This window comes from Microcebus murinus, chromosome 9, assembly GCF_040939455.1.
Source record: "Microcebus murinus isolate Inina chromosome 9, M.murinus_Inina_mat1.0, whole genome shotgun sequence".
In the NCBI taxonomy this organism is placed as follows: domain Eukaryota; kingdom Metazoa; phylum Chordata; class Mammalia; order Primates; family Cheirogaleidae; genus Microcebus; species Microcebus murinus.
This window is the reverse complement of record NC_134112.1, coordinates 96,764,307-96,899,233: the sequence shown is the minus strand read 5'-3', so window position 1 is coordinate 96,899,233 and position 134,927 is coordinate 96,764,307. Positions and strand designations below refer to the sequence as shown.

At 40.3% G+C, this 134,927-nt stretch overlaps 1 protein-coding gene and 1 non-coding gene across 8 annotated transcripts; both read left to right on the top strand.

The window, feature by feature from the left end:
* Positions 1-49,172: 49,172 nt before the first annotated feature.
* LOC142873131 (U6 spliceosomal RNA) lies at positions 49,173-49,279 on the top strand. The gene has a single exon (XR_012921179.1). It is a non-coding gene; the product is annotated as a U6 spliceosomal RNA (small nuclear RNA).
* An 18,314-nt stretch (positions 49,280-67,593) lies between these two features.
* EZH2 (enhancer of zeste 2 polycomb repressive complex 2 subunit) lies at positions 67,594-134,689 on the top strand. 7 transcript variants are annotated; one of them, XM_012768163.2, is made up of 20 exons: positions 67,594-67,763; positions 93,313-93,436; positions 94,002-94,103; positions 106,097-106,213; positions 109,441-109,561; positions 110,797-110,937; positions 112,477-112,579; positions 113,145-113,308; positions 124,163-124,254; positions 125,832-126,072; positions 126,833-127,002; positions 127,408-127,502; positions 128,648-128,688; positions 129,121-129,246; positions 130,038-130,216; positions 130,977-131,072; positions 131,632-131,713; positions 132,495-132,575; positions 132,730-132,814; positions 134,361-134,689. In XM_012768163.2, the coding sequence occupies exons 2-20, from the start codon at positions 93,320-93,322 to the stop codon at positions 134,419-134,421; spliced, it is 2,214 nt and encodes a 737-aa protein (XP_012623617.1). In that variant the 5' UTR covers positions 67,594-67,763; positions 93,313-93,319; the 3' UTR covers positions 134,422-134,689. The 7 variants fall into 7 exon arrangements, with proteins under 7 accessions (XP_012623617.1, XP_012623614.1, XP_012623612.1 ...); XM_012768160.2 differs by having other exon boundaries at positions 113,145-113,323; XM_012768158.2 differs by having other exon boundaries at positions 94,002-94,130.
* Positions 134,690-134,927: the final 238 nt, after the last annotated feature.

Below are 134,927 nucleotides of genomic sequence, written 5' to 3'. Positions count from 1 at the left end.
CACCCCTGGCACCTGCTCCTGGCTCCGCAGCGGGTTTGTCTCTAGCCTGAGCGCCTTTGTCAGTGGCGCTCTCCCCATCCTCCGGGTGATGTCTAGAGCCACCTGCTGGCAGGGCAGGGCACGGCAGGGCAGGGCACTGCAGGGAAACGATTATTTAAGGGGAAGCTCTCTGGGGACAAAAGCAATCTCAGCCAGCTCTGGTGAGCAGCTGTCTGATGTGATTTCTCCCTTTACAAATCTCTGCTCATGGGATGTAAGCAGGTGTCTCTTCTAAAACGCACGAGGAGGATATAACTGTAAACAACAGCAACAACAACAACAACGTTGCCCGTGGACAAAGATCACAAAAGAAGAGTTTAGAACGATAGCAGCTGTGCTCTGGTGATAAATGCCAGGTAGCTCTCTTTCTTTTAAAAATGTGCTTGGATGAGGCATTTGGGGAGGTGGAGGTGATAGAAATGTTCTAAAACTGGATTGTGGTGATGGTTGTACAACTCTCTAAATTTGTGAAACATCGTTGAATTTTATGACATGTAAATTGTACCTCATTAAAATTGCTTAAAGGCCAAGCTCGGTGGCTCACGCCTATAATCCCAGCACTCTGGGAGGCCAGGGCAGGAGAATTGCTTTGAGCTCAGGGGTTGGAGACCAGCCTGAGCAAGAGCGAGACCCCCGTCTCCACTAAAACTAGAAAAATTAGTCGGCCATGGTAGCGTGCGCCTGTAGTCCCAGCTACTCAGGAGGCTGAGGCAGGAGGATCGCTTGAGCCCAGGAGTTTGAGGTTGCTGTGATCCATAATGATGCCACTGTACTCTAACCTGGGTGACAGAGTGAGATTTTGTCTCAAAAAAAAAAAGTTGTTTAAGATTTTTACTTTAGCTCTTATAATTATTCTAGAAATCAGTGAAATTTTAGGAATGACAAAAATAACTAAAGGGATTCAGGTGCTTAATCATTTGAGTCATTGTGTTTGTCGCTGGGCCCTCTGTGGCATGTGCTTGGAAGGTGTCAAAATGGTTAAGACAGCCTAACCTTGGAGGATTCCTTGCCTACTTCATGAACTCTGGGGTGCTGGACCACACTCAGGCCCTGAGCGGTTCAAATTTCGCCGCTTCAGTCCGGCATTTTCCTACCATGCTCTTTTAGGTGAGTAATTGCTAAGGTCTGTGTGGGCAAGCAAGGAAGAAACCCAGTCGCAGGCCAGCCCTGGGAAGAAAGGGAGGCAGCCACACACCCTTTCAGCCCTGACAGGGGGACAGAGCTGAATCGAGCTTGGGGAGTCATCTTGTGTCCGGCCACGTGAGTCACCCAGAAGGTGACCAAACACAGGGTGAACCAAGGAAGGCAGCAGTTTTGTTCCTTAGGGTTTTGATTTTAAAGGCTACATCTTAAACCACTAGCCCCGGCAGGGCGCGGTGGCTCACACCTGGAATCCTAGCTCTCTGAGAGGCCTGGGCAGGCAGATTGCTCAAGGTCAGGAGTTCCAAACCAGCCTGAGCAAGAGCGAGACCCTGTCTCTACTATAAATAGAAAGAAATTAATTGGCCAACTAATATATATAGAAAAAATTAGCCGGGCATGGTGGCGCATGCCTGTAGTCCCAGCTACTCGGGAGGCTGAGGCAGGAGGATTGCTTGAGCCCAGGAGTTTGAGGTTGCTGTGAGCTAGGCTGATGCCATGGCACTCACTCTAGCCTGGGAAAAAAAGCGAGACTCTGTCTCAAAAAAATAAAGATACAAAAATTAAACCACTAGCCCCCTGCTTTTCCCTCTCTATCCCACACTCGCCTCTGCAGCCTGCACTCCAGACACTCCGCAGCAAACCGGATCTTACTTGTGCTTTTGTCTCTCCCAGGAAGGGGCCGCCAGGGCACACACCAGTGTGTGATCCCCAAAAGCTCTCTGGGGTGTATCTTCTGGGATGGCAGACTAGAGGGGATTGGCCCTCTGAAATTTTTCTCTCCAAACCAGTAGTTCTTAAAATCTTTTTTAAATCATGAAACTCTTAGGTATTCTGAAGAAAGTTATACATCCATGTGCACAAAATTGCACATATTCACATATGTACAGACATTTTGTGTGTCATTTTAGGGTGTTGTTCATAGACCCCCCCAAGTCTGACCATGAAGCCCAGGCTGAGAAGATCTGGTGTAAATATGAGGAATACAGGTGGCTAATTGCAAAGATTGGACAAGTCCATCCTCTTCTTTCATCCTTTTCCCTGCCTTCTTCTCGGTTCCTTTGTCTCATTCAGAGCTGTCCTTGGGAAGCAGTGTTCTTGCCTCTAGAACTACCCCCAACCCAGTCATTACAATCCATAGTCCCTGGCCGGGTGTGGTGGCCCACGCCTATAATACCCGAAGGCCGAGGCAGGGCGGCTTGCTCAAGGTCAAGAGTTCAAGACCAGCCTGAGCAAGAGCTAGACCCCATCTCTACTAAAAATAGAAAGAAATTAATTGGCCAATTAAAAATATATAGAAAAAACTAGCCGGGCATGGTGGCACATGCCTGTAGTCCCATCTACTTGGGAGGCTGAGGCAGAAGGATCGCTTGAGCCCAGGAGTTTGAGGTTGCTGTGAGCTAGGCTGACGCCATGGTACTCACTCTAGCCTGGGCAACAGAGTGAGACTCTGGCTCAAAAAAAATAAAAACAACAAAAAAATCCATAGTCCACAGATTAAATATCTGACAATAAGAAACATATGAATTATATTTTTATGTAGCTAGTTAAGGGATGGAAACTTATGCAGATTTAAAATTCAGAATTAAGAGTGGATAGCACCAAGGAAAATTCTTACATGTAAAATTAAGTGGGAAGACAAAACAAAACAACATAATACTGTGGGAGAATTATGGGAATAAGAGCAAAGAAAACTGAAAATCAAAAGTCTGATGTTAGGGGTGGTGCCTGTTTTTGCTTTGTGTATATATATTCCAATACAACATGGTGTTGTAGTGTTATTTGTGTAATAATAAATCTCATTCCTTCACTGCAGCCAACTCAGCTAGTTAGAATAAAAGAAGCAGAGTGAACAAATCCCCCCATAGTGTAAATAACACCTGTAAACGCGTACATCTGATTTGAATGGAATTCCCAAACTCTAAATGAACCTGAAAAGGCACTTTGTCTAAGCAACCAGTGTCACAGGCTTCCCACGTCACTTCTGCAGAGCTGAGCTGTGGGGTTTTTTAACATTGTTTTCCAACTTGAAAAAGAAAAGAATCAGATTTAATTAAACATTTTCCCAGTGTCCCCCCCCCCCCCCCCCCCCCAGTTAGTGAGCCCTCCTGTTGGAGAAGCTTGGTCTTTGACGATGGCACTTGTGTTTCACAGGCAAGGAGCCTCCAGCGTGTGGAAACCAGAGACGTCCGCCTGGGAGCTTGCACCGGAAGCGTGGCCTTGTGCCGAGGTGGGCGAGGGGGCCCTGCGGTGTCCAGGAGCGCCAGGCTCAGCAGGGCTGGGGAAGGGCCTTGTCTCGAGTCTGGTCCCTAGGGAGATGATCATTTAGGGGGTTCTCTTCCCAGAGGGCTCCGCCTCGAGTTTGCCGTGCAGCAGTGGAGCCGCCCGAGGCTCAGGCAGGGGCCCAGGTAAAGAGGGCGGCGAGGTGCGAGCGCAGCGCCACCAACCACACCAGAACACTCGGCCTTTGTGCCTGCGAAGGAGGTGGCCGTGGCGCCAGCTCCAGCAGCCCTCCAGCGTTGCACAAGGCCGCGACGCCTCGGGCTGAAACAAGGGGCCTTTGTGTGTTTCGGTTTTGGCAGGTTGACCCGGCAGGGACTTCTTTCCTTTTTTAAATCTAATTTTTCCCTCCTCTGTACTTGAGTCTTTCTTTCTGCCCAAACCTGTCGCTTCATTGCTCAGAGACACCCACTCTTCTGGTCTGGCTCCTGCTTCCAGGCAGCAGGGTGGGGGCTGGGGGCGGGGAAGGGCTCCAGGCCTGGCTTCTGGGCTCTGGGCTCAGTGCCTGCTCTTCCGTCCCTCACTGTCGACAGGCCAGGTCGCCTCTCTGGGCCCCACTTTCCTCCTTTGTAAAACAGAAATAGGAGTCTCTGATATGCCCACGTGGGCCTAAGCGTGTGAACACGTGAGGGCCCCACAGGTGCAAGCTGTAACTCCCACAGCTGTGCCACCTTCCCGACTCTTGGCCACGATGCTTATTTTTCTCTTTCCATTATGTGTCAGAGTCAGCTTGAAAATTATCTCGTCCAAAGACTGTCAGTGAGTACTGTACTATTGGTCTCCACTTGAAGTTTTATTGCCTTGCACGCGTGTGTGCGTGTGCGTGTGTGTGTGTGTGTGTGTGTGTGTGTGCATCTGTGTAGAAGCCAAGTTCTAAGAACAGCCCTTTATTGCTCACTCGAGACACTCGCCAGATAGGTTCCGAGCATGGCCGCAGGACTAGATGGCAGGAGCATGAGCTTAAGTCCTAGTCCCAGGCCAGAGAGGTAAGGAAGTGAGGCTCCCAAGCTCCGTGCAGGAACAGAGTCAGCAGATGAGACGCCAAGACTGGCCAGGAGTGGAGGAACTGACGTACAAATAGACTTGAGAATTCAGGAGCAAGCAGAGGTCTGCCTGGTGCCTAGGGCTCTCGGGTTGGGTTCAAGTTCTTTATCTGTCCCTAAAATCCTCACGAGCAGAGTCAAGCGATATGTTTAAAAGCATTTCATTTATACCAAAACACTATAGAAAATATCACGTCTATGAAAGAAAGAATGAGTAATAATTGTCATTGTAATAGCTAAGTAGCATTAATTGAGCTATCACTGATCTCATGTTTTTTTTGAGACAGAGTCTTACTCTGTTGCCCAAGGTAGGGTGAGTGCCGTGGCATCAGCCTAGCTCACAGCAACCTCAATCTCCTGGGCTCAAGCAATCCTGCTGCCTCAGCCTCCCGAGTAGCTGGGACTACAGGCATGCGCCACCATGCCCGGCTAATTTTTTCTATATATATTAGTTGGCCAATTAATTTCTTTCTATTTATAGTAGAGACGGGATCTCGCTCTTGCTCAGGCTGGTTTCGAACTCCTGACCTCGAGCAATCCGCCCGCCTCGGCCTCCCAGAGTGCTAGGGTTACAGGCGTGAGCCTCCGCACCTGGCCTACTGATCTCATTTTAATAATGAGAAAACTGAGTCTCAAAAGAGTATGGTCGTGCAGCTGATAAGGGGCAGAATGGCATCTGATGAGGTGTGCCTTAGCTCCAGCTGCTCCAACAAATAACTATTTACTGGGTGGTTTAGACAGCAGACATTCGGGTCTCACAGTTCTGGAGGCTGGGCAGTCCAAGGTCAAGGCGCTGACTAATCTGATTGCTGGTGAGGGCTCGCTTTCTGGTTTGTAGACAGCCGCCTTCTCGTTATGTCCTCACGTGGCAGAGATCGTCTCTCTTGTGTCTCACTCATCTCATCACGAGGGCCCCTAATCACCTCCCAAAGACCCCACCTCCCAGTATCATCACACTGGGGATTAGGGTTTCATCTTAAATTTGGAGAGAATACAAACATTCAGTTCATAGCTAGGTGGCAACAGGCTTCTGGTTTTTCTTTCTTTTTTTTTTTTTCTTATTTTCGTTCTTTTTTATTTCTTTGCTTTTATTTTTTATTCTTCTTTATTGGTAGACATAAATTGATATAAAGGCTTCTGGTTTTAACGTATCAATCTTCCCTAGGCACTGAGAACTTTTATCCTTTATCTACATACGCAGCATTTGGACCAAGACCCCTGCAGTGAAGTCTTTGGAACCTGGCAGCACCTATGCTGCGGAATGTATTTCTTATTTAGTCAAGAATAGCTGTTGGATATTTGCTGCACACAAGAAGCTACAGGCATGTGACCTCCCCCTGCCTGGGTTGTCATGTTTATTACTCTAGTAGAGGAGGAAAATGGAAATGATACATTATTCCAGGGAGAGAAATACTAAAGCGGGGATTGTTGCCAGATCACCTCTCTTTGCCCCACACAGTGAAGCGACTGTGTGTGGCCGCACAGAGATCACCACTCCCTGCCATACTGGTCCCTCTGCCCTCCCCACCTTGTCCAGGCTCCCCGCAGTCAACCTCCCCCCCCACTGTGAGCACATCCTGCCGAGCCTGTGACCAGGGTGGGCCAGTGGGATGGATTTCCTATCCACAGTTGTCAGCCAGAAATTACATGTGCTCTTTTCTTAGATATATATTTTTTCACCATTCATATTCATTACCAAATATATACTATTATAATTTTTTTTGAGACTTTTTTGCTCTGTTACCCAGGCTGGAATGCAGTGGCATCATCATAGCTCACTGCAACCTCCAACTCCTGGGCTCAAGCGAATCCTCTTGCCTCAACCCCCTGGGTAGCTGGGACTACAGGTGCACGCCACCACGCCTGGCTAGTTTTTTATATTTTTTGTAGAGATGGGGTCTCGCTATGTGGCTCTCAGTCTGGTCTAGAACTCCTGGCCTCAGATGATCCTCCCACCTCGGCCTCCCAAAATGCTAGGATTAAAGGAGTGAACTGCCATACCTGGCCCTATTATTTTATGTGAATTTTTTTTCATTGGTCATTTTTCATAAACTGAATAAACTACCCTTTTAATTAGATTGTACTTATAATTTTCTTTAAAATGTAATAAAAGCTCTTAAAGCCATGATTTTTTTTCTCTCTTTCCTTGCACATTACTTAGGCTGAATATATATTTCTAACCCTCATCTGCACGTTTTGGGACAGGCACATTGGGCGTGGCATCAGAAAACCTATGTGGTGTCCTGGTTGGGTCACTTGCAGCTGTGCATCCTTGGGTGCCCTTTGGGCTAGGAGTGAGTTCCCCAACCTCTTCAATCTGAAGTTCCTCATTTGTAAGTTGTGCTACAGGGACCAACTCATAGGTTGGGGAAAGATTAAAATAGATAATATATGTATGATTATGTACCATAAAATGTTACATAAACGGGTATTTTCAATTCCTTAAATCGATTTATTATCTCACAATCAATTTTATCCCACCTTCTGTACATTGTTTTGAAGAAAACAAATTTTTTTTTGAGACAGAGTCTCGCTTTGTTGCCCAGGCTAGAGTGAGTGCCGTGGCATCAGCCTAGCTCACAGCAACCTCAAACTCCTGGGCTCAAGTGACCCTCCTGCCTCAGCCTCGCGAGTAGCTGGGACTACAGGCTCGAGTCACCATGCCCGGCTAATTTTTTATTTCTACTTTTAGTTGACTGGCTAAATTTTTTTTCTTTCTATTTTTAGTAGAGATGGGGTCTCACTTTTGCTCAGGCTGGTCTTGAACTCCTGAGCTCAAGCAATCCTCCCACCTCGGCCTCCCAGAGTGCTAGGATTACAGGTGTGAGCCACCACACGCGGCCACAATTTTTTAACATGATTTTACACCATACCTTGGTGTTACCTTGTGGTACTTTAGAGACAAACATGGTGGCAGGCAAATCATGTAATTTACTTGGCTTCTGAAGGGTAGAGGTTATTTCTCTCGCATATTCCTTGCCATATTCCTGGCTAATAGCAGCAGCCAGTGAGTGTTGGTTGTCAATCTCATCATTAAACTGACTGCTGTTTTGTCCCCATGCAAAGGACAGAGAAGGGAGAAGAACTCAAGGGTTAGGACATGGATACCTGGCATCCTTTCTGAATTCAGGTTCTTAGGCATTAAAAGATGTACACTTGAATCAAACAAGTCCCTGAGGACAATTATTTAATTGTTAAATAATGCACAAATGTATACAAATCAAGTAACTATTTAAAAATAATAGGGTCCATTTTTAGGTATGTTCCTTCTATGCCTATTTTATTAAGTGTTCGTATCATAAAAGGGTCTTGAATTTTGTCAAAAGCTTTTTCTGCATTTATTGAAAGAATCATGTGGTCTTTGTTTTTGCTTCTGTTTATGTGGTGAATTGCATTTATAGATTTATGTATGTTGAACCATCCTTGCATCCCTGGGATGAAGCCCACTTGGTCGTGATGGATTATTTTTTTGATAAGCATCTGGATTCGGTTAGCTAAGATTTTGTTGAAAATTTTTGCATCTATATTCATTAGGGATATTGGTCTGTAGTTTTCTTTTTTTTTTTTAATTTTTTTTTTTTTTTTGAGACAGAGTCTCGCTTTGTTGCCCAGGCTAGAGTGAGTGCCATGGCATCAGCCTAGCTCACAGCAACCTCAAACTCCTGGGCTCAAGTGATCCTTCTGCCTCAGCCTCCCAGGTAGCTGGGACTACAGGCATGAGCCACCATGCCAGGCTAATTTTTTTTTTATATATATATTAGTTGGCCAATTAATTTCTTTCTATTTATAGTAGAGACGGGGTCTCGCTCTTGCTCAGGCTCATTTTGAACTCCTGACCTCGAGCAATCCGCCCCGCCTCGGCCTCCTAGAGTGCTAGGATTACAGGCGTGAGCCACCACGCCCGGCCTGTAGTTTTCTTTTTTTGTTGCATCCTTTCCTGGTTTTGGTATCAGAGTAATATTCGCTTCATAAAAGGTGTCGGGGAGGTTTCCGTTCTTCTCGATGTTGTGGAATAGTTTCTGCAAGATAGGTACTAGTTCTTCTTTGTAAGTGTGGTAAAATTCGGGTGTGAAGCCATCTGGACCAGGACTTTTCTTTTTAGGGAGATTTTTAATTGCTGTTTCTATTTCAGCTCTTGAGATTGGTCTGTTCAGGAAATCTATTTCTTCCTGGTTGAGTCTAGGGAGGCTGAGTGTTTCTAGAAATTTGTCCATTTCCTCCACATTTTCCAGTTTGTGTGCATAAAGATTTTTGTAGTATTCATAAATTATATCTTGTATCTCTTTGGGATCAGTTGTGATATCTTCTTTTTTGTTCCTGATGGAGCTTATTAGAGATTTCTCTTTTCTGCTTTTCCTTAGCTTAGCCAATGGCGTGTCAATTTTGTTAATTTTTTCAAAGAACCAACTTTTTGTTTTATTAATCTCCTGAATAGCTTCCCTGTTTTCTTTTTTTTTTTTTTTGAGACAGAGTCTCACTTTGTTGCCCAGGCTAGAGTGAGTGCCGTGGCATCAGTCTAGCTCACAGCAACCTCAAGCTCCTGGGCTCAAGCAATCCTGCTGCCTCAGCCTCCCGAGTAGCTGGGACTACAGGCATGCGCCACCATGCCCGGCTAATTTTTTCTATATATATTAGTTGGCCAATTAATTTCTTTCTATTTATAGTAGAGACAGGGTCTCGCTCTTGCTCAGGCTGGTTTCGAACTCCTGACCTCGAGCAATCCGCCCGCCTCCGCCTCCCAGAGAGGTAGGATTACAGGCGTGAGCCACCGCGCCCGGCCTTCCCTGTTTTCAATTTCCTTTAGTTCTTATTTGATCTTGTTGATTTCACTTCTTCTGCTGGGTTCGGGGTTGGTCTGTTCTTTTTCCAGCTCTTTGAGTCGTTTCATTAGATTGTCTATTTGTGATCTTTTTGACTTTTGGTTATAGGCGTTTATGGAGATAAACTTTCCTCTCAGGACTGCTTTAGCTGTGTCCCAGAGGATTTGATAACTTGTCTCTCCATTGTCATTTTGTTCATAGAATTTTTTTATTTCCATCTTGATTTCTTCATTTATGAAGTAATCATTTAGTAGGAGGTTGTTTAATTTCCATGTTTTTGTGTAGAAATGTGAGTTTCTGTTAGGATTGATTTCTACTTTTATTCTGCTGTGATCTGAGAAGATACACGCTATCTTTATGACAGACCCATAGCCAACATCATACTGAATGGGGAAAAATTGAAACCATTCCCACTTAGAACTGGAACCAGACAAGGCTGCCCACTGTCTCCACTTCTATTCAACATAGTGCTGGAAGTCCTGGCTACAGCAATCAGACAGGAAAGTGGAATTAAAGGTATCCAAATAGGGGCAGAAGAGATCAAACTTTCACTGTTTGCTGATGGTATGATATTATATTTAGAAAACCCCAAAGATTCAACCAAGAAATTCCTGGAACTGAGAAATAAATTTAGTAAAGTCTCAGGATACAAAATCAATACACAGAAATCAGAGGCATTCATATACGCCAACAATAATCAAATTGAGAACCAAATCAAAGACTCAATTCCCTTCACAATAGCAACAAAGAAATTAAAGTACCTAGGAATATACTTAACCAAGGAGGTAAAAGACCTCTACAGGGAGAACTATGAAACACTGAGGAAGGAAATAGCAGAGGACGTAAACAGATGGAAATCCATACCATGCTCATGGATCGGCAGACTCAACATCATTAAAATGTCTATACTACCCAAACTGATCTACAGATTCAATGCAATACCTATTAAAATCCCATCAGCATTCTTCACAGATATAGAAAAAATAATTTTATGCTTCGTATGGAACCAAAGAAGACCTCGAATATCAAGAGCAATTCTAGGCAACAAAATCAAAATGGGAGGTATTAATATGCCAGATATCAAACTATACTACAAAGCTGTAGTAATTAAATCAATATGGTATTGGCACAAAAATAGGAATATTGACCAGTGGAACAGATGTGAGAATCCTGATATAAAACCATCCTCATATAGCCATCTAATCTTTGACAAAGCAGACAAAAACATACACTGGGAAAAAGAACCCCTTTTCAATAAATGGTGCTGGGAAAACTGGATAGCCACTTGTAGAAGGCTAAAGCAGGACCCAGACCTTTCACCTCTCACAAAAATCAACTCACGCTGGATAACAGACTTAATCCTAAGGTATGAAACTATTGGAATTCTAGAGGAAATGTTGGAAACACTCTCCTAGACATCGGCCTAGGCAAAGAGTTTATGAAGAAGTCCCCAAAGGCAATCACAGCAGCAACAAAAATAAATAAATGGGACATGATCAAACTACAAAGCTTCTGCACAGCCAAAGAAACAGTCATGAAAGTAAACAGACAGCCTACAAAATGGGAGAAAATTTTTGCATCCTCTGCATCTGATAAGGGGCTCATAACTAGAATATACTTAAAACTCACGAAAATCAGCAAGAAAAAATCAAATAACCCTATTAAAAAGTGGGCAAAGGACTTGAACAGAAACTTTTCTAAAGAAGACAGAAGAATGGCCAACAAACATATGAAAAAATGCTCAACATCTCTAATCATCAGGGAAATGCAAATCAAAACCACAATGAGATATCACTTAACTCCAGTGAGAATGGCCTTTATCAAAAAGTCTCCAAACAATAAATGCTGGCGTGGTTGCGGAGAGAGAGGAACACTCCTACACTGCTGGTGGGACTGCAAACTAGTTCAACCTCTGTGGAAAGCAACATGGAGATACCTTAAAGCGATACAAGTGAATCTACCATTTGATCCAGCAATCCCATACCTGGGCACCTACCCAAAAGATCCAATGACACTCTACAAAAAAGACACCTGCACTCGAATGTTTATAGCAGCACAATTCATAATTGCAAGGCTGTGGAAACAGCCCAAGTGCCCATCAATCCAAGAATGGATTAATAAAATGTGGTATATGTATACCATGGAATACTATTCAGCTCTAAGAAACAACGGTGAGGCCGGGCGCTGTGGCTCACGCCTGTAATCCTAGCTCTTGGGAGGCTGAGGCGGGCGGATTGCTCAAGGTCAGGAGTTCAAAACCAGCCTGAGCAAGAGCGAGACCCTGTCTCTACTTTAAATAGAAAGAAATTAATTGGCCAACTGATATATACATAAAAAAAAATTAGCCGGGCATGGTGGTGCATGCCTGTAGTCCCAGCTACTCGGGAGGCTGAGGCAGAAGGATCACTCAAGCCCAGGAGTTTGAGGTTGCTGTGAGCTAGGCTGACGCCACGGCACTCACTCTAGCCTGGACAACAAAGCGAGACTCTGTCTCAAAAAAAAAAAAAAAAAAAAAAAGAAACAACGGTGATATAGCACATCTTATATTTTCCTGGTTAGAGCTGGAACCCATACTACTAAGTGAAGTATCACAAGAATGGAAAAACAAGCACCACATATACTCACCAGCAACCTTGTATTAACTGAACAGCATCTAAGTGGACACATAGGAACTACAGTAATAGGATATTGGGCAGGGGGGAGGGGGGCGGATATACATACATAATGAGTGAGATGTGCACCATCTGGGGGATGGTCATGCTGGAGACTCAGACTTGTGGGAGGAGGGGGGGAAAGGGCATTTATTGAAACCTTAAAATCTGTACCCCCATAATATGCCGAAATAAAAAAAAAACCAACAAAACAACAACAACCACAAAAATAATAGGGTTCAATAACTAGTAGTTTGAGAACTCATTGAAGTGGTCAAGTTCACTGCCCATCCTTAGTCCTGCTGAATTTCATCAATATTCCTGGCAGTTTGGAATTTTTAAAAGATTAGCTATAGCTGCTCGAAGATAGATTGAGCATCTTCTGCTGCTCATGTGATTTCAAAGCCAACCTAGATCTTGCTTACAGTTGACAATGCGGGTGCCTGGAGATGGAAACTAGTCATTCATTCTTTTTTTTTTTTTTTTTTTTTTTTGAGACAGAGTCTCGCTTTGTTGCCCAGGCTAGAGTGAGTGCCATGGCGTCAGCCTCGCTCACAGCAACCTCAAACTCCTGGGCTCAAGCGATTCTTCTGCCTCAGCCTCCCGAGTACCTGGGACTACAGGCATGCGCCACCATGCCCGGCTAATTTTTTTTCTATATATATATATTAGTTGGCCAATTAATTTCTTTCTATTTATAGTAGAGACAGGGTCTCGCTCTTGCTCAGGCTGGTTTCAAACTCCTGACCTTGAGCAATCCGCCCGCCTTGGCCTCCCAGAGTGCTAGGATTACAGGCGTGAGCCACAGCGCCCAGCCATGGAGATGGAAACTAGTCATTCATTCTTTTTTTTTTTTTTTTTTTTTGAGACAGAGTCTCGCTTTGTTGCCCAGGCTAGAGTGAGTGCCATGGCGTCAGCCTAGCTCACAGCAACCTCAATCTCCTTGGCTTAAGCAATCCTCCTGCCTCAGCCTCCCGAGCAGCTGGGACTACAGGTATGCACCACTATGCCGGGCTAATTTTAATTTCTTTCTATTTATAGTAGAGACGGGGTCTTGGTCTTGCTCTGGCTGGTTTCCAACTCCTGACCTTGAGCAATCCGCCCGCCTCGGCCTCCCAGAGTGCTAGGATTACAGGCGTGAGCCACAGCGCCCAGCCATGGAGATGGAAACTAGTCATTCATTCTTAACCATTTTTAAAAATAAGCCCTATGTACAAGACATTGCAAGGCTAATGAGATAGTACAATTGTGTATCTACCACTAAAGAGGTTATAATCTACCTGCGGACATGAGACACATTTGCAAATCATTAGGAAACCAGGAAAGGTATGCTAAGTGGCAATATACAAAAAAGGTAAAAACAAGGGTCCTTTGTGGTTTCCAGGAGGGAAGAGAAACCCAAGGGAGAGTATAACTGTGGGACTATGAGGGGGATATACCAGCTGGACATCCTCGCAGACAAAAGAAGAACATCAAAGGGGCAGGTTTAGCAGTCAAGGATCCCTCTGAAGTAACTCAATAGTTCTTTTGAGGTCTCTGACAGCGTATCAAAGTTGGTGGCTGCCATAAAGGCCTCTTCCCAGAAAAGCCAGACTTCAAATCTGGCATGAGCTTTGATAGCATTGCTGTCTGGCACATCCAAAGCAGCTAAGCTGAAGGAGTGGAATATTCTAGTCAAAGTATGATATATTACTAATTAAAAAAAACAAAACAAAACACACAGTTGTCAGGCTTTACATAAATGCCAAAGGCTTAATTTGCTCCTTTGAGCCTGTGCCTCTCTTAGGTTTGACCAAAGACAGTTGCTCTGATTAATTTTCCCTTCCCTTGCAGGAGAATATATGAACAAACAACATTCATTTGATATTTTGCACATTTGCTAAACCTGTCAATTTGAAATATTATCTGAGCAGAGGTGAAATTTTATTACAATGAATATTAGGAACTAACTCATTGTCATTGCCTTGAGTTTGTTATTGTATGAGCTATCACTAGAAAACAAAGGGAATAAACACAGAAGCAAGATAGCTTTGTGATAAAGCACAAAGTCCCAGGAACCAGGCTGCCTAGCTTAGACCCCTGCTGTGCCACCCACTGGGCATGTGCCCTTGGGCCAGTCTTCTGTCTGCCTCAGTTTTCTCATCTATAAAGAAGGAATAACAGCACCTACTGCATAGAGTTATCATCAATAGGAAGTGTCATATGTGTATTAGATACTAAATAAACACAGCACAATTGTTCATTAATTGCTGCATTAAATATCCAAAGTAAATACTGTAGGCCAGGCGTGGTGGCGTATGCCTGTAATCCTAGCACTCTAGGAGGCTGAGGCAGCGGATTGCTCAAGGTCATGAGTTCGAAACCAGCCTGAGCAAGAGTGAGACCCCCATCTCTACTAAAAATAGAAAGAAATTAATTGGCCAACTAAAAATTTATACAAATTAAAAAAATACATAATAAAAAACACAAAGTAAATAGTGTAATATCCTTTACAAAAGAATCACCTTGGAAGAGTTATTCCAATAATGCAGCCACTGGTCAACGTATATTTAAAACAAGTGAGAATGCCTTCAGAAGCTGTGGAATATTCTTTTTTAGTATCTCTTCTAGCAGTGAATCTTCCTCTTTTGAAAGTAGATTTGCTTTATTGATTGATTGATTGATTGAGAGTCTCACTTTGTTGCCCAGGCTAGAGTGCTGTGGCGTCAGCCTAGCTCACAGCAACCTCAAACTCCTGGGCTCAAGCAATCCTCCTGCCTCAGCCTCCCTAGTAGCTGGGACTATAGGCATGCCCCACAACGCCTGGCTAATTTTTTGTATATAGTTTTTAGCTGTCCAAGTAATTTCTTTCTATTTTTTAGTAGAGACGGGGGTCTCACTCTTGCTCAGGCTGGTCTCGAACTCTTGAGCTCAAACAATCCACCCGCCTCGGCCTCCCATAGTGCTGGGATTACAGCATGATTACATGATTTGCTTTTTAAAACAGCCCAAGATCCATCAAAGTCAAGGTTGTTGAATATGATGAGAACACACTGGGAAGCACATTCTTGGCAAAAATGAGGTGACTAAGGTAACTAGGCCCATTTTCTTGTGTGGCTCACACTTTGCCTCTAAGGGAGACTTTCAAAACTGAAGGGTTCCAAATATGCTTAAGCAATGGCAGCGCTTCTTGGTAAAGTGCTTGTATTCGTTATCCATGGCTGCATAACAAATTAACCCATCACTTAGCAATGAAGACAACAAACATTTATTTTCTCATAATAGCCGTAGGTCAGGAAGTTGGACAAGCTTAGCTGGGTGCTCAGGTTCAGGGGCTGCCACAGGTTGAAATGAAGGTGTTGTCCAGGGCTGTGGTGACCTCAAGGTTCAGCTGGTGAAGGTCCGTGTCAGGCTGGTTCACACGGCTGTTGGCAGGCTCAGGGCCTCCTTAGCTGTTGGCTGCACACACAGTTCTTGCCTCTCCGGAGGGCAGGAACTACGTGGCAGCTGGCTTCCCCTAGAGCAAAGGAGAGAGAGACTCTACTTTTGTCTTATTCTGCTTCTTGGAAATGAGTCAGTGAGTTCAGACCACACTCAAGGAGAGGGGATTACACATGGGCGTGAACGATGAATGCCAGGAGGCCAGATCGTTGCATAATTCCCTGAATCCACAGGTGGGTGATAACATTTATTTCAACAAGATCTCTCCGTATGTATATGTATGTATAACACACACATATGATTGCTTTTTAAAATTTTCATTATTTTTCAAGGCTACTACATTTTTTTCTATGAAATAGATATTGTGAAATATGTATTTGAAATAAGAAATATCTATTTCTTATTGTTGTGAAAACATTATTTGACACTAAAATGTGGTCTTAATCATTGTCACTTTTGGGCTTGAGTCATAGGTTGAAATTACACATGCAAGAGCTAAGTTCTTGCCATTTCCTTCACAATGGACCTCATTTCTGATAGATTATTTTGTCATCTGAAGCAGGTACTAAAGTGCTTCTCATGTTTATAACATTAAACAAGATTCTGGTATTCTAACATTTTAGAATACTAGTCATTCTGGAATTTAGGGACTTTGTATCTCAATGCTTTTAAATTCAGGATTTAACTTGAGTATTAATAGTTCATCAAGGCTGATTGACATTAGTGCCCGTTTTTAAGGAGCTCTCAGCAGCCTGTGAAGGCTCCCCAGCTAAGAATAGTCCTTATTAACAAATGTTACCCTTTTCATCTACTAAGATTTAACAAAGGCCGGGCCCTCTTTCCAACTTTTTCAAGGGTATTTTTTTGGACCAAATTTATGATAAAGGGTGCATATTTCTCAACAATATAGCCAAGTTTGCTAATGAAGAAAACCAGTGTGTTGGACCTTGTTGATAGAATCTGAGTGTCAACTCTCTTTCTTTCCTTTCTCTTTTTTTGGAAAAAGGGTCTGCTCTGTCACCCTGGATAGAGTGCAGTAGCCCAATTATAGCTCACTGCAGCCTTGACCTCCTGGGCTTGAACGATCCTGCTGCCTTCACCTCCAGAGTAGCTGGAACTACAGGTGCATGCCACCATGCCTTTCCAATTTTTTAATTTTTTGTAGACAAGGGTCTTGGTATCTTGCCCAGGCTGGTCTTGAAACTCCTGGCCTCAAGCCATCCTTCCCTGTAGGCCTCTAGAGGCATAAGCCACCAGGCTGAGCCAATCCCTTTTTTCTTACCTGGTTATAAATTGGATATTGATCCAGGTCTATGAATCTTTATACTTTATATGCCAAACAAATGAACAAGCTTATGCAAAAAATATACATTATGGACTCACTATAGACACCTACACAATTGTTGAATTTAGAGCAACAAACTTTATATGTCTTCTTTAAAAATTTCTTTAAATATCTTCCTCTGAAATGCCACTCCACAGAGTTATGTAAACAGCATTAATAATTTGGTGTATTATCTTCCAGATTTATTTTATCCATGTACAAGTACATGCGTTTACATATACATGCAGGTACATAAGATCATGCCATATATGTATCTTTGTAAGGAGGCTTCTTCAATTTATTTTCCTCTCCTTCCTCTTAATTTATGATGAGAAATGCATTGCTGTTTAATTGAAAATTAACGATCTTGATTACAAGATTTTTAAAAGCCAAATCACTCTTTAATAAATTCAAAGCTAATTAAAGTAAAATTATTCCTTTCACATGTTTTTTTCCAGCAGCATTTTGAAGGTTAACACATAAATGCTTCTGGAAAGTTAATTTTACTAAAAAAAGCTTATAACCAAGTAGGCTATTTTGAAAGTCTTCTATTCAAATTATGGTATGCGTTGTGAATAATTTATGTATACCTTGCCAGTACAAAACACAAAGCTAGTCAAGCGTGGTTGTGGGGGGAGACAATGTTAAATCAGCTTAACAATAACCCACAACCCTCGGACCAACTGAGAAATGAGGTGAATCTGTGTGTATTTATAGTTCATTTTTGAATTCTTTTTTAGGTAAGGGGGCTTTTTGTAACTTATGTCATAACCACGAAAAAATAAAATGAGCAGACTTTCCCGATGAAACACCGTGAAAACAAAACAAAAACACTCTTTCTTAAGTAGGCGTTTGTAAGAATTATGTTAATTACCGAGCTTATTTTGCATTTCATTTTTTACCAATGCATTGTGGGTAGCGCCTAGCTGAATACGAAAGTAAACCGGGCGGGTGGTTCGCAGCCGCGCGGGCTCCCGAGAGTCTCACTTCAACCTCGGGGAGGTGGCCGCGCCTGGGCGGGGAGCCCACCAGCTGCCCGACTGGCGCTCGGACGCGGGTAGACGGACGAGGAGGTCGCCCCCGCGCCAGCCTGCGGCGGAGACGCGGGAGCTTGCGCCGTCAGTGTCGCGTCAGGGTCAGGCCGCGCGGCCCCTTCTGCCCTGGGCTGGCGCCGAGCGCCCGGAAGCCGGGCCGGGCGGGCGAGGGCGCCGCCTGCCTGTGCCTCCCTGGGGACCTCCAGGTACCACCTGTGTGCTTTGTTTCCTCATTTGGCGCCCTTTCCCCAGGAATCCCCATGGTCTACACCCAGGCCTCTGCTAGTTAGAGATTAAGAGTCAGCAGGAGTCCAGCAGGTGACCCGAGCAAGACTCCGCTCTTTTCCCCCAGTGGTAGCACACACCACGCAGGAAAACCCGCGTGCAGTTCTTCAGCAGTTCAGATCGCCCCATACATCACTCATCTTTTTCTCAGCCCGTCACGGGCCTGGGGTGTATTTCTTTTCAAGAGCTGCCTGGGAAAGTACAAACCATTGGTGGCCTTTTGAAGTTTTAAATACTTATGATGAAAGTGTAAGGACAAACTGAGACATCTCCCACACTTAAGTACTTTACACATTAAAAAAAAAAAAAAAAGTGCTGACAAAAACATGAAGTTATATTCCTTAAGGGAGAAGGTTTTGGCTGAGGACGTGGGCTGAACCTCCGTGTTTTATATGTCAGATATGGATTATGCCCTGAAATTAAAATATGGAATCAATTCAATAAATAACACTTTGAAATGTCAGCATCATCTGAATTCCTTTTAAGGATATTTTTGCTTTTTTGTTTGCCTATTGAGAATTCCTCTTGGGGAAACTTTGATAGATTTTCTGCGTTTATTCAAAATAAAGCACTTTATTCAAAACATTTCTTAGGGTTTTTCCTAGTAACTTTCTGTTCTTTCTTCCTGTAAAGACAAAACCAGGAAATTATTCAGAAAAACGCCCAAGGTGACTTCCTAATTATCTATTGTGATTAATGAGAAAAGCTTTGGACACCGGGGATATGGAGTTTGCTTTAGAATTTCAGAAAAATGAAGAAAACCTCAAATTTAAGATATTAAAACATTAACAGATTGCCCTAGAGAAAAATGGTGGTACTAAAAACTTAAGAGATTTCTAAAGATTAAGCTAGATGATAATGATTTTTTAAAAAATATATTTAATCTAGGAAACACAGTAGATTAAGAAAGATATTGGGAATGCTGTCAAATGCTGTATTTTAAAGGTGGCTAATTGTTCTAGTTATGCCCTTATTAAATTTTGAGATTTTGTCATTTGACTAAGGTGAGAATTTATGTAATTGTAATCATTGTAGTTTGTGTAACTTACGTTTTTACATTATCTCATTTATAATACTAGTATGTTTTTCTTTAGAAATGGGTAGAACATAGCAGCTTCCCTCCCCCCCTTGTTTATTTAACCTAAAGGGGATCAGGGAATGCCACTCCAAAACAAACCATTTTGGTGGCAGGATTATTTTGAGCTGAAGGCAAATGATACATGCAGAAAGAAACAGTCTCAGAGCTTCCCTTATCTGACTAAAAGCAGTAACTTCTGGGAAACCAGGCTGCGGCGAATTCCTCTTTGGGTTAGATCTACTCATAAATGCTCTCTCCAGGGGAGTTTTATGGCTCTGAAGAAGTGAAAGGCCACTCATACCTGCACTGACAAGCATTCTCACAAACTTTTATCTCCTGCTTATTCCCCTGAAAACCTGTTCATCATTCCTAAGGAAATGCACTTGTTTCTCCTGTAGCAGCCTTTCTCCCCTCTCCCTTTCCCCTACTAAATTAGGTATGCAAGCCCCAAATTCTAACCATTCCTTTGAGTTACTCATTACTGAGCACTATTGTGTGTACGTTCATTACACACATAAATTGTTTTTTCCTTTTGCGAATCTGTCTTTTGTCAGCTTAATTTGCAAGCCCCCAGACACTGAACATGAGAGAGTAGAGGAAAAGTTTTTCCCTCCCTTACTGGCCTAAAGGAAATAACATGAAATATTGGAGCAAGTACTGATCAAGAAGGTTAATGGGGTATTTGTGGGGAGGGCAGTTCAGCCCTAGATCTTTATAGAAATGGTTTTAGTCCTAGATCTGAGGTACGCAAATTAAGTCAGCTCTCTTTAATGTTGTAGTGAGGTGTACCTCCACACAAAGCACCATGCTAAGAGCTTCACTGAAATCTCATTTCACCCTCAAAACAGCTCCATCAGATAGTTAAGTAAGAGAAGGTACATAACCCCCCCTCCACATACCCTGGAGGTACAGCTGTAAAAAAATGGAGCAGTTTTCCTCTTTGAGCTTAAAAAGCTAAATGTTAATGTGCCAAAATGCTAGTTCTTATCCCATGCAACTTTCTCTCCCTCAAAGATATAACTGCAGGTAAACGAAGGCACGTAATCTAATACCTGGCACATGCCACCCATACTCGTTAAGGTTCATTTGAATTTATTAATTAATGACCCTTGAATTTGACTCTTCAAGTTTTAATTTTAAAACTGATCAATATTGCACATTATGTCCTCTTTTCCTTTCCTGTTATCCAAAGCATTTAAGTTTTTCTGGGTTTATGCTCATGATAACTTCTTTTCTTTTTTTTTTTTTTTGAGACAGTCTCGCTTTGTTGTCCAGGCTACAGTGAGTGCCGTGGCGTCAGCCTAGCTCACAGCAACCTCAAACTCCTGGGCTCAGGCAATCCTCCTGCCTCAGCCTCCCCAGTAGCTGGGACTACAGGCATGCGCCACCATGCCCGGCTAATTTTTTCTATATATTAGTTGGCCAATTAATATCTTTCTATTTATATTAGAGACGGGGTCTCGCTCTTGCTCAGGCTGGTTTCAAACTCCGGACCTTGAGCAATCCCCCCGCTTCAGCCTCCCAGAGAGCTAGGATTACAGGTGTGAGCCACTGCGCCCCGGCCAACTTATTTTCTTTTTGAGCCATCTAGTTGAACATAACCAGCTATGTTCATGTAGCTAGAGAAAGATGCACCCTCTCTATCCATGGGTTCTGCACCTGTGATCCAACCAACTGTGGCTCAAAATTATTTGGGGAAAACAATGGCTGGTTTCATCTGTCCTGAACATGTGCAGACTTTTTTTCCTTGTCATTTGTCCCTAAATAATACAGTATGAGAACTATTTACATAGTATTTACATTGTATTAGGTATTATTAGTAATCTGGAGATGATTTAACATATAAGGGAGGACTTCAGTAGGTTATATGCAAAAATTACACCATTTTTTATCAGGGACTTGAGCATCCATAGATTTTGGGACGCAGGGAGGGTCCTGGAACCAATCCCTTGTGGATACATAGGGACCACTGTCCTGCATCGGCCAGGTGGGTCATATACAGGAATGAGACAACTCAGGTGTTGACACTGGCTGGGAAGACAGCAGCCTGTCTCAGCCCTGCTATGCTTGTTCTGCTTCTGCTACCATCTTTTACAGCAATGAGTGGTGGCTGCAATTTAAATCTGATGTGGAAAATTCAGCCAGGGAATAGGTAGAGCAGGTGGTTTGGCCCTGGTAGGCCTGGCGTGTCTCGGTGGCTCAGTCTGTCTCCCAGCTGCCTTCCTGTTGCTCCCAGAGCCAACATGCCAGCTCACGCGGGCATTTTGAAAAAGGCACGTTGCTTTTTCTGATTGTAAGAGCAATATACGATTATTGATAAAAATTTTAAAATATAGAAAAATAGCAAGAGGAAAGTAAAAATCAGCCAATATGCTCATTTCCTGGAGTAGATATTTTCTTCCAATTAATTTTCTTTGCATTTTTCTTTAATTGCAATGACACTTAATACAATTTTCTTACCTTGTTACTTCTGCTTAACTTTCTATATATATGAGGTTAAAGCATTTCTCCCACACCATTAAAAGCTCTTCAGAAGCATGGTTCTCCTCTCTGTGGCCAGCCCATCAGACTCGGCCACGCTCCCACCGGGGAGCACACTGTTATTTCCAGTTCCCACTGTTTTATTTATGCCAGTGTGGACATCGGGGTTCTTGACTCTTTCAACTCCGGTTATTGCCCTGGTATTTTGGAAGTGAAATTACCAGGTCTCAGAATATTCTTCAGGTTATTGTAACATCTTGCCAAGGACTTCCCAGAAAGGCTGTGAGCAGCATGCACAGAGTGTACCTGTCCATGGCCTCCGCTTAGGTGCAGGGATTGGGAATGATGATTTTTTTCCTTCAATTTTTGGTCATTTGAAAGATGACAGTGGTTTCTTATGGCTTTAATTTGCATTTGTTTGATTTGCAATTAGCATGAACTTTTTCATATTTAGTAAACATTTCCCCTTCCCTGATTGATTCGTAGGTTTCTCTAATATCAATTTTTTTTTTTTTTTTTTGAGACAGAGTCTCGCTTTGTTGCCCAGGCTAGAGTGAGTGCCCTGGCGTCAGCCTGGCTCACAGCAACCTCAAACTCCTGGGCTGGAGCGATCCTTCTGCCTCAGCCTCCCGAGTAGCTGGGACTACAGGCATGCGCCACCATGCCCGGCTAATTTTTTTTTATATATATATATCAGTTGGCCAATTAATTTCTTTCTATTTATAGTAGAGACGGGGTCTCGCTCTTGCTCAGGCTGGTTTTGAACTCCTGACCTTGAGCAATCCGCCCGCCTCGGCCTCCCAAGAGCTAGGATTACAGGCGTGAGCCACCACGCCCGGCCTCTAATATCAATTTTTGAAAAATTAAATTGAATCTGTAGCATAGGCTGAACATATTTCCCTGTTTGGTAGTTTGCCTTTAATTGTATAATAGTTTGATGTGGAAACATTATAATTTTTAGTAGTCACATTGTTTCCTCCATGGTTTCTTCCATTGTTTTTAAGTTTAAAATGTTCTTCTCATTGATAATTCAGTTAAATATTCTCTTACATTTTCTTCTACATTTTGCTTTTATTTGTTGTTTAACTGTTTGAAAAATTAACTTTATTTCAGTGTGATGAGAAACCAGCTCCTCATCTTCCTTGTCTAGCCCCTTCTTCTTATCTTAATTAGGATATCTAATGTCTATGGCATTTTTTGGCTCTAAAACACCTCCAGGTAGTGTTAAAAATTGTTAAATTTTACTATTCTCTAGGTTATTTTCTGAGAACAAAATATACTCTTTCAAGACCTAATAGGCTACATGACTCCAGTCAGTTCTTTTCACCTCTCTGGACTCGAGAATCTTCTGTAAAATGAGACTTGGGATAGATTCTCTTTTCTACCAAGTATTCTGAGGAGCCCGAGTTTGGTAGGGTTAAACGAGAAAAGAATTCTGCGGCCAATTTTTGCTTGGGAAATTCTAATATTAAGTATAAGAAGGATTTAAAAAATTTTTACATTTAGTATTGTCATTTATTCAAAAGCGTTTATCAAATGCCTCCTACGCCAGGCATCACTGGAGCTGGAGCCCCAAGCCCAGACACAGCCCCTGTCCACTGAGCAAGCCCAGGCCGACTCCAAGGGTCCTGTGAAAGGGGGAATTAGGAGCACGTGGCAGGGGCACCCTCGGAGAAGCACTGAGACCAGCAGGTTGAGGAGTTGCCCAGGTGACGGGTGAGAGTGGCAGAGAAAAGATCAAATGCCTCAGTGGGAGAGCAGGGGAGGCTGGGAAAGCTGGGGCAAGTCCAGGCTGAAGCCAGATCAATAGAGAGCTCAGAGGCTGTTTCAGGGGTTTGGGACTTTGTTCTAAAGGAGACAAAAAGCCACTGAAGATTTTAACCAGGGGAATGATGTCTACATTTTGCAGAGATCCTTCTGGCTGCTTGTGAAGAAGAGACTGATGGAGGCAGAACTGGTGGGAGGAGGCCTGTGAGGTTTTAGGGGAAGGATGCCGGGGGGAGGGGGGGCTGGTGGTGCCAGTGGCGTTGGTGGCACCGGTGGTGCTGGGTAATGGCAATGAAAATGGGATTGTTGGCCGGGTGTGGTGGCTCAGGCCTGTAACCCTAGCACTCTGGGAGGGTGAGGTGGGAGGATTGCTCGAGGTCAGGAGTTCGAGACAAGCCTGAGCAAGAGTGAGACCCCATCTCTACTATAAATAGAAAGAAATTAGCCAAACAACTAAATATAGAAAAATATTAGCTGGGCATGGTGGCGCATGCCTGTAGTCCCAGCTACTCGGGAGGCTGAGGCAGGAGGATCACTTGAGCCCAGGAGTTTAAGGTTGCTGTGAGCTAGGCTGAGGCCACGGCACTCTAGCCCAGGCAAGAGAGTGAGACTGTGTAAATAAAAAAATAGGACTGTTGTGATACATGGAAAAGCGGACAGATGTGAGACAACTGAACAGAATTGAGAGCAGTTCTGGAGATGTCATTGCAAGAAGTAAGAGAAAGAGAGGAATCAGAAACAACTCCCAGATTTCTGGCTTGTGCTGTTGGGTGGATACTGTTTCCCGGAATATGGAAAAAGTGATATTGATATGGAGCATATTTATGAGTGGAAGGAGGATGTGTGGAGACCAGTGACCTGTTTTGGAGCTGATACTGTGACTCCCTAAAATAGTATGCAGCATTTGTCGTGTTTATTTAACTCATATGCATTTCTGTTTGAAGAACATCTCTCCGGGCCAGGGTTCCCTGGAACACACTTCGGTAAATGCTGGTCTAGCTGCTCTCAGAGATCCTGTCCAGCTCAGATATCATCTTTACCCGGAATGCTAATGATAACCAGAAAGTAAACTGCATTGACTGCTGTTTTAAATAAACTTGAGATTGAATCGTGAGAAGAGACAGAAGATGTGCCAATCCTAAATGCGGGGCTCGATGAATTTTTACCTCGTGTGCTCCCTTGTGTCACCAGGACCTGGACCAACACCGCACCCCGGTGCAGTAGCAGTAGGAGCCTGGGCCAGGGCCTCTTCTTGATGAATCAGGTGACGGACCTTCGTCCAGAGTTGGCCTCACGAGAAGTAGCCCTTGCGTGAAGATTTCGGGAAGGAAGGGAGGGGTCCTCATCCAATTGCCAAACAACCCCCAGCTGCTCCTGATGCCTGGGGCAGTGGCTCAGCCTAGGGTCACTGAACGTTTTTAGGGTTAATGGGTGCATGACCTTGAGAATCTGGTCTGCAGGCGCCAACGCCTCTGAGAAAGCAGCATCGCTGGCAGTTCAGCATCCAACCCCCAGTGAAAGAAAAAAAAATGAATGAACGAACGAATGAATTCATTTCCTGGACGGAAACGTTCCTCCCCACCTCTTGCTCTGGTAACTGTCCTATCTCTATCTGCTTGGCCTTAATATAAATGTTTCCCTCTCGGAGAAGCTATTGCTAGAGGCACCACCGCCAGCCACAGCTGGGAGGCTTCCGGAGGGGGCCTGTGCCCGCGGGGAGGCGGGATAAGGTCGCCCCTGAGAGCACAGCCACTGAGGTTGGACTTCCTGGTCAAAGGTCAGATCTCTGCTCCCGCCGCTGCTTGGCAGCTTTGCGACTTTGGGCAAGTGACTTAGCTTCTCGGTGCCTCAGTTCCTTCATCAGCTGGACGAGGGTAGCCGCAGCCCCCTGCCGTGTCGTGGCTATTAAAGTAGAGAGCGTCTGTGGAAAGTGCTCAGCGCAGGGCCGGGCACAGCGGAGGGCAGCAATGCCGAGGACGTGGAGAACGTCTGTGCCGAGGGAATGGACGGACGCTGCGTGCCTCTCTCTGGCTGCGAGTCTGAGGGGAGGGGGGCGGTCCTCCGGGGTCCCAGTGGGGAGAGAGGCGGGAAGGTGAGGGCAGGAGGGGGGTGGCAGCGGAAGGGAGACCAGGACTGCTAACGCAGCTTTCATTTTAGCACAGGGCCTGACTTGCTTTTACCGTGTACGAAAATGCTTCTTAGCATTTGCCAGAGTTAGAAATGAGTCCAGCCTTGGCAATAAGAAGCAATGGTTTTGGCCGGCGCGGTGGCTCACGCCTGTAATCTCCGCTCTCTGGGAGGCCGGGGCGGGCGGATCGTTGGAGCTCAGGAGTTCGAAACCAGCCTGAGCAAGAGCGAGACCCCGTCTCTGCTATAAATAGAAATTACTTGGCCAACTAATATATATATATATATATATATATATAGAAAAAATTAGCTGGGCAACCATGCCTGTAGTCCCGGCTACTCGGGAGGCTGAGGCAGGAGGATCGCTTGAGCCCAGGAGTTTGAGGTTGCTGTGAGCTAGGCTGACGCCACGGCACTCACTCTAGCCTGGGCAACAAAGTGAGACTCTGTCTCAAAAAAAAAGAAGCAATGGTTTTAATATAAATGTCACAAAGTCTGTCTCTTCTTGCTGTTAGCTCCTGCCTTGGGAACTTGGGCGGGGGGTCAGCTGGGCTGGACTAGATTTGACTCCTGGCGCCGGCCCTGTCTGATACCTGGTGAGGAGGGGAGGAGGTCGGGGGCCTGTCACTGTGTTGCCTGTGACTCCTGCAGGTGTTTGCAGTAAGGGAAGCAATCGTGGGCCACAACCCTAGAAAGTTCTTCCTCAGTTCCCTTTTTAAATTGAAACGTTTATGGATTTGGTCTCACGGGACACGAAAATGTTTTTAAGGCTTGGGAGGCGGAAGCAGGAAAGGATTTCGGAACGCATACATTTGGTCATGTATTTTCTGGCCCAGTTAAGACGCGGTTTTGAAGACAGCGGGAGGCCTGTGATCTGGCGGCTCTGTAGACGGCTTCCAGCCCTGTGACCCTATGATCTAATAGAATTTATAGCATTATATATTCCAGTAGTGACTTGCAAAGATTGCTTTGAAGGGATTACGGAGGGTTCTGTAAGTATATACTTTTAGAAGAACATAATACAATTTGCTTTCTAGCCCAAAGCCCTAAAAATAATTAGGTAGGAGTTCAGACAAGTGTTAAAAGGCGGTTGTTTCTGGTGAATCCAAATGGCTTTAAAAAATCAATTTCATTTCTCATCGGAGGAGGGCTGGCGTTTTTGATTTCTTATGGTTTGTTGGATAGTAAAGCACAATGACCGTGCTAGCATTAAAAAAGTAAGCAATGAGAAAAATTAGTGCAACATTCCAAGCTCAAATTAAATATAATAGGGTGAAAGAATTTCAAACTGCTAGAGTGAGTAATGTAACCGAGACCTCGAGCGTTTGCTTTCGGGGATTCTTACAGGGTCAGATTGTGCCCTAACATATGTCTTCCGTCTGACTGTGTCTGTCACCCCTCATGCCTTGGAATAGCTCCAGCCCATCTCATTTCCTTTCATGGCATCTGAGGGAGACCTTCCGGGCGAGGTGCGGGCTGAGTTCAGTTCCGTCTGCACACAGTTTCGTCTGCGTGGGGATCTAAGGACCTGCCCGCAGTGGGGGCCTGGCTGCCCAGGGCCTTCGGGGACAGACCCACGAGGATATTTGGTGGGCAAGAGGGAAGCATTCAGGAGTTTTCTTTTCCATAACTTTTTGTTATAAAAAGAGCAAAACTTCACAGATTCTGATCAGTTTCCAGGGACACACACACAAAAAAAAAAAAGAGAGAGAGAAAAGAAAAATATCTAAAAAATTTTTTTAAATTAAAAAAAAGAGCAAAACTTTAATAAAGAAAAATTAGATCCTTGGTGACCAGTTGTGAAAAAAAAGAAAAAAAAGAAAAATTAGAAAACACAGAAAGGAATAAAGAGGAAGATAACCATCACTCACACTCTCACCTCTCAGGGCCATCATAGATTCTTCTCTTTTTATTTTTAGTTGGGGGGAGATATTGAAGTGACATTCTTAGGAGCAGTCACACTGGATGGGAGTGTTATGGGGGACACTCTCAGGGAGGCAGAGAGGGAGCTGGCGGAGCTCAGTGCAAAACAGGCGACCAGGGACTCTCTCACAGGGAGGGTTTTTTTTTTTTATATATATATATATTTTTTTTTTCTTTTATATTGAGTCCTTGACACTGAATGGAGGGGGTTTTAATGGAGAAATGAAGGGGGGAGGAAAGGAGCCCGGTTACCTGGAGGCGGGAGGTACCCTGTGTGTGTGTGGGGAGGGTCCCAGGGGCCCTCGGTGGCTTTCAGCCCTAGAACAGAGGATGTCTGGCTATTACAGGAGAAGGGGAGCATGGGCTGAGGAGGGCGCAGGTGGCAGGCGCATCCACAGGAACGGGCAGGTGTGCCTGTTCCCCAGCACAGGTGAGCTCCGGCAGCAATGTGTGCCCTCCCAGCCAGGCCAGCGGTCTGAATCGGGGTGTTGGCAGGGTGTTGGTTCCTTCTGGAAGCTCAGAGGTCTCTCTCCTGGCTTCTGGGGTGGCCAGCAACCCTGGCTGTCCCTTAGTTCCGACTCTGTCCTCATGTCTCCTCTCTTAGAAGAATACTTGTCACTGGATTTAGGGCTTGTCCTAAACCAGGGTGATCTCATCTCAAGATCTGTAATGATATCCATAAAGACTCTTTTTCCAAAGAAAGGTACATCCACAGGCCCTGAGTGGACATGTCACCATTTAACCCGTTACCAGAGGTCGAGAGGAGGGGCTGGTTTTTGGAGAAAGGTGCTATGTCGGTGATTCTCCACAGTTTCTCAGGCTCTTTCTCATAAACATCTGTGAGTCAACTTTGCTTCTCTCAGCGAGGCTGTCAGAAAAACAACCTGACAAGAAAAAGCCAAGGTCAGAACCTCGAACCGTAGTTTAACCAAGACATGGCCTCCAGGAGCCACAGCCCTTGGTGTGCTCGACTCTTGTGATCTTCCCTAATAAGTGGTGGATCCTGTGGGACAGTTCCTGGCCTTGTCACTGGTCTAAGACAGCCTTTTTTTTTTTCTTTTTTTTTTTTTTAAATGAATGAATGAATAGCCAATTGAAATCTGACCTCTGGTCAGTGTTGAAATTCAAGAGATTCCAATATTTAAAGTCATTTTTTCTTAGGCTTTTTTTGTAAAGTCAAGGATGCCCTTGAGAATAGGAGTGGAAAATAATGGATCTCTCTTCCCATAAAAAAGTATTTTTTCTCATTATGCATAATTCCCAGGGATTCACTGATGTACAGTCAACCAGCCCATGCGGTGGCGGCCACAGAGCGTTTGAAAGGCACACTGCATTTTTCTTATGAGAACTGGGCGGACCCCAAATCTTCACCCTATAAAATTTCCTGTCTGCCTATCTCATGTGGCATGACAGAGGAGATGGAGGTTTTCCAGGTTACCGGGGTGGCAGAGGGCATGGAGCAGGGGGAGGGTGAGTAGAGGCCAGGGCAGGAGGTCAGAGTAACCCAGAAGGGAGGCCACGAGGACTCCACTCCTGGCTCTGCAAGGTCAGCACCAGCACCCTTTTGGGGAGTTCCCTGGGAGATGAGCTGCCTGCAGAGAGCAAAGGAAAGAGAAGTTCAAGACGACTTCGGGCTCGACAGCCTCTGAGACACACGAGACATTCGAGACATTCGCAGGAACCTCAGTGAAAAAGGAAACTGTCAGCCGGGCTCGGTGGCTCACGCCTGTAATCCTAGCACTCTGGGAGGCCAAAGCAGGCAGATGGCTCAGGGTCAGGAGTTCAAAACCAGCCTGAGCAAGAGCGAGACCCCGTTTCTACTAAAAAATAGAAAGAAATTAGTTGGCTAACTAAAAATATATAGAAAAAATTAGCCAGGCACGGTGACGCATACCTGTAGTCCCAGCTACTCGGGAGGCTGAAGCAGGAGGATTGTTTGAGTCCAGGGGATTGAGGTTGCTGTGAGCTAAGCTGACACCATGGCACTTTAGCCTGGGCAACAGAGTGAGACTCTGTCTCAAAAAAAAAAAAAAAGGAAACTGTCATAGTTTGATGACAAGTTCAGTTTGTAGCTTACTGAATCTTCATAAAGTCCATATTCAGTTTGGAATCTTTTCAATCTCATCACTGAGCTTATAGATGGATAGAAATGATTAGCGTTTGAGCATTTGGGACTTTCCGCAGCAAATACGGAGTTTACTTGCTGTTGGCTTTAGGTTACAGCTTCCGTTTTTCTCTCGTTGTCATAGGATCTATATTACATTATATATCTTTGTGTCCTACTATATTACATATGTTGTGTCAATGAAAGTGTCCTAAACCTAAATAAAGTAGCTTTTCAATGGCACTTGCAAATAGTTTCTAATGAATGAACCCCCAACCTAAATGATAAAAGATCAAAACTCTAAGAGCACGATGTGAAGAGATTGTAAAAAATTTCAGATTGTATAGGACATGTCTGAGAGGAAAAGGAAGGCCTATGCACTCATGGAGGTTTAGGGCTAGAAAGAGAATGATAATTTGTTTTTTAAAATTTGCTCTGTGTGCCTACGTACATGTCTACGTAGGGAAAGGCATAGAAAAATCGGTAGGGCAGGAATGCTGGTTTCATTTCACCTTTTCTTCTGTATACTCCACTATTATTTGCATCTTTTAGAGGGAATATATTCACAAATTACTTGTGCACTTTTAAAAATTAAAGGTGAAGGTGAAACATCAAGGCCAACACAATTGGCATAGACAGACTGACCCAGAAGGGACAGACACCACACCTTCTAGAAAACAATAAATGTCAACTCAACTCAGGAACACAGAAGATTGACTTCATTTTTGGCTTCATTTTAAAATAAACTATGTCTTCATTTCATCTGCCGTTTTGCAGAGTAAAATATGTGCTCCCTCCGGTGTTTCTTCTCAAGGGCCGAGCGTGGCCCTGGGTGGGGCCCCGTGCCAGGTGTGAGGAACGGGCGCTTTCCAGCACTCTCCATTTGTTGCTGTCCTCAGAGTGTGTGGGAACTTGTCTCAAGGGCAAAATACTAAATGCCAAATGACACAGCTATTTACCGCCTTGCTCTTCCTTAGCTTGTTTTATAATAAAATTGAGCAGACACAGAATATAAACAGGCTTTTTGTAGTTTTTTCCCTTACAAAACTTGTCTCGTCAACCCTCCCATGGTCCTGTGGTGCCTTCCTCAAGGCTCGTGGTATACAGTGGAGAAAGTCTGGGCAAGGCGAGGGGGCATGTTCGATGTCACCTGGCGTCTACGGGTGGCTCAGTCTCCTGGGGCTGCCAGAACAAAGTGCCACAGACTGAGCAGCTCAAAACAACAGAGATTTATTGTCTCACAGTTTTGGAGGCCAGAAGTCCAAAATCAAGGTGCCAGCAGAACTTTACACCCTCTGAGACTCCAGGGAGAATCCGCCTTGTTTCTTCTCTGCGCCTGGGGTTGCCGGCACCCCTGGGCTTGCAGCTGCAGCATCCCAGTCTCTGCCTCTGTCCTCACGGGGCCTGCTCCCTCTTCCTGCAGGGACACCTGCCACACTCGCTTGGATCAGGGGCGCATGGCACCCAGCACGACCTTATCGTAACCAGGTCACATTCACAGGAGCTGGTTGGTTAGGACTTCTCCTTATCTTTTTGGGGGATGCAATTCAACCCACATCAACATGCCAGAGCTGGAACTTGAGTTCTCATCTTTCCTTCCCACCAAATCAAACATATGATTCACCACTGATCCCTCCTCTGCTTAAAAAATATCAAATGTCGACGTTGGTAAGTAATGGTATTAGGTTCATCAGGAAAGTTCTGAGAAGTATTGATCTGGTGGGAGGATCTAGGAACCTGCTGGGGATCAATCAGGACAATCACTTAGGAGAGACATCCCAAGGGATTTATCAGCAGGGTGACTCCTGGTAGGAAGTGGCAGTGCCAACCTATTGGCTATTGTTAAAACAAATTTAGACTCTTCATCTGCAGATTTTGCCAGCACATAAAAGTGTAGTAGCCATAGCTAACATCATCTGAAATTCTATAGGCTTGAAATCTCATAAATTGAATGTGTGTGTATGTTTGTGTGTGTGTTGAGAGTGTGTGCAGAGCGTATGAATGTGAGATCAAGATTTAGGTGTGACAATGACATCGGTTGACTCTTTCAGGACTAAAATCGAACCAGTGTTTCTACAGATGTCCCTTGCTAAAGGAAACCTTATAACCTGAAACCTGTACATTAGAAGATTATGGATAATTCTAGCAAGGAGTTCTATAGTAGTGGTTTAAGTGAGTTTCTTTTCATTTTTTTTCTTTGGAAACGAGGTCTTGCTCTGTCACCCAGGTGGGAGTACAGTGATGTCATCATAGCTCACTGTAACCTCAAACTCCTGGGCTCAAGTGAGCCTCCTGCCTCAGCCTCCTGAGTAGCTGGGACTACAGGGGCATGCTACTATGCCTGGCTAATTTTTTATTCTTTGTAGAGACAGGATCTTGAACTCCTGGCTTCAAGTGATCCTCCTGTCTTGGCCTCCTAAAGAGCTGGGATTATAGGTGTGAGTCACTGTGCTCGCTTGAGTTTCTTCTTTTAGTAACTAGTAGAACTCAGGACTTTCCCCCACCCCCCACAGGCCTCTAATATACCCATTGGACATAAGCTTTTGACTATAAAATTTGAGCACAGCAAGAAAAAAACAGAGAAAGCTAGAGAAATGCTGAGCTATCACAGCCATTGGGAGTTTGGGAGCAGGAGGAAGAGACTTTTTAAGCAAAGGGGAGGGAGGGAGAAGAGATGGCGGAGAGAGTGACAGAGTGAAGAAGGGAGAGAGACATACACCAGCCTGGATCCGGTGCTCCCAGGGGTCTGACACCAAAAATAGAGTTCTGGTGAATTACAAAGATTATCTTTTAAACAAAGGCCTGGGAAAGATTAGAGACAGAGATAGCATAAGAGCTGTTTAGGGAAAAGTTAAGAACTAATAGAAAAGGTTCAGTAGAGTTAATATTATTTGCTCAAAAGGTGTGCCACCTTAAACATCACTTGCAGTGGTCTTAAATGTATCTGTGCATGGACAGATGTGTTTTCCACCAGCCTGTGGGGACTCGTGGTGTCTCTGATCACCTGGTGACAACATCATCAGAGAATGGGGGTGTTTATCGGGTCAGATTCACCATGTCACTCAGGAGAAGAGTGTATTTTTATTTATTTTTTTTTAATTTTTACTTTTTTTTAAAGTAGATTCAAACTTTGTTTTTAAGTTGTGAAGAAAAAGGAAATTGTGTTTTTAGAAATCAGAGTACTCTTCTCAGATTAAGGCTTGGATGTTAGATTCTGTAGTCCCAGGAAACTAATAAACTATTCTCTATCTCTTTACCCGATAAATGGGTAAGACGAAAGTAAGTTCTAGAAGTGGAATGAAAGCAAAACCCATAAAGAAATTCCTTGAGAGTTACAGCTAGACACGGTTAGAGGTCTGAGGCTGAAGCAGAATTTAACCAAATCCCAAAACTAGGGCAACTATGTTATCTCCAGTGGGGCTAGGACACGAAACATGGGACACACAATCACACTCTCAGGCCTTCCGGACAAATTCAGAAATGTTTTCTTTTGCAATGATGGTTATGGTGGCATTTCTGAGTCAGATTTGGTGAGTGGATAGGCCCTTTGTGAAGGTGGATTTTAAAAATATGGCCAATATTATTATCGTTAATACACTAATTTAATAATGAAAATTTATCGAGGACTTGCAAAATGCTATCCTGTTAAGCATGCATGCATTTTCAGTACATGTGATTTTTAGGTGCTTGCTTTTTTAATTATAATTTTCTTACATTCAAAGACAAAAATCTTTTTTTTCAGAAAGCTTATCTGATTTTACAATGGAAGATTCATTTAGCAGAAATTCATATTAAGGAAATTTTTAAAAATTCTGTTCTGTTAGGCGAGAGATGTCTACACTCAGAAGGAGATATTAATATGTATCTAAGCAGCAAAAATGCTTGCTTGAAAGCAAATAATTTTCTTGATAACCAATACATGAGCTTAAATCACCAAATAGCAAAATGTTTTAAAGTTCATTCTTTCTTAAAGAGAGAAACTATCTCTTAAGAAATCTTCATAAGAAAGAGACTCTATTTTAATTGTCTTTGTATCAACCGTAGCACCCAGCTCAGAGCATAGAATACAAGATACGGTCAAAAAATATTCTTAGATGGAATGTTTGGTTTGGGTACCCAAATATGAAGTGTACCGTCTTTTTACCTATAGTCATCAATGCTTGCTTTTTGTAAGTGACATTTTTTTCCTGCCCTCAGTGATTATTAATGCTCGGCTCAGACTGCAGGGTTTGAATGAAGAAATCTGAACAATAGCTAGACAAGACAAAGCCTGTTAAATCTTATGCAGGCTTCTCTATTAATGTGGTTTAGAATGATATGTTAGGAACATTGTATACTAGAAGAATATTGATTGCATTGCAGATAATGCAATTTACAGTTAATAAGATGGTTAGGCTGGTCCAGGGAAATATTTGTTTTCTTCAATAATGTTAGACAGAAAACATACATTTCAATAAATACTGCATGAGAACAATCCTTTTGGGTGAACTAAGCATACAGGGAAATAAACATACTACCATATGGCTACACAACAGTGGATTTTAACATTTCTAAAATCTGGAAAAATGTATATTCTCAGTAATACTTTTTTTTTCCCCCCCCACCCTACTTTTCTTTATAAATAAATTATTTTGAATTATTCTTGCTTTAAGGTCAGAAGCCTTTGTCTGGCATTCTGCATGTAACCTTTAATATCTAAAGATGATAATTGTAGGACAGAATATACAATATGATCCCATTTGTTTAAAAAAATACAGGAAAAACTCTGGAAGATGAAACCATAGATTTCACAGTGGTTATAGTAAAGAGCAGGGCAGAGTGAGATTGTAGGCTGTTTTTACTTTGAGAGTTACATGTTTCTGTGATATTTGAATTTTTGCAATAAACATATTGCTTTATAATAAAAAAAGATATATTAATATATAGGGCTGAAGCTGATAACATCAACAATAAAAATAGTATTGTAAAGAGCTTGAAAGTAATCTAGCTGCAGGATCGATCATCTATCAAAACATTGCTGTTTGTGCATACAAGGGTGTATACGGCAGCCTTGCTTGAAATGGCCAAAGATCTGCTACCATCAGAGGGAGAGAAAGAAGATGTATGAAGTTGTGTCTGTCTGCAAAGACTAGAAGAATCTTGCAAAGGATGCACAGCGAGAAGTTGGTAACCTAATGGCATCATACAGCTGGGGCTGCACTTTTTAAATTTGGTACCATGTGCCTGGACCACATGTTAAAAAAATATTTAAAAATGTTAAAAGGTTATATTTAGGTTCACAAACCATGACTACCAGTCAAGACAGGAAAAGAACCTGCTGGAATAATTTCTCCTTCCTCTCAATGGTCTTCTCACACGTGGGTGTTTGTTATATTTTCTCCCCAGCAGGGCTTCTAAAACCATCCATGGTGAAAGACCAGTTTTGTTTTGCTTTTTATTTCCCCAATGCCTTGCAGACTGATACTTTAATAAAATCAATAAAAATGAATTACTGGAAAAACGAAATTAAAAAAACAACAAAGACATACAAAATTCAAGGTCTGATTTTTTTTTTTTTTATTAAATGGAACAGACATAACATTCCTCTGTCAAATTACTTTTAAACACTGGCTCTCAACTGGGAGGGGACAGGGAGGGCTCTTGATTGTTCCCTGCCCCCTCTAGACATGTGACAATGTCTGGAGACATTTTTGGTTGTCTCGGCTGAGAAGAGGATGCTGCTAGCATCTAGTGAGTAGAGGCCAAAGATGCCATGAAGCATCTTATCATGCACAGGACAGCCCCCACAGCAAAGAATTATCAGGCTCAAAATGTCAGCGGTGCTGAGGTTGAAATTTCCTGCCTTAAAAGTTTCTGAAAGGGGCCAGGTGTGGCGGCTCACACCTGTAATCCTAGCATTTGGGAGCATTTTGGGAGGGCAAAGCAGGAGGATTGCTTGAGGTCAGGAGTTCAAGATCAGCCTGAGCAAGAGTGAGACCCCCCATTTCTACTAAAAAATAGAAAAATTAGCAGGGTGTGGTGGTACATGCCTGTAGTCCTAGCTATTCGGGAGGATGGGCAGGAGGATTGCTTTAGCCCAGGAGTTGAAGGTTGCAGTGAGCTACGGTGATGCCACTGCACTCTAGCCTGAGTGACAGAGTGAGACCCTGTCTCAAAAAAAAAAAAAAAAAAGTTTCTAAATGGCTAATCTCAGTTTTTGTATTTATATCTTGGCAAATTGGTAACATTTTTGGACTCTGGTCCACAGAGCACACTTCGAGAAGACCGTCTTAACATACTGACTTGAACCCAGACCCAGGAAGGTTGCAAAAGAAGACAGAACACATTCTCCTTCATATACAAAGCTAAAAAAAAAAAAAAAAAAAAAAAAGAAGACAGAACACAACCAGACTCTCTAATCCTTCAAATCTGTGAGGCTTCTGCAAAAACAATATACTAGAATGAGCACAGGGGAATGAAGCTAGTGATGTAATCAAATGAAACATAAGCAAATTATTCTCTGCAGGCAGCAAGACCAGGGCTTGAAGCCTGGCGTGGTTACTTCCTAGCGTGTGAGCTTGGGAAAGCTGTTTCATGTCTCCAGGCCGCCATTTCCCCTCAGTGGAACGGGGATAATGCCCTCTTCATACAGCTGCTGTGAGGATTAAGTGCGAATAATTGGTGTGGACAGAGCCTACCCTACAGAGGCACCTGTGCTCAGGTTAGCTGGTGCTGGTTGACCTCCATCAAACAAAGGTCACTGAGGAGAATTCTAGAGCATTCTTCCTTCTCAGTCTTTTTATTTCTCTGCTGGGGCTTGAGGCAACACTCACATTTTCTCCTCCTCCTCAGAGGAGTGGGGCTGACCAGAAACTTTCATACTGTCAGACACACGGAAGAGTGAAGGGCGGGTCCTCACTCTCCCGAGAGAAGATTCTAGGAAACTACTTTGTGAAGTGGAAAGTACCATGCAAATGTTAGGAATCTCTCACTGGCTCAGCCAATATTTATTGGGTCCCCACCAGACGCCCTTAGTATAAAGTGGTGGGAAGGGAAACTAAAATTAAAAACATAAAGAGGCCCCACAAAACGTGACGCTGTAGGAGTTACCACCTGGCAGCAAACCGTGAATTTTGCGAGACCTGAAGCTGTTTGAAAAAGCAGAACCAGGTTCCCATTTGTTCACTGGTAAAAATGATCAGGAAGGAAGAAAACAAACAATTTGCAAAGAAGCCTCTAATACAACTCATAAGGTGGTCCCAGTGTGACCAGCTCAGGCTTTGGCAGCAAATGTTAGAAAGGATGGCAAGCAACGAATTCCAGCTCCGCCTTAAAAAGTAACTTCCAGCCGGCTCCTGCCCTCCTCTTCTAGGAATGGGAGGGGGCGCAGGGAGGCTGTGGGCCCCGCTGAGACGCTGTCCTGGGTGGGTGAGAAACTGCGGGTGCTGGGGCAGAGCCCTGCCATCAGGGGAAAAGGCCTTGGCAGGTGGCCCCTGCAGGGGGCCAGGTGGGTATCATGCCCAGTGAGGTCTGTGCTTCCCACACTCTCTTTCTGAGAATGCTTCCCTCTCTGTCACGATGGGCGGCAGCATGTGTGAGTCATGCCCTCCGCCTTGCGGAAGCGGCTCTGCACGGGGCACTGCCGGCCCGCCGCTCTCACTTTGCATCTGAGTCAGCGGCAGGTGCTGCAGGGGACAGACAGCTGCAGTGGAGGCTGAGGACCAGGCAGCGATTGGGGACAAAAGCCTCACTGGACAGTACAGAGGCGGGAAAGTTACCGCGTCCGAGCTGGGGATGGCTGGGGAAAGGTGTGGAGAAATAGCACGTTTGTTAACAGCTGGTACCTGCCCGGGAGGAAGACTCTGTCTGTTCCAAGTCCCCTTGATTTCAGCTACGGCTCCACGACTGCACCAGCCACTGTATCTTTCCTGCTGCCAGCCGGGAGGCTGGAGAGAGATCGCTCCTTGTCACTCTCAGTATGTGAGGACCCGCAGACCCCAACAAAAGGAAGAGCATGAAGACAATTTCTCTCCTACCAACACAGCCTAGACAGGGAGATAAACTGTAGATAATCGCCACACGTGAGATAAAGTGCTAAAAAGGCGTTTAGCAAGGATTTGGGAACAGAGAGGAAGAGGCGATGCCTCTGCCCAGGAACGAAGAACCACTGCTGTATGTGTCCCTGTAGGCTGCAGACACAGACACGCAACCGTCAGAGCCAGCAGTGACTGATACTGGGCCCCGATTATGTCGCAAACGTGTTTTCATTTTGGGACTTGTTCATTTTAATTCATATTATGGGGTTTCACTACGGTGGCAGAGCGTACGGTCTTAAACCGTGCATGTTAATCCCAGTTACTCAAGTCTCCTCGTGACACGCCAGAAAAATATCTTTTTACCCCACACATGCTTTGTATTGCCATCTAACTTACGTCTTATACAATGTGCCTTTCATTTGCAAAGGCAATTCACTCACATACATGTTCCTACAGATTGTTAAAGCCTTAGACTTTGGTCCCAGGCATAACTGGAGGATGAATTAGATATATGTTTCAAACATACAGTCTCAACACATAGCCACACAACATTTGAGATTTATTCCCATTTCCAAAGGAAATGTTATATAAGTAACACTCACCTTTTTTTTTTTTTTTTTTTTTGCATGTTAGTCTCCTGTTACTTTTTCTGTTAAATCAGGTCAAGAGTATACTTTCCAGGGCTAAGCTCTTTGCAAATCAGCCCTGTGACTCAACTTTGCCATAACCAGGTATTCTGGGGGCTTTTAAAAGTATGGAGACATTATTAAGATGAGTAAAAACGGGATCTTCAAAGTCAGGCAAACTGAGAGTACAAAAAAATCATTTTAGCTTTCGATGGTTTGATAAAACTTTCTATTCACTGGCTTCATAATTCATAAGCATCAAAGTAAAGGAAATTGTGGTGACATGATTTTGCAGTCATAATTTCTGACTCACAAATGCATTCATCTGAGTCTAATGCAGTATTTCTCTTTTAATTTGATATGGGTAAAATATAGACTTTAGAAGCAGAATCAGTTTAACAACTGGAAAGACCCTTTGAGGAAATTTGTTCCAAACACATCATTTTACAGAAACATACTATTGAATTAAGTCTGTTTATGACTGGCCAGATCCTGTAACCACCCCAGGGCTCGGTTCCTGATCTGTAAAATGAGCAGCTGGCCCGTAGGAACCCTTGAATCCCCTCTTGCCTCAGACATGTGGCAGGCTTCTAGCAAAGGGTTGTTGGGCGGGTGAAGCTAATGCCCAGAGACACTGCTGGATCTGCCTGAGATCACACAGTGAGGGACAGACACAAGTCCTCTGACTGCCAGCCATTGCTCTTTGTATAGAATAGGCTTAACATAAGATCTTCAATTAAAAAAAAAAATACATAGAGATTAATGAACACAACACCTTAAGAGACAGAGAAAAAACCCCACCCAACTCTACGGTACAACCAGGCTGGTAGGGGTGGCTCATGCCTGTAATCCTAGCACTCTGGGAGGCTGAGGGGGGGAGGATTGCTTGAGGTCAGGAGTTCAAGACCAGCCTGAGCAAGACTGAGACCCCCGTCTCTACTAAAAATAGAAAAATTAGCCAGGTGTGGTGGCACACGCCTGTAATTCCACCTACAAGGGAGGCTGAGGCAGGAGAATCGCATGAGTTAAGGAGTTTGAGGTTGCTGAGAGCTAGGCTGACGCCACGGCACTCTAGCCCAGGTCACAGAGCACGACTCCGTTTCAAAAAAAAAAAGTACACACACACACACACACACACACACACACACACACACACATATACACATAATATTACAACCAAGTCAAGCAAACTTCTAAGCAGTATACTTTAATGATCTGCACTTTTAATCACAGACCAGCTTCCCTCAGATACCCAGCTTATGTCCCTGGTGTAACCAGGTGTGCGCTGAAGGAGCCAGCCAGCGTCCTGGTGTCCCCTGCTACCTCACAGACTTCTCCAACATGGGGAGACAACAGTTTATCATTTGCTGCCATTATGGACTGAATTGTATTCCCAAAACAATATGTTGAGGCCCTAACCTCTGATAACGTATCTGTGAATGTGACCTTATTTGGATATAGGATCTTAGCAGATGTGACCAAGTTAAGACAAGGTCATCAGGGTGGGCTCTAATCCAATATGACCAGTGTCCGTGTAAGGAGGGGGAAATCTGGACACGGAGAAGTCCACCTGAAGATTGAAGCAGAGGCTGGGCACAGTGGCTCACGCCTGTAATCCTAGCACTCTAGGAGGCCAAGGTGGGTGGATCGTTCAAGGTTAGGAGTTCAAGATCAGCCTGAGCAAGAGCGAGACCCCGGCTCTACTAAAAATAGAAAGAAATTACCTAGACAACTAAAAACATATAGAAAAAATTAGCCGGGCATGGTGGTGCATGCCTGTAGTCCCACTTACTCGGGAGGCTGAGGCAGGAGGATCGCTTGAGCCCAGGAGTTTGAGGTTGCTGTGAGCTAGGCTGATGCCACAGCACTCTCGCCTGGGCAACAGAATGAGACTCTGTCTCCAAAAAACAAAAAAAAAGACTGAGGCAAAGATTGGCACCCAGGGACTCATGGGGCCCAGAAGCTGGGACAGACAAGGAAGGATCCGCCCCAGAGCCTTGGGAGAGAACATGGTCCCGCCAACACCTTGATTTCTGACTTCTGGCCTCTAGAACTGTGGTAAAACGAAATTCTGTTGTTTCAAGCCGCACAGCTTGTGGTACTTGGTCGTAGCAGCTGTAGGAAACTAACACACCTGTCATGCTTTGTGGGCTGATTGGGCTCACTCGAGTCCCTCTCACTCGGGATCTCTTAGAGGGTGGCTAGGGCCCGTGGCACCTGAAAGCTCCCCTGGGCTGGATTCAAGACGGCTGGCTACTCACACGGCTGCAGGGGATGCTGTCCTTGCGGGGGACTCAGGTAGGGGGTGTGGACAGGCATGTGGCCTCCCCACGTGGCATGGGTTTCTGGAAGCATGGCAGCGCCATTCCAGAGAGGCAGGAGGTAGAGACAGCCACTCCCGGAATGCTCTGGTGGGACAACAGGCGAAATGTTCCCGAGCTCCAGTCCCTCAGTCAGACCTGTCTCGGGGGAGTGGCAAGGTCACGCTGCAGAAAAGCGGTGGGTTGGGAGGCGGGGCTGGGACCATGGCATGAACATACCACCAGGAAAACAGTTTATAAAGGTCACCTACTAAAAGGAAGGTAATTCACTGTAGAGCCAAATAGTAGCGATTTAGGGACGGTTCTCTGAGCTGTTCTGAGCCATTGCTTCCCTCTGTTAACACCCATGAGCAAGATTAGGTTGTAGGAAACATTTTTCCTCAAGATAGCTAAGGATACGTTGGGACCTAGAAGAGCTACTGTAGCCCCCAGGGGTTCCAAATTACTCGGGGGAGCTTCGTCAGAACAGCTCCCCTACCCCCAACCCCCATGGCCACGGCTCAGGAGACCGGAGGGCACACTTCCCCTCCGTGCTTGGGATCATGCACTGCAGCTGTCGCCGTGGTCCCTGCAGGTTTTCCCTGCAGCACTCTCCTTCAGCCGGCTTGCCTTTGGGAAATGCCTTCTGGGGGTCAGCATCGTGGCTGCTGAGACAGGAGACAAGTGAGGAATTTTAGAAGTTCAAAAGAAAAAAAATGCAGCCGTCTAGAGAGATGGAGCTGAGGAGCTCCTTAGCCTCCTTTTTCTCTCTCCCTGCGGTGCAGGAGGAGGAGGGGCACCTCTGGGTCGGGGGCCATGAGCCACGCCACATGTCATCTTTACATGCTTTTCCTCTTCCCGCGGGTTGGGGCGGGCTGAGTTTCTGCCTGGGCCTGAGGAGCCCTCTGGAGGCTGCAACAGTGGGACCATTGCATTCCTGCTCTCTGGTTCCCTTTCCTCTGACAGGGAAGGTGAGCTCTTTATGGCCTGGGAGGTTCTAGGTGGGGACAGCACTTGGAGGGGCCACCCTCTGCGAGGGGGATCCCTGCTCCCCATTTGGGGGAGCAGAGGCAAGAACAAGATGCCTAGAAGGAAGGGCGCACACCCACCACAAGACGGCTGCTTTGGCTCACTGTTCTCCTGAGGAGGCAGACAGTGGCTTTCATACTGCACTGGGGGGAGCCCTTGCAGGGACTTTGGTGACATCAGGGACCCCCCCCAAAGGGAGGAGTGAGGTGGGAGGAGAAGGAGACTCCAGGCCCCTCATTCTTTTATTTTTTTAAAATAGATTTTACATTAATATTTTTAGAGCAGTTTTAGGTTCATAGTGGAGTTCAGGAAAGAAGTGTAGGAGAGGTCCCGTATGCCTCCAGCGCCCCCCCAACCCATGCACAGCCTTCTCCACTGTCGACACCCCATGCCAGAGCGGGACATTTGTTACAAAAGATGAACCTGCATGGACACACCCTAATTGCTCAAAGTCCATAGTTTACATTAGGGCTCACTCTTAGGTTATGTATTTGTGGGTTTTGACAAATGTATAATGACACATCCGCACCATTATAGCATCCTGCAGAGCAGGTTTGCGGCCCTAAAAATTCTGCTGTGCTCCATGCTCTCACCTCTCCCTCCCCCGGCCCCTGGCAACCACTGATCTTCTTACTGTTTCCATAGTTTTGCCTTTTCCCTCACCCTTTTTAACCAGAGCTGATCTGTTTTACATATTGGTCTTTTGTTTAAAATTTCATTTGAAGACGAGGTAATGCTGCTTCAAAAGAAGACAAGAAAAGGGCTATAAGTTAACAGGAGCCTCCTGGCCATTCCTCTGGCTGTGTGACACTGGGCAAGTCACTTCACCTCTCTGAATCTCAATGTAGCATCCATAAAATGGGAGTGATGGTGGCTGTCTCACATAAATGCTGTTGTACGAAGCACCTGACAGGCACCTGCCAAATAGCAGAGGCTCAACAAGCATAAATTCCCTTTCTCTGCTTGGTCCACTCACATTCAGTCACCCAGTCCGGCCTATTTTGCCTGCAGAGTTCTAGAATTTCTCTCTTCTCCCTATCCCTACCACAACTCCTTTCTAGTTCAGACTTGATCTGGTTCAGAGCATTTAAAAACAATGATTATCCTACATACCTGTGCCAGACGCTCACCTTTAATACAAAGAATGTGCAGCTCTGACTTAGCGATGGGGAGGGAGGCTGGGTGGAGTCCCTGGAGGCGGCAGGCAGGTGCTGCCGGCTGTGTCCCCGTGCAATTCTCCGGGGGCCTTTCCCTCACTCCGACACACTGCCAGGACACTTGAGTGGTCCCTCTGAGTCTGGAGGGCTTTCGTGGTGGTGGCAGGCTGCCCATTTAGAGCCCCACTTCCCAAGTTTCTTATGCACCAAGCTATCTGGTACTCTTGCCAGCACCAATCTCACAAGATGCAATGTGATAGGAAACCACCAACCCACAGAAACCCCTGAGACTTCAGCTGGGCAGCTTGCTGGGGGTGGCATCGCCTTAAATATCCATCCTAGGGTATCTTCTGAGTAAGACCCTCTAAACATAAGGCCCTCGTGGCATCTCACCTGGACTACGCTGTCGATTTCCTGAGTGGTTCCCACGCTCCCATCTGGGATTGGAGAAATAGGCAGTAAGATGAGCAGAACTTGGTGACTTATTAGAAGCTAGAAATGAAAGAAAATGTAAGGACAAGTCCCACGCCCAGAAAATGGTGGCAGTGTCACGGAGTGGAAAAGGGGACCCGGGGGACCTGCACATGTAAGCACTTCCGTGTCGGCCAGCTCAGCGAGCAGGGCCCTGGGACCCACAGGCGTGGATGCCAGGCACGGAGCGAGTCCCGGGCGGGGGGAGGTTGTCTTGTGCCATCCCCAACTGATTTTCCCAGTCTGTCTCTTTGGAGCAATCTCTTCCCTTTTATTTCCAAGTTCTGGGGAGAGTAAATCATTCTTACCCCATGTCCTGTTTACAAGACAATTCTTTGTTTTTTGGAGACAGAGTCTCGCTCTGTTGCCCGGGCTAGAGTGCAGTGGCATCAGCCTAGCTCACAGCAACCTCCAACTCCTGGGCTCAAGCGATCCTCCTGCCTCAGCCTCCCGAGTAGCTGGGCCCACAGGCATGTGACACCATGCCTGGCTAATTTTTTTCTATATATTTTTAGTTAGCCAATTAATTTCTTTCTATTTTTAGTAGAGACAGGGTCTCGCTCTTGCTCAGGCTGGTTTCGAACTCCTGACCTTGAGCAATCCGCCCGCCTTGCCCTCCCAGAGAGCTAGGATTACAGGTGTGAGCCACCACACCCGGCCTATAAGACAATTCTTATATGGCTTATAATCTAGTGTGATACTTTATTGTGCAAGTACCAAGTGTTGGCTTATTGTTTGGCTGAATCGATTAGTTATTTGTGCTTTAATATTGTGTGTGAATACATATTACAAATATTTTTAACAATTTTACTTTATATGTATGCGATAAAAAAACAATATTTTTTAGAAAAGGAAAATTAGGGATCATATAATCCAATGCCCTCAAAATACAAAGTAATTTAGTGTGGATTACTCGAGCACCTTCTGTGTGCCTATATCCTATGATTCCTTCCTTTGGGGAGTTCTTATTCTAACTGGAGGGCAAAGTCACCTCACTGGCCATTGCCATGACTTCCCTAGTGCAGTGGCCAGGGCACAGGGTGTGGCTGGGAGGAGTTGAGGATAGAGCCACCATAATTGCTTTTTGTAGAGCACTGGAAAAGCTGAAAGGTATAAAACATGAGCTGTTTTTTAAAAAAGTCCTGGAGGCAGTGTGGAGAGCAAATAGCAGTAGGAGGAAATGGAGATAGAGAATTCAGTTTAGAATTCTGCCTGACCTATGAGAACAGAAAAGCAAGCATAGTTCCTACCTCTGATGTATTACTGTCCAGTTACTATCCTCACACAGAGATTGGTGAGAAATCTTCAAATCAGACTAAATTTAAATGTATGTAGAAGGCATCGATTTTAATTCATAGACTCAAATTTAAAAGAAATATCATATTCTTTTTTTTTTTTTTTTTTTAGCCAAAGCCATTTGGTAAAAATATCATATTCTTTTTTCCCCCAGACATATTTTAGGCTACTTTATTTCCAAGCCACGTAAAACACATTTTTGTTTTGATTATATAGATAATACAATTTCACTGGAAAATATAGACCATAGAGTCCCCTAAGAGCTGGGTGGCTCCGCCCACTCTGCTCCAGGCCACTGTGACATGGCTGGGCCGGGCCTGTATGTTCAGGGAGCCAGGCTTTCGGGGAAAAGTAGGAAGAGCCATTGATACCAGGAACTTCTATCTCTCAACTGTTCAAAAATTCCTGAGTCCAAAAGCTGCTGACAGCTCTACTATCTGCCCAAAATTATGTAAAGAAAAAACACAGGAAGACTAAATTTAGGATAATATTTCATTGAGTATCTTGCCATAGTTGCCTCTATTCGAAAAAGTTAATGTAGTACAATATGAATTTTGTAAAGTGGGCAATCTATCAGTAATGTACTGGTTTTGGTAATCATATCATGGTTGTGTAAGGGAAAGTCCCTTTTTAAAGGCAAAGTATACTGAATTATTTAAGGAGCATGAGATCTGCAAACATTTACTAGCAAATGTTTACTTTCGATGTTTGTTTCAGGGGAAAATATATAGGCATATATACAGAGAGAGAGGGAGGGAGGTGCACACACACACACACACACTCACACACACAGACTCACACACACACAGAATCAGAGATGGGGAGAGGAAGAATGGCACAGCCAGTGTGGTAAAATATTAATACCGAGGAATCTAGATAAAGGATATGTGGGAAATCTTTGCACTATTTTGTCAACTTTTTTCTCAGTCTATAATTTTTTTCCAAAATTGAAAGGTAAAACAAAAGTTTAGTTTAGTACATGCTGTGTAACACTTTAAGGACCCAGAAAGAGTGGTGGTGGCCGTAGTGTGTGTGTTGGGGGTGGGGGGAGGGGGACAATAAAAACTCAATAGCTGTAGCTCCAAAGAAATTGGAAATCATGCAACCTGATTCTGTACGGTTGCCTCAACTTCTCAAATGTTTGGAGAAACAATCTTTTTGCTTTCTCTAGGTGCAAAGAGGTATAATGGAATAAATGAGAACAGAAGATAAAAAGATTCTCTGTTTTCTGTGATAGCAATTGTGAAATACATATAAATATCAGCCCAGAAGGAATTAATTTGACTAACATAGACGCAAAATCAAAAGTAATAGGAATGTAATCCTTTTGGCGATCTGCATGTGTTCTGAATGCTTTTATCAAATGTTCCTGGGGACGCAGGACACATACTATTGTTAAGATACCTGGAAGGGAGAGGGCAGTCGTCTGATGGAAGAAAGATACTAGATGTCATGTGCTTGCCTTGCTTGGAGAACACTTGATGAAGAAAGATCAAGATACCAACTGCAGGGCTTGGACTGCAGAACCAGAAACCTGACCCCAGGAGCCTCTTCCGGACGTGAACACACGGATGGAGACTCAGACGTGGCCACAGCATGTGGTCCTGATTTGTATCAGGAACTGGAGGCTTATGGATAACCCTCGCCTCAAAGGAAACACAGCACCCTTGATTAGTTAAGGTCTTATTGAAGTCCAACACCATCTGCTCCCACTCGGGGCCTCACCAGGAAGACAGACTGGGGCGGTGGGGGGGGGAGGTAATTTATTAAGTGCCTTCTATGTATGAGGCACAGGGCAGAGTGATGGAAATAAAATGGAGTAAGACACAGGATCTAGGCCGTCAGGTGACTTAGAGGCCAGAGACCAAGGAGTTCCCATAAAACTGAGTTTCTCCATCTGTAAAAGGGGAAACATCCCTCCCTCATATACTAAACATGACATTAGATGAATTGATAGATATAAAGCATGAAGTAAACACTTGGCATGTATTAGGTGCTCAGTAGTTTCTGGTTCCCCCCTCTCTCTTCTGCAGGCGCCTGTCCTGCCGGAGCTGTCTTTGGTTCCTCTGAATCTTTGCCCACTCTGGGCTGTCCTGCCATGGGGGTTCCGTGGACCCAACTCTTGACATTCCACCCAGATGCCCTAAGAGTGTCTGAACTTGCCGTTACAGCCCACCCCACCCTGCACCCCACCCCGAGACCGCTGACCACAGGGCAAACGTTTATTTGGTTGGGAAAGCCATCTGGCTTTAAAATGTGAATATATTTGGTCTGCAACAGTGATTTCAATTTGTAGATTTTGCCATGGTTGTGCTATCAAGCAGTGTTCGGGTTTATTAATTTTATATGTATGAGGAGTCTTTGAAATTGTTAGTTCGTATGGATGGAAATAAATTTTCATGAAATGAACTACAAGTTCTGTTATACAGGACATCTTTAATACTGGAGTAAAATAGCTTTTAGATTACTAGAATGTCAGGTTTCTGCTATAAATTTGTGTAGAAAAAGGGAAAAAAAGAAAGCATAGATGGAACAAAAAAAGAAAAAGAAAAAGAAAGAAAATAGATTTGAAGTCACCGTACTTTTGATTATGTTCAGGGAGCAATTTTCATCCTGTTTTCTCTGGGATCCAGACTTTTGTCCACCCTGTGAAGCCCTGGAAAGGATGGGGTTATTTATTTCAACTCCACCAGTGCTCAGGAGCAGCTTAGGACAGCTGGAGTTTGGCTGGAGGCTGAGCCAGGAGGAAACCGGAAGGGGCCAAAGCGAGGGCTGCAGTTGCAGGCGGCCTGCAAGGAGCACATGTGTTAGATTGCTGGGCTAGACCGGGAGGAAATAGGATATCGAGGCCACTGGGCTGAAACCTTAGCCCAGACCCTCCCACGATAGAACTGAGGCTTGCTGAGGGGCCCGGCTGATTGGTGGACCAAGGGTGGAGGAATATGGATGTTTCAGGCTGATGATTTTTCACTGAAATCACATGAATAGCTGTCTGCCTGAGAAAAGGCTGAGTAGGGTGCACTTTTCTCCCTTGAGTTAATTCTCCCATCGGCCCCACGCTACAATGCTATGGGAGACATTTCATAACTGCTTACAGAGTGCTTCAGGTCTTCACAAAACCAAAGCTAGTAGAAAGTACAGAATCCTGAGAGACCAAGAGAAGGAGCTATGGAGAATGTTGTCAGAGAAGAAATGTGATGAGTTGAACCAAAAGCTTAGATTTTTTTTTAAAAAAAGCATACAGTTGCAAATGATACTGCTTCACTGGACTTGACAAGGAAGGAGATAAAATTGAAAAGCAAATTCTCCGAACCCAGTCAGAAGAAAGAAAAAAGTTATATTTACATTTCCCCCACAATTTTTGTTCTATTCCCTTTCTATGCTTTTTTCTCAGCCTAGGAATGAATTTTGAACCATCATTCTGCTGCCGGAAATTTGTCTCACATTATTACCAAATGTAACTACAAAGTAAGGATACTGATCTCTGCAAATCCTGCATGAGAATCAATGTCATTGTTACATAATCAAAGCACATACAGATGTGATTTAAGACATTGGAAATCTCTGATTTTACTTGTTAGTAAATGGAGTTTGGACTTAACTGATTTCAGAACTTTGCATTTTCAAAATAGTTTATACTTCTGAAATTAATCATATATTATTTAATAACTTAATAACATTAACTGCTTCCTTACCCTCCATTTGATGACTCAGGCAAGATTATCACTAGATTGTGTCATATTGTAAATTCTTAGTCAGCAGGAGTTAGATCTATGAAGTCTCCTGCCTATAACATTTTGCAATTAGATGCTTGACATTGATAATGTTTTGAAATAGGAATTCAGTTTTTAAATTTGGGTCTTTTTGTTTTCAACAGAATGAACCATGAAAATAGTGAAAATTCCATTTTTCTTGTAGTATCATTTTAGACATTGTCAAATTTCCTCAGTTGCAAGCTCAGTTACAGAGAGAAGGAAAGACACTGCCACATACAGAATCAGCAACCAACAGACCCACAACATAACCAACTTGAGAAAGCAGAATAGAAGCAGAAGCTATACACTGTGGGGCACCAGGCTGAAAGACTGAGTTGACTTTAGGTAGGCCTTCTTAATGTAGTCACCCATAGATGCGTTTCAGGGGCTCTGACACTCCCCCAGATTCTCTGGTTGGGAATTTTGGGGGTAGGGCAGCATCTATTTACTCAGATACACAAAGAAGGTCAGGTTATCCTCAACTCTTCCCCCCACACCACCAAAAAAGGTAAAATTCACAAAAACATGTTCGTGTTTTCCCGAGTCCATTAGGTTGAGAAGACAAGATATTTAACCACTGCGGTGCGGCGCCCGCCGGCCGCGACCCCTCGGCCACAGCGGCGCTCACGGTCTGCACGATAGCGTGCGCTGCGCGTTGGCGACGGGCCGTTTTGCTCTTGTGTGATGAAAGTTTTAAAGCACTGAAAGCTTGTTTTACTTTACAGGCAGCTTTACTTGTCATGTAAATCAGAATAGGTAACACATACATATATGTTTTCATTATGATATTTTTAAATGTTCACAATTTTATTTTCATACATGAAAAATTAGAAAAGTCATATCACGGCTGTCGGCTAAAGTCGCTGTGCGCGTCCATCTGTGGCTGTCGGCTACAGTCGCCGCTGGACCCGAAGTGGTTAAGGGCAGCTAAGGCGATGTGCAGGTGATGTTTGGCTACCCTAGGGTCACTTTCTCTCTTCTTTCTGCTAAAAGAACCCTGATTTTGTGTGCTCGCTTCGGCAGCACATATACTAAAACTGGAACGATACAGAGAAGATTAGCATGGCCCCTGCACAAGGATGACACACAAATTCGTGAAGCGTTCCATATTTGCAAAAAAGAACCCTGATTTTGTTCAGGGTGACAATGTGCCTGGCCTGAGGAGATGATTCATGATATTTCAAAACCAGTCGTGACCACTTCATCCTCTTTCATTGACTAGTCGGTTTTCCAGCTGCCCTTTCAGCTACGAGCGCCCCTGGATGTGTGTTGCATTTCTTGCCAGTGAGATGCAAGAGAAAGTCTGCAGGGAGACTTCAGGAGAACTCTTGCTTTCTTGATACATGATAAAGTGGTGGCTGACTCAGCCCTTCCCCTTTTTCCTCCCTTGAACTTGCATGTGACACTTGGAACAACAGCAGCCAATTTGAACCATGAGGTGACACAGATGGGGATGACAAGCCAATATGCAAAAAGAAAAGACAGAGCGTGAGTCCTTAAAGACATCACAGCTGGCAGACCAATCCTGATATGGACTCTGAATTTCTTTGTAAGTGAACAGTAAATGTCCTTACGACTTAAGCTATAGTTAGTGGAGGGTTTCTTCTACTTGCAGCCAAATGTGCCTTAATGGAAACCTTAATCAATTGATTCTGTCAGTTCAAAATGTACCACTAGCAGTTAGATGATGTCTTCAATAGATAACGCTTAACTCTTATTTTGCTGGTCTTCTATATATGCCTGCAGGAAATGCACGGAAAAAACCTATAGTGAAAGGAGTAATCATGGGCTTTTAAATAGTGTTCTTCCTGATATAAAAGATAGTTTGGCTTTACCTTATTTTTGGTTAATAATACTTAACACAATAAAAGGAAATGATTACGTAGGCAAAGTGACCACAGCTCTGCTTCCAACTGAAGTGAACATTAAGTTTCCATGCTTTTCTGCTCCAAACATTGCTATTGTGACACATTTTTGTGCTATGTCATCATTACTGACATAAAAGAGCAATCCATTAAGGTTTGTATTTTTTTGTTTGTTGTATTTTTTTGTTCACTGTAAAAAAGCACATTTTGACATTTTGAAATGTTTTTTTTTTTTTTTTTTTTGAGACAGTCTCGCTTTGTTGCCTAGGCTAGAGTGAGTGCCATGGCGTCAGCCTAGCTCACAGCAATCTCAAACTCCTGGGCTCAAGCAATCCTTCTGCCTCAGCCTCCCGAGTAGCTGGGACTACAGGCATGAGCCACCATGCCCGGCTAATTTTTTCTATATATATTAGTTGGCCAATTAGTTTCTTTCTATTTATAGTAGAGACAGGGTCTCGCTCTTGCTTAGGCTGGTTTCGAACTCCTGACCTCGAGCAATCCGCCCGCCTCGGCCTCCCAGAGAGCTAGGATTACAGGCGTGAGCCACCACGCCCGGACTTGAAATGTTTTCAATCAACTTTTATTGTATTCAAAGATAAACCACTTGGGCCGGGCGTGGTGGCTCACGCCTGTAATCCTAGCACTCTGGGAGGCCAAGGTGGGCGAATTGCTCAATGTAAGGAGTTCAAAACCAGCCTGAGCAAGAGCGAGACCCTGTCTCTACTATAAAAAGAAAGAAATTAATTGGCCAACTAAAAATATATAGAAAAAATTAGCCGGGCGTGGTGGCACATGCCCATAGCCCCAGCTACTGGGGAGGCTGAGGCAGGAGGATCGCTTGAGCCCAGGACTTTGAGGTTGCTGTGAGCTAGGCTGACGCCATGGCACTCTAGCCCAGGCAAAGAGTGAGACTCTGTCTCGAAAAAACAACAACAACAACAACAACAACAACAACAAAAAACAACCAAAGATAAACCACTTAAAAATTTTGAGGTAGCCGGGCGCGGTGGCTCACGCCTGTAATCCTAGCTCTCTGGGAGGCTGAGGCGGGCGGATTGCTCGAGGTCAGGAGTTCGAAACCAGCCTGAGCAAGAGCGAGACCCCGTCTCTATTATAAATACAAAGAAATTAATTGGCCAACTAATATATATAGAAAAAATTAGCCGGGCATGGTGGCGCATGCCTGTAGTCCCAGCTACTTGGGAGGCTGAGGCAGGAGGATTGCTTGAGCCAGGAGTTTGAGGTTGCTGTGAGCTAGGCTGATGCCACAGCACTCACTCTAGCCTGGGCAACAAAGCGAGACTCTGTCTCAAAAAAAAAAAAAAAAAAAAATTTTGAGGAAAATTTTCAAAAAAGGAAAAACCTGCTGAATTAAGTTAGCATATTCTCTAATAAATGTAGTCACATGTATTTCTATAAATATAAAAAATATAAATTTATGTTATAAATTTATATATAGATTTATACATTACTCATATGTATATTTATGTGGATTATCATTACATTTTTCAGAACAGCTTTATAGCACACGGAAGGTGGCAGGGTTGGACGTTTACCAGTTAGCTTCTGCTGTGTAACAAGCCCCTCTGAAATGCCAGGGCGTGAACAGCACAGGCGTGGTCCCTCCTGTGTCTGCAGGCCCGCTGGTCTAGCCTGGGCCTGCCTGGGTGTGGCCCCCCACGGAGGGTTGGCTCTGGGTCTGCTTCGCTCTTCCAGGACCAGCGGGAGGCTGGGATGTGTTTTTCTCATGGCAGTGGCAGAAGTGCCAGCGAGGCACGAGGACGAGCCAACGCACAGCCACCCTTCAAGCCTTTGCTTGTGTCATTGGCCAAACTGAGTCATACGGCCCAGCCCACGTCCACAGTGTGATGAAATAGACCTCACTGCGGGTGGGAGGGAGGGACTGCAAAGTCACATGGCCAAGGTTGCAGGAAGAGTGAAGGGAGAAGAAGTGAAAACAATGACGCAGTGTGAAGGAAGAGACTTGGCAACAAAAGCCAAGCTTTTCTGACTTTGTTCTGACTCAGTTCTTAGAACCTGGTAGAGCGAAGAATCAAAGAAACTATCTTAGGAAAGAGAGATGCCTGGTACTCCTACTGCGAAAGATAAAATTCTTCATACCGAACAGCTTTAGGCCATGCTTAGAAGAATTCTCTTGATAATGCTTTTAAAAAGATCATGGTCCACTGCTACTGCAACATGTCCCCTTCTAGAGTGAGCCTAGTATTTCTATGGAATAAATACAACTTGCTTTCTCATGGTGATTGCCTTTCTATATTTGGGAATTGTACAGAGATTGCCTTTCTAAGAGCCATAACATGTTAATAACCAATATTTTTAACAATAATAACTGACACAATAGCCACGTTCCTCACATGTATTATTTCATGTTAATCTTCACAGCAACTTTATGAAGTAGGAATTATTATTATTTTTTTTTTTTGAGACAGAGTCTCGCTTTGTTGCCCAGGCTAGAGTGAGTGCCGTGGCGTCAGCCTCGCTCACAGCAACCTCAAACTCCTGGGCTCAAGGGATCCTCTTGCCTCAGCCTCCCAAGTAGCTGGGACTACAGGCATGCGCCACCATGCCCGGCTAGTTTTTTCTATATATATAAGTTGGCCAATTAATTTCTTTCTATTTATAGTAGAGACGGGTCTTGCTCTTGCTCAGGCTGGTCTCGAACTCCTGACCTCGAGCAATCCGCCCGCCTCGGCCTCCCAGAGTGCTAGGATTACAGGCGTGAGCCACCGCGCCCGGCCTGAAGTAGGAATTATTTAGTATTCGTATTTTCCAGATGAGAAAACTGAGTCCTAGGTTAAGTAACCTGCTAAAGGTCACAGCTGAGACAGGATTTGGACCCAGTTAATCTCATGTACGATCCACATGTACAACAGGACACACTGCTTCTTGTATCCCCTCTGTGAAAACAGTGCTCGTGCTATTGTTGTTCCAGCTCAGTATGGCACATGAAAGCCCACAGCCAAACTGATACCATGAAATATACATGCTGTAAAATAAAAATAAATTATGCATCTATTATATATTACAGTTTTTTTCAGTATTGTAATAGAGAAGATAGCCTATCCAGATTGCTTTTGAGCCCTATTTTCTGAGGATCTGGGTTGATTGTTAGTAGATAAGTGCATTTTACACAACACATGAATTTTCTAATATTCTGAGCCCTCTCATTTACCGGGGCCAGCCATACCCTTGGCCTCATTGGCCTCTCAAACCAGTCCAGCTTGTGCTAGCCACGCCCACGGCAGACTAGCAGCCTAAAGTCTTGCTACCAGTGACCTGCCACCCTGTTTTGGCAGATCCCAGCCCCAGGGCTTCCCTTATTGCTCAGGACTACTGGCGAGTGTGTAGGCAGCTCCGCTGGGTCCCCACTGCTGCTTAAAAACATTTTTTTCCCTCTCTGATTCTCCATCATGGTCTGCATCCTTTTCTAAAACTGGTATTAACTCAGCACATGGAATAACATTTGAAGAAACCCCCCCAGAACTCAAATCCAGCAGGAGCCTTTTTCTGGGCCTGAATTTAATCCTCAGCCTTCTGTCTCACCCTTTTTTGCTCATGGATCTGAACAAAAGTAATCTCTGGGCTTTTAAATGTTTTCAACAGTCATGTGAATGATAGTCTTTTTCATTTGTGTTAAGCTATAAAAATAATTACTTTAAAAAGGGTATTCTATGAACAGATTAATAAAATGTGGTGTGTATGTGTGTATACATACACACACACACACCATGGAGTACTACTCAGCCCTAAAAAGGATGGATTAATGTCTTTTGCAACAGATGGAACTGGAGACCATTATCCTAAGTGAAGTATCTCAAGAGTGGAAAAACAAACACCACATGTACTCACTATTAAATTGGAACTAACCAATGAGTACACACGTGCACAGAGGGAAGTAAAACTCAGTGGAAATCAAGCAGTGGAGGGAGGGTGAAGGGGAGGGGCAAAAACCCACCTGGTGGGTGCAATGAACACTGTTTGGGTGATGGGCACACCTATAGCCATGACTCAAACAATACATGTAACCAGAAACATTTGTACTCCCTTCATATTTTAAAATAAAATATATATATATATATTAAATTGAAAAAGAGTATTCTTAACAAAAATGCTTTTGGTATGAACTAGAAATGACACATTCCTTTATCATACAAGAGCTTTCATGTGAACTATAAGTCAACAGTTATTCATTTAACCAGTGTGTGATTTTTGATTCTTTAACAAGAGTGGCATAATTTGGGAGGTGCTTTGGGAATGCTAATAGGAGGGTGGTTAAGCCCCCTTGAGGGTGAAATTCAAATTATTTTTATAACTGATATGGCACAAACACTGACCACTCAGAATGGACACTGGTCATAACTGGCCTCTGTGGCCATTGGTGTCACCTCCACTCCCGACCAGACCAGCCTCCCTGTGGCGCCAGCACTGGTTCCCAGCCCCATTACCCCGTCTCTGGCTCCAAACTTCTGTTAGGCGCTTTTGTAAACAAAATCCACTGTGGAAAGGGAAGGATTTGTCGCCATTTAGGAGATTCAGTTTCTGAGGCAATTTCAAAAGGTTTTCAAAGAGATCTCGAGCACTCACTAGAATAAGTTACCCCTACTTAAAGCGTGCTGCTGATTGAGAACATAGAAATTCTGGCATATTTATTCAAGGACAAGCATTGTTATTTGGTCATACTTCCTGGGAACTGGCATACTTAGTGGTGGCTTTCATGAAATGGCTATCATTTTAATGAAACGTCAAGTCAGGTGACAGTTGTCTGACTTAGTTGGAGAACCTTAAGCCTATGGAGAAAAGGAGGTTATTGTTAGATTGGAGCAGTAGGTGGAGAAGTATCACATTGTACAGGAAAAATCTGGATTTGGAAAGAGCAACCAGATATCCCAGTCTGACAACCAGCAGCGAGGGAACAGCCTGTGCTGTTTGCTTTCAGCGTCTGGGTTGCAGGATCGATGGAGTCCGTAGGAACAGAAACACGTGCCCCAAACAGAAATCGTGAGGAGCTCAGCTCTGTGTCAGTGGTGCTTCGTTTGCTCTCCACGCTCACAATGTTTTTTTTTTTTTTTCATTGTGGGTTTGCAAGTTAGAAGTTCTGTGGAAAGAGAACTGAGTGAAGAGGACATGGGAAATGTGGGATTGGCTCTGGGGCTTGCAAATAATATAGAGTAATTCCACCAAGGAGAAAGAGGCTCTCTCTGGTGATTTTTCTTTTCTTAATTATACTTTTCTGTATTATGTAAATGTTTTACAATAAATATATCTTTATAATCTAAAAAGTATTATTTAAAAATGTTACGATCTGTAACAATTAATGAAGAAGTACACAGTGTAGTTTTAGTTCTCAAAATTATAGAAGTAATACATCAATACATTCTTATTGTGAAAGTGCCAGGGCAAGCCATAATGACACAGCTGAATGGGAAGCTCCCTGCTCACTGTCCTTCCCATGCTTTCCTGCCTGGAGGGACAGTTTTGTGTGCATCCTTCTAGTCCCTTCCTATGCGTTCTTTTCTGAATATATGTGCATATATCTCTCATATTTATATAAATGTGATCACACTACACATACTGTTTTATAATTTACCTTTTTCATTTATACTACGTTGATTTTTTTTTTTTTTTTTTGAGACAGAGTCTTGCTTTGTTGCCCAGGTTAGAGTGAGTGCCGTGGCGTCAGCCTAGCTCACAGCAACCTCAAACTCCTGGGCTCAAGCAATCCTCCTGCCTCAGCCTCCTGAGTGGCTGGGACTAGAGGCATGTGCCACCATGCCCGGCTAATTTTTTCTATATATATTATTTAGCCAATTAATTTCTATTTATAGTAGAGATGGGTTTTGCTCTTGCTCAGGCTGGTTTCGAACTCTTGATCTCGAGCAATCTGGCTGCCTCGGCCTCCCAGAGTGGGTGATCTTTGAATATTAGTATATATAGGTTTACCTCATACTTTTTATTCAAAAGTTTAAAAAACAAATATAACTTTATTCATTTCATCCCTTTTCATAGCTGCATATTATTTACTAAATATATACAATATATACATACATATTTATAACACAGGTACCATAATTCATTTAACCATATCTTAAATAATGGACATGAAGTTGTTACAGTGACTATCCTTATCCTTATGTACATGTGCAAGAATTTTTGTAGGAACGATTTCTTTTTTTTTTTTTGAGACAGAGTCTCACTTTGTTGTCCAGGCTAGAATGAGTGCCATGGCGTCAGCCTAGCTCACAGCAACCTCAAACTCCTGGGCTCAAGCGATCCTTCTGCCTCAGGCTCCCGAGTAGCTGGGACTACAGGCATGTGCCACCATGCCCGGCTAATTTTTTATATATATATCAGTTGGCCAATTAATTTCTTTCTATTTATAGTAGAGACGGGGTCTTGCTCTTGCTCAGGCTGGTTTTGAACTCCTGACCTTGAGCAATCCGCCCGCCTCGGCCTCCCAAGAGCTAGGATTACAGGCGTGAGCCACAGCGCCCGGCCTTGGAACAATTTCTTGAAATGGAGTCTCGGGGTGAGAGTGTACACATACTCATAATGGCAAATAGTGCTGAACTGCCTTCCTAAAAGACACTGTCACTTTATACTCCCCATATGGGTAAGTCCTGTTTCCTCAGCTCCTAGCATTTTGTTGACATCATATCTTGAAAAATACAGCAAATTTATCAAGAATATTGGGCAGAATTCTTTCTTTTATAATAAGAAAACATATTGTAAAATTACATTGAAATGTCGCATTTCAAGATAGGAAGCAAAGACACCAAAATGGCAAAAGTGGTTCTCTTTGGGAGATGGGCTGTGGGAAAATTTCATTTCTTATGGAATCTGAAAAAAAAAAAAAGACAGTTAATTAAAAATGAGAATGTTAACATTCAAACATAAATATTATAGAAAAAATAGTGGTTATAGAAAGAAAGAGAAAGGGAGAAAGGGAAAGACACCATACATAAGTCCTTGTCTATGTAGCCGTTAGATGGAATAGAATTGGAGAGCTGGTTTGTTTATACTGCAAAGCAATGCTAGCTTGGGCTTTCTGGACACAAAAACACTTATTCAGAATAGACATTAGAGTAGATTCTTTAAAATGTTATTAAAACATATAATTAATACAATCTGAGAGTAGAAATGATTTAACACTTTGGAAAAACTTTAATAATCTCATTATTTTATGTTAGAATCCAGCCTAATTTAAAAGAACATTGGTTTATAAAATAAGGTGTGACATAATAAAATTAGGGACAAAAATGAATGTTTTTACGGAGAAGTTTCTGTCAGTGTTCATTGACTATTACACATTTTCTTTTTCAGTCGTAAGATATAAAATATTGAGCAACTAATAATTTTTAAAAATTATCCTAGGATAATTGTTGTATGAGATTATTCAAAAGTGAGTTTATGAGGTCCATTTCCTGAATAATAATCTAAGTTCAATAATTTAAAAAAAAAAATTCACAGGTGAGATAAATGTGACAACATTGCAGAGTGGATCAGCTCTATCACTTGATGTATTGCCCTTAGTTTAAAATGACTGTTTTTTAAAAACATATGGCTCCCAGCTGAAGCTTTATCACTGCTACTGTTTTTCTTCTCAAAAGATCATATACCAGTTTGATAAATTTTATCCGTGGGAAAATATTTTCTCTTCAAGTTAGGAATGAATTTCTGCAATTGGAAACATTTCTTACATTTAAAATATTGAATCAGAACATGCTCTTCTTTTAATGGTAGGAGTAAGTCTTTAGCCAATGAGTCATTAGAACACAGAATGGCGAAGCAACATGTCAAGAGACTGTCATGGAACTTGCACAAAGCTAGAGTTGCCTTACTCGTCTTTCCAGCCTGGTGTCCTGTGCCAACAGGCCGCAGATGTCAGCAGTGAGCATGTGTGCATTCTGCCCACAGGTTTGGGAGGACACAAAGTGAGACAGAACCTGGCAGCTCAAACTCACTAAGGATGTGCAGGAGTTTCAGGAGGGCACTACCCTGAACTTGGAACAGTGGACGAGATCAAGTTCAGGATCTCGTTGACAGAAAGATGATCCAGAGAGTTAGAGCTCCAAGCTCACCCACCCCACCCTGTAACTCACGAATTCCTCTGTCAGAAATCCCACTGAGGCTGGTCCTGGTTTCAGGGTAATGGTCACACACGCTGCTTCTGAGATCCTAGACAATGATGACTCCAGAGGGGTAAGGAAATCAACTGCCCCAGCAGTCATGGGAATGGGCTCTTGAATGGACCCCACTCACTCAGGTCTTGGGAGCCAGTCTAGGCTGCCCATCGCTGACCTGGCCACTTTCTTACCTTGGCATACCTAACTACTCCTCGCTCCAAACCCCACATCCCTTCCTCGCTTGCCTCTTGCCTTCTTTCTTGAGGAATCCTTTTCTGTGCCCCTGAACCCACCCCTCCCACCACCCTATATTCCTGATCTGGTAGGAGCAGGCCATGGACCAACACAAGTACTAAGTAAATGTGTTTTGAATGAGTAAAATCAAGGGTCATGTATGGCTCAGAATTCTCAACATTTATGCAAACTCTTTAAACTCTTTTATGTTTGTCTATTATACTGCATTTTTGGGTAATGAGTTCTTTAAGCTAGTTACTTACCAAGTAAAGTAATTCTTAATTGTTCTCAGCAGACATTACAAGGAATGCAAGCAGTGCTTTTTAATTGAAACATCTTGGGATTCATTTGAAAAAATTGAGTTCATTTTATCCAGATTGTATGTCTTTTCAGAAAATGTGAACTGTCTATTCACTTCACAACCTTTGTGTTTTCGGCATTTTCTGTCTTCATTTAGCAGAATCTCTTCTCTTTTCCCTCCTTAACCCCTACCCTACTCTTTCCCTCTCTTAATCCTTTTTGGCATAGTGATCAAAAACGCTTGTAAGTATTTCCTTTGGTGGAAATCTCGCAAACATTTTTAAAAAAGAGTTTGATGGTAACATTTGTTGCCTTTGGGAGCCTTAAAACCTTATCTTCAAGCAACTAATTTGCCAAGCCCTAAGGCTTGGTCTGATGGTTCAGAGATATTTTTTATGTAAAGAGGATTTATTTTATCCCTAAATAAGTTGTCTTGAACTGTCTTTATGAGCAAATATAATTTCTCTGGAAGAAGAACTTTTTGGTGAGGGAAGTCTAAACAAGTTCTTTTATTTTTGTCCCCAGGTGTGATCACCCTTTCCTTCTTTCTACTTTTTATTTTTACCTATTTTTTTGAGACAGGGTCTTGCTCTGTTGCCCAGGCTAGAGTGTAGTGGCATCATCATAGTTCACTTCAGCCTCAAATTCCTGGGCTCAAGCAGTCTTCCTGCCTTAGATTCTGAGTGAGATTATAAGCACCAAGCCCAGCTAATTTTTCTATTTTTTATAGTTCTTGCTATGTGGCTCAGGCAACCCTTATACACTTATACACATGTACACAGTGGAGCCCTTATATACTGCTAGTGAAATGTAAAGTGTAAAGTGGTGCGGTGGCACAGCCACTTTGGAAAACAGTCTGGCAGTTCTGCCAAATGTTAAGCACAAAGAGTTACCATATGAACTAGCAATTACACTCCTATGTATACACCCAGAAGAATTGAAAACACATATCAACACAAATTGATATACATGGATGTTCTTAGCAACATTATTCATAATAGCCCCAAAGTGAAAATAACTCAAATGTCCTTCAACTAGGGAATGGATAAACAAAATGTGGTGTATCCACACAACAGAATATTATTTGGCAGTAAAAAGGAACGAAGTACTGATACATGCCATGACACAGGACAAACCTCAGAAACATATTATGGCAAAGAAAATAGTCACAAAAGATCACATATTGTATGGTCCCATTTATATGTAATGTCCTGAATATTCAAATCTATAGAGACAGAAAGATTAGTGATTGTCTCAGGGGGGCGGGAGGGAAGGAAGAGCGACTACTAAATCATATAAGGTTGCTTTGGGGGATATGAAAATGTTCTTATAGTGCCAGTTGTACAGCTCTGTAAATATATTAGAAAGCACTGAGTTGTACAGTTATAAAAGGGCGAGCTTTGGGATATGTAAATTAAATCTCAGGAAAGTTATTTCTTAAAAAGAACAGGTGTGGTGGCTCACACCTGTAAACCTAGCACTTTTGGAGGCAAAGGCAGGAAGATTGCTTGAGGTGAGGATTTTGGTTGCTTCATATTCTTGCCAACTTGATATAGTCCATATTTTTTCGTTTTAGCCATTGGGTAGGTACATAGTGCTATTATATTATGGTTTTATTTGCATTTCTCTGATAACTAGTGAAATTGAGCACATTTTTATATGTTATTGGACATTTGTATATATCTGCTTTTTGTTGTGCAGTTTTTTTCTTTTTAAATTTGTTCCTATTTGTCCATTTCTTACTATTGACTTCTTTTTCTTATTTTTGAGACAGAGTCTCACTCTGTTGCCCGGGCTAGAGTGCTGTGGTGTTAGCCTAGCTCACAGCAACCTCCAACTCCTGGGCTCAAGCGATCCTTCTGCCTCAGCCTCCTGAGTAGCTGGAACTACAGGCATGTGCCACCATGCCCGGCTAATTTTGTCTATATATTTTTAGTTGGCCAATTAATTTCTTTCTATTTTCAGTAGAGACAGGGTCTCGCTCTTGCTCAGGCTGGTTTCAAACTCCTGAGCTCAAGCAATCCTCCCACCTTGGCCTCCCAGAGTGCTAGGATTACAGGGGTGAGCCATTGCACCCGGCCTTGACTTCTTTTTCAAATTGGTTTGTTCTTTAAATAATCTGGTTGACAAATCTTTTGTCAAATAAGTGTATTATGGATTTCTTCTATTCTTCAGCCTGCCTTTTTAGTATCTTAGTGGTGCCTTTTGATGGATAGAAATTCTTAACTTTCATTAGATTAATATGTCATTTATTTCCTTTATGGGGAGCACTTTTTTGGTCCTATTTAAGAACTTTTTTGTCTATTCCAAATAACGATTTTTCTTTTTCTTTCACATTTAGATCAGCAACCCATCTGGTATGAGGTAAAGATTTTTTCCACCATAAGGATAGCCAGTTGATCCCTAACCAATTCATGAAAAGACAGTCGTTTCCCTACTGTACTGCAAAGTCACCTTTGCCATAAGTTAGGTAACCATATGGGTATGGGCCCATTTCTGGACTGTTTTCCCATTGGTCTACTTGTCTATCTTTATGCCAATATAACTGTCTTAATTACTATAGCTTTAGGTTTTGATAGCTGTTAGTAGAGTGACCCAACTTCATTCTTCTTTGATCGTCTTGGCTCTTTTTGGCCTTTTGCATTTCACATATATTTTAGAATAAATTTGTCAATTTACACACAATATGTACACACACCATGCTGGGATTTTGACTGGCACTGCATTGACTTTGTGTATCTTTTAAATCATAAAAATGACATTTACTGGCTGGGTGTGGTAGCTCATGCCTGTAATCCTAGCACTCTGGGAGGACAAGGTGGGCTGATCACTCAAGGTCAGGAGTTCAAAACCAGGCTGAGTAAAAGTAAGACCCCGTCTCTACTAAAAATAGAAAGAAATTAATTGTCCAGCTAAAAATATATAGAAAAAAATTAGCTGGGCATGGTGGCGCATGCCTGTAGTCCCAGCTACTTGGGAGGCTGAGGCAGAAGGATTGCTTGAGCCCAGGAGTTTGAGGTTGCTGTGAGCTAGGCTGATGCCACGACACTCTAGCCCAGGCAACACAGTGAGACTCTCTCAACAACAACAAAAAGATATTTCCTCTACTTATTTAGGGCTTTTAAAAGTTTTCCTCAAGGCCGGGCGCGGTGGCTCACGCCTGTAATCCTAGCACTTTGGGAGGCCGAGGCGGGCGGATTGCTCAAGGTCAGGAGTTCGAAACCAGCCTGAGTGAGACCCCGTCTCTACCAAAAATAGAAAGAAATTAATTGACCAACTAAAAATATATATATACAAAAAATTAGCTGGGCATGGTGGCACATGCCTGTAGTCCCAGCTACTCGGGAGGCTGAGGCAAGAGGATCTCTTGAGCCCAGAAGATTGAGGTTGCTGTGAGCAAGGCTGACGCCATGGCACTCACTCTAGCCTGGGCAACAAAGTGAGACTCTGTCTCAAAAAAAAAAAAAAAAAAAAAGTTTTCCTCAATATCGTTTTGTAGTATTTCATGGATAGGTCTTTCACATCTTTCATCAGATTTATTACTGGGTATTTGATATTTTTCAAAAGGTAAATTTTAAAAGTTTAATTTTCTCTTTATTGTTGGTGTACAGAAATTGATTTTTGTAAACTAACTTTGTATCTAGTAACCTTATTAACTTCACTCATTAATTCTAGTACTTTGAAGATTATTTTGGATTACTTATATATATTTAATCATGTAATCAGTTTTGTTTCCAACTTGTATCCCTTGCTAAAACCATGTTCTCTTTCACTCTCTCTCTCTCTCTCTTTTTTTTAAGAGATGGGGTCTTGCTGTTATCCAGGCTAGAGGATGGTGGCTATTCACAGGTGCAATCCCACTACTGATCAGTGGAGTTTGACCTGTTCTGGTTTCTGACCTGGGCTGGTTCACCCTTTCTTAGGCAACCTGGTGGTCCCCCTACTCCTGGGAGGTCACTAGATGCCAAATTTAGTGCAGATATCTGTCTGGGATAACCCACTACAGCCCAGAACTCCTGGGCTCAAGTTGTTCTCCATGTTCTCTCTTATACAGTATTGTTCAGTCTCTTTTGATCCTTTCCTTTGTTATAGCCCAGAATAATGGTAAGAGCCATCAGTTCTCAGCTTCCGCGAATCCTCAATAGTTCTTTTTAACACAGGTGTCACATTTGGGAAATGATATTTTGCTAAGCACTCCTCAGTTCCATACTTGAATTCCTTTAAAACAGCTTGGTAATTTCTAGATTGTCTAAATGTTTAAATCTATCTTAGTCTCCTTATTTGATCAAATTTCTTTCTTAAGATTCTTAGAGTAAAATGGTAACATCTTGATCAATTTAGCTTAATTTGTGTTTGGGAAAGTGAATAGTACGACATGGCTAGAACTTAGGGTGGTGGAGGTATGAGCTAAAGCTGAAAAAACAGCTTGTTACATCCAAAGCAAGGGATCTAAGAGGGAGGAGAGGGGATAGGGTCACAATCTTCTTGTAATGTAATTTTGGGAATGACATCCCATTCCTTTTGTGGCCATATTCTATTAGAAGCGGGTCACTAGGTCCAGTCCACACTCAAGGGAGAGGATTACACAAGGCTGTGAGTACTAGGAGGTGGCAATATATGGGAACATTTTAGAGGCTGTCTACCACATTTCCCTTGGGCTTTCTAGAGGTGAGACGATTTTAACCTGATTCTGAAAAGGAATGGGCTAATTTAAATCACAACCAAATTATGTTATCATTTGCTTATTAAGGTTTCTCGACATGCCATCCATCTGCTGGCCCTGCCTAGGGTGTTTTCTAGACTGCGTATAATGCCACTCTTGTTCTTTATGACAGATCATGCCTTCTCAGGCCTTCAATTGATACCTCTGTATTGGACAACTGAACTGCTGATGTCCCACCCTTCCCTACACTCGTCCCTCCACACGCCTACGTCAAGGAACAAGTCTAGTTAAAAATCCTCAAGCACAGAGTTTTTGTTTGTTTGTTTGTTTTTGAGACAGAGTCTCACTCTGTTGCCCAGGCTAGAGTGAGTGCCGTGGCGTCAGCCTGGCTCACAGCAACCTCAATCTCCGGGGCTCAGCGATCCTATTGCCTCAGCCTCCGGAGTAGCTGGGACTACAGGCATGCGCCACCATGCCCGGCTAATTTTTTGTATATATATTTTTAGTTGGTCAATTAATTTATTTCTATTTTTTGGTAGCGACGGGGTCTCGCTCAGGCTGGTTTCGAACTCCTGACCTTGAGCAATCCGCCCGCCTCGGCCTCCCAAAGTGCTAGGATTACAGGCGTGAGCCACCACGCCCAACCTGGATCTCTCTTTTGAATCTGATATCCAATCTGTCAGCAAATTGTATTGTCTATACCTTCAAAATAAGTCCAGAATCTGACTACTTTTCACCAGCTTGCTGTTCCCACTTTGGTCCTAGTCACAGTCATTCCTGCCTGGATTATTACAACAGACTCATCACCGTCTTCTCAGATTTGGCCCTTGGTCCACCTCAGGGCCCTCTCAACATAGCAGTTAGAATGATCTAAGTGACCAAATCACCTTTCTACTTGAAATCCTTTCAAGTAAAACAAAGTACTAATCACAGCCCACAAGTCCCTAAAAGCTCTGCGGCCCCTCATCTCTTCGACATCCTCTCCTGCTTGCCCCCTCCTGTCCTAGAGCACACCAGCCACGCTCCCACCTCAGACTGAGGCACTGGCCATTCCCTCTGCCTAGAATGCCCTTCTCTCAATAGGTGCTCCCTCACCTCCTTCAAGTTTTTCTTCAAATGTCACCTTCAAAATGAAGACTTCCCTAACAGAGCTATGTGGTATTTGCACCCAATACTTCCCTCCTTCCATGCTTTTTCTCCATCTTATTTATCACTACCTCATGTGCTGTGTAATTAGTCTGTTGTTTGCTTCTCTTCACTAGAAGGTGGGGGTTTCCTGTTTTGCTCACATTGTATTCCTAGCACCTGAACAGTGTCATTCACAGAGTAAACACTCCATAAATACTTGTTGAATGCTGTATGAATACACGAATGTGTGAGAAGTAAATCCCATTCATGGTGTTGAAGGGAGGTTCTGTGAAGTGAAGGGATGGGAAGGGAAATTCTGTGATGCTAACAGCCTTACCTTTGCACCGAACCTCTTCTAGTTCCTCCAGGACAACCCTGAGGATATACTGGGTGCCAGCAGTGGTAGGGGCTGGGGGTCCAACGGTGAATAAGGTGGAGCTAAGGCCTATCTTACAGGTTTAACTTTCCATTTTTTGTTTCATCTCATAACTGTAATGGTGAATCTTTGTTTTTAACAAAGGACAGATGATGTACCACTAGCGTTGTAACTGTAATCTTAGCATCTTTATACGAATATTAAAGCTTTGTGATTCTCACCCTCCACAACTGCCTTTGTGTTTAGCCTGGCTTTCTGTGGCATCTAGGCCCCTTTAGTAACCAGCATTCTCACACACACACTCACACTTGTGTGTACATTTTTTTTCCCCCACTGAAATGATCACAAAGGTATGTACGACAGGCCTGCATATTTTCTTGCTTTCCTTGGTTGGACATCTTCAGATAGTCTTTCTTTGTAGCAAAAACAAATTTCTTCTTTCTCTTAACTTCCCTGTATTAATCAATATATGCAAAAATTACAAGACATCATATGCTCTCTATATACAATGAAGTCCTTCTGCAATGTTTTCAAATTATCCCCTTTTCCTGCCATCACTGCGACCTAAATTATCTTGCTTAAATGGATGTCACCACTGAATTAAGAGAATATTGTGATCCCTTTTTCCTGTTCCAACCTAGCCTTCATATTTATAAATATGTCTAAGTATAAATATTATATTTAATATAGTCCCATTTAACACTCTACTCTTAGTCTTTCCAATGGAAACTCTCAGCTGTAGTTATATAATATTCTATACAATCACTTGGAGTAGATGTTCATGTCCATCTCAGAGGCCCTGTCTGCCCCACCAATGAATGGTGTTCTTGTACTGTTTTCAGGAGCCAGCTAAAATTTCCTTTTCTGAGATTTTTTTGGGGAACATTTTGATTCCACATCATTCTTTGATTCTAAACACCCGTTAACAATTCATATAACATCTCACATTATGCTGCATTTGTTTATATATATTACTTTGATTTGCTAATAGTTTCTAATGTAATTTCCTTGGCTTTCCTCTAAAAGAATGCCCCCATTGTTTTAATATTAGAGGAGAGAATAAAATCAATAATTTGATAAGCAACTTAGGGATAGTCAATTTTTGAGGTTTAAATTGCTGCTTGAAAAAGCAATTGTAAATTGCTGATCTAGATGAAAACATCTTACTAACTGAAAACCAATGCATTGGTAACTGTTAGGTATGCCAGTTGGAAGTTGTTACATTATTTCATAGTCACATCTCAGTTATATACCCTATCTACTGTTGCACACTTTTTATCATTATTTATAAGATAATTTTGTTTTTATTTGGGCACAGAATTTTTTCTCCGTATCGTTCAGCTTCCCTTCATATACATTAGTTCAAAATAGTTCAAAATATATTAGTTCAAAATATATTCGAGGAATGGCATGGAGATTTAGGAAAGGTGGGAAAATGGGCTAATTCATCAGAAGAATAATTCTGGACAGTCATTAAAAATCGTAGTCATTCAAAAAACATCATTAAAAATATAAAAAACATTTCTTTAGACTTTTAACCCAATAGTTGATAGTTCACTATTTCTCACTTTCCAGTCTGAACTCTCAACATGAAATCTCAGTTTACGTGGATGAGTGGTATTTCGCCCAGTGGATGGAATCCTTTTAAAAATAAACTCGGAATATCCTTAACTTCATTGCCAGATAAAGCAACAAGGCAGACTGTGCCCCAAACAGAATATCCCTAATTCCTCTGGGTGGAGCCAGGTTGCAAGATCATTTTTTTTTTCCCACATTGGCCACAGTCTGAATGCAAGATCATTTTTTAATCACTGAAAAATGTTGCAATTATCCTAACACTTTGCAGAGGTGACAGACGAGGCAAGTGAACCGCACTCATCCTTGATAAACGATATTTAACGTTGACACGTGCTTGGAACTACAAACACTGGAAGGGTCTGACAAGGCGCTTTCAACCCGAAATCTGACAGGGCTGTAATGTCGCCCTTTCTCAGGTTTCCAGGGCGATGGGCACTGCGAGCCCCGCCAGCCAACGTCCGTCGGCCGGGGGGCAGCTTAGACACAAGTGACAGCGACTGTTCCGTCTGCGCGCGGAGTCGCGCCGGCCATCCCCAGCTAGGGGCCCGGGACGCGTCTCGCCGGCAGAACTGGCCGCGCCGGGCCCCGCGCCCCCTGCTCACCCCGGGCGCCGGCCGGCCCGAGCCTCGGCTCCGCGCGCGGGGAAAAGAGCGCAGCGGTTAAAACCGTTACTACCCCCTTGAGTTTTGAACTGGTTCAAACTTGGCTTCCAGCCCCCGCCCCGCCCCTCCCCCGCCCGGGAACTCCGCGGCGCCGGTTCCCGCCAAAAGCGGCGAGCTCGTTGTCCCGCCCTTCGGCCAGTTCCCGCCATCCCACCCTCCCCGCCTGCCGCCCGTGCCGGGCTTCAGGCCCCGTCAGAAACCTCAGTCCCCGCCTGCCTGCCCACCGCCTTCTTGAGAGGCGCTGTGTGTTCAGCCAAAGAACAAAGAGACGGCTACGGCTGCGCTTCCACACGGCAGGCAGCTTCCTCAGAGAGAGCCCCGCCGCCCACGCGCACGCGCCGCCCGCGCCCGCGCCCGCCCGCGAGCCCCGAGCGCACTATGCGTGGGGCTCGCTCGGCGCCTCCGAGCCCGGCGGGTCCTGTGATTGGATGGGCGCCCGCCTCGCGTCCCGCCAATCGGGGCGGCGCTTGATTGGATGGGGGGGGCCAAATAAAAGCGATGGCGATTGGGCTGCCGCGTTTGGCGCTCGGTCCGGTCGCGTCCGACACACAGTGGGACACAGAAGGCAGTGGAGCCCCGGCGGCAGCGGCGGCGGCGGCGCGCGGGGGCGGCGCGCGGGAGCGGCGCGGGCTGGCGCGCGGGACGGAGGTAACGCGCCGCTGTTGGCGGCCCGACCGGCGGGGCTCCGGGAGTACGACCCGGGCGGCGGCGGCGCCAGGACCTCCCCGCCGCTGCTCTCCCGGTCCCCGGTGTCGCCCAAGCGGGGCTCACCGGGGGCCGCTTTTGTAGGCGCACGGTGGGAGGTGAGGGCAGACTCCTCGGAAGGGGCCTTTGAGATCCGCACTGGCCCGCGCGACCCTGCGAGTGGAGCGGCGCGGATCCCCCAGAGATGCGGGGCGGGCGCGAGGCGGGGGGCGTGCGGGAGGTTCCTCTGCGGTGCCCGCCCCGCCGGGGCGCCGGGGCCGGGGCCGGGGGCGTTCCGGTGCGGGGTCGAGGTGGCAGCCCCGAGCTTCAGGTCTCCTTTGTGTGGCACGGCCGCGGCGGGAGCGCCCGGGTGGGACGGGACAGACACAAGTTGGTGGGACCGAGCCGCCGAGTCCGCACTCAGACAAAGGACGGACTGTGTCTCGGGAGGGCTCGGCGTGAGGGAAGGGCATGACACTCCGGCCGGCCGCGGGCGGGCGCGGGGCGTGGAGGCGCGGGCCGGGCGGGGGTGGGCAGGGCTGGGCCCCCGCCCCGCGCACGCCCGGGCCCTCGGGGCGCGCAAATTCCGGGCAGGGGCCGCGGCGGCTGCGGGACGGCGTGCGCGCCGGGGAACTCGGAGTAGCGTCGCCTCTGACATTTCCCCCCAAGCCACCTCAGAGCTCCTTCGTTTCCAGCAGTCTTCTCGTCTGGCTTTGTTAAGTTTGGGGGACGAGTGGAGCTGTTCGCCTCTTTCTTGATTTTGTTCTTCTGGAGGGCTTTCTGTTGAGTTCCCACTTCATTGTGTATCCTCCACCCGCCAAAAAAATCTGTGCCACGGGGTTACTTTTTGAAAACGGGAGGGATCCAGAGGAAGCACGATCTTTTGGAAAACTTGATGATCGCCTAGTGAGTGCCCACTTTCTAAAGAATCGCAATTTTTAAAAAAAATTACAAGCTGTTTTGGCCAACTTGTGTGATCCATCTGAGAATGGCGACAGGTGCTAACGAAATCAACTGTCATTTAGGCAGCGATTATTTCCCCAATCCCGAGCGTTGAATGAGGATGAGGTGGTAGAAATAAGTGATCAAAATAAAATGTTTATGACAAATGTGTGTTTAGATTATATTATTAGCGATTTCTTATTAATTGGTCTTGTGTTCTGTGAACAATAGCTTTGGCGAGTCAGAAAAGACTGGATACAGAAATGTTTGTTGCTTGAGAAATTGAATGTTGTCTACAGTTAAACTTCTTTTGTTTATCACACACGATCTGTAAAATTTAAATTCATTTGGAAATAAAAATCTGTCTTTGGTATTTAAAAATATTTTACTACAAAGCGTACTAGGTTTCAAGCAAGTCATTATCAGTTTAATTTTATGGCATTTTAATGTCACCTAAAATATTTGAAAAATAAACCTTTAAAAAACATAAATGCTGTCACAGTTGAATGCAATTTATACTTCTGGGGGTTTTGGAGTTTATTTTCTATTACTGTTTTCGTCAGCATTAGCAACTAATTCATTTTTAGGAATAAAATGCAGGACAAGTCTAATAATAGTTTATTCATAATTATATTTGCAAGAAATTGAAAGTATTTAATATATATTTTAATTTCTTGTTCATGGTCTCTAGAGTTAGAAATAGATAGGAGTCATAGTCATAGATATAAAGAATCCTATTCTTTTTTTTGGACATGTTTTGGGGAATGTAATGCTTGTCCTGGAAACACTTAGGAAGATTGCATCTTACATACTGATTTTTGTGGAAAGTGAGTATGTTCCAAGAAAAGAAGTTAGAAAAATGTAGGCACTCTTCTGATTTCATCGTTCTAATGAAGATCTAATATGCATCTGCTAATGATTTAATAAAAATGGAGACAAAGAAATGCAGTGTAAAAAATCTTTATTACATATATTATGCAGTGTTGGACACCACTCAAAGACATTCCAGGTGCTGCTCTAAGTGTTGAGATTACAAAATGTTTGTATTACTGATAATTATGTATTTAAGAATCCTGATAATTTTGTCCATTGTTATTTGATAAGATGGTTATGCAAATTTTGGGTAGAAATTTGGATATCTTAGGATAAAAACTTCTAACTGCCCCTCTTGGGTATGCTATGTTTGATAATTACTATCTTTGTACTGGCCAAAAGATATTTTTTAAAAAGTCTCTTAGGGGAATTGATTTACAATTTTGCTTTAAATTATTTTCTGGTAGAATTGAGACTGTGTTTAGACAGTTTAAGTAACAATGATTAAAAAAACACTTGTTGATTTAGTGAAGTCAGAAAAAGTTCTAATACTTAGATACTGGCTTTACCTTGCATGTATACATACAAGTGATTATGTTGGCCATTTAAAAATTTTAGCCAGATTTCTCCAGATCACATTGGAATTTTTCCAAGATATATTCCATCCTTTGAGGTGGCATTCTCAAGGAGTGTGAATTTATTTCAATATTAGCCTTTAAATAAACAGTAATTAAACTGCTTTTTAAAACCAACAGCAAGGACAACTCCTCCCATGATATAATGTATTTTGGAGTCAATTAGAAATGATTTACGTGTTAACCTTAAAGCCTTTATGTCAGTATAGATGATGAAAAAGTTTTTGTAAATTTTAAAGAATTCTATATAGGAAGGTGAAACCTTTAGTTTGGGGGAGAGCATAAATAGAGAGGAACAATTTGTTAAATTCGGGGGAAAGGTTCATAGTTAGACGATAGGCTTTACTTTGTAGAGTTCTTCCCTGAATTCCTAGGCCCTCTTGGGTTGCCGCAGGGATTTGTTCATATTTTATTTAGTATGTATCAAGTTATATTGTAATTACTTGTTTATGCATCCATCTCCTTCACTACACTTTAAGTGCCTTGCGGCAGAGGCTCTGTCTTTTCTTTGTATACTTAGCACCTGTGTAGGTAGTTGCTAGAGAATTGGGGTTTTAATAGTTGCATGAATCAAGGAAGTATGAAAAATGTAGGGAAATAACTTGACAAAGGAACTTGTAAAGCAAACAGTATATATTAATATTCATGCCGTGAGAAACTTTGAAAGGTGTTTTTCTCCCTTCTTGAGAGGCAGTGATTATAAAGAAAACTAAGATAGGTGTCAAGGTGAATAAGTATCAAGATTTTTCCTAGTTATAATAGTCTATGATATTGAAAATTGGATATCCTATAGGTGTGACTATAGGTATTCTTGTTTGGTACTTCAGGCAACTATAGAGAAGCTTGATGAATGATCTAGCAAATAGTATCTGCTTAATTTGATTTGATGTATTGATGATACCTTTACAAAAATGTAAGGAAGGGAAAGGGCAAGAGAAGGTAGCACATCTTTTAATTGCTAAGTGTCTTGTTACTATTAATGAGTTCTTTTTTTTTTTTTTTTTTTTTTGAGACAGAGTCTCGCTTTGTTGCCCAGGCTAGAGTGAGTGCCGTGGCATCAGCCTAGCTCACATCAACCTCAAACTCCTGGGCTCAGGCAATCCTACTGCCTCAGCCTCCTGAGTAGCTGGGACTACAGGCATGCGCCACCATGCCCGGCTAATTTTTTTCTATATATATATATTAGTTGGCCAATTAATTTCTTTCTATTTATAGTAGAGACGAGTCGTTCTTGCTCAGGCTGGTTCTGAACTCCTGACCTCGAGCAATCCGCCCAAACTCCTGACCTCAAGCAATCCTCGGGCCTCGGCCTCCCAGAGTGCTAGGATTACAGGCGTGAGCCACCGCACCCGGCCAATATTAATGAGTTCTTTATTGGAATAATTTGAAGTAGGTTTTGAAGCTAAAACTGAAGGAAGTAGAGACGACGGCATAATTATGAATCATGTTGGGATGCTCTCTCTTCACCATTCTTTTAAAATGATTTAAGTATAGATTAGCAAATCCAGTGATAACTCAAAAGTTATAGCTGATAAATTTCTAAGATGGTTGCACTGTTCCATATCTTGCCAGTGCACCGCTACTTGGTGCAAAAATATGACAAAAATGACATGACAAAGAGAATTAATATTAAAGTGCCTATTATTTGCCAGATGCCTTTTTGTCTTTATTTTACTGTAATAATACTCACATTACATGTTTTATTTCTTGTAAAAACCACCCTGCGTCTATCAACAGATGAATGAACAACATTTGGTATATATTAATACATACAGTGATATATTATTCAGACATGGAAGGAATGAAATTCTGATATGTGCTATACAACATGGATAGACCTTTACAACATGCTAAATCAAATAAGCTAGACACAACCTTTTGTGCAAAAATCATACAAAATCATGTGATCCCATTTATATGAGATGGTTAGAACAGGTAACTTCATAGAGACAGAAAGAAAATAGAGGTTCCCAGGGGCTGAAGGGAGAAGCAAATGGGGGGTTATTGTTTAATAAGTACAGAGTTTCTGTTTGGAATGATGAAAAAATTGTGGAGAGGGATGGTGGTGATGGTTGAACAATATTTTGAATATACTTAATGCCACTGCATGGTACAGTTAAAAGTGTTTAAAATGGTAAATTTTATGTTAACATATATTTTACCAGAATATAAAACTTAACACACTCTGCAAAGGTTTATAGATAAAGAAACTGTGGTCTAGAGGGGTTAGGAATTTGCCCAGGATTATCCGGCTGAGAATTTGCTGTCAGGATCCAAACTTAGTTGTTTGACTCCATATTATCAACTCTTATCTGCTGGCTTCCTGGTGATTACAGATATATCAGCTCCTAGAGAGTGAGTTTGAGTCATTCAGAGAGAGTTACATTTAAAAGTAGATAATTGTAGTTTGATGGGAAGTACCATCTGATGCCTTAGACAGACTAAAAAATGCTTTTGAGGATTCACTTCTCAGCCAGAGCTGTAATAGTATGCATTTGAAGGGGGAATGTAGTAGAGTTTTAAGGGTGTGGTCCTTGGAGGCACAGTTCCTGGGTTCCAGTCCCTGAGCCTGGGGCATTATCCTCTTGATGTCTGAGCTTCCCTATCTGTAAATTGGTGAAGATAATGATAACATCCACTTAGGTGGTTGTGAGGATTAAAGGACTTAATACGTGTGAAACCCTTAGAACTGTACCTGGCACAATGTGTTTGATAAATGATTTTTAGTTATTATACTAGTATTTTTAAGAGTTGATGTACTTTCTCATTAATGGAACCAAACATTTTTCAAGTTTAAATATGTGCTTAGGCCTGCTAAGTAAAGAAAATAGTGCTATACATGTTTTATCTATTTTCTATTTAGAAATGTCTTTCGATTAAATGTAATATGCGTTCAATTTAAACTACTGAAACAATTTAGACACTTATGAAATAGGGCTTTCTTGATCCCTATGATCTTGTCCCTTACCTGTTGAGACAGGGTCTTGCTCTGTTGCCTGGGCTAGAGTACAGTGGCATTGTCACAGCTCACAGCAACCTCCAACTCCTGGGCTCAAGCAATCCTCCTGCCTCAGCCTCCCAAGTAGCTGGGGCGACAGGCATGTGCCACCATACCCGGCTAATTTTTTTTCTATGTATTTTTAGTTGGCCAATTAATTTCTTTTTATTTTTAGTAGAGATGGGGTCTTGCTTTTACTCAGACTGGTTTTGAACTCCTGACCTTGAGCAATCCACCCGCTTTGGTCTCCCAGAGTGCTAGGATTACAGGCATGAATGAGCCACACACCTGGTTCTTGTTCATTATTTTATATAGATACTGTAACACTGCAGTCCCCAACTCCTGGGCCATGGCTGGGTACTGGTTTTGTGACCTGTAAAACTGTCTGGCATCACTGTCTGAGCTACCCACCGCCCCATGACACCCCCCTCCCCCACCCTCCATCCGTGGAAAAATTGTCTTCCATGAAACTGGGTCCCTGGTGCCAAAAAGATTGGGGACTGCTGCATAACAAGAGATGGAGAGATTAGGCAACAACTAGTTAGTGGTAGAGGAAGGATTTGAGTTTGGGCACTTTGGTTTCAGAGCCCTAATTTCTCAGCCAGGGTTCATTTTTTGTGTGGCCCACAAGCTAAGAATGTTAACATTTTTAAAAGAGTTATAAAACAACAACAAATCCCTCCAAGAGACTATGTAAGGGAGACTAAATGTGGCCTGCCAAGCCTAAAATACTTAGGATGTGGCCCTTTACAGAAAAAGCTTGCTGTTCCCTGCTCTATCAGGTTGTACCTCCTTTGTGAGTAGAACGCATAGTATTCCAGTTTATGAAATGTATCAGTAGATAGTAAACCAGTCCACTGTGCTGGACATTGTTTTTTCTCTCCTCAAAAGAAGGGAACATCCTTATGTGTCTTTGAACATTTGTGTGGCAGCTTTCTATAAGGACAGTTGCTGTTTTAAGATTATGCACATTTCTAGTTTTAATAAGTGTTGTCAAATTGCTTTCTAGAAAAGTATTGATTTTTTGGTTAAAAAAGCTTTATGGAAATTTACACACAAAATACACACATCTGAAGGGAATAATTCGAAGAGTTTTGACAAATTTATGCACCTGCACTATCACCTCAATCAAGATAAATAACATTGCCATCATCTCATCTCAAAGTTCTTTCATGCTCCTTTACAAACCATTCCTTCTCAACTACTGATCAAATTTCTCTTGTTCAAGAATATCATATAAATGGAATTATACAGTATAATAAATATTCTTTTGTGACAGGCTCTTTGATCTAGCATGTTTTTGAGATTTATCTGTGTTGCAGGTCTCAGTAATTTCATTTGAGTAGTACTCCATTGTATGAATATACTAGAGTTTTTAAAATTCATTTACCTGTTGATGGATACATGGGGCTGTTTTCAGTTTTTGGCTATTAATAAAACTGCTATGGCCATTTGTGAAAGTCTTTTCTGGACATATGTTTTCATTTCTCTTGGGTACATACCTTGGAGTTGGATTGCTGGGTCATCTGCTAAATATTTATTTCACATTATAAGAAACTGCCAAACTGTTTTCCAAAGTGGTCGTGCCATTTTACGTTGCAACTGTACAGGAGTTACAGTTTCTCCACATATTTATTGACACTTGGTATTGCCAGCCTTTTAAAATTTTGGCCATGAAATGAGTGTTAAGTATGTCACTGTGGTTTTTATTTGTATTTCCAAGATGATCAGTGATATTGAATATCTTTTCATATCTTTATTGGCCATTTATATACTTTTTTTGTTCAAGCCTTTTTTTTTGCCCGTTTTAAAAATTGGTTGTCTCCTTGAGTTGTAAGAGGTCTTATTGTATTCTGGGTACACATTCACATTCTCAGGTTGTATTGCAAATATTTTATCTTTAATTTTTAGTTGATTTTATGTATTTTTGGCATAGATCAAGTTAATGCTAATACTGTAAGCATAATTGTTCAAATTCAGTTAAATTATGTGAAAAATTTATTCCTAATTCATAAGTCATTTAATTCTAAGTGTAAAAAATTGTGTGTTTGTAGAAACATGTAAACTAAAAGGATATTATTTATATAAGTAGTGTTAGATATGTGGTGTTAGGAATGATTAAGCTAACTAGTTTTTTTTTTTTTGAGACAGAGTCTCGCTTTGTTGCCCAGGCTAGAGTGAGTGCCGTGGCGTCATCCTAGCTCACAGCAACCTCAAACTCCTGGGCTCGAGCGATCCTTCTGCCTCAGCCTCCCGAGTAGCTGGGACTACAGGCATGTGCCACCATGCCCGGCTAATTTTTTATATATATATCAGTTGGCCAATTGATTTCTTTCTATTTATAGTAGAGACGGGGTCTCGCTCTTGCTCAGGCTGGTTTTGAACTCCTGACCTTGAGCAATCTGCCTGCCTCGGCCTCCCAAGAGCTAGGATTACAGGCGTGAGCCACAGCGCCCGGCCTCTTTTGGCTATATAGTTGACCATCAAAGAATGCAGGTTCGAACTGTGAGGGTCCATTATACACACATTTTTTCATGGGATGTGAAACCCATGTAGATTGAGAGCCGACTTGAGTGTGAGTGGATTTGGGTATACAAGGGCAGTCCTGGAACAAATCCGTTGAGTATACTAAGGGATGACTATATCTAGAAGTGAGATTGCTGGATCATATGGTAGTTTTATTTTTAACTTATTGAGGAACTTCCATATTATTTTTTATAATGGCTGCACTATTTTATAATCCCATGAATAATGCACAGTGGTTCCAATTTCACTATATCTTTGCCAACACTTGTTTTGTTTTTTTGGTAGTGGCCATCCTAATAGATGTGAAGTGCTATCTCATTGTGGTTTTGATTTCTAGGAGTGATGTCTAGCATCTTTTCATGCTTATTGGCCCCAAACATTTTACTTTTGAATTTGTTGAAAATAATGCACTGTAATTGTTTAAAAAGTAAATAAGCTGGAGTATGAGATCTGGCTTAAAAAAGAAAGAAAAAGTAAATAAAATATGAAATAAAAGTTAAAAAAAAGTAAATAACCATGTATCGTTTGTAAAATGGGAAAAATAGAATCTGCCCTTATGAATATTATAAAAGATTCGATTAAGGTGAACTTTATAATTTTTTAACGGTATGCTCGATCTATCATTAGTTAGGAAAAAATTACAGTATCCTTACTCATAAAATTCTGATCTAAAGTGTGTCATGTTCAAATTATTTAATAGTGCATGCAAAATTGGCAAATTTATTATTAAATCCCCTCCCTAAAGGGTCCTATGAGTATGCTACCATGAAAATTATTTATGTGTCAGGAAAGACTGGGAAATATCCTTCTGAATAACCAGTGAGGACTTGTAGATGGCAGAAATGTTGCTTGAACAGGCAAAGAGGAAGCAAGTGTTGAGTTATTAGCCCACTTACCCCTTTAAATAATTTTACTTCTTTGGACAATATTTGCCTGCCTGAAATAGGGAGCTCAAGTTATTCCGTAGAGAAGATATTTTTGAAGGGCTACTTCCCGCCAGCAGCTTGATGTTATGCAAAGAATGGTAGGCTCTGCTATTAGACTAGTTATATTTCCTTGGCAAGTAGCTTTTTGGATCTCACCTTCATTGTAAAATGAATGAGATGAATAAATAGTGGAACAACTTGTGAGGGTGAGGTGAGATGATTGCTTGAGGCCAGGAGTTTGAGACCAGGGCCATATAGCGGGACCCCATTTCTTTAAAAAAAAAAAAAAAAAGGCATTTACTGCCTCTGGGTCCATTTTAGCTCAAATACTGGGATTGTAAGCACTTGGTTTCTGTTATCCACTTAGAACTTTCTCTGGAGAGTTTGTCCTCATCTGGCAGAAGGTGGAAGGGCAAGTGGGGAAACAACTCCCTCTGTCACACCTCTATGTAGGGGCACCTAATCTCACTAGTCTCTTAAAGTCTCCACCTCTGAATACTGTCACATTGGCAACAGCTGAATTTTGGAGGGGGCATGTTCAAACCATAGCACGAATACTGACAAATCTCATCAATTGTTAAGTAAATACTTGAAGAGTTTGAAGTTTTCTAGTACTTCAGCAGTGTATTTGTATTTATGATAAATATAAGGAAATCATGGAAAGGTTGATAGCTCATAAATGCCCCTACCTCCTTTACTTCCATAAACTACTTCTTTCTTAGCAAGATCATGAACTTTAGGGCCAAGAAGAGCCAAAGGAATTTCTGAAGGGTCTCTGCTTCAGTGAGGGGTTCTGTTGATAATCCAGAGACTAAAATGTCACTTGCAAGTGTTTGTATTTCTGTGAAATAACTGTCTGTGGTATATATCAAACTCGAAACCACCAGGTAACCGTTACTCGGTTTAGGATACCTGGAAATTCTCAGAGGTTCTGTAAATGCTTTGGGATTAGTATAATAGTTTGAACTACTTAGTCCATTTTATTATTCTGTCTTCGGAATATTGAAGGAATTTCATCTTTGGAGATTAGGATACAAGGCACAAAAATTATATGTAGACAGAATTAATTACCCGTGAAAAGTTTGTAGGAAGATGCCATTATCACACATATCTTCTCTTTTTTTTGAGACAGAGTCTCGCTTTGTTGCCCAGGCTAGAGTGCTGTGGCGTCAGCCTAGCTCACAGCAACCTCAAACTCCTGTGCTCAAACAATCCTTCTGCCTCAGCCTCCCGAGTAGCTGAGACTACAGGCATGTGCCACCATGCCTGGCTAATTTTTTCTTTTCTTTTTTTTTTCTTGAGACAGAGTCTTGCTTTGTTGCCCAAGCTAGAGTGAGTGCCGTGGCGTCAGCCTAGCTCACAGCAACCTCAAACTCCTGGGCTCAAGCAATCCTGCTGCCTCAGCCTCCCGAGTAGCTGGGACTACAGGCATGTGCCACCATGCCCGGCTAATTTTTTTCTTTTTTTTTTTTTTTTTTTTTTTTGGGGGGGCCAAACCACGTGGCTTTATTATACACTCGTGGACGAGGTTCTGGGGCCCCAAGAGCAGGGGCCCCAGAAGCCGCCCTAATTTTTTTCTATATATATTAGTTGGCCAATTAATTTCTTTCTATTTTTAGTAGAGATGGGGTCTCGCTCTTGCTCAGGCTGATTTTGAACTCCTGACCTCGAGCAATCTGCCCACCTCGGCCTCCCAGAGTGCTAGGATTACAGGCATGAGCCACCGCGCCCGGCCTTAATTTTTTCTAAATATATTAGTTGGCCAATTAATTTCTTTCTATTTATAGTAGAGACGGGCTCTTGCTCTTACTCATGCTTGTTTCGAACTCCTGACCTAAGCAATCCGCCCTCCTTGGCCTCCCAGAGTGCTAGGATTATAGGTGTGAGCCACCGTGCCTGGCCTACAAATACCTTCTCTTTAGGTCCAAGACCAGCCCATTTTTCCTCTAGAATGAGAACAGATCATTGTTTCTGTTGAGCACAGAGTTGTTGGTTTATGCTTAGGGTCAATGCTATATGAAACATTCTTATTTTTGAACACTAGAATCACTCTGAGTGACTGTATACCCTCAGTTTGAGAGGTGTGCCGAGCAGGTTGTAGAAACAGATTCATGGCACCTCTTTCTAAGGGATACACTTATTGTCTGGAATGGTGGGTAGGTAGATCCTTTGTATTTATCTAAATTGAGCTTTCTTTAAAATATTGCTCAATGTAGGTTGTTAGATTTGTGTAAGTTAAATTAGATGTTGGCTGCTTATGTGAAGTATAAGATTTAAAATAGATTTCTAGCAGACAGAACATCTGGTATTAGACTTATCTACCTTTTCATTCTGTTTGCTTTTATTCAGTGGAGTGTTAAAATAACAGGTATCTCATGTCATCTCTTTGAGTTATAATGAATTGTATATCATAGCTTTAGTTTCTGGTACTTAATTTTTTGTTACATTTTCCCTCCAGTAGTGTCTCAGTAAACTGAGAACATACCCAACAAAATGAGAGGATTTTACTTATAAAATAGATTTACTATAGTTTTCAAGGAAAACTTTAACCTTTAGATGTCTGTTTAGTGAATCTGTTTTATCTGTTCAAATTCTTTAAAACATTAAGGCAGGAGTATTGGTCTGTGGTCTTCATGTTGAACTCATGAGTTTACTCTTACTGAAAACAGTGATCTGATTTTTGTGGAAAATACATTACTCTAATCTCACTTTTGCTGCAAGAATAAAGCTGATATTTTCTATCATTCAGCTAAGATTGCTAAATTACTGTAATTTTCCTGTGCCTTTTAACATTTTAGCACTATTGAAATCAGACCTACATATATGATCTTTATTTTTTCTCCTATTACTAGTCACTGGCATATCTTTTTCCTAAAGATTTCTTCAATGCAAATGCTGTTCATTATTCTTCCTCATCTGTAGTTGCATGTACAAATAATCCACTAAAGTGCAGGCACTAAAACCTGTTGTATTTTCCACATTTGGGTGGATCTCTCACAGGATTTAGCACTTTCAGAATGTTCAATAAGTTATTATTGACTGATTTGATAATAGCTCTATTCCTGCCTTTCTCTCAGGTCCTTCAACAGATGTTTCTTCTAGCATTTTGCAAGTCATTTGGGTGGAATGCTTGGATCCCACAGTAATTAGCTTGTGTGTTTTTATCATTCTGCTTTTTAAAAAACAATACAGGCATTCAAGAACCAGAAAGATCCCTGGAACAAGATTTTTATTTTATCTTTTATGAATGTAGGTAAGGTGGGAGTATATAGGAGTTGGTTGGTAGCATGAGGTTGTTTTAAGGTGTTGCCAAGGGTCCGCAGGGTGACCATGACCATTGATGGTATGTTCTTATAGTGGTGATGGGTAGGAGAAGATGAATGAAAACAGAAGCATTTTGTTTAAAACAAATTCTTAGGTATTAGTTTCTTAATTTGGCACAGATATATGACAGACTATCATTTGAATTCTATAGATTAACAAAGTTCCTTTCATTAAATATTCCTCACAGTTTTTTGTTTGCTTTTCTTTTTAGTTGCAAGAGTGGTAATTTCTAACTTTCATTCTTATAAGTCTTTTAGAAATATATAATTGGAATATGTTGCCTGTTCTAGGTTCTCTGCTAGGCAAAGGAAAAGGCAGGGGATTAATGTTTTCTGATTGATACGGTTTCTGGATGTACTTATGGCAGCTTTTCTCCAAATGTGAGATCCTAGACCCTAGAGGATTTGTGAGGTCAAAACTGTTTTCATAATTATACTAAGATGTTATTTGCCTTTTTTTAAAAAAACTGTTTGCATTTGTACCCATGGTGCACAAACAATGATGGGTAAAGACTGTTGGCACCTTAGTACTTGTGATAAAAAAGGCCACATTTGTTTGAGAATGTTCGTGATGAAGTAGTAAAAATGATTTTTATTAAATCTTGATCCTTGAATGCATGCATTTTTAACATTTTGTCTAACAAGATAGGAATGTGCATAAAGTGCTTATGTTGCATATTGAAGTAAGTTGGATTTCAAGAAAAAGCACTTATGTGATTAAGTTGCAAGCTACACTAGCTACTATTTTAGTAGAAAACTCTACTATTACTTAAAAGAGGGGCTGACAAACCATGGTTATTCAGTCTTGGGTTTGGTAGACATTTTCTAAGATCAATGAAGTGAACCTGTCACTCCAAGGAAAACAACTGACCATATTTGTTGGCAATGAGAACATTTGAGCTTGCAAGTAAAAGTTAGAATTTTTGGAGAACTTGTATGTGTTACTGTGAGCTTGACAGCTTCCCAGTACTTAAAGATTTTCTGATGAGATTAGTGAGTTTAACAAATATGATTTTTTGAAATATGTCAATTTCTGGAAAATCTGTATAACCCAGTGGACCAGTATTTTTCAAATGAGGAAGGATGATGTTATAACATTATGCATGGATTAAAGATTCATTAAGTGAATAGACCAGTGAATGCTAATGTAGCAAAATAGGAAAAGTTGATTGATACAATTTCAGATTCCATGTCGCATCTAAACTACCACTGCTTAATAATGAAGTATGGTGGTTGTCTTGAAGAAAAGCACCTATGAGGTTCAATTGTAAGCAGAACTAGCCACTTTTTTCATAGAACAGTTTTGGTATAATTCCAAAGCATGAGATCTACAACTACCTCAAACGGCTATTCAAACATTCTTCCCTTTTCTGATAAATATCTGTTTGAGACCAAGTTTTCTTCATACCAAAACAACATATTGGCATATATAGGATGTAGAAGCAGATATGAGAATCCAGCTGTCTTCTGTTAGATATTAAAGAAATTGGCAAAAATGCAAAACAATGCCACTCACCGCTTTTTAAAAGGAAAAATTTTTTTAAAAAATAAAATGTGGGCTGGGCAAGGTGGCTCATACCTATAGTCCTAGCACTCTGGGAGGCCGAGGCGGGTGGATTGCTGGAGGTCAGGAGTTCGAAACCAGCCTGAGCAAGAGCCAGACCTCGTCTCTACTATAAATAGAAACAAATTAATTGGCCAACTAAAAATATATAGAAAAAATTAGCCGGGCATGGTGGCACATGCCTGTAGTCCCAGCTACTTGGGAGGCTGAGGCAGGAGGATTGCTTCAGCCCAGGAGTTTGAGGTTGCTGTGAGCTAGGCTGACGCCACGGCACTCTAGCCTGGGCAACAAAGTGAGACTCTGCCTCAAGAAAAATAAAATAAAATAAAATGTATTATTTATATTAACATGACAATTGGCCCTTCATATGTGCAGGTTCCACATCTGCAGATTCAACAACCTCAGATCAAAAATATTCGGGGGGAAAAAACGAATAAAATAACAATACAACAATAAAAATACAAATAATATAGTCTAACAGCTACTTACGTAGCATTTATGTTGCATGAGGTGTTACAAGTGATATAGAGATGATTTACAGCATACAGGAGATTGTGCTTAGTAGGTTCTATGCAAATATACCATTTTATATAAGGGACTTGAATATCCATGGACTTTGGTATTCATGGAATTCCTGGAAGCAATCCCGTGTCAATAACCTAGAGATGACTGTAATAGGCATGCTATTACTATTTTTAATACAATAAAAAAGTAAATTGTAAACATTTCTTTTTCATTTCTAGCATGTTAAGTATTGATAGCTATAACACATAAAAACTAAACAAGTCATGAGACCAAAACACTCAAGAATGGTGTTATGGTATTCTTCCTTTGAATTTTCTATACTGTTTTTCTATGCTAACTGCTACACAAACAATGAATGTCTTAGTCTGTATTATAATTTCCAAATTATTTGTCATAGTAGCGACTCTTGCTCAGGTCAGGCTTGTTTCGAATCCCGACCCTGAGTGATCCTCCTGCCTGGGCCTCCCAGAGTGCTAGGATTACAGGTGTGAGCCACCGTGCCCGGCCTAGGACTACATTATCTTTTGATCTGATTTTCTTTCTCCTCATATGACTATCCAGATTTTTAACTTTAGAATGTCTCTTGCCATCATTTGTCTCTATTCCCACTGCTGTCCACCCAGGTCCCTTAATTCTTGAATTACTTAAGTATTCCAGTTTTTTTGGTTTTTTTTGAGACAGTCTCGCTTTGTTGCCCAGGGTAGAGTGAGTGCTGTGGCATCAGCCTAGTGCTCACAGCAACCTCAAACTCCTGGGCTCAAGCAATCCTCCTGCCTCAGTCTCCCGAGTGGCTAGGACTACAGGCATTCACCACCATGCCTGGCTATTTTTTCTATATATATTTTTAGTTGGCCAATTAATTTCTTTCTATTTATAGTAGAGACGGGGTCTCGCTCTTGCTCAGACTGGTTTCGAACTCCTGACCTCCTCGAGCAATCTGCCTGCCTTGGCCTCCCAGAGTGCTAGGATTACAGGCGTCGGCCACGGCGCCCTGCCTTGAATGCCAATTTTAATGCCTGTTGAAAATTTTGTAAAGTTGTGAACACTGAGGCATTGTGGAGTTATTGAAATCTGCCCTCAATGGATATTTAATGTAATTATTCTTGAAATCTTTATCAGAAAAAAAATGTATTGCCTGTTTTACTACTGGGTTTGTTGTTAGTGAATTGTTGGTTGGTGGGATCTCCACATCACCTTGGCTTTGCCACGCAGCTAGGTCTCCAGCACAGCTTTCTTTGTTTGCCAGCCTTGCCTTACCTCACTTACCTGTTTTGTTTCCTATAGTACTCAACACCATCTCATTTGCTAAACATTTTGCTTTGTTTTTGATTGTGTCCTTCCAACTAGATTTTAAGTTCTCTGAGGTCACAGATTTTTGTCTGTTTTGTTAATTGGTAAATCTTCAGTTTCTATTGTAGGGCCTGGCATGTATTAATTAGATGCTCAGAAAATATTTGTTGAATGACTGTATATTCCCATTTCTCTTTATTCACCTGCAAACTCAAATGTTCTTTTCTGTGTTATGTGCTTCCAGCTGGGGACACGTTTGTCTATCTTTAAATATAACTAAACTGGCCCTGAATAGAATCTTTTTGATTGATTGATCAGTACATGTTTAATCAGTGGAACAATCACCCCTCCCCCTTGATTCAGAGTCTGTATTTCTATTAATGTAGCCTAAAAGTGCAGTGTCTCTTTAAATAGATGTATCATCATATAGGCCCCTATGGAGATCTTTTTTTTTCTTTTAAATTACATCAGTTTTAAAATAGTTAAATGATATGTGGGAATTTTTTCCTCAAATTCCTTTGAAGTTAAGATTTACAAAAATGGCAGCTATCTTAATTACTACCTGTTTTCTTCAACCTCATACTTTTTAAAATAATTCTAATCATCTGTTTGAACTTTTTGGTTTTTTCGTATTTAACATTTTATATAGTATTTTTACATTTTTAATGTATTTCTGTTTGTCTATTTTAAAAGTGAATGCCATTTTTAAAAATGAATGTCTTTACATTGGGTTGTCATAGCCTAATTCTCTTTTTTAAAAATTATTTTGGAATAATTTTAGACTTACATAACATGGTACCTTTGTCAAAACTAAGAAACCAGTATTAGTATGTCATTATTAACTTAACCTGAGACTTTATTTGGATTTTACCAGTTTTTCAACTGATTCCTTTTTTTGTTTGTTTGCTTCAGAATCCAATCCAGGATCTCACATTGCACTTGGTTTTCATGTCTCCTTAGCCTCTTGATCTGTGATTGTTTCTCAGTCTTTTTCTTTTGTTTGTTTTTCATGACCTATTGAGAGTATTAAAGAGTATTGGTCAGGTATTTTATAGGAATGTACTTCAATTTTGGTTTACCAGATGTTTTCTTGTGATTAGACTGAGGTTATAGGTTATGAGATTTGGGGGAAGGAGACCACAGTCAAATGTGCTTCCCATTACATCATGCAAGGGGGTACATCATAGCAACATGACTTGTCACTGGTGATGTTAACTATGATTACTTGGTTATGGTAGTGTCTTCCAGGTTTCTCTGAAACATTACTATTTCCCTTTCTAGACTTTCTTCTTTGAAAGTGAGTCACTTAGACTGGCTCACACTCAAGGGGAAGGGAATTGAATTCTTCCTCTTACAGTGGGGAAGGATATACATGTATTAGTTGGAATTCCCTGTGAGGAAGATTTGTCCCTCTCACTTATTTGTGTATGTAAGTATGTAGTCACTTATTTATATCGTGGAATCATGGATATTTATTAATTCAGTTATAATACTGTCATGATTTATTTTGCTGCTTGAATTATTCCAGCTTTTGCCATTGGAAATTCCATCATTTTGGTTCCTGTCTTTGACATATCCCTAACCTTTCATCTTTTGAGCATTACCTTTCTGTTACAGGTTTGTCTTGTATTTTTCGTGTCTCAGCCCTAGAATTAACCATTTCTCCAGAGCCCTGCTTCCTTGTATTGGAGGATGGTATTTAGAAACAAAGGTTATGGGTGGTGGGTATGCTTATTACTCCTGAGGTGTTACTGCTTCTAGGCCCTCTGTTGGACAGAGCTTGGAAATACATGTATGTCGGCTAACCCACATGTGGGTACATATCTATGTTTCTCTATCATATATTTTAAAATAAATATTATGAGTTCATACTGGTATCTCTGACTCTAATTCATCACCACTCTTTGCTTATTTGTAACTACTTTTTCTGATATTGAAGAACCTGGCTCACATTATATATGATTTATTTGCTTGTTCAACCCTAGTGTACACATAGAGTCCTTTCAGAATTACAAACTATGTTAGTTCATTGTGAGAAATTTACCAACTAGCACAGTGTTTACATACAGTTCTTTTATCGTTATCCTTCCTGTATCTAGTCAAAACAGATTGTCCCCTCAACTCTCTTCCCTTTTCATGAGGCTATCATAAGATTGTAATATAGTAAGACTCATTGTATAGTCCCCATTCCATCCTGAGATCCCCTGATAGCCTGTTTTGTTTTTATTTGTTTACAGTTTATCATTTAAAAAAATGATTGTCTTTACATCAAGTATTGTTGTCTAACTTTTTCATGAACGTTGTAATTCCTTATCTCACTTACTTGCAGTTTATGTAGTTGATAGCTAGTACTTATGTGGTACTTACTGTCTGCCGGGCACTGTCTATGCACCTTACACAAATTTACTTCTTGTAACAACTCTGAGGTAGAATCTCTTGAATTAACCTCTTTTTTGTGAGGAGAGTGAGGCACAGAGATGTTAATTGGCCATGTTCACACATAGCTGGTAAGTGGGAGAACTGGGATATGAACCCAAGTAGTCTGGCTTTGGAGTCCAAGCTCTTGTCTTTTGTTTAAGACTGTTTATAGGACTCAGACTAAATACTGCCTTATTAATTGAGCTTATTGTTTGAACTTAGTTTGGAATGGAGAGTGCTGCTGCTCCCTCTTTGCCTGGCATCCATAGCAGCCTTGTTAATAATCATGATAGCACTCTTTCCTGCTACGGTAGTACATGGTCTGGGCTGCGAATCCTTTAGACATAACCTTAATGTGGTTATATGAGATGAAATCTATTTATCATCTCTGATCTTGTCTTTCTGGAATCCTGATTCTAGTATCCAGTGCATAGCACTGTGCACCTCCTTCTGTTGGATTCCACTCTCATGGTCTTTTTCATGGGGTGCATGTTTTCTATATTTCTCTTCAGCCATAAGATCTGCTTTTCTCAGGTAATTTTTATCACTTACCAATAATTTAACATCCATATGTCTAAGTTCTCTTTATATTGTTTTCCTTGTCTTTACCTGCAAAATTTTATTTACCATTAATTTACTTTTCAGTGTATCAAAACAATGGACTTTAACTTAATTGAAATTGTTAAATGAGACTAACAGCTGCCTTCAAAGCATTTAAATGTAAAATAACTATTGAAACTGGAGATTTTTTTGTAATAGGCAATTTTATGGCAATCTTGCTGTGAAGGAAACATTATTAAGGGAAGGACATCAAGAATATTGTAATCATATTACTTACATTTTGTTGGGTTCGGGTTTTGATTTTATTTAGCCTGGTATTCAGTTAAGAGTCAGAGTTAATGCTATTAATTTAGTTAGGAAGGAGAAGTAGTACATGCTGTTTATTTTGTTTTCTTTTTTTTTTTTTTTTTTTTTTTTTTTGAGACAGAGTCTCACTTTGTTGTCCAGGCTAGAGTGAGTGCCGTGGCGTCAGCCTAGCTCACAGCAACCTCAAACTCCTGGGCTCAAGCGATCCTCCTGCCTCAGCCTCCCGAGTAGCTGGGACTACAGGCATGTGCCACCATGCCCGGCTTATTTTTTTATATATATATATCAGTTGGCCAATTAATTTCTTTCTATTTATAGTAGAGACGGGGTCTCGCTCTTGCTCAGGCTGGTTTTGAACTCCTGACCTTGAGCAATCCGCCCGCCTCGGCCTCCCAAGAGCTAGGATTACAGGCGTGAGCCACAGCGCCCGGCCTATTTTGTTTTCTTTAGACCAGTAGAAACAGAAACATCCATTTGGCCAGACCAGATAGATGGCTATTCCGTTGATGAAGCAGATCCTTTAGGAAGAAAGGCATCAAGAACACTGGTGGTGTCTGGGTTCCTTTTAATTTATTTATTTTTGGATTCTTCAGTCATTGAAAGCTGAGTAAGGAGGGGCAGGAATGTCTTTTGTAATGGCCTTTCACAGGTGGAGTAGGGTTGCACCTGAATGAATGCTGATTCCTTGGGCTTGTGTGGCCTGGTCACCTGAGAGGTAGAAAGGTGTGTGTGTCTTGGACATTCCCTGGGGGCCTCTGTCAACCTGAGAGGTTGGAGGAAGCCCTGCTCTTTCTGGTGATGCTTTTGATGATAATGAAATCATTTTCCATTAATTCAGACATTCTTGTGTAGTTGGTCTTCTGTATCTGTGGGATTCCACATTTGTGGGTTCAACCAACTGTGGATCAAAAGTATTTGGAAAAAAATCAAGAGTCTGTACTGGACATGTACATACTTTTTTTCCTTGTCATTATTCCCTAAACAATGTAGTATAACAACTATTTACATAGCATTTATGTTGTATTAGGTATTATTATAAGTGATCTAGAGATGATTTAAAGTATGAGAGGATATGTGTAGGTTATATGCAAATGCTATGCCATTTTATATCAGGGACTTGAGCATCCATGGATTTTGTGTCTGCAAAGGGGTCTTGGAACCTGTCCCCCATGGATACCAAGGGACGGCTGTATTTATGGTCTCAATGCTAAGTATGTATTTCAGATGCCTTCTGTATTTCATGTGGCAGAAAACCTAATCCAGACAAGTTTAAGAAGAAAAAGTTGGGGGGATTTCTTGGTTCTGTAACAGAAAAGTTCTGGAATTGGTTTGGCAAGGTATACCTGTTTTAGGGCTCAACTGATGTGACTAGGGTCTATTTTGACTTTGAGTTTTAGTTTTTTGTTGTTGCTGATTTTCTTCTTTGAGGGTTTTTTTTTTTTTTATCATTGTAAGATGGCTTCGAGCAAGTCCTTGGCAAAATTTTCTAGGTTTAAATGTAAGGGAAGGCCTGGCGTGATGGCTCATGCCTGTAATCCTAGCACTCTGGGAGGCCAGGATCGCTCAAGGTCAGGAGTTAGAAACCAGCCTGAGCAAGAGTGAGACCCCGTCTCTACTAAAAATAGAAAGAAATTAATTGGCCAACTAAAAATGCATAGAAAAAATTAGCCGGGCATGGTGGCGCATGCCTGTAGTCCCAGCTACTTGGGAGGCTGAGGCAGAAGGATCACTTGAACCCAGGAGCTTGAGGTTGCTGACACCACGGCACTCTAGCCGGGCTAACAGAGTGAGACTCTGCCTAAAAATAGAATAGAATAGAATAGAATAGAATAGAATAGAATGGAATGGAATGGAATGGAATGGAATGAATGTAAGGGAAGAAGAGTGAGCATTCTTGTCCTAGTATTGCAAGGAAACCTTCTGAGATTTTCACTGTGACTGAACTGATTCTGCTCATGTATCCAACCCTGTACCCCGGTCACTGTCTCCAGGGAGATGTGGTACTTTGGTCAGGCCAGGGTCACAAGCAGCTTGAGTCAGCTTCCTCTCATATAGTTGAGTTCTCAGAGAAGAGGTATGAAGTTCCCACAAAAGGGTGGTGAATTGATGCTGTGTAGCAAAAACAACATAGTGTCTACTATAATGGGACAAAGTAAGATTATAAGGGGGCCGAGCGCGGTGTCTCACGCCTGTAATCCTAGCTCTCTGGGAGGCCGAGGCCGCGGATCGCTTGAGGTCAGGAGTTGGAAACCAGCCTGAGCAAGAGCAAGACCCCGTCCGTCTCTACTATAAATAGAAAGAAATTAATTGGCCAACGAATACATAAGAAAAAATTAGCCAGGCATGGTGGCGCATGCCTGTAGTCCCAGCTACTCGGGAGGCTGAGGCAGGAGGATCGCTTGAGCCCAGGAGTTTGAGGTTGCTGTGAGCTAGGCTGACGCCACGGCACTCACTCTAGCCTGGGCGACAAAGCGAGACTCTGTCTAAAAAAAAAAAAAAAAAAAAATTATAAGGACATGGTGTTCATGGTATTTCTGAATTTGGTTTTATTCATAAAATAGATTCTCTTGCACAATGTAATTTCCCTTTATTTTACTTAACCTATATAAATGTAATTTTATAAGGTGTTACTATATTCTGTTAAGACTTTGGTGGTTCCCTGCCATATTCCGCTTTGGCTTTTGCATTAAAGAACAGATGTTGTTTTGGTTTCACTGTAGATAGGTGGAATCTTCTTTTAAAGACTAGAGTTGTAATGTTTTTTTAATAAGAGAAACTATTTCCATGTCCTGGATAAAATTCATGTTAGTGCGATTTCTTTCACCTATAAAACTAAACATATGTTTTGAAAGAAAAATTTAAAAACTAGATGTATTCACGAGGTCCCATACATTTAGTATTAATAGCAAGTAATTTTAATAAAGGTTCCCTTCTAAAATAAAATATATTTAAATATATTAAATATGAATATTTGCAATTGTATTTTAATACTGTACTTGGCTCCGATGTTACGGAAATATCACTGACAAGAGAGTAAGAAGACCTGATTTGAGTCTGTCATTTGTTATGAGAAGGAGGCAAGGGGAGTTAACATCTGAAGGCTCACTGTATGCCAGGTATAGATAGAGCTGGGTGCATATTTGGTGGTGTAACCAAACTTTGATCTAGATGTATGGATACGGACTTTAAGTCAATAGCAGCTTCCTTAACAAGAATCTTAGAAGCTCTGGGTTTTATGCTTAGGATCTCTGGTTGGTCTCTGAGATTCATCTCATCTTGGCGGTTTCTTGGTAAGAGCACACATTTCCTGATTTTTCTGGCTCAAGTGGGGATAGTCTACCCTTCCTTTTCTTACCTCTAAGTAAACTTTTCAAATGATGTGCTGATAAAAGTTATTTATTATCAGTGTAGGTTAATAGACCTGGGTTTTTGCTTTTGTTTGTTTTTAAGTCTATAGAGATCCCCTTTATTAGTAGTTTTGCTTGGAGTGGTTTTACTTACTTTTGGCCAACTATAGTCCAGAAATATTAGATATTTTGAGAGAGAGAGAGAATACAGTCACATAACTTTTATTATAATATATTGTTATAATTGTTCTATTTTATTAGTTATTACTGTTAATATCTTACTGTGCTTAATTTATAAATTAAACTTTATCATAGCTATGGACATGTAGGAAAAAGCACAGATTTTACAAATGAATAAAGATGGTCTTGCTATTGAAGCAATTACAGTGGGGGTAGAGGAGAGTGAAAAACATGAAAATGTTATTTTAATACGTTGTGAATGCTACAATAGTGAGTGGAGTTTGTTTAATGTAGAACATCCTTTTAATTGTTGCCTTAAACTTTATCTTTTTTTAAAAAATAGATCTGCCTATTTAGCCCCATACTTACAACAGAGAACAGTCTGAATACTCAGGTTTTTGTCATGATATACTTTATTAGAAATGTTGTTACTAATGGTAGAAACAGCATGGAAGATATTCTAGAATATTAGACAAGGAGGGTTCTAGTACTAAAACATAAAATGCTAACTAATGCAGTATCTCTTTACCAAGACATAAAATGTACATCCTAAAAAATGAATTGTAATAATGTCCACATTGCACATCCATGTAAACTAAACTCGTTACCATGGTAGGCTTTATTGCACAGGGTTGCTACCTCTAAGGACCAAGAATTTGTGGAGGCAGCAGGTGGACTGGTTGTGATTAGCCTATGAGCTAATGAGGCTACAGATAATCCATTTTTATCTGATTCCTTTTCTTTTCAGTTCCTAGGCCTTTGAAGTGCTAAGTGGTATGAAAATAATTTGCATATAATTACTTAAGCTCATCTACTAATTGATTAGAAGATTTGGAAGAAAACAATTGCCTCAAAATTAGTTTTTTAAAGATAAAGCTCCATTTCTTCCTAAGTTTTTCCTTCTTTGGTCCCACTTCACTGCCTTCCTAACACCATTTCTGCTTTACCTCAAAGGGGGGGAGTCATCTTGAGTTTAGTCTTTTGGTTTCTAATGACTGTCTTAGCTTTGCTCCACTGTAGTGACCCACACTTCAAACCTTTTTACTTGGAATAGTTCTGTCTTGATAATTTCATTTTACCTTCTTTAAGTTCTGAAATTCCTGCTCATTCATATCTCTTCATTCTTCTTGTGTCCTCAGTCCTTTTAATTTGTGACTTTCACCTACGGATTCATCCTTGTTGAAGGTGTACCAGTCCAACTTTTGTCACTCCTGTCCAGCTTTCTCGTGCTAAAACCTTGGATTCCCTTTGGGTCTTTCTTTGCCTTTTGAAATCCAGCTCACCTTTTAAGCTTGAGTTAAGTGGTCATCTTTCCTGCCATTCTTCTTCAGTCCTAATATTGTTCTCTTCTCCCCAAAATATTTTTGCATATACAATCAGCCCCCCCATCTGTGAATTCCGAATCCATGGATTCAACCAACCAAGGATCAAAAATATTCAGGAAATAAAGGATGGTTGTGTCTCTACTGAACATATACAGACATTCCCCCTTATCATTATTCCCTAAACAATACAACAATTATTTACACAGCAGTTACATTGCATTACATATCATAAGTAAATCTACAGATGATTTAAAGTATACAGGAGATGTGCAATACTACCTCATTTTATCTCAGGGCCTTGAGCATCCCTGGATTTTAGTATCTGGAATGAGAGTCTTGGAACCAGTCCTTTGCAAATACCGAGGGATGTATATCTCATACTAAAATGTATTTTTTCTTCCTTCTTAGGTAGAACATCAGCTCTATAAGGGCAAGGATTTATTCATGTTTGTATATTCATTTTATTCAACTTTGTATACACTGCCTGCTTCATAATATTTATTACATGCTTGAGAATATGAATTTTTTTTCACCCATCTTTCAGCTCTGAATAAACTACCATCTGCTTTCTCTGTCATTTGGTGGTTGAGTATTCCTGTAGGTTACCCACTGACCTCAGGACTCTTTTTCTTCCTCTAAATCTTCTCCTTAGGCAGTTTTCTCTGTGCCTGAGGGTTTTACTTAAACAGTTATTCAAGCCAGAAAGTCACCTTCTCCCTCACTTTCCATATTTAAATTATCATTTGGTGGAAGTTATCTCCTAATTTACTGTAGAATTCATTTATTTCTCTCATCCCCTGTGTGGTGGCATCTGCACAGTTCTTTACTTTCCACCCTTGCACCTCTCCTCCTTTTCCTGTACTGCTGTCAGCTTTTCAAAATGTAAATCACCCCTCTTCCCTTTTACTTAAAACACTCTGTGGCTTCCCATTGCTCTAAAGATAAAGCACAAATCCTTAGTGTAGCCTATAAAGCTTTGCATGGCCTGACAGAGAAATGTCCTTCTAATCATGTGAAGATACAGTATGATTTTAATACTTTCAGAAGAAAATGTTCTAGAAAAGGATGCTTGTTTAGACTTAAGGTGGGGACTCTGCAGTATGAATTATAGACAAAGACTGTCCCCACATTTAAACATAATTGGTTCTTAGAGCCTGCAACTAAAGATAAGGCAGAAAAATTTACTTTGCATTTCCTGCATTCCTCTTTTCTCTTGCTAGCAGAAACCCCTCTTGTGAATAAAGGTAACACAAGAGGTTTTAAAATACAGACTTTATCACAGTGTTTAAGTTGAGAAGCATGGTTAAACGTGTATGGGGAGAGAATGCTTTAATTTGTACATTATTGTATGTCAGGCTGAATGTTTTCTATTTTTAGTGCTATCTGTAAATTTTACTTCTTTTTTGGATTTATCTTTTTCAGTTATATTACTCAGTAATGTTGCTTTTGTAACAGCTAGTTTAGTGATGAAAAACTTAGAGTATGTTTTATATTTTCTTCCCTCCACAAATGTGGATCTCATTGAGTGAAATGAGCTTGTGGTATAGTATACTTAATTCCTGTAATGGGATCACACCTCTGTAAGATGGCTGTTATTTAGGAGGGAAGAATTTTTGTAAAAAAAAATCTTAAAAGTCATATAAAAACTTACACTTTTCAATGGAATGTTTTAAGGATTTAATGATACAGAGCAAATGAGCACCCTTCTGCAAATACTGACAGGGTAATATATGTTATTTCTTTGTTGATTGTTAGTTTGCTGGGGATTAAAACACAGATGATCATATTCAGGCTGGTTAGATTAGTGATTTTAATATGAAACCATTGCTTTTAGAATAATCATGGGCCAGACTGGGAAGAAATCTGAGAAGGGACCAGTTTGTTGGCGGAAGCGTGTAAAATCAGAGTACATGCGGCTGAGACAGCTCAAGAGGTTCAGACGAGCTGATGAAGTAAAGGTACAATTTTATCTTTTGTGAAAATGTACAATTGAGGATAGTTTTTTCCTCCCTACAGTTAAATAAGTTTTAATTTGAAATAGTATAGTTTCAGCCAAGGTCATGTTTATAGTAAGATAAAGGAAGACTTGGAAGATTAGATCTTTGATATGTCTTAATTAACATTGTACCCTGCACATTAATGATAATGGAAAGGTTTTAACCTAATAGTTATTCAACTTACCTGGAAATCATTCTTTTTTGTATACCTTTATATTGCATGTGTAGACTCAGGGCCCAAACATAACATCATTTTATATTTTTAAGTCATTGTGATTTTTCTTTTTATACACAAAGTAACAAAGGATGGAAATAATTTCCTGTTCCCTTCCTGTTTGCAATAAAATAATTGTGATGTTTTTGTGTTATTTGCATGTGGGAAACTACAGTGTAATATAAAATTTGTATGCATTTGAGGAAACATTCTTGGTATTTTTGAGAAATCACTAGATTTTATAACCTGTTTTAGAGATGTTACACATTTTCTAACAATGAACAATTTCTCCTCTCCTTCATTTTTTTAAAGAGTATGTTTAGTTCCAATCGTCAGAAAATATTGGAAAGAACGGAAATCTTAAACCAAGAATGGAAACAGCGAAGGATACAGCCTGTGCACATCATGACTTCTGTGAGCTCATTGCGCGGGACTAGGGAGGTTGGTTAACATAACGTGTTGTAGTAATTATCAACACATTTTGGTTTTTGCTATTGGAACATTTGGTTGGTTATTGGGAGGAGGTCATTGACCTCAGGATGTCCATCTTTATATTGCTGTTTCTTTTTAATGTGCAACTATTAATGGCTGCCATAGATCACAGTACTAGCTATTCCTAGAGTTCTGTGTGTTTAGAATATACTTTGACTGTTAGGTAGAGTCCAAGATTATAAGAGTGATTTAAAAAAACTTTTAAATCAAATACTCTTTAATGTCCTCATCAGATCACTATTTAGAACAAGGCTTTCTGACTCACCTTTGTCCCCGCCAATATGAATTAGCCATGTGGTAAGACATTTTTTTTTTTTTCATATTCATGGACTAAGAAATTTCTTTTTATTTTATATTTTGTTCAAAGGCTAAGCGTCTCTATAAGAATTTTTAAATTCAGTGTTGAGGGATCAGAATTTCATTTTCTATAGCATTTTCTGAATGAGGTAGATCTTAATTACTCCAAGAGTTTCCTATTTTCAAAGAAGGGCAATAAATCTATGGTAGAATCTATAATTAAATATCCCATTAAAACATGCTTGCAGCAAAATGAGAAGAAAATGGCAGAAGCTGAACAGTTCAGGCATTTCTGTTTAAGTGCCCATGTTGTATAGAAAGACATGGCATAGGATATTTAAATGGGAGTCGAAGCAAAAAGAGGGGAGACAGTGATTTGGAATTAAGATTACACTATGTAGTAGATTATTTGAGTTTCTAAACATGGGAAGCATCTAAACAATGGAATTTGTTCTCAAATACTTTTTTCAATGATTAGCCACTTTTATATAACATTATTGGAATAGTCAAGCAATAATTTGCAGTTGTGTGAGCCCTGGTGAGATTGTATGATGTATGGGCTTCAAAGACTTGTCAGTGATTCCTGAATAGCTACAGACATGATCCCAATGATGATTTCAGTGATATTCTGATGTCTTGATGTTGACACATGGTTTAGAGTGATTCTTAGTCATTTATGCATTTTGTTAGGTAACAACTCTATAGCTCTGATTTAGGATTATATGAGTATGTATTATATGCTGACACTTTTCTCATCATCTGCAGGTTGGAGCCTAGCTATATTAGAGGTAAATGGTTTTTATTAATATATTAAGGGTGAACAGGATTCTTTGCCCATCAGAATATTCTCAAAAGGGATAAGGATGGGGGTTTTAAGTACTTCTTTTGAAAATTTTGTTTGGTGATCTTTTGGAAATGTTGAGGTGAAGAGAAAAAATCTTTAATATTTTTCCTCCCTGGAGGAATAATCTTAGTAATTTGGAGAAATAAGGTAGAAATACATGGAATATTTACTTTTGCCACCCATTACAAATCTAAAAATGCTACCAAAAGTCCAACTTAGATTTACAATAAAAATTTAACAGGAATAATGACTTTTGGCACTGTGCTAGGTACTTTGTACACATTACCTCATTTAATCTTCATGATGGTTGTGTTACATCACTAACTTTTAGAAGCTGAACGTGTATACAGATGAGGAAACTGAGCTTTAGAAGAGTCAGTTTGCTTGCTCTAATGATCTGATGTGATCCCAGAAGAGTACAATTGGCTCATACACATTATGGAATAATAAAGTACATTATTTATGTACACCGTGAATTGCTCATAATGTAATATTTGGCATTAAAGAGTATAGTTTATTTAAGTGGATATTTACTAAGTTTCTTTTAATTTTGTCAAATGGAGATGTTATTGAATATAAAGATATTTAATTTTTTTTTTTTTTTAGTTTATGTGAGAAGAAACTATCGTTTTAATAAAATGGAATTATCTTCTGACCTTAGTACTTCCAGAGTATTCCACGTAGGTTGAGAAAAAAACATTTTCACAAAATATTGGGGGGGGAAAGGAGGAAAATAATCCCCAGCCTTAGGAATTCAATTTTTCGTGCATAGAACTCTGATCTGAGCAAGGTCATTGGTTTTTTTGAAACACTGTTGATAACTGATTCTGCTTCAAATGATTCATCTTTTATTTCCCATTCCCTCTTTAAGACTATCATCACTGACTTTTAGAAGCTGAAGTTTGTGATAAGCTTCTTGATATTATTATAATTGATCTTAAAGTTTTAGGGTTGAAAAGGACTTTAGTGATCTCATAGTCCAACCTCCTGACTTTCCAGATGAGAATATCCCTGTTTATTTTTTCTTCGGTTTGAGCATTTCCATCTATATATTAATTTCTTTTGAAAATTAAAGTCTGAAGTAGGTCAAGCAAGAGGAGAAAATAAATGTGAGCCTGTTTTGCAAAGACTTTCCTAGTAGTTGGCTTGGCAGAATTTCAGACTGCAGTGTTGATCCAAACATGTAAAGTCCATAGCATTCAACACTTGGAAGTGCCATTATAGCATTGTTTTAACTAACTGCTTATTTTTATAAGCTAATTATGAATAAGTGCTGATGATGTCTTCAGCTTAAATCCTCTGATTCATCAATCAATGACAATTTTCAGTTCTTCAGTCAAGTCTTATACTTCCTTCTATACTTGAAGACGTAAATATATTGTTTTAAAAGGATGGATTTTCTCCAGGCTATTTTGATAAAGAATGTCTGACAAAAGTTTACTTTCTGATCTAATGAAGTGACTGTTGTAGGTAGTGACTTCAGATCTAGGAACTCTGCAGTTGAACCTCAGTATAACATCTTTAGTATATCGTTTTCTTAATGCATTTTTAAGATACTTCGGCATACCTGTTTTTTGTTATTGCAATTACAGAGCCTAAGCAGTGTTGTCTATAGAATTTTAATACAGAATATGTTTCTATTTTATATTTCAAAAAATACTTCTTTTTTTTCCCTCTAATTATATGCTATAATTAAAAATACTTCTGACTTCTTGAAAGCAGCAACTATGTTTTACATTTTTTCCTTCTTTAATTAATCTTTTTAAGGAGCATCTAGCTTCAAGATGTCATTAAGCAATGCATATAGGCCAAGGAATTATACTTTATTCCCATGTCACCTATCAAAAATTGTTTCTAGGTGATTATTTTATCCTATCAAGCAGTAAAAACTATCTTCTGGAAAATAGTTTCTGGAAGACTTCTTCTGGAAGTTTTCACATTGGTTGTTATATTCAGTCTGTTCATTTTTCCAGTTTTGATGAAGGGACTGGTTTAGGAGTTACTCTTGAAGCTCTCATTAATGCATTTCTTTTTGTGTGTTTGTCTATTTCTTGCTAAAAACCTCAAGACACTTCTTCACTGATTCTTCATATCAACATTTTTCCTACTTTACATGTATTATGACTGTGAAAGAGAGGCTTGCTCAGATAATGCCTGTCATCTGGGCAAGTGATATGATTAGTAATTTAATAAAACTATCCTGCCAATATGCATTTCTTGATTCCCAGAAAATATATTCTTGTAAGAGTTCTGTGTCTTATTTGCTATGAAAAGAGTGAGAATATTTGGTGTATGTTTATTCTGGGGCTTCAGAATGTCTAACCTGGAAGCAGCATCAGAAGGACATCATGATCCTCATATTCGTAAAGAATTTAAAACCTTTTGAACTTTTCAGTTTATATAGGTTTGTTCTTCCTAGTAATATTTGAAATGATTGTAAGTTCATTGCTTACCATTAGATATTTGCAAAAGATTCTTTTGGGGAGAGGGTTCTATAAAAATAATAAACTGTGTAAGGCCTTTCATATGTTGGCAATTTGGCATTTTTGTCGGAGAAGAAAAACGTTGTCTGGTTTATGTGAAAACACTTGATTGCATTATTTATTGACTTGGTAATATGGTTTTCTCAGTTATTGTAAATAGAAACGTAGTTACTATTTACAAAGAAAAAATAATATCCTAGTATAGCCAATGTATAATTTAGTGCACTTCATCTACTCAATTAACATTCTTAACTTTTAATACAGTAACAGGCTTTCTTTATATAGTTCAGAATTATAGGACCTATAGGTTTAAATTCTTATGAGCCTTTTGAGCAAGTACAGCAGGGACCTAGGTAATTTTCTCATGTCTTTGAAATAAATGAATGGCTCTCTCAAGTGTCTATCTTACTCTCAGTCTGAATGTGGTGCCATGTAGTCTTGGCTCCTCAGGTCTGTCAGTTGCTTTCTGTGGCTCCCGCCTCCTAACCATTCGTTGGTATTTACTTAGAGACTTGAGTCAGTCCTTTCCACCTGTTAACTTTTAAATTGCTGCAGTCTTTCCTTGCTTTAGGCTGAAATAGATGTAACATTTCTTAAATGATCATAAAAAGGGTGTTTTCCTTTTTTTTTTGAAGGGAAACCAATATAAGCATTTTATGCTTTTCCAAAAGATAAGCTTAAAAAAAAAAGAAAGGCTGTATATGGTATTTGAGTTTATATGTCATTATATATTAAAATGTATATCATTTATAATTGAGTGTGTATTTTAAATTTAAAATTATATATCATAAGTTTAATAAGTAAATTTTTAAAAAATGTCAAATCTTTATATTTTAAGCAACTACTAAACTAGCAGAAGTTGCTAGAACACTGTGTATACAGTTAGTATATTAAAAATTATTGTTAAGTTGACTTATATAAAGATCATGTCTCTTTCCCACATGCAAATTCAAATTTTGACAACTATTTAAAAAAACAAAACAAACCCAAACAGAAAGAAATGCTTTTTTAGGTATTAATGTTAAAAATTGTTTTATTCTGAAGAAATAAGAAAATTTTATTAGACCTAGGACTTTTGTAATAATTTAGCTTGATAATGTGGATTGACTTAAATTCAATCCTTGGTTCTGTTTTATCTTTTTATAAATTTTATAAAAGAAATTACTTGAATAATATTTTGGGAAAGTTGGGCAGGTTTCACAACCTATCCTGGGAACTGATGAGGCATTTTATACTAGCTAATGACTATCTATTGGGTTAATAAAATTTGTTTAAAAGTTTTACTCTTTTCTCTCCAATTAAGAAGTCATTGTAAAAATTCAAATAACACAGAAATACATAAAACAGAAGGCAGAAATCCCTATAGTACAAGGCCTCTGGCTTTTATCCTTTCAGATTTCTTTATCTATATATACTGGCATGTTAATGGTATGTATTTTATTTTAAATTTACTGGCCAGATAATATATACCTGCCATTTTAGGCCATCACTTTACAACCTCTGTTCACATTTTCTTCATTCTCTTTAAAAATGTGTAATATTCGATACTATGGATATACTGTAATTTATTGTCCCATTCTTAATTGATGGACACCTAGGTTTTTATTTTTTAGTTTTGTAGTTAGTGGTGAAATGAGCATCTTTCACATATGTCTTTGCATGTTTTGAGTAATTCTGTAGGAGAAGTTCCCAGGAATAGAATTGTTAGATCAAAATCTTATGCATATTTAAAATTTTAAATGCCCTCCAAAAGTTTTGTATTACACCCCCACCAACTATTTATGGTAATGTCTATTTACCTATATTACCAACACAATATATTATCAGTCTGTTTTTTTTTTTTTTTTGAGACAGAGTCTCGCTCTGTTGCCCTGGGTAGTGTGCAGTGGCATCATGATAGCTCACAGCAACCTCAAACTCCTGGGCTCAAGCGATTCTCCTGCCTCAGCTTCCCAAGTAGCTGGGACTACAGGTGCGTGCCAAGATGCCTGGGTAATTTTTCTATGTTGAATAGAGATAGAGTCTTGCTCTTGCTCAGGGTAGTCTTTAAATCCTGAGCTCAAGCTGTCATCCCACTTCCCAAAGTGCTCCCAAAGTGCTCCACTTACAGGCGTTAGCCACTACACTTGGCTTATCAGTCTTTTTAATCTCTGTAGTTACGTAGGTAAAAATTTGTGTAATTTATTACAGTTTGCCTTCAGTTATTCAGTGAAGTTGATTATCAATTGTTTCTTTATATTTCTTTTCTGAATTGGCTATTGTGCTGTTGAATCTTTTAAATTAGGTTGGGCTTTTTACGATTTGTAAGAACTTTTTGTATCTTTTTTTATCAGTTTTTAATCATCTGTTTCGCATGTTTTTTTCCTTTGTTTTGATGTTGTTTTTGGTATATTTTGATTATAGTTTTTTTCCTTTTGACTTTTGTGTTTCTTAAAGGCTTAGAAAGTCCTTCTCCGCCTCAAGATTATAAATTATCTACCCGTCATTCTTCAGTTTTCTGTTTTCATTTTTATATTCCAGTATCACTTAAATCATCAGAATTTCCTTTGGTGTAAAGAGTGAGTGGGGCGATTTGTTTTTAATTTTTTTGTATTTAGCTTTCTAGTTGTTTTAACACTAATTGTTAAATAAGTAGTGAGTAGTTGAGCAATTATAACCTATTTGTGAAGATGAACAGAATCAGCCTACTTGATTGGTGATTTCCTCAGCAAGACTACATTTGAGAAAGGACTTGAGCATGTCCCCTCAGACACCACAGCCTTGTGACACTCTTGCCTATTTGTTTTTAACTGGTACCTCTACTACTCTAAGGTATTAAGTTCCAAATTCACTGTCATTTAAACAAGGCTTCAAAACAGTTTACTGCCACAGGTTATGGAAACCATGGACTTATATAGTACTCTTTCATTTCTTGTGGTTTTTTTCCCACCAGTGATAGAAATTGCTTTATTTTCTACTCACAGGAGTATTCTTGAATTAGATTCTTGAGTTTGCATATAGAGCCATGTTTATGGGTCTTTTTACCTGCTTTCTGTGCTTTGAATGCTTGGTGGTTTTACCAGCTTAAGTCCTATTTCTCTATTCTGTTTTTGATCTTTTTGCATTTTAGCAAAATTGGAGTTTTTAGGAAAGGTGTAGATAATGAGAGCATGATTTACCTTAACAGCCCCCTTCAAACCCAGACTGTGTTGAGTTTTAACCTAGGATTAACTAGGTTTTTGTATGTTTATGATCCCTTTAATTCAAGGACAGGTTTCTGAAGCTAGGATGCAGGGAAGATCTTCAAGGTTCTAAACTTCCTGAAATTGTATTCCAAATGTTATATGTTCTAATGTTAAATGCTATTTATGCCTCCCCCACTGGGAAGAAACGTGAGAACTGACACTTACAGGATAAAAGTGAACTCAAGCAAATATCCTTATGTTGTCAGGTACCATGTTTTCCCGAAAATAAGACCTACCCATAAAATAAGCCCTAGCAGGATTTCTAAGCATTCGTGCAATATAAGCCCTACCCCAAAAATAAGACCTAGTGATGGGCGTGGCTACGCAGCGCATCTGCACAACCCATGCATTTCGTAGATGAGCAGCCTGAGCAGCCCTTCTCATCTTCCCCATGAAAGCTCTATTGCTCGACATGAGAGATTGGGGCCAGTGGCTCTAAAGGAAATATAGTCACAAGAAATTCAGGATGGAATTCGGAATTTGGAGAGTTATGATGATGTTCCAAAAGAAGATGACTTAACTATATTTGAATAAATGTAGATTGTTGTACTGTACTTACAGAAAACCACATCCCCTGAAAATAAGCCCTAGGGTGTCTTCTTGAGGAAAAATAAATATAAGACCCTGTCTTATTTTCGGGGAAACATGGTAGAGGTTCTTATGATCTGAAATGGATCTGTAACATAAAATATATAGCAACACAAATTGAAATGATTTACAAACTGGTATGAACCATTCTTTTTCATGCCTTATCTCCAACACCCTTGATTAGTTGCTTTCATTAGATACATTTACATCAAGATCTTAACTGGATTTTTTTTTTCTACCCATTTTTATTTCTGCCCCTCTCCTGTTTGAGCCACTCATTTTTTCCACAAATATCTTCTTTAATCACCATTCTCCTCTTTTGTCTTCTAAACCTGGTTATGAACTCACTTCTATTACTGAGCTTTTTAAAACTATCCAAACAATATTTCTCTCTTTCCAGTATTTCTTCAGTACTTCCTTCACACAAAAGTAGTCTGAATTTAAATTATATACACTGTCATTTTCACCAGAAGGCTAGCAAATTTAAAACTTGGGTGTGTTATCTTTTCTTTCTCAAATTCCTGAGGAGTATAATAAGGTGTTTCAGAAATCACTGTCAGCTTTTCTCTAGGGTTGGCAGCAGCTAATGCTTTCTCCTGACCCTTCCTCTCCAGGGTGACAACCTTCCTGTACTTTCCTCATTGTTCTCACACAGAAAGGCTAAAGAATGTTAGATAATGTCAGCAGTTCACTGTGCCTCCGGCATGAGTTAAATGGACCAACCAGTAACCTAGAATATTTTTTACTTGACTGACTGGTATATTTCCCCCTACTATATGGAAGTTGGACTTAACCCTTCTCATGTTAAAGATTATTCTGAGGCAAGTTGGCTGTGGCTATTATCCTTTGGGATGTCCTGCTATAAAATGGAGAGTCATACTTACCTTACAGGACAGTTGTGAATTTTAAAGAAGTTAACTTTGCTAAAGTCTCTAGCACAGTGCTTGGCACATAGTAGGGTGTGTTAATTTCTTTCCCTTCCCTGCAGGCCATTCACCTGCTCTTCCCTCTACGATTTTCCATAACACAGTTTTTACTTGGAACCAGCCTTCTGCCAAGAGTCTCAGTTTGGTTGTGTACTCCTACAACTACTATTTTTGGCTTGACTTCCCTCTCCAGCTCCCAGTGGTCCAGCCACACAGTCGCCTATTGTACCAGCTGGTTGATGTAAGTTTATCCATCCTCAGAGGAACCTGGTTACTTACCAGTAAGCTGCATTTCTCTGAAAATGTAGCATCCTTGATAACTAGTCTAGTTTTTTTTCTTTCTTTACCATTGATGATGAATTATCTCTAACTTTCTTGTGTGACCCTTAAGTCGGATCTAGAATTAGAAAATTCAGTCTGTTGATCTAGGTCTCCTAGTGAGTTCCCAAATCCAGGACACATGTCTCTGATTAGGTAAAATCAGTGGAGACCCATGAGGTCAAAATTCTTTTCACTACTGTGAATGACATGAGACTTAATTATATAAATTGTCAAGGATGATACATTTTCAAAGAAAAAAAAGGTTGCTTGTAAGTAACTGGGATTTTTGAGTATTTTTCCCAAACTTGTTTTAGCAACAAATGCTTTTGCATTTGAATATTTCATAAATGAAAGGAATATGGTTATTAGTTAAGTTTAATAGTTAAAGAATGGGATAGGTTTCTAGGGCTACTACATATATACTGAGGTATAGGGGGAGATCATTAGTTTTCTAAACAGGTGCTCTCTCAGCTTTAAATAGAAATTGAAGCCTCCATTAGAGAAAATCAGGAAATGCAGTTGGTTCATTCCAGAAACATTTTTTGAGTGCCTACTTTTTTTTGAGACACTGTGCTGAGTATTGTTTCAAGACAGAGAGGTAAAACCACATTTTAACTCAGGTGCTTTTGCCCTCAGAGAGCTCATTTCTTGTCCCTTGGTGACTCTTGTGTGACTCAGAACTGAGATGATGGGGTATTGGAGTATGACCGAGGTATGGGATTGGAAGCAGAACTCAGGGCTGCAGCGTATGCCTTCGTATTTTCTGTGCTTCTGTAAGTTCTTCTGTTCTTGGGAAAAATCAGCTGACTTCATTCAGTATACTCAGAACATTTTCTTCATCACCATAGCAAACAAAAATGAAGCAAAGCCAATGTCCTTTCTGTCTAGTAGTTGAAAAGAATATTCAACTGTCTAAACTTACGTGAGACCTTGGATTTAGTCAGAATTGCAGTGGCAGCCCACTCCCCGTTGGCTCAGCTTCAGAATTAAAGCCACAGAATTAATCTATTCCCACCAAGTGTAAAACGAAAACCAAAACTTTTTTTTTTTAAGAAATAAAATTATTTTGTATTTAAAATTGTTGGTTGGTATGTAATATTTTATTTGTTAATATAACCCCCCCCCCTTACCCAGTTAAATAGATAGGAGGAAAGAAAACTTGGAAGTAATAGAATAAGAGGAGAAAGCTGGCAGAGGAGATGCTCTTGTAACATTGTCATATGTCTCTATTTTATGTAGCAGATACTGCATGGCTATAGTTATTATTTTACCCTTTGAGCATCTCAGGGGCAAGAACCATAGTGCAGTAATTAAGGTGTTGGGTGTTACAGTCAGACTTAGGTTTTAATCCTGGTTTTGTAATTTACAACCTTTCTAACTAGTCAAATTATTTAACTTCTCTGAACCTCAGTGCCCTCATTTATGAAGTTGTGATGCTAAAACTGTCATAAGATCATAATGAGGAATAATTAAGATAATGTATATAAGCACTTAGCACAGTGCCTGCAACATAGTACGTGCTCAATAAATGTTAACTGCTGTTATTATTGGATTAGTGGATGGATGGATGAAGAATTGTCTTAGAGGCCAAATGGTGGGAAAAGGAAAGATTGTGGGTGCAGCAGTGTTAGTAAGCCATTGATACCTTCTTATTTACTTGAGTTACAACCTTTCTGTTATTATTGTCTTTATCTTTGCCTTTTTGGAAAGCAAATTTATAGATTAATCACTGTCACAGTTCTTCGTAACTAATATATTCTTAAACCTTTACTTCCACTAAGGAAGGAATTATTATTGTGCTGCAGTGACTGTGATGATTGGGAGATTATCCCACCAGCCTGATGCAATGCTGAGGGTTAGGTGTGGTCTGTATGCCAAAGATTTCTACTCTGATTTCACCAGACCTAGTTCTGCTATTTTTAAGACATTTTAAATAAAAATTAAACATTTAATATGTATGTGTATATATATATATATAATATATATATGATTTTTTTGGTTTCATTTTACTACTTCAAATCTTTTTGCTCTATTTTCATTGATTCTAGATTATGAATATTTGCCTTGAGTATTTTTTAGAAGGCTCTGGAGGCCTGATGCTTGGGTAATAGTATGTGTTAAGTAAAGCTGGATTTCCAGACAGCATGGAAAGTGCTGTGGTTTTTTTAAACCATGTTTCACAGAATCAAAGATGCAAAATTTTTAATATTTTAACATCTGAAACCAATGTGCATCTTAGAATCACTGTGTTAATAAAGCATTATATCATAGTTTATTCAACAACCTTTTTTTCCTTAGTGATATAGAAGATAATGGTGTGCCTCGAAGTTGGTATCTTGATAGAGTGCATGGAATACAGTATTTCAAGGGACTGTGTGTACTTATATATTATAGAAATATGGCATCATGGCAATATGTGTAGTGGGTAAGAACAGGTGCTCCAGAGTCAGACTTTTGGGGTTTCAGTTCTAGCCCTGTATGTTGTGTGACTGTGAGCAAGTTACCTACCCTTTCTTTACCTTAATTTTCTCACCTGTAAAATGGGAGTTAAGAATAGTATCCAGCTTACAGTGTTTTAATGAGGACTAAATATGATAAGACATGCAATGTGTTTAAAATAGTACCTAGCACATACAAAGTACTTAATAATATTAGCTGTTATTCAGAGATTACAGTTTTGCAGAATTGATTTGAATCCATTTTGTTATGATTGAGACTCAGATCTATCCTTTATATTTGTATATCATCTGATAATATCAGCAAATGATACTTGGTTTTTTAAAAGGAAAGATAAAGATAAGAAAGGTTAACCCAACAAGTTTTCTTTTTAAGTAAGATTTAAGTGGCATATTTGGTATATATGTAACTATTCTATGTAGTTAGGATGTAAGAGAAGTTAACATGAGCTAGGAAATTTTCTAGTGAAAGCATGGAGCAGTTTATCAGATTGCTGAGTCTGACATAAACATAATTTTTGATTCTTATTGATATGGGTAAGTATGGGAAGGGTTGAAGAGTTTTGAAAATTTGCAAAACCTGAAGAATTTTTTTCCCTAAGTAAAAGAGAGAGAAGAGAGAATCTTTTTTGGTTTTTATGATCTTTATTGTCCTAGGTAAAGAAATGATTTTTTTAATCAACATTATTTAAGTAGGCAGTATCTCTTTACACATGATGGCTACAGCTTAAGCTTGTCCTTTTATTCTTGAGTCAATTTTATTTTTTCTGTTTTAGTGTTCGGTGACCAGTGACTTGGATTTTCCTACACAAGTCATCCCATTAAAGACTCTGAATGCAGTTGCTTCAGTACCCATAATGTATTCTTGGTCTCCCCTACAGCAGAATTTTATGGTATGTAAATAAGGTATCTTCTGCTTACTTCATAATAACTTATTTTAAATAAAAAAGCATAGATCATTCTCTAGTCATGGTAAATCAAGATAGTATAAATTTAAAAAGCTATCAAAATGATAGCACTTAGAGTGATTTTTAAAAACTGATTAATACAGTGTTTTTTAAAAAGCCTTTACAGTGTTGCTTTTTCCTATACTTTCCAAAGGAAAAGTGTTAAGCAAAAAGCATACCTAGGATTAAAAACACTTAAAAGGTGAAGCTTATATTTAATAGTTGTTATCCTTGAAGAAGTTAGTATCCTGTAATCTCAGTCTGACTTTGAGTTTATGTTAATTAAGGACTTACTATTTAAAATAATTTTAGGCAGCATGTTACTAAGTGATAATGTACACTGTGACATATTCTTGGGGCTTATAAAACAAAAACTTTAACATATTTCTACTGGTCTAATAACTTTTATAATGAACTGCTAGTATTTAACTCTTTATAGAAGTAAAATTAAGGAGGGTGGGACAAAAGAGAAATTCAAGTGTGCATTCTTGACTTGTGTTGTTAAAAATAAAAAATTTATGACTGGACACAGTGGCTCATACCCATAATCCCAGCACTTTGGAAGGCCAAGGCAGCAGGATCCCTTGAGCCCAGGAATTTGAGACTAGCCTAGGCAACATAGCAAGACCCTGTCTCTACAAAAAAATAAATTAGCTGGGCGTGGTGGTATGCATGTAGTCCTACCTATCAGTAGGTGGAGGTGGGAGGATCACTTGAGCCCAGGAGTTAGAGGCGATAGGGAGCTATGATTGAGGCTGCAGTGGGCTATGATCATGCCACTGTACTCCAGCCTGGGTGACAGAGTGAGACCCTATCTCTTTAAGAAGAAAAAAAGAGAGAGAAAGTAAGTTTTATTACTTGATATATAAAGTGGGAAGGCTAATAAAATGTTGAAGGAAATCCTTGGTGAAACTACTTTAGAGAATTGCTTACTAGGTTAAAAAAATAGACGTTTCTAATGTCTTTAGAAACAGAGTAACTTTTCTCTTAACACATTTTACAGTGGAGAGTCAAAAGTAAACCAACTACTCTTCTGCAGTTCCATATGTTTGTATATTGAAGAATTTATTCAAAAACATTTAGCTTGACTAGCACTTTGAGAGGCTGAGGCGGGAGGATCGCTCAAAGTCAGGAGTTCAAGACCAGCCTGAGCAAGAGTGAGACCCCATCTCTACTAAAAATAGAAAGAAATTAGCTGGACAACTAAAAATATATAGAAAAAATTAGCCGGGCATGGTGGCACGTGCCTGTAGTCCCCGCTACTTGGGAGGCTGAGGCAGGAGGATTGCTTGAGCCCAGGAGTTTGAGGTTGCTGTGAGCTAGGCTGATGCCATGGCCCTCTAGCCCAGGCAACAGAGCAAGAGTCTATCTCAAACAAACAAAACCATTTAGCTTGAGAATGATATTGTAAGACTTTGAGGTTTCATATTTTTACTGACTGAAATTCTGAATGAATTTAGTGTTTAAATTTGTCAATAAATATTATTTATGAATCATGTGGGTTTTGTTGGTCATTGACCAAAGTAAATTAGGCAGACTATCTTCTTATTATGATGAGGACATATTTTGGGGAGCAAAGATTATGTGGATACAATTGGGAAGAGAAAATAGCCAAATATCACTTAATTTTTTTGAACATAAGCCAATATTAACTCCTACTTTAAATGGGATTAGTGCAAGTGAGATGAGATGAAAACAGGATTCTACTGTTTATGTAAGCTTGAATCTGAATGATCAATACATTAAAGTCTAAATTTTCATTTTATATATATGAAGTTCTTTATGAACTCTTCAGTTGTCCAAAATTTGTTATTTAGGGATTACTTGAGATTATTTCCTTTTCTTTGAATTTCCTGCCTGCTGCTGCTGAACAGTCTTGTGTGTTTCATGGCCTTTCCCAGTGTCGTCTTCCCTGTTGAACCTAGTCACAATTCTGGTCCCAGCCTATGCCATCGTGTCCTCCAGTCAGTCTTAGTCCATTCTGTTTATCAGAATTATCTTTCTAAAATTGTTTTTAACCAATACCCTGTTCAAAGACCTCGTAAGACTTAGACCTATCCTTACTTTGAATTAGTCTCTTTAAACATGTACTTCAGAACTGTCCAGTCTTCATCTACAGTTAGTGTCATTTTTATTCTTTATTGAAAATTATTCCTTTCCTCCCATCATTGTCAGCTTTCTTTCCTTTGTATTCTTAAGTACTCCATTCTCTCTGAACTTTTCTTTGATTGGCCCCTTTCCTACAAATTTACACCCTTTTTCTTCCCTGTGTCTTCCAAACCTTGATATGAACTCATCTGTCATCTTTACCAGCACTGTCAAGTTTGATATACATACTGTTCATCTAAGTATTGAAATATTTTACATTTTTGTAGAATATTCTTGTTTTATATAAATATAAATCCTTTAGGTATAAACTTTAATGGATTATTGATACTCTATTTTACATCCCTAGAATTTTATTATATTGAATATTTTGAATTTGATTAAATAACTAGAAATCTTATGATAGGTTTTTGGTATGGATATTTATAGTTGATCTTGATAAACTATATTTCATCAGTTCTAAGACACATAACATTTGAAATAGGAATGTGTCTTAATTGATGATGCCTCATCGTAATCTGGAACATTTTTTCCTTTCTTAGAGGAACAAAAAATAATGGTAAGTTTTAGCCGGACGAAGAGCGAGACCCAATCTCTACAAAAAATAGAAAAATTGGCCAGGTGTAGTTGCGTGCACCAACTACTAGTCCCAGCTACTAGTCCCAGCTACTCGGAAGGCTGAGGCAGGAGGATCGCTTGAGCCCAGGAGTGGGAAGTTGTAGTGAGCTATGTTGACGCCACTGCACTCTAGCCCGGGCAACAGAGACCTTGTCTCAAAAAAAAAAAAAAGTAAGTTTTTAATTATTGATGATATATTAGATTAAGTATAGTGTTTTTTCTTAAATTTATTTTTTTCTTGTCAACAGTTTTTCTCAGATATGCTTATTGGTGAGAGAAGTCTTTTATTCCTTGATAGATTTTTGAGTTTGCTGACTAGTATCTTAAATCTGGAGAACTGGTAAAGACATCTACTTATGAAAAAAAAAGTTAATGTTTTAGTTATCTCACGTTGACTTTTTAAAAATATTTGGATACTTAGCTTTTTAAATACTTGTTTTACTTTTTAGGTGGAAGATGAAACTGTTTTGCATAACATTCCTTATATGGGGGATGAAGTTTTAGACCAGGATGGCACTTTCATTGAAGAACTAATAAAAAATTATGATGGGAAAGTCCATGGGGATAGAGGTGAGCCATTTGTTTGTTCTCTTGGAAAATGACTAAAGAATGGAGATGTACTTTGGATTATTAAGCAAAAGTGTGAAAATAAATTTTTAATATTAAAATTCAGTTTTTGGCCGGGCGCGGTGGCTCACGCCTGTAATCCTAGCTCTCTGGGAGGCCGAGGCGGGCGGATTGCTCAAGGTCAGGAGTTCAAAACCAGCCTGAGCAAGAGTGAGACCCCGTCTCTACTATAAATAGAAAGAAACTAATTGGCCAACTGATATATATATAAAAAAATTAGCCGGGCATGGTGGCGCATGCCTGTAGTCCCAGCTACTCGGGAGGCTGAGACAGAAGGATCACTCGAGCCCAGGAGTTTGAGGTTGCTGTGAGCTAGGCTGACGCCACGGCACTCACTCTAGCCTGAGCAACAAAGTGAGACTCTGTCTCAAAAAAAAAAAAAAAAAAAAAAAATTCAGTTTTTCACTGGACTAAAAAGGACTAGCCTGGGCTCACAAGTCCACAATTTTCATTGTTTTCCCTAAGGCTTTTTACATTGGAGGGTCATATTTGCCACCTGATAATTATCTATAGTTGTTTATAACATAAGTTACAATGGCAATACATGTAAATTAAATAGAGATTGTTTGAGTGTATGTAGACTTTAAGATTCTTTAGTATTATTAATAATAACACTAATTAAGATTGGAGCTCTGCTTTTGTGGCATATGGGCTCCAAAAGGCCCTACTGCTCGAAAATACCTTTCACACAAGCTACTGCGGTTCCTGAAGTTCAATTTTTAAGAGTCATAGCTTCAGTTTTTTTTATTTTTAGGAGGGCCTGGTAAAGTGTCTGAAAGAAGGGTAATATTTGTAGTATCATCATCATCCATTGTCTTTATTAGTGGAAAGTAGAGTCTGAAGTGACCGGTTAAAGGACAGATCCATTGTTTGAGAGGAGATTTACTCCATAATTATAGTAATTCCTGGAGGACTGGGTCAGTACTAGGCACTGGAACGTGTTGGGGAGGGATGATTCAAGAGAAAGCGGCAGGTATTGAAGGTAAAATCTGCATCCTGACTTTGCTTAAGGCTAGTTCTAAAAATGATTTTATCTTTTCCTCCCCTCATTTTAATAATAATGTTGTGCTAATTGATAGTCTGTGGCTATTTCTTCCAAGGTAGAAAAAGCATATATAAACTTTCATCAATACTACTTTTCCCTATGTATTTCTGACACTTGACTTGATGAATTTCAGAATGTGGGTTTATAAATGATGAAATTTTTGTGGAGTTGGTGAATGCTCTTGGTCAATATAATGATGATGATGATGATGATGATGGAGATGACCCTGATGAAAGAGAAGAAAAACAGAAAGATATTGAGGATCACAGAGATGGTATGTCTGATTATTAGGTTTCTGTGTAGCCAGTATAGCATTCTTACAAAAACAATAGATCAAAAGTAGAACTTAGTTCCTTCTCTTTTTCTTTCATTGTTAAGTATCACATTGATAGTATTATGATCAAAATTAGAATATTATTTGCAATATTTCATGATCCACTTAAGCGTCTTTGTTTACTTTAGCTAGTAAAAAAACACACTCTTTTTTGAGGGGGCTTCACTTAGGCAATCATCATAATCATCATTGTAATATATAACATATTGATCATTTAGTACTATGTACAAATTGTATGCTTATCACTTCATGTGCACCAGCTCACTTAATCCTCAAAACAGCTTCATGAGGTAGATATTATTATCAGATCCATTTTATATGTGAGGAGATACATTTAGAAAGGTTAAGTAACATATGTAAGATTACACTATTGGGAAGAAACAGAATCCTGAACGCTGTGATGATAATCTGGGCCTAATTGACTCCAGGGCCCATGCTTTTAACCCCAATACTAGTTTTATTACTTACCAGCAAAACAGCCAATCTTAAGAGCTGATAGGTGGTGTTCTCTACTTGGCAAAGCTTATATTAAAGCAGCATAGAAGAATTTGGGAAAAAATTGTAATTAGAAGTATACTATTTTGGCCGGGCGCTGTGGCTCACGCCTGTAATCCTAGCTCTTGGGAGGCCGAGGCGGGCGGATTGCTCAAGGTCAGGAGTTCAATACCAGCCTGAGCAAGAGCGAGACCCCGTCTCTACTATAAATAGAAAGAAATTAATTGGCCAACTGATATATATATAAAAAATTAGCCGGGCATAGTGGCGCATGCCTGTAGTCCCAGCTACTCGGGAGGCTGAGGCAGGAGGATCGCTTGAGCCCAGGAGTTTGAGGTTGCTGTGAGCTAGGCTGACGCCACGGCACTCACTCTAGCCTGGACAACAAAGTGAGACTCTGTCTCAAAAAAAAAAAAAAAAAAAAAAAAAAAGAAGTATACTATTTAAAAAAGACAACAAAAAAGTACCTTAATGATCATCTAGTTCAGCTCCATTTTATGGATGGGGAAACAGACTAAGTGATCAGGTTAAGTGATCAGCCCTGGTTCAGTTAGTAGCAGAGCTAGGATTAGAACTTAGGTTTCTGCTTCTTAGTGCCTTTTTATTTTTTCTCTCTTTTTTTTGGAGATTAGGGTCTTGCTCTGTTGTCCAGGCTGCAAAGCAGTGATGTGATCATAGCTCACTGCAGCCTGCTAAAGTGATCTTCCTGCCTCTGCCTCCCAAATTGCTAGGATTACAGGAGGATCTACCGTGCCTGGCCTTCCCCTTGCTCTTAAAACCTTTCAAATTTGAATTTGAATTTTGTGTTTGACCTATGGGCATACCAGACACGTGAAATGTCATAGATGTAAGTGAAACACAAAGTTGATGATTTCTTAGAAAATCACCTGTGTTACAGAGATATAGTTGGATAGAGAAAACGAAAAGATTGAAAACTTGTTTACTTCCGTTCTTTTTTTCTTCTTTCGTAATTTTCCTGTTTAGATAAGGAAAGCCGGCCACCTCGGAAATTTCCTTCCGATAAAATTTTTGAAGCCATTTCCTCAATGTTTCCAGATAAGGGCACAGCAGAAGAACTAAAGGAAAAGTAAGATTTGTTCTTTTGTGGCAAACTTGCCCTGTATGGTATGTACCTCACCACTTTGGTTTATTACAAATGAAATTAATACAGCTGGCGAACCACCCCACTTCATTGGTTCACAGTGTTTGCGGGATACTTGAAGCAGTATCTGTATATATGTGTTCTGTTTTGTACTCCGAAGCATTTCCTGTAGATACATATATATAAACATTATGTATGTATACACATACACATACATGTATTTATATGCACATACCTATAATTTACAGTAGCACATTTAGAGGAAAATTTCCCAGGATACTGGTAGAAATTTTAGTACAGTTGATATTTAATTAAAACAAATATAATATCCTTTTTAATGATATACCTGGATCATATTAATGAGTTTGATTCTTGATAATACCAGGCATAACTTTTTATCTAAATAAAGATTGTTCTAGGTTAGAACCATTCCTTTGTGTTTTAATCAAGATAAACATAAAAATGATACATGGAAACCATTTAGAAACTTTATTTTCAAAAAAGTGATTTTTGTTTCATGTTTACTTACATTTTTCTTGGTTAATGTCAGATATAAAGAACTCACCGAACAGCAGCTCCCAGGCGCACTTCCTCCTGAATGTACCCCCAACATAGATGGACCAAATGCTAAATCTGTTCAGAGGGAGCAAAGCTTACATTCATTTCATACGCTTTTCTGTAGGCGATGTTTTAAATATGACTGCTTCCTACATCGTAAGTGCAATTATTGTACGTTTTCATTTTTTATCTTTGTTGTGGAATTATGTCTTAAAGCAAACGTAGAATGTGCTATCATTTATTACAACTAGAATGTATCATTTAATCTTGTTAAATATTGGAAAATATGTTAAGATCCCAGTATTGATTTTACTTTGTTGCTTGAGGATTGCTGTGAAATCTTTTGCATGCATTTAATTTGGACTATTGTTCCCACTAATTCAAAATACAGGTCAGTGATTTTTCCATAAATGCTAACTAAGCAGTTTTATAATAAAACTATTATTATGAATTAGCTGATAGCCCAGACCAACACTACTGATATTGATGAATAAATTGTATTGAATAAGAAATTGACTAAAAAGATGTCTTATAAATTCTCATCTGTTTAGAGTCAAATTTTTTTTGTCCTCTGAATAAGTTGCATTTTAAAATACCTGCATTTGAATACAAGTAAAACATAAAATGTTCCTAATGAAATTTAAGTATGGTACATACAATAGTACTTTCCCACCCCAACATTTCTAGGGAATGAGATTCCTTAGTAACTTTTCCTGGTTTACAGAACTTAAATTATTTAAATGCAGTTTAAAAAGCATCAACTGCTTTTGAGGTACATTTTGAAAATATATTTAATACTTCCTAATTTTCCTAAATAGAATAGTTTATTTAATAAGTTTAGCTTTTCCCATATTATATTTTAGTGTGTTATCTATGGCATTGTAATACCTTTAGGGGCTTTTGAGTCTATGTGAAGTTGTTTTCCCCTCTACTAAATGGCCACACATTGCTGTCCCAATTTGAGTTCCCGTGCTTGCCTTTTACAGATTATCCCCTCATCATCCGCTGGTGTAGCTTAATGTTAATAAGCTTGTTCAAGCAGTTATGTTTCACCTCCTTGTAAGTTTTTGCTCTATCTACTTGTATTTGCTGCAGCTCATAATTTGCAGACTGTGTGTATTGGTCTGGAAGTATTAAGTTTTGTTTTTGTGTGTGACATGTTAGTGTTTTAGTTATCTTAAATTAGGAAAACTTGAAGTATATTTTTAGAATTATCATTATATTTCCATCTCCATGTTGCTGTTGTCTGCACTCCTAATCTAGTTTAAATTGATGATTTGGTGGTTTTAATAATCCATAGTAAGTCATCCATTTGTTGGTTCAGCTGTTGGACTGTTAATCCCTTAAAATAGTTGTGTTTAATTGTCTTTTAAATCTCCTTTACACACCATCATTTTACATCTAATTTTTATTAAGAATATTGTAAATTGTGTTCAGATATCATTATAGCAAAAGAATTGGGTGGAAGCTGTATTTTGAAATCATTGAAAGGATCCTTCTAATTTGTTGTTTATAGATACAGCATTTAATATACCTTTTTTGTTGTATAAATAAACCACAGATATAGGATACTACTTTTAAGCATTATTTATTACAATTATTTTATTGTGCTATTTAGAGATGAGTAATTTTTTTTTTGAGACAGAGTCTCACTCTGTTGCCCAGGCTAGAGTGCCATGGCGTCGGCTTAGCTCACGGCAACCTCAAACCCCTGGGCTTAAGCAATCCTTCTGCCTCAGCTTCCCGAGTAGATGGGACTACAGGGCATGCACTGCCATGCCTAGCTAATTTTTTCTATATATATTTTTAGTTGGCCAATTAATTTCTTTCTATTTTTAGTAGAGACAGGGTCTTGCTCTTGTCAGGCTGGTTTTGAACTCCTGACCTTTAGTGATCCGCCCGCCTTGGCCTCCCAAAGTGCTAGAATTACAGGCGTGAGCCACCGTGCCTGGCCTAGAGATGAGTAATTTTGATGAACCGCGGTCGAACCTGTTAATTATCTCATTTTTAAGCTGGGAGAAAAAGAGGGAAACATTTTACCTTAATAAAGGTTTTTATGGGACTAGTAAGCTGCTGCTTGCAGCATTTAGTTTTAGTAGCAGTGGGTCCAACACTGCTAGGCCCACCTTTCTTTCTTTTTACACTAGAGCCAATGTCTTCATAATTTAGCCTTCACAAAATCTACAGGTATTTCATTGCTTTGTGCTAACTTTGATAAAATGCCACACACTGTATATTTTTCTTAGGTTAAATAAGTTGTTAAATAAATCATTAACTATATACAGTCATGCATTGCTTAACAGTGGGGATATGTCCTAAGAAATCCATTGTTAGTCTCACTGCCTTTTCCTGGGAAAGAAAAAAAAAAAAAAAGAAATCCATTGTTAGGCAGTTTCGTCACTGTGCAAACATCATAGAATATACTTGCACAAACCTCAGTGGTATAGCCTACTACATACCTAAGTTGTATGGGATAGGCTATTGCTCCAAGGCTACAAACCTGTACAGCATGGTACTGTGCTGAATACCATAGGTAACTAGAACACGATAGTAAGCATCTAAACATAGAAAAGGTACAGGGAAAATATGATGTCATAATCTTATGGGACCACGGTCTCGTGTCATTGACTGTCATTGACTCAGATGTCATTATACATTGCATGACTGTATGTTAAGCATAGCATTTTGTGCTTTAGTTTTTTTTGTTGTTTTTTTTTTAAATCTCTACATTGAGAAATCTGTAGTGCTTCCTCATAGAGTTGTTATAAGAATTAAATGAATTAATGTGTGTGAAATACTTAAAATAGTTCCTGGTTCCTACTAGCTATTGTGTTTTGGGTTTTTTTGTTGTTGTTATTTTTGTTTTTTTGAGACAGAGTCTCACTCTGTCACCCTGGCTAGATTGCAGTGATGTCATCACAGGTCACTTCAACCTCAAATTCCTGGGCTCAGGCAATCCTGCCTCAGCCTCCTGAGTTGCTGGGACTATAGGTGCATGCTACAACGCCTGGCTAATTTTTCTTTTTTTGTAGAGATGGGGTCTCACTCTTGCACAGGCTGGTTTTGAACTCCTGGGTGCAAGCGATCCTCTTGCCTTGGCCTCTCATAGTGCTAGGATTACAGGCATGATATTATTATTTTTTAAATAGATCCTCATTCAGATGTTTTACATTTCAAAAAAATATTAAAATGTGTCCATGGGACTGCAAACTAGTTCAACCTCTGGAAAGCAATTTGGAGATACCTTAAAGCGATACAAGTAGATCTACCATTTGATCCAGCAATCCTATTACTGGGCATCTACCCAAAAGAACAAAAGTCACTCTATGAAAAAGACACCTGCACTCGAAATGTTTATAGCAGCACAGTACACAATCGCAAAGATGTGGAAACAACCCAAGTGCCCATCAATACATGAGTGGATTAATAAAATGTGGTATGTGTATACCATGGAGTACTATTCAGCTATACGAAACAACAGTGACATAGCACCTGTTGAATATTCCTGGATAGAGCTGGAACCCGTTCTCTTAAGTGAAGTATCCCAGGAATGGAAAAATAAACACCATATGTACTCACCACAAATTGGTATTAACTGGTCAACACATAAGTGGACATAATAGGAATAACATCTATTGGGTGTCAGGAAGGTGGGGGGAGGGAATGGGTATATACATACATAATGAGTGTGAAGGGCACCAACTGGGGGATGGGCACACTTGAAGCTCTGACTTGGGGGATCAGGGGGGGCAAGGGAAATATACGTAACCTTAACATTTGTACCCCCATAATATGCTGGAAAAAATTAAAAAAGGGAAAGAAATGTGTCCAGAGAAGTCCCCCTACAGCCTCTGTCCCCCATCTATTGAGTTTTCACCTCACTCCACTTATATCTTTTACAGTTTCCTTGGCAAATATAAATATATTCTTCTCTTTCCCACCATTTATTCAAATGGTACCATAGTGGTCATCCTTTTCCCTTTTTTGACTTAATATTGTGGGTATTAGTCCAATCTGTACAGCGGCATAGTTACTTCAGGAGGCTCTGTAACTTACACAACTGGTTGCTTAAAGCAAACATTTGGGTTGTTTTTGAGCCTTTTGCTATAATGTTGCCACAGTGTAATAACCTTGCACATACCTGTACCCATTTCCCACAAGTTCAAGTTTCCTGGTAAAACTTTATTTAAATATTGCTAAATGTCCTGCCATATAAAGATCTATCAGCAAAGTAAGAGTGGTTTTTTTTTCAGAATCCTGTCAATAGAGTGTGTCACCAAACTGATTTTGATTTTTTTACTGATTTTATAAGTGAAAGATGGTTTTTAGTGTAGTTTTAATTTGTGTTTTTCTTCCAAATGAGGGTATCTTCCTATATTATGTTCAAGAGATTTATATTTTATTTTCTGTGAACTATTTTTCTTCTTTAGCTCATTGGTCTTTTATTCATATCTAGGGGCTCTTTATAATCAGGATTAGGTTTTTTGAGATGAGTTGCAGTTTTTTTTTCTAGTATGTTGTTTGGTAAAAGTTCCACAAACAAAGTTAAAAATTTTTTTAAAGTAGTTGAATTATGAATGGCTTTCTCCATTCCAAAATTATAAAAGAGTTCCTCACCTTTTTTTCTAGCATTTTTAGGCTTCATTTTTTATATCCTCCTCCTTAGCTCCAGAGTTGCCTACTTATTTCAATACTATTTATTGAAAAAAGTTTATCTTTCAGTGCTTTGAGATACTTCCTTCATTGCCTATTGCCATGTGTATAATATTTGGGTCTGTTTTTCAAGTTTGTGTTCCTTTAGTCTGTCTGTCTATGAGGCTTTATGCAAAGATCTCCTGGCTAATCTTGTTTTTCTGTATAAATTTTAGAATCAGTCTGTCTAGTTAAAAAAAAAATTGGTGGTGGGTTTATTGGAATCCCATTAAATTTATAAATTACCTAAGGGTTAATTAAGTCTAACTATACCGGTCTGTTTTCGTGTCCTTTAATAACATGTCAAGTTTTCATGTACTTCTTGTACATTTTTTGTTGAGATTATTTCTGGCTATTAATTTGTTGCTGTTGCTTGGCTTTTTCCCATTATATCTTAAATATTTTGGGCCCTGCTCCTTTATGTCTTCATATTTATAATAGTTGTCTTCATGTTTATAATAGTTTCTTGGTAGATTCTTTTGAGTTTTCCAGTTATGAAATTATACTCTGCAGCTATTGATGGTTTTGCCTTCTTTCTAATCTTTTTAACTTAAATTTCTTTCTACTTTTAAACTGCATTAGCATGTATATTCAGTACAGTGTTAAAAAATTAGTGATGTTAGTATATAGAGATAAATTTTCTTTTTCTTCTGGGTGAGTTTTGGAAAATTGTCCCTTATATCCAGGTTTTGAAATTTATATTGGCTAGACATGGTGGCTCACGCCTGTAATACCAGCACATTGGGAGGTTGAGGTGGAAGGGTCGCTTGAGGCCAGGAGTTTGAGACCAGCCTGAGCAAGAGCAAGACCCCATCTCTATAAAAAAAATAGAAAAATTAGCGAGGCATGGTGGTGTGCACCTGTAGTCCCAGCTACTTAGAAGGCTGAGGCTGGAGGATCGCTTCAGCCCAGGAGTTGGAGGCTGCAGTGAGCAATGATGATTCCACTGCACTCTAGCCTTGATGACAGAGGTAAGACCCTGTCTCAAAACAAACAAACAAAAAATATATAGTTGATCTATGTGTTCTTTAATGATTGTTTCAATTGCTTTTATTTTTGTGAATATTTTCTTGTTTTTATGTATTTCATTTTCCCTTTTTTGATGAGAATAAGTGGTTTATATATTTTATTTTAAAAATCTACTTTACGTATTTTTTTTTCCTCAGAGAACCAGCTGTGATACTAGTTTTTCCACTTTTCTGTTTATGAGTTAATGTTTATATTTTCATGCTTTCTTTTTTGGATTTAACCAGTGTCAAACACTGTATTTAACACAGTGAATTGTTTGTAGAGCACTATTTCAACTTAGGTTCTGATATTTGGTGGGGTTTTTTGTGTATTTTTTTTTTGGAGGGGGCAGTCTTACTCTGTTGCCTGGGCTAGAGTGCCATGGCATCAGCCTAGCTCACAGCAACCTCAAACTCTTGGGCTCAAGCAATCCTCCTGCCTCAGCCTCCCAAGTAGTTGGGACTACATGCATGTGCCACCATGCCCAGCTAATTTTTTCTACATATTTTTAGTTGTCCAGCTAATTTCTTTCTATTTTTAGTAGAGTCTTGCTCTTGTTCAGGCTGGTCTTGAACTCCTGACCTCAAGCTGTCCTCCTGCCTTGGCCTCCCAGAGTGCTAGGATTACTGGCTGGTGTTTTCTATTTTAAGTTAAAATTTTGTTTTATATTTTTTCTTTAACTCATTGTGTAAGGGAGAATTTTTAAACTTCCAGGTGAAAGAACCTTTTTTGATATTAACTGCTTGTATTATTTCTATGTTGATAGCCTTACTGATATTATTGTTTATTATTTAGATGTTAGGAGTGTTTTTCTTTCTTTCTTTTTTTTTTTTTAAAGTAAGGAAAATGGTTTGATGGTAGGGGATTGGTAATTCCTCTGGGCCAAAAACCCAATACCCTAGACTATGAAACTTTTCTATTAGAGGGACTTGAATGTTCTAATGAATCTTGAGGGATAAATGGTTTTGGTTAGAACTGATCACACTTCATATTCCTGATAACTTTTACACCACAATCCATTTTGTAAATTAGAGGCTGGTTTTCCTGCAAACTTGAAATCATGGTAGTTCTTTATCAAGTCTTAAGGCAAAAATTGACTATCTGATCTGTCTTTGGATTGTCTAGTCCCTGTGTTTGAGGAACCATGGGCAGGTACTAAATTGACTTTGGGTATAAAGAAGTGGGTAACAGAACATTTCTAATGGGGAGAAAGCAGGAAGGGAATCCTGAAGAGAATTAAGCATGGGAAAGTAAACTTGGGTTGTCCATGTGTGCTTAAACAGGACCACAAGTAGAATTTTTAATGGAAAAAATGTTTACACGTATTATTACCTGAATATCCAAGGAATCCATTTTAAATCTAAAACCATTGGCTGGATGTGGTGGCTCACACCTATTAATTCCAGCACTTTGGGAGGCTGAGGTGGGAGGATTGGTTGATACCAGCCTGGGCAACATAGCAAGATCCTGTCTCTGGGGGGAAAAAAAGAGAAATTAAAAAACTAGCTGGGTATGGTGGCACATGCCTATAGTCCCAGCTACTTGGGAGGCTGAGGTTGGAGAATTGTTTAAGCCCAGGAGGTTAAGTCTCAGTGAGCTGTGATCTTGCCACTGTACTCCAGCATGGGTAACAGTCGAGACCCTATCTCCAAAATAACAAATAAGTGTACACATAGACACACACAAACCCAATTATGTCAATTTGTCCTTTTTTGATATTATGTGAAAATCTGTTTGAATATTTTTATTGGAATGTGTATTGATATTGATTGAAGAAATTTTAATGTGTTAAATGGTTAGAATTTCAAAGAAGATATTTCAAAGTTTGTAATTGATGGCTGACTTTTTAAAAACATTTTGGAATGTGTAATAGTTAAAAGTTCATATATACTTGAATTCATATTTGTCTTGTAATTAACAAAGTGACTAGCCCCCTCTTAATCTGTTTTCCTCATCTATAAAATGCAGATGATTCTATTGCCTGGGGAATTTTTATGAGCATTCCGTGAGATACTGGCTACAAACTCTTAGTGTGTTTCGCTAGTTTGTTAGATTCTTCCACTGTTGTTGCTGTTATCACTGTTATGCTATGTGCTAATATTGACAGTTTTTATTTTGTGAGGTACTCCTTGATATCTGTGATAGACACATGAAATAATTTATATAATCCCAACTCTAAATATATTCAGTAAGAATTTATTCTTAACAAGAATAAAGCAACAAGGTTGCTTAACAAGTTCTAGTCAGAGTAGTTAAGATCAGTACCTTAAGCAGAAGTTAATGTATAAAACTGACATTTTATACTGATCTATGATCATTTATTTTTATCACAACAAGCTTAAAGTTTTTTTTGTGTGTTTTTTTTTGTTTGTTTGTTTGTTTTTTGAGACAGAGTCTCGCTTTCTTGCCTAGGCTAGAGTGAGTGCCGTGGCATCAGCCTAGCTCACAGCAACCTCAAACTCCTGGGCTCAAGCGATCCTCCTGCCTCAGCCTCCCGAGTAGCTGGGACTACAGGCACGAGCCACCATGCCCGGCTAATTTTTTATATATATATTAGTTGGCCAATTAATTTCTCTCTATTTTTATGGTAGAGACGGGGTCTCACTCAGGCTGGTTTTGAACTCCTGACCTTGAGCAATCCGCCCGCCTCGGCCTCCCAGAGTGCTAGGATTACAGGCATGAGCCACCGCGCGCCGGCCAAGCTTAAAGTTTTTAAGATAATTGGTATATGCTCATGTTAATGATTCAAAGACATTATAAAGATGTGAAGTTATTTTCTTTATTCATGTAGTAAAAAGGAGTACTGAATGAGGTACTTAGGCAAATTATTCTCTTTGTTCCTCTGTTTTCTAATTTGGAAATAGGTGATTGTTAAGGTTTTTTGCAACTCTATTTTTTCTTTTTTTTTTTTTTTTGAGACAGGATTTCACTTGCCCAGGCTGGAGTGTGGTGGTGTGATCATAGCTCATTGCAGCCTTGAACTCCTGGGCTCTAGTGGTCTTCCTGCTTCAGCCACCAGAGTAGCTGGGACTACAGGCATGTGCCACCATGCCCAGCTAATTGTTTTTTTTTTGTAGGGACAGAGTCTTGCTATTTTGCACAGGCTGGTCTGGAACTCCTGGGCTCAAGTGATCCTCCTGCCTTGGCCTCCCAAAATGCTGGGATTCCAGGCATGAGCCAACACACTCAGCCTCTATAATTCTTTGATTCCACAGGTCTGTATTTGAGGTGTCACTATTTTGGTGAAATATTACAAGATTCTAAGAGGCTACTCAGTATATTTTAGCCATTTTTTAGAACTGCCAATTTACTCTCATATATAGGTATAGAGAACAGCTGAACTTGTTGTATAATTTATAAATCTTTTACCTTTGTTTGAAAATGTTTAGGTAAGATTTCTCCTCCAAATTTTATAGGTTGCTTTTGCTATTTAAAAAATAAGTGCCCTCCATATCCATGTTCTCTCTGTTTTGTAAAATTTAAAACGTGTCTTGCCTTAATTTCCTAGTAATTTTTCTCATCAGGGAATTTTATATTATATAATCTCTCTCCCCTTATTACATTTAGTTTGAAATATATTTTAATAACTTTTGGATACTAAAAGCCTATTTGAAAAGATCATGTTTAATATTCTGGAATCTAAAACAGGCAAGACATTTCTAGAAGAGGGAATTCTTTATATGACTATTCTCTCCTAAGAATTGAAGTTTGAAATTCTTCTGAAGGAAATCTAGTCATAAAAATAGTTCCTCTTCAAGTTTTAGGTAAATACAATGTGAAATTATGAATGACACCTTTCAATTTTTTGAAGTAACTTGAGACTATTAGTATGTTAATTTCACAGTTGTTCTTGTTTCTATTGTATAATCTGGCTTAATGAGCATCTAGCTAATTAACAGATACTTTCTAGTTCAGGGCCAGCAGAGGCCGCTCTCTGCATTTGTACACGAGCACGTGTGTGTACTTTCTCAGGAGTGTTTGTGTGTACACGGATACATGCATCTGTGCCTGTGTATTTCACTCAGAGGGGACAAGATCAGTCTATATATATAGAATATACTAGAGGAGGCATCCAAACAAAAACAAATTTTACCAAATATGTGTAGCTAAGTCTGTGTTGACTAGGTGATGAAGATCTTGTTTTTTATTAATAGACTGATGTGATTCCTTGCTGCTGATGTGACCTTAAGCTTCTATATATGCTCAGTCTTGGTATTAGGGATCTTCAGCTGGTCAAAATGTAATCCACTGCCAGATTAATCATATCGTATTAGGCTCTTGTTCTGGAAGAAACTAGCTCACACACTTGACAAAATTTGAACTTTGATGTCTACTTTAAAAACATAACTTTGTCCTCTTTTTTCCTTTCTTCCCATAATCAATCTGTCTTTATATCCTCTTTACATTCTGTTCAACTTAAGTATGGCTTTTTACAAATATTTTTTAAAAATGCTTTGTGAATATGCCACTTGTTTTTATCCAAATTAAAATGATTTTCATCGTGTGTAATTCTCAATTAGCATTTCTAGCATTTGTCCTTGTATAATAACACAAGGAAGCAAGCTTTCACAAATTATTCTCTCAAGTTCACACTGGTATGTGTTCACCCTGCTTTCATGTATCAGTGTATCATCATTTGAATCTTTGCTATCACATTATTTGGGAGTCTGAAGTGTCAAACAATGTTATCTTTCTAAAACCTGTTATGTCTGACCGTTTTGTTTTCCTGTGGAAAGGCACTGATGTGTAAGCTCTCAGTACGTTCTTGAATTGGGTGTAATTTGGGGGATTTGAATATTAGTAATCTGGTGCTCTCCTCTTTATCTTTAAAAATGAGTTTTAACTAGTAACATGGTATCTCTTTCTTCTCCCTACTTAACAAGTTGATGACCTTTTTTAAGAAATCAAGAAATATAGATGTCAGAATCCTTTCGATTAAAAATAGGAAATCTGATTTCATTGTAGAGGGAATATCAACTGCTTATATAGTGATATTAAAGACTCAATTTAAATAAATGTTTATATAATCATAGTTTATAGTTTGTGTGTCAATTATACTTGCAAGGAGAAAATAAAAAATCGCTAATCATTCCAGAATTTACTGTTTTTCCTTCCTGCTTGGGGTTAGAGGAGGAGGAGTGGAGAATACATTTTGATAGTTCAGTAAGAGCTTGAAAGAAGTTGTATAAAGTAATGTAAACTATTTATTAGCAAGATTGTAATCTATTAATTGACTTTTCCAGTGGAATCAGGAAAGTGAAAAAATAAATATTTTACAGTTATATTTGGATTCTTTGTTTTATTTTGCAGCTTTTCATGCAACACCTAACACTTATAAGCGGAAGAACACAGAAACAGCTCTAGACAACAAACCTTGTGGACCACAGTGTTACCAACATTTGGTAAGATTTAGTGCTTTATTGTTCCAGAGGGTATTTGAGAAGTCTTAATCGTGCACTTTGCCTGGTTAGTACTTGGATGGGAGACCACCTGGGAATACCAGGTGCTGTAGGCTTTTCAATTGTAGGCTGTCATGACCCCCCAAAAAAACACGTTTTTTTTTTTACACTTTGGTAGAGCTGATGCAGTCAGCATTAACCTGTCTACACCTATGCCTTTATGGGCCATATAATAGGTAGAGTTTTCTTACCCATGTTGTTTCTTCCATTAGCTCATATGCTGCACATTTTAGTCCTTCATTAATCTTGTATTATTATTTTTCTTTTTTCATCTGTGTTATCTCTTCAGCAACATTTCAAGGTCTTTAGGATCAAGGACTTTTATACATTCCACTAAGTTTGTGAGAGTGTGAAACAGAGATAGCCCACTTAGAAACCAGAAACTTGGTAATCATATGCAGTAGCTCCTAAGCCTTTCTCATAGCTATGTCCCCTGTAGCAGTTTTAGACCCACTGTCATTTTAGCTATATTTATAGGTCCCACAGATTTTTTTTTTAATGATGGAGAAAAGGTAAGGGGTTAGGAAAATATTAGGTAGAAAAGTTGTTTTTTTACGGGTACTATCTTATTTTTACCATTTCCCCTCTTTGAACCAAGCCACTCCTACCTAGGAACTAAATGGGTATATATTCCCTGTTGGATTTTGGACAGAAGATTCATTGAATGGCACCTGCAGAAGGTATCCTATTTTTAAGCAATTTGGTTTTTGTAGAATGAAGTATAAAACTGTTGGCTGCTCTCAAACTTCTCCCTTCTATTTCCACTAAAAAATGGAATTCTTAAGTACTGTTTTATAATATTCTTTACAAGGCAGAATTTTATTTGGCTCATCTAAAATGTTTCTGTGGTCTTTCTATAAACCATGCTCTTACCATTGTTTTATACTTTCTGAGATTGGATTATTATACTTCATAATGCAAAATGTAACTCTTACAGTCTTGTTCTGGAAGTCCTGTGGCTATGTATCCCTCACAGGAAAAAAAACCCTGAATGTTTTAATAGTAAGACAGGAAGTGACAAAGTCACTTGCTTAAGTGTATGTGTTTTATATTTTTCTTATATGCTTTAAATATTACCATGAAGAGGTATGCATTATCTTAAACCTTGAATAGGAAGTCTAACTCAATGTATATTAGGTATATAATTCTTCTTAAGATTCGCTTTTAAGTAGATCGTATGTATATATAGAATTACCTTTATTATATAAAGTATACTTTATATCTTATTATATTTTAACTTAATTATAATCAGTTAACATGTTTGACAAATTCATTATGTAGAACTGTCTTTCCTGATTTTGTACCACTCTAGGAATATATAGAATTCATGTTTATGTTTCTGAAATTTTCAAACTGTCAAAAGCAGATTGAAAACAAGTGTATTTAGGTATGCAAATGATTTGTGATGAATGGTTGGTTACTGTGATAAATTTCTTGACTAACTTGCCTTATGCAGTCCTTTCTTCCACCAAAATGAGTCTTAGAACTTAGTCCTAATGTCTACATTTTTCATTTTGTAGGAGGGAGCAAAGGAGTTTGCTGCTGCCCTCACTGCTGAGCGGATAAAGACCCCACCAAAACGCCCAGGAGGCCGCAGAAGAGGCCGGCTTCCCAATAACAGCAGCAGACCCAGCACCCCCACCATTAATGTGCTGGAATCCAAGGACACAGACAGCGATAGGGAAGCAGGCACTGAAACAGGGGGCGAGAACAACGATAAAGAAGAAGAGGAGAAAAAAGACGAAACCTCGAGCTCCTCTGGTAAGACACATATAATAACTGAGTCCTACTATTGCTCTGAAAGTTTCATATTGTGAAGATTAAGGATGTGCAATACATCGAATAATTTTCTCAGTTGGTTAGTTTTCAGTATAATGAGAAATCTTAAGATCAGAGAGTTCGCTCAGGATGTGTAGCTAAATTGTTACTGATGTTTTTGCCCCACCCCGGGCCTAGCTTGTGATGTTTGCCCTTCTGGACGACTGGAAGTTGATGATCCAGTTTATTCTCACTCTTTGTCCCATTTTCCATCTTTCTCAGATAGGGCATAGTGAAATTCAGATCATTTGGGTTAATATTCTTGATTTTCTATGAGCAGTTTTGGTTAGAAAATGATTGGTATTTACTGATTGGATTTTATTTGTCCTTTTAGCCCTGTGAATTATACACATGAATAATTAATCACAGGCTAAGCCCATCTGCATTCATTTTAGAAAGTGTATTAAAGGGAGCCAATCTCATGGTTTCCATGGGGGAAGAATCTTATTGATATTGTTTCTAGCCTTATTCTAAAATGAGTAACACCTTTTGCTTTTTTCTTAAGCATACCCTAAAGTTTCTTCCCTTTTTAAGTAATTAACTAATTTTTAAAATTGATACATAATGTACATATATTCTCAGTCCATGTGATAACTTTATACATTTACATAATCAAATCGGGTAATTGGCATATCCATCACCCTAAATCTTAATACTGTTGCTAAGAGCATTTGTTGACCTGTGCTTACATTTGGTTTTGTAGAAGCAAATTCTCGGTGTCAAACACCAATAAAGATGAAGCCAAATATTGAGCCTCCTGAGAATGTGGAGTGGAGTGGTGCTGAAGCTTCGATGTTTAGAGTCCTCATCGGCACTTACTATGACAATTTCTGTGCCATTGCTAGGCTGATTGGGACCAAAACATGTAGACAGGTAAGCATATCTAATAAAAATATTGTTAAAAGGGCTTCAAATATAAGGATCCATCGTCCACACTTAAGACTGTTCTTGGTTATTATTAAGTTCCTATTCATCTCCTGAAAAGAATTAAATTTTCTTTTTCCTAAGAGGGAACTGAAAGATCATTCTTCAATGTGTTATAGAATTTCCCCACTTTAGGTAGCAATAGATTTAAAAAGCTATAAGAATTTAAACTTAGTATCACAACTCTTAACCAGAATAAAATTATAGCTACTCTCCCCAACGTGAGGGTAGGGACAATGGTTTCTACTGTGTTCCCAGCACCTAGCAGTGTCACAGAAGTCACAGAAGAGACAAATCTTTCTGGTATCAATGAGTATAAGAATGGTTTGCTTAAATAAGACTTCCTCTTGTCAGGTGTATGAGTTTAGAGTGAAAGAGTCTAGCATCATCGCTCCAGCTCCTGCTGAGGATGTTGATACTCCTCCACGAAAGAAGAAAAGGAAACACCGGTAAGTCTGCTGTAAAGATGTTTAGAGAAATCACCATAGCTGGATGCTACACACAGGACCCTCCCTAAGGGCAGTGGTCAGTTACCACTTGGTCTATTAAAAAAAAACAACAAAAAAAAAACCTGTCATCAAAAATAGACCTGTGGAATCTGGCAATTGCTATTGTAAGAATACAGGAGACTTCAGTAAATTTGGTATTTCAAGGGTTATAAAAATTATGTTTACCATACTGCATTTTGGTTAAGAAAAACATATTTGCTAGCTTTTGCTGTAAAGGCTATTATAAACAATTACTTTAGCGTTTGTTATGAAATGTTCTAATGTGTTCCTGATTTGAGCTCTGGGTCAGTTCTTAGAAGTGTATGTTTTATTCTAGGAGCCTGAATTTTCTACATGTTGCATTGCATTCTGATGTTCTTATCAGTCACCCTGCTTTAATTGTGTGTGACTGTTACCTTCACAAAGGCTTCTGAATGAGTGATTAAGTGTAATAAATGTTTTCAAGCCAATCTGATTTGTAAATGTAGAGCCAGAAATTCAGGAATGGACTATCTGCTTTAATCTCCCCCACCCCTGCCCACCCTGGGAGCAATTAAGATTATGCTTAAAAAGTTGTGTACAGGCAGGCTTATGTTATATTTTGTTACGTTTAAAAAATAAATATAGGGTCACTGTAATTTGGAACTTAAAGAAATTAGTTTTCCCATAGGAATTTAGGCTTTAGTAGATGCTTCTGAATTTTTGGTTGAATTATTTCTGACAGTGTAGCTCAATTGGACAGTAAATGATGCCTGAAATGAAAGTGCCAGTATAATTCACATCAGAATAATCAATAGGGAGACATACCTGCCGCTCCTGTACGTGTGGGTGCTCATGAGTCCTGACCAGGAGCCGTGGAGGAGCAGGAAGTGACAACACCTCCAGGCTTTTTGGCACACCTGGGGCAGGCTGAGTGATTGAGCTATTTCTAGGTAGCTCCAAATGGATGGCAAATGTAAGCTGTGTGGTGTGTGATTCTTGGCTTTAAAGCATTGCTACATTAATCACACAGGTAGATCTAGTTAAGTACCTCTCTGTTGGACTTGTAGCTGTGACTATACTCCACTTTCCCACAGAAGTTTGTCTTTTATTTTGTGTTTCTGCAGGTTGTGGGCTGCACACTGTAGAAAGATACAACTGAAAAAGGGTTCGTATCTCCATTAAACTTCATTATCAACTTTGAAATGTCTACTTTGTTCTCATTTGTTTTAGAATAGTAATTGGATTAGAGTTTGGGTTATTCTGATATCATTGACTTATGTATATTAAACCAATATAAATGGAAGGTGTCTAATGAATCTTCAGTTCTAGTGGAAGCTGACTGGATGGGGGAGTCGGTTAAGGGAGAAGTAATGTTGGATGGGGCTGAGACATGGAGGTAGTGCTCACAAGCATTTGGGGGTGGGGTTATTTTTGCCATTATTTTGTACACAGGAATATTTGTAACATTGTAAATTCAGTAAAGGAAACCCAGCTAAGCTCCAGAAGTTGTAGGGAAGAATGTACTCTTGTAAACTGTGTATGATCATGTCCCATCTCCCTGGATTCATGGGCCTGCTGTGCTGTTATCTTTACACAGACGGTTCCTCTAACCATGTTTACAACTATCAACCCTGTGATCATCCACGGCAGCCTTGTGACAGTTCGTGCCCTTGTGTGATAGCACAAAATTTTTGTGAGAAGTTTTGTCAATGTAGTTCAGAGTGTAAGTATTTTTGCTTTGATGCAATTGCATGAGAACTACATAGGTATTTGGTCAGCAATTTAAAATAGTAACTTAAATCAAAATATAATATGGGAGTGCTCCCTTGTTTACATTAGGAAATCCATTTATCCTACAAGTATTTATCCAGCCCATAACTGGCACCTGCTAGTGTCCTGCCAGTCTCCTAGATAATGTGTGTGTAAGATAGGCAAGATAGGATTAAAGGAACTCTCTTATTCTTTTATCATTTAGATTAAATCATAGTAAAGTTGGCACAGATTATAAGAGGGACCTGGAAGTAGCCACCTAAATAATTTTTGGGCACCAGAAATTGTCAGAGTTAGGATGGTTTCAATCTTCAGAATAAAACAATTAGGGTAGGATTTTTATAATTATTTAATGAAGCTGCACATAAAGCTTGGACACTAAAGAAGTGTTTAGACCTGTGGGCTATTAGAATGCCCAAGGACCATGGATGACTATTATCCAAAGCCTCCCTTAATACCTACTTTATAAATCATAAAACTTTAAATAAATATACCATTTAATAAATTAAAAGTTACTAGGCAAACAAAACAAAACAAAAAAACCCAAAAACTCAATGGTGATCTTTTTTCAGTATTAGCAGCTTTAACTTTGCTGTTACTTCCTTGTCTGTACAATGGCACAATACGGTGTATGTGAAGGTCAAGGAGGTCAGTCAGATGCTCAGGACTTGCCATGAACCTTTCTGCACATTTTTGCATATGATGATGATTGTGATGGCGGTAAGGTTTAACATCTCTCTGAAGGTCAAAACCGCTTTCCTGGATGCCGCTGCAAAGCACAATGCAACACCAAGCAGTGCCCGTGCTATCTGGCTGTCCGAGAGTGTGACCCAGACCTCTGTCTAACTTGTGGAGCTGCTGACCATTGGGACAGTAAAAACGTGTCCTGTAAGAACTGCAGTATTCAGCGGGGCTCCAAAAAGGTGAGTGACAGCTGCTTCTGGGAAATTGTTTGGCTATACCATGCTGTAAATGTCAGGATAGCCTTTAGTAACAGTGATTGTTGAATGGTGCAGCTGAGGAGAGAGAAAATGGTTGATTTCCTTCTGCTTTGGGTAGTCTCTTCAGATTTCTATAGAACACCTTACTCTGATGATAAGAAAAACCAGTAAATTCTGAGAAGTAGCCTTTAATGGTGTTAGCTTTTGAATCAGAGGTATTTTTCTAGTTGTTTAATAGATGATTTGAATTGTTTAAATTAGTAGAACTAATAGTTTAGTCTCCTTGATACAGATAAATAGTGATTTCTATCAAAATATAGAGATCTTTTCTTATCAAATAGTATTTTTAGATTCCTTTCTGTGTAGAGGAAAAGATGAAATTTCCCATGGCAAATTTTTGTAGATTTAGTTCACATTTCTTTAATAACCTTGAAAACAACTCAGCTAGGAATTATATATTTGAAGTCTGGGAATTGTATGTAGGTGATTTGGGGAGGTCAAACTGTTACAGTCTGAACGGGAGGGGACCACACTACCGCCAGTTATTTTTTCTGTAAGACAGAGAAATACAGTTGGCCAGCCATACTGCTCAGCTTTCACACTGACTAAGTCTACGTAGACTGTGTGAATTACTGCTTTCGAACAGGTTTGAGGATTTAGAGCAATAACTAGTGACTGCACTCTGTCAACAGTCTGGCTTTGCTTTCCTGTTTTGATAATTTGATTATGCTTTATTCCCTAGCATTTATTGCTGGCACCATCTGATGTGGCAGGCTGGGGGATTTTTATCAAAGATCCCGTACAGAAAAATGAATTCATCTCAGAATACTGTGGAGAGGTAAGGCACACTCATCACCATACTCGGGGTATTGTGTATAATCACTTTTGTTTTGCTTTGGTTTCACTGGGCAAGTCCCTGGGTTCGATTGGAAATGAATTACTATAAAATGCCTTTTAGTCTGGGCTGGTGGATTTGGTTTGGTTGTAGTCACAGTTAGCTTTTCTCATGTGAGGACAATGGGGAGAAAAGACCTCCACCACAGAGGATCTGTCCTGCGTAATCCACTGCCTGGCTAAGAAGGACCTAGAAAGGACAGTGTCACTAGTCAGAGAAAAATCATAGGACTACCTTGAATTTGGAACCCACCCAACCCAGTTTGTGCTTGGAGATGTGGAAATAGTTCTGAGTTGGAGTCCTTAAAATACCGTTGTTCTTCAATGCGCATGGACTAAATGGAAAAGAGAAATTGGCCATAGTGACCTTGGATGAGTAGTCTGAAAAGTTCCCAAATTCTTTTGAGCTTTTTTGTGTGTTCTGCCATACTTGACCACCTTACACCAGATTAGTATGGCATTAGTATTGCCATACTAATCTTCTCCTGTGTCTTTCCTTTTAGATTATTTCTCAAGATGAAGCCGACAGAAGAGGGAAAGTGTATGATAAATATATGTGCAGCTTTTTGTTCAACTTGAACAATGGTATGTTTCTGTGCTAGAAGGTATTTAGTTCTTTTGAGTTACATTTGGCAGCCTTCTGCTGGCTGAGGGTTTGGAAATGAGGTAGATGAGGTGACTTCCACAGGAAGAACTCCTGGTGTTTCTCATCACATGGCATGGGGGTGGGCTACTTGTTTGAGAGAGGTGGGAGCAGGTGGACTAGGTGTGCAGGAAGTGATCCCTCTGCAGTCCCAGCCCTCTGCCAGTGGGCCTGCACCAGACTCTGGCTAGGATGGGGACATTCTTCATGTTCTCTGCTGTGCTCACCTTTGGGGTATTGAGTAAGCCAGTCATTGCCTCTGACAGGGAAGGATGGGGAACACTGTATTTGAAAGCATCTTCTAGACTTTGCCTGGATATTATCAAAGGACTGTCGGAATAAGGCACCATTTTTCACAGCTGATGTTCTTGGGTAGAATATAAGGCCTTAGTGAGTATCTCTGATGGGGTTATGCTGGGAAGAGTTTAGATTCCATATTTTTGCCATGTTTTACCAGTAGTGTATATATATATTTATAGTTGGTGAGTCATAGCATTTGAGGCAGACAACTATCTTGAATTACCAAGTATTAATTTTAATCTACAACAGCATTTTCTTCCAAATGTTGTCATTTCTTAATGAAGTTGGTTGAATGATTTATTTGCTTTTGAAGGCAAACCCTGAAGTACTATAATTAGTTGTATTTCTAGACTCATAATACCATTGTGTTTATTGATCTGTAACTGAAATTACTCACTAGATTGTACTTATTTTTTTCTTTAGATTTTGTGGTGGATGCAACCCGCAAGGGTAACAAAATCCGTTTTGCAAATCATTCAGTAAATCCAAACTGCTATGCAAAAGGTAGGTACTTACGAAGTCAGAATTACCACAGTCTGAGAACAGGGACGCCATTTTCAATCTCGTGGCAACAGACTCGAATGCTTCTAAGAGAGTTGTTCATTATTCATGTTACTGCTTACTCATACCAAGGTGTCTTGTGCATCTCTCTTTCCAGTTATGATGGTTAATGGCGATCACAGGATAGGTATTTTTGCTAAGAGAGCCATCCAGACTGGCGAAGAGCTGTTTTTTGATTACAGGTTGGTACAGTACATTTCTAACATGATCTAAGGACTGTGCACTGTGGACAAAGGCTCTTTTTTAGTTTCTTGCTAGATCTGCTGGTGGCAGGGGGGTGCTGGGCTCTTTCGGTTGTTATTTGCCATGGGCAGGGAGTTAGGTTATGCTTTCCTGCTATATTATTTATTATCCAAGTAATACTTATTTTTAAAACATAATAAAATCCACATAGAAAGCCCATTTCTGACCCTGCTGTTTGGAGTCCTAGACCTTTACATTCACATTGTACTGCACACAGGCTTGTGGCGCATTTTTTAAAGTAAATGTGGGCCGGGCGCGGTGGCTCACTCAAGGTCAGGAGTTTGAAACCAGCCTGAGCAAGACCCCATCTCTACTAAAAATGGAAACAAATTAATTGGCCAACTAAAAATACATAGAAAAAATTAGCCGGGCATGGTGGCGCATGCCTACAGTTCTAGCTACGTGGGAGGCCGAGGCAGCAGGATTGTTTGAGCCCTAGAATTAGAGGTTGCTGTGAACTAGGCGGACGCCACGGCACTCTAGCCAGTGCAACAGAGTGAGACTCTGTCTAAAAATAAATAAAGTAAATGTGAGCACACTAATACAGATTGTTCTGCTACATATTTGACAATATGTATATCTATGTATATCTTTACTGTTACTACAATTAGATCTACTTTTTTTTTTAATCACTAGAGTACTTATTATACACATCATTTAATATTTTAAAAGTCAGGCACTGTTAGCAGATAACTGCCTGGTCACCCTGTGGGCTCTTTCTGGGAGAAAAACTGTTGGGGTGCTGGGGACACATGGGCTTATTGAATTAGGCTGGCGGTTTACACTGTCAAGCTCTGTAGGATAAATTTGACAAGTCACATGCAATCAGTCTGGGTGTGGTGGCACATGCCTGTAGTCCCAGCTATGCAGGGGGATCACCTGAGCCCAAGAACTTGATGCCACTGCACTCCAGCCCAGGAGACAGAGTAAGATCCTGTGTCAAATGCCATCAGAATGACTATTGTTAAAGAAATCCTGTGGCTAAATATACATCCCATCCAGAAGCTGGTTTTGAGCACCGAGTTGCTGCACTGCAGGGCCTGTCTTTAACACAGACAGGCCCTGTCAGCTGTCTGCTGTGCAGCTGAAGGACAGTTCTCAAGGGTGCCGGATGGGGTCTGAGAAAGGGCCTGCTGTGGCAGAGTCCACTGCCAGGGGCTCCGTTCCAGGCTCGCTGGGCCCCTGTTTACTAGGGCTCCAGATCATGTTCTCTGTAATCTGCCTTCCTGGGGGTAGTTTGCTTGTGAGGCACAGGGCAGAAAGCTATGGGAATGCTTGTAGGGACAGGTTTGTCTGGCAAGTTCTCAGCTAGAAGATTACCCATAACACAGATGTGTGCAGTGCCTTTGTGCATGCAGCTGTGTGATTGGGCGTGTATGGTTTTGTCTGAGATACTGTGATGCACCCACCTAAATCGGCAGGCTTGGCTGTGTTAAATCTCCCTGCATGTTGGATAAGTGGTCGTTCCTTTTCATGTTGTTTCAGATACAGCCAGGCTGATGCCCTGAAGTATGTCGGCATTGAAAGAGAAATGGAAATCCCTTGACATCTGCTACCTCCTCCCCTCCTCTCTGAAACAGCTGCCTTAGATTCAGGAACCTCGAGTACTGTGGGCAATTTAGGAAAAGAAAATGCAGTTTGAAATTCTGAATTTGCAAAGTACTGTAAGAATAATTTATAGTAATGAGTTTAAAAATCAACTTTTTATTGCCTTCTCACCAGCTGCAAAGTGTTTTTTGTACCAGTGAATTTTTGCAATAATGCAGTATGGTACATTTTTCAACTTTGAATAAAGAATACTTGAACTTCTCCTAGTTATTGAGTCATCTTTCATAAAACTTAACTGGTTTTAGAAAAGGACAGGAGACCTGGCGTGGTGGCTCACGCCTGTAATCCTAGCACTCTGGGAGGCCGAGGTGGGCAGATTGCTCAAGGTCAGGAGTTCGAAACCAGCAAGAGCGAGACCCCGTCTCTACTAAAAATGGAAAGAAATTAATTGGACAACTAAAAATATATAGAAAAAAACTTTGAGGCACATGCCTGTAGTCCCAG

Coding starts and splice junctions, on each gene's coding strand:
- EZH2 (XM_076006691.1), top strand. CDS start 99,699: ATGATAGCTCACAGCAACCTCAAACTCCTGGGCTCAAGCGATTCTCCT. Junction 106,214..109,440: donor CCCTACAGCAGAATTTTATG/GTATGTAAATAA, acceptor TTTACTTTTTAG/GTGGAAGATGAAACTGTTTT. Junction 128,689..129,120: donor AAAGATACAACTGAAAAAGG/GTTCGTATCTCC, acceptor ATCTTTACACAG/ACGGTTCCTCTAACCATGTT.